The sequence below is a fragment of the Musa acuminata genome, chromosome BXJ2-8 (assembly GCF_036884655.1).
Source record: "Musa acuminata AAA Group cultivar baxijiao chromosome BXJ2-8, Cavendish_Baxijiao_AAA, whole genome shotgun sequence".
Classification (NCBI taxonomy): Eukaryota; Viridiplantae; Streptophyta; class Magnoliopsida; order Zingiberales; family Musaceae; genus Musa; species Musa acuminata.
The window spans coordinates 5,767,501-5,886,663 of NC_088345.1; the positions used below are offsets into that span (position 1 = coordinate 5,767,501).

Below are 119,163 nucleotides of genomic sequence, written 5' to 3' on the forward strand. Positions count from 1 at the left end.
TTTCTTATGGGCTGTGCTTCCTCCAAAGGAATCTCGGGAGATGACGGCCCCAAGTTTCGGCGGCCCAAGGCTTCGAGGAGGAGAATGTTTTCTTCATCAAGGAGGGAGGAAGTTGGGGAGGTAAATGCCGATGCTCGTGTTGGCCGTGATAGGAGCAGCACGGCATGGCTTATATCGAACTCGCAAAGGAGCGGCGCCACTTCCCCACCTCCTTTGGTGGGTGACAGCAAGAATGAAGGGGCTGGGCACCAGAGCCGGATAACGGTGGGTGCTCGTCCGAATGTGTTACAGCCGGGTTCAGTGGTTGTCAATATGGAGGCATTGGAGGAACAAAATCTGGTGATCTCTCGCATATCAGACGGGTTCAATTTTGAGCATGTTGCAGCAGGTTGGCCTTCTTGGCTCACAGCTGTTGCAGGGGATGCAGTCAAAGGGTGGCTGCCACGCAGAGCAGATTCCTTTGATAATTTCAACAAGGTAAGTAATCGCATCAACAGTATTATTTTCTCTTTTATTCCAGGGTTGCATGTTGAGCAAACAATTCGGCTAGCATTGGTTCTGTATATCGTGAATATTTTATTTTGTTCTGTTTGTATATTTGTTTTATTGCTGTTTTATACCTTCAAAATCTAGTATCTGTTTATTCTTTTCTTTCTACAACATCTATACTACCAGTGCATTGAATCTTTAACAGAAACTCAAAGGTCCAAACATATTCATTTTAACTAATAACCAATTTTCTGTGATCTTTTTAGGATGGCACATCAGAAAAAGATAAGCATCTCTACCTCTGTGGCATCATTTTCAACTAATTAATCAGCTGAAGTGCAGTTGCTTGTAGAGTAACAATCTTTATTGTTTTGGTTGGGGTGTTTGAAAACCTGTGTTATCTGAATTTGACTTCAAATAATCATGATAGAAGAGTTCAGATTCTTCTGGTTTGGACTAATTCGCTAGAAATGAATATTATCATATATTGAAAGTTCAATATAATGTGAACAAAGTTCAAACAATTTATAGAGATGCGAGTCCAAGTTATGGTTGAAGAGTGTAAACCACAAGATTGGAGACAGATTTTACCTATTAAGATTAATATAATGAAAATTGTCCATGCTAGAGAAACTTGCATTTGGGGGCAGTTTACTTTAATAAAGTATGTTCTGATGGCATTGACTTCAGAAGGTGTTTATAAAGAATGTTTAGTTCAATTTTTCTCTGATCCCTCCCTCTTCTCTTTACCTCTGGTATTCACATATTTGTTGCAGTGGCAACAGGCAACTTCAAACTGATCCCTCAATACAAATCAACAGTAATATGTGAATTTCTCCAACTTCTTTGTTGAATCTAAGGCTTCCTTAAATAGAACATTTTGCTACAAACTTTAATTAAGCTAAAACTCCATTCTACTGATAGATCTTCAAACACATCCTTGAATAATGGATCTTGAATACATCCTTAAATTTGTGTTATTCCTTGGGATGGTCAAACATTTGTACTTCTGCTGATAGTTTTTTACATTTCCTGCAGATTGGGCAAGGAACTTATAGTAGTGTGTACAAAGCGCGTGATCTTGAAACTGGCAAAACTGTTGCACTTAAGAAAGTCCGATTTGATAATACGGATCCTGAAAGTGTACGGTTTATGGCAAGGGAAATATACATTCTACGTAGACTTGATCATCCAAATGTTGTGAAGCTCGAAGCTCTAGTTACATCAAAAATGTCATGTGACTTATATCTTGTTTTTGAATATATGGAGCATGATATTTCTGGACTTGTAGCAACTTCCTGTGTCAAGTTTACTGAACCCCAGGTGTTTACCATATTAGAACATACATGAACCTTTTATGGTGGTTCCCTTGATATTTTGTATACTGATTGTGCATTGATGACTTCCAGGTTAAGTGCTATATGCAGCAGCTGCTTTGTGGGCTTGACCATTGTCATGGCCGTGGTGTCTTGCATCGAGACATCAAGGGTTCAAATCTTTTGATTGACAACAATGGGATTTTAAAAATAGCAGACTTTGGATTAGCTACATTTTATAATCCTGACCACAAGCAGGAATTAACAAGCCGTGTGGTAACACTGTGGTATCGTCCTCCTGAGCTCTTGCTGGGCGCTACAGAGTATGGTGTTACTGTTGATATGTGGAGTACCGGTTGCATTATCGCGGAATTGCTTGCTGGGAGGCCTATCATGCCAGGAAAGACTGAGGTATCCTTTGCCACATTTGTTGCTTTTCTCTTTTAAATTTGGCATGTATTTGCAGACGATGCTTAAAATTGCAATATATCTTGTCATATTGGAAAATTTTGGGCAGCAGTTTTGGTTTTGACATCATTTTATGCCATTACTGAGTTACAGGGCATCTAGAAAGCATTTATTATGGACTGAAGCTGCATTAAAATGCTATATTAAATTAGACAGTAGGTCATATTTGAACAGTTGCAATTAACTGTTTGTCTGATTTCCTCCTGCAGTTAGCTGCTGGATTAATATTTTAGCACTTCATTATGTCGTTAAAAGATATCATGCATAACAAGGGGAAATAGAAGAAGAGGGGTGCTCTTGAATAGAAAAAATAACAATCATCAATCTGCAAGTGAAACAAACCAGTACATCAATCTAAGAAGAGTAAATGTGGATAAAAGAGGATAGGTCGCGAATAGGGCTGGCTTAATGTTATTTTTCAGTTAGCCTTTGATCTTGATGAACTAACTATTACACAATTAAGGACTTCACATACTGGTCTAAATAAGAATCCATTGACTGTTTTATTTGGGATCCTAAGTTTAACATAATTGCAGATAATGTATATGTTAAATCTTTTTTATTAAAATAATAGTATGATAAAATACTCTGAAAAGGCCAAGATATCTTGAAAATAGAAATTACGGACTACAAGAAATACAGAATATTCCTAAAATATTATTGACTTACTGAACCCAACACAAAACGAATACAAGATAAATAGATCAATTTCCTAGATAAGGCCTTATATCGAATAATTTATTTAATTTTCCTTTTAAACTTTTCGTCTTCATTGATAACTTCTGATGCAAAGTGTCTTGTCTGAGTATCATTAATTTGGTGACAGGCCACACTCCACATCCGGTAATACTCACCATATTACGCAAAGACGAAAGAATATGTATAATCATATTTGTTTTTGGTTGCTTCCCAGATACAGCAAGTTAACTCCAGTATCAGGGTCATTACTACTGTAGGACCACATTGTAGACTAAGGCTTCTTTCTAAATCATCTGGATGGAAAAATTAACCATGTGCTGATGTCTAATAATGTATATTTTGCTTTCACCTTGGCAAATTCTACCTTGCCCTCTGTATTGTATTTTGCTGATACTTCATCTTTCTTTCCAGTTACCTCCAACTTAGATTCACCATTAGACTTTCACTTTAAGTAAGAGCTTCAGTCTTAAGTTGTTGAAAATCCTATGTGGAACTTAAATTGCTGGCAGCGATGCTTTCATACAATTGTTGAGGGAAACCCTATATCAACTTTTGGTTTGTATGCCAAATGCCAGTCTCATAAAATAAAATAATTATGAGAAGTTCTGTTTTATGCTGTGGCCTGTACTACACTAGTACGTATATGGACATGTAATACCTTAGATTGTGAAATAGGAGTAGATTTTGCTACTACTTGTGCAACATTATTAAGCAGCCAGGGAAGCATACCTCATTTGTTCTGCATTTTGGGCTCTGACAACCACATAACCTCTGCAAAAGTCCTTCTATGTTGGAAGGATCCTAATTTAGATGATGTTGCTGAGCTTTAGGCACTAATTTGGAATGATCTTTAGTCTTTGCCTAATTAAAGAAAGATGCATATACATACAAGTTTCTCAGTTTACATATTATGAGCACTTGTGCATATAAATCTGGTGAGAGCCTGTTTAACCTAAGACTTTCTACCTATATATAATCGGGTTAAGTGGCTTGTTCCATTTATCATGGTCCTGTTTTCTAGATGTTTGTTGCTATACTTTGACAATGGCTGATATTTGGAACTTGGAATATTATCTAACTACTACTCATCACTGACTTTTAGGTAGAGCAATTGCATAAGATATTCAAGTTATGTGGCTCACCGTCTGAGGAGTTCTGGAGGACATCAAAGTTGCCCCATGGTACTTCTTTTAAACGCCAACAACCCTATCCACGCTGTGTAAGGGAAACATTTAAGGATTTCCCTTCTTCAGCATTAGCTCTTGTTGATCGTCTGCTTTCAATAGATCCAGCAATCCGAGGAACAGCTGCTTCCGCGCTCCATAGTGAAGTAAGATTCTGTAGTTGCACGCTGTTCTGTATTTGTTTTTGCATTAAGTACTTTTTTTCCTTGCAAAAAAAGAACTTAAGATTTGGCCTTTTTTTTATTGGTTCACTTCTGAGTCCTTTCTCCCACTATAGATCTAGCATCTTTAATTGTTTATTGTAAAATATTACAATTTTAAAACCACCTTGAGTTTATACAACAGTTTTTGCATTTAATATCTTTTTCTGTCATTTTGATTCCTTATTTGACTTTTCATGGAAGGTGATCAACATGACATTTTCCCTTTGAGGATTTGTAGCATTATATTATAAGTTTCATTTGGTAAGAATTTTGATAATTATAATATTGACATCCATCAATTGCAGCTGAAGAGTGTATTAAACAATTTACAATTTGTAGAACTGAATTATGGTGACTACTGGTCATTTGCGTTTTTGGTTTCTGAACTCTCCAATTCATATGTTGTCAAGATTCTCCAGTTCAAGTTGATATATTTTAAGGTGTAAAATTGTGCTGCATGATTCTGTGTATAATAAAACAAAGCATTTTAAACTTTTCTGATGGATTACTATGCTGCACATGTGTTCTGTTGAGTTAGTCTTTTTTTTTTTGCATGCTCCCCTTCACATCCAATAGTTAATACTAAATTCTGGTGATTTTGCTGCGAGAAATGCAATGCCTTAAAACATATTTTGTCTTCTTTCATAGGGTAACTATTGTATTCAAATTCTTATTAATCTCTTTTATTTATCTTTGTTCACTTGATGCTTTATTAAAATTTCAAATTTCCTAGTTTCATGATTATTAGTTATGAATTCTTTTCAGTTTTTCACTACAAAGCCTTTTGCCTGTGACCCTTCAAGTTTGCCAAAATATCCTCCAAGCAAGGAATATGATGCTAAACTTCGGAATGAAAAAGCTAGAAGGTACTTTACACATTTGAAACTGCTGTTTGTGAAATTTGAAATTTCCTGCTCTCGTTATACTGTAAACTCAAAATAGAACATTTTATGCAAATGAAGTAGAATCAAGTGAGTCATCATATGTTTCAGTTATAAATATGTTCCCCGACTTGATATACAATTGATAATGAATACTGCATCCATATAGGCAGTCAAAGAGCAGCAACTATCAAGTATAATGGAGTTGAATTTCAAAGTAGGAAGGAAATGCTTGCTTGTGATGGCAACATGGAATCACAGGTATATCTGCGAGCATATTTACTTTTAGATTTTCAGTGTAGCTGAAATATTTTTTAAAATTAAAAAGACAATATTTGTTACATGCTGTGCAAGTGGCTGCTCAAGAGCCCTCAGTGTCAATCAATAATAATTGCAAACTCAAGATATGGTGTGTATTTTTCATATCCATTGATGTGGTAAGACATTACTAGTTCTTCAATTCTTATTACTTCTCAATTTGTTTAATTATTTCATTATTATTTTTGGACAAAAAGATAAAACACTTATGGAGTGATAGAATATCTACTAGCAAGTTGCAACCGATAATGTACCACTTTTTCTTGGTGAAAAATGGGATATCACACTTGATATGGTCAAATTTGCTCGTCAATCCAATTCGATAAAATTGATCTGACCTAGCCTATTTTTCAAGTGTTGTCACATTTGAAAGATGTTGAGGATTTAGAACTTAGTCAAGGGAGAAATTTTTCCAAAGGCAAAATAAACTTGTATTCCTTATCGTTGATATGTCCTTATTCAGTTTGTATCTCATCTTGTTTATGTAAAGGACTCCTTGGACTCATCGGCTATTTGTTTGGCAAAGCCCCTCCGATAGTCAAGTCAACACTTGTTCGCCAAAAGCTCATAAGGAGTTTAATACTTGTTTGATAAATTTGGAATATTGATATATGTTGCTTTATATAGCGTCAATTTTTAATTATCATTTTGATGAGAGAAATATTTTCTTTATATGCTCTACCGATATATCATTCCCAATAAGCTCTTTTGTAAACTTTGGTAGATAACATGTTCAGTAGACGTTAATTGGATTCCATGTGTTGAATCTCGATTGGCCAAAATTAATGGCCATGTCATTCCATCCGCTAGGCAATTTGGGACCTTGATCATTGATATATATGTTTTAAAATTGGTCACTTTCTTGTCCTGAGTAGATGCATCTGGCGTAAGAAGAATGCTTTGGGCTTGGCCGACTACTTAGATGCTTTGGATATTGTTTTATTTGGGGTGGATACATCACATGCAAATTGGACATACCAAGATATGTCGAGTGTTTCAAATGAATGAATCGGTGTATCACACACAAAGTAATGCTTTGGCCATAGTCGTGTTACTTATGTTAAGAAATTGGTTACTTTCTTGCCTAAGGTAGATATATCAAGCATAAGAAAAATGCTTTGGGCTTGGTCAACTGCATCATATGCTGTTTTGTCGTGGGTGGATGCATCACGTGCAAATTGGACATATCAAGATATGTCAGGCGTTTTGAATGCTCTTATGTTATCGGCGAACGAATCACTATCACACACAAAAAGAAATGCTGTGGCCCTGGTTGATTGAGTCGGGTGGTTCAAATGTTTTTTGGTCTTGGACGGATGCATCTTGCCTAAAGATAGATGCCTTGGGCCTTGTTGGCTGCATTGGGCGCTTCATATGCTTTTGTCTCGAGTGAATGCATCATGTCCAAAAAGATATGCTTTGGGCTTGGTTGATTGCATCGGGCTATTTGAATCCTTTTCGTCTTGGGTGAATGCATCTTGTGCAAATGAAATGCTTTTGGAATGCATTAATTGCTTTGGCTGCTTTTTGTTTGGATGAATGTATCATGTGCAAAGGGCACTTTTTGGGCCTTGGGCGTCATAAGCACAAAAAACCTTGATATATATTTGTGTCATTGGTTTTGACATAGATCGTTGTGTGATGTGGTGGTAAGGGGCTTCATATATAAATAAAAGATCCTCAGTTCAAGACTTCAGGGGTTATAAAAAAACCCTCATGTATTTGAGAACATGGAGCATAGGCTCGGGTTCAGGTCATGCATAGGCTTGGGTGCGGTTGGTTCGAGCTAGCTTGGTTAAGCTTTGGGTTTGTTGGCTCGGCTTTAGCTTGGTTCTGAGGTTAGACTGATTAAGCCCCGTCAAAGCTGGTCGTGTTGGACTCACCTGACCAATCTTGGGTCTTACCTGACCTCAGCTGGCTGGGATGGGCTTTTTGCTATCCGACCTGAGTTGGTTAGGAGTGCTTAGTTGTTTTCAGGTCGTTTTCAGGTCGATTCTTTCCCCTTTTAATGGAGTCAAATTCGTAGTAGAAAGTTTGCTTTATATAACATAAGTATTGTAACCATTGGTTTGACGAGAGCATCCTCTATTGGTATAGCCTTAGCAAGTTTTTTTTCACAGGTGACATGGCATGTCCAGTAGATGCTGACAGGACTCCGCATGTGAAGTTTGGATTGATTGAATAAACGGCCATATCAACACTTATTCAACATTACTTCTGATACACTTAGTAATGTATATAAACATCGTTGTATATAGTAACATAGGTACCAACGGAAGCATGCATAACTTTATCTGGACAGTATTGTATCACTGTTACTTTGACATTGGGGTTTAGAAGGTTGCAATGCTACTGGAGGGATGCCTCTTTCAGTTTTAAATGAACTTTTCCCTTTTTTTATTTCTCTTTGCAGCACCACATATAGGCCAAAGATATTTATGTTGTTATTTAATTTAAATATACAAAACAAATATTACAAAGAAGGACAAGAGAGGGAGAAAGAAAGGAGAGAGTGTTCATTGCACTTACATTCTCAAGACAGGTTTTACTCTTCTATAGAAAGAAACAAAGGTACAAATGCATTAGCTATATTGACATATTCCTCAAGGATCCCTCTAAAGTAAGATTCAGAAACAGAGGTAGCTTGCATGATAATCATTTGGAAATTGGAAGATACTTTGTTCTAGTTCTTTCCATATCTCCTGACAGGTGTTTAAGAAAAATCCCTTCATGCATATCACCACCTCCTTCCCGTTTTTCTCCTGAATCAGATTTGGTTGATATTAGTAGGATACAAATAATCCTCCATTGCTTGAAAAGTCCATCTCCAATTTCTTATGCAAAAGAGAAACAGAGTGGAATATGATTTTTTATGCCATTTGGATTCCCATTGCATTGTTACTCAATCTCCTTCTTTCTCACTTCAAATGGTCCAACTTCCCATGTGATTCCTTCTATTCCAGTGTTAGCCACATGACATTTTTCCAATAACAAATGCTGGGTCTTTCAATAGCCTTTAGAAATTGGTTATATGTCCAGAGTCGAGGAGCTTTTAGAGTGATTCCATATTGAAGGAATCGGGGGCTACCAAAGGATACTACATCATATATAGTGCCTAATGATCAAGCTCGATGTGAGTAGTTCCTCCATTTTCATCTGCTTTGTGTACAGTCATGGAGTTTTTCTCCCACACTGAGATGATGCTTCTAAGAGTACAGTTGATAGGGCTACTATTATGGCCACTGGAAGGTAAGAAGTTGAAACTTCAGAGCATAATGTATATTCATTTAAAATCTGGTATAATATTGATATCCCGACTTGAATTGGACCCCAGTTAAGGAGCTTCCAACCAAAGATCACTATGGCGGTTAGAGCTGATATATGACTAGGCCAATTTATGAATTGTGTCGGCTGGCACAGGGAATGTATTGCTGCATGGCATGGAATTTAATGAGACGGAATTTATTTTCAATGTTAAGTAAATTAAAGCCCATATATAAATTAAAGATGGAATTTATTTTCAATGTTAAGCAATACAATTTGCAGAATTCAGAAGCATGCTGTTGGTCACAAGAGTTGCATATATTGATTTGGAATAAAGTATGATTAAAGGGAATTTGATGGGCGATGACATTGAGAAATTATGAAGACTAAATTAGGTTGGCTATCCCTTCTTAATAATTTATGTACAGAATAGCACCCTATCCTCCCAGACCACCAAATGCACCTAGGATATCTAGGAAACAACTTAATATACTTAAAGCCCATCTACTCAGTGTGAAGCAAATTGATGGAGAGCTAATTTTAAAGGAATACCTGTTAATTCTTGATAGTGATCCTTGATATTTTTAGGCTTACATCTGATCATCACCACTCATGATTTGCTCATGTTGTCAAACTTGTTATCTATGTCACTTCATTTTCTATGCTGCACCTTTCTACTGCCAGTGTGTTAAATTTGTGTGATTGCCAGCCTTGTTACCTTGATCAGTTCATTTGATAGGCTGCATCTTTTAACTTCCAGTGAGTTAAATTTGTGTGATATATTGACATGATGTGCACACATGCATTATATGATGTGACGACTGTTAATGGTGAATGTCAATTCAAAAATAATGTGAGAGCACTTCACTTGAAACAGCCTTTGAGTTTGAGTCATCTGAACATTTTCAACTTGCCAGTATTCTCCCCATTATTTTGTCTGTGAACTAGCTAGGAAGAGTCCTGTGTGCTAAAACTTGATATTTTAAATCAGAATCTCATGGATCTATCTCTTGTTACTTGGACATGTCTGAGAGTCACACTTACATCGTTGAATCTTCCATTATTTGGAATGAGCGATTTGACGTAGCAATCCATCACTAATGGTGTCAGCAGCTGGTTATGGTCTTAAGCTTAAAGCAAATAAAACCAAAGGTGGAGTAGAGGTGGACTGGAGAGGAATTACAAAACCGAAAGAATCGAAGTTGGAGCTACTGGCTCCATCTTTTCTTTTTTTCGTCCACAAAAAAATCAAAAGAAATCTAATATGATATAGTTTTCTGGTGCTTCCCATTTTAATGAGAATAACATGCCCCACTAGTGGAGTAATCAAGATCTCGTTCCTGTAGAGAACAAACTGAAACGAGAACTATCTATAATTTTGGAAAGAACATAATAGGATACCATTTTTACAATAACCTTATTGAATATTATTGTTATTCCAAATGATGATTAGAAGACAATAATTTCTTTTTTTATGGTTTTATATGGGCCAGGCTGAGCTTGTAGTTGTTAAATTTCCACCTGCTCAACCTTTCTTGGACCAGTCCATTCCTAGGATTTATATGGGGGTTGCTTTTATTTTGTTTGGTTATAGAAGTGGAAGGACAATAACGTCCACTTCTGTCTCCCCAAAAATGAGGTTCTCTTTGGTTTCTCAGCAGCAAGCATCCTAAGTTCATCAGCTGAGAATGAAGGATTTAAAGATTAGAAGTCACAAGTTCCAGATTATGGTTTTATTTTTTAACCTTGTAATTGACATGTTGAGGGTTCTATGTTGGTGGAAATATGGAAGTTACAAGGAAACCTTAAAACAAGCAGTGACAAGTACAAACCAAAAGAGGAGGCATTATCAGGTTTCCGAAGAGATCCTCCTAGAGGATGGTTTTGCTCATGGTTGTCCTTTGATACACTCTGGCTGCTCGTCTCCTACAGGACTGTCTGCTGGCCCAGAAATAAGAACACCTGTATCACATGTACCTCAGGCAGGAGCTGCAGACTTGCCCATTGCATCAGGTTCAATGGTTGCAAGAAGCGATAGTAGACAGAGTGCTAAGTGCACACATACGTTAAGGAATCAAGTAGCCTCCAAATACAATCATCTTGGTTCTGCCGATTCATCTGAGAAGCGAGAATGGACTCTTCACTTGCTTGATGGGCATTCGTCCTCTCACAAGAAGGATGATAGGAAAGAAGACAAGGAATCAACAACTGTAAGTGCTGACACAAAATTAAATTTTGGCTGAATAGCAAGTTCTTTATCAGATTGTCATCTTAGATTTAATGTAGATGTCATGCTTGCCTTGTGTTTATTTTTATGGTTCCACAGCTAGCATTAGGCACCTTCATGCTCAGAATGCATGTCAAAATCTCATTAACAAGTCGTATGCTTATCTTATATTGTGAAAAAAAAAAGTCTAAGAGCTTTCTAGAGAAACTTTGAAGTGAACAGTATTTGTGTTTGCAAATAAAAATTTAACTATGGTATTCAGTGTCCTTTGTATTTCCTAGAAATGAACAGAAATAATGTTGATGAAAAATGCTGCCCTTGGGCTTTTCAGTATACTGAAAAATGACAGATTATCGGATGTCTTGGCTTTTTTAAGAATATTTACCTGTCCTGAATCTGATAATTGAGAACTTACTATTAGATTTTTCTTTCTGGTTCTTGTGATAAATGGCAGCTAAAGTGGAACCTGTGGTGCCAAATATTGATGCTGATGAGAGACTGTGCCAGCATGTTCTGTTCATTTTTTAGACCACTGTGATATTGGTGGCTGTCTTCTCTAATTTATATATTTCTTCCTAACACCACCTCAAGTTTACACTCAGTGTCTTGCTGCAATAAAATTCTTCCCTCATGTCTGTGTTTTCTCAATTTATTCAGGGTGTGGCTCTAAGAACCGAATTCACTACTCTGGGCCATTGATGCCGCCAGGGAGGGACACCAAAGAGATACTCAGAGCACGTGAGACAAGTCCACCTGGGTGTACGCAGAGCCTGTCTTGACAGAGCCAAAGTCAAGAATTATGGCGAGAGGACTCAGTTTGAAGCCTTTCTCTGTTCTAGCAGGAACAGCAGGTCAGATCGATGTCTTTGAACTTACATATCTTTTTTTCTCTTCGATCGTGAGAATTCGATTCAACAATGTGGTCCTTGAGACAGAACCAATGCTAAAGCACAATACTTCCGCTGAAAAGATCTTTGTAAAGATTGAACACAGCATGAACCTGTCGTTATGTGTAAATGACAGGTTTGCAACATGTATTTCAAATTGTGAGAAAGAAGGTTGTGGTTTTAGCTGCTCAATGTGTAGATGAAACCCATTCTATGGTCAGTATATATGATAGGAGCTATTTACAACTTTCTTGGAGAACTGCCAGAACAAAAAAAAAAAAAAAAGAAACATTAAAGCTCTACGCTTCTGGTTCAGGATGGTGCATTATTGAACATATAGGTAGTGTGAAAGCCGGAAAGCCTTCAATAGCAGATCATGTATGACAGATCTATAGAAGTGAACAAACAAGTTTAGCAAAAATTGATTTTTTGTGATTTATATTCGAGTGCCTCATGGTTTGAATTCACACAGCTTTTGTGATTGCTTGTGCTGAAATTGATATATAGTACGATGGTAAAATTGCCTCTTTGGGTGATGATGATGCATTGGATTGCATGATTTTACTGTAATGAGTAAAGATAATTATCAGTTAAGTTAGTTAACATCTCTGACGTAACCGCTAATTGGTCTATGGTGGTTCTGTGAAAGATATACTTATTCGAAATTTCATTCAATAAATTTCATATATCTACAAGTGACTTGTAGAGGTGAACATGAACACACAACCCACATATTAGAGCTGAGAGAACCACTTTCTTTATTCTTTGAGTGCAAGAGAGAGAGAGAGAGAGAGAGAGAGAGAGAGAGAGAGAGAGAGAGGAAGGCATGGTTTAAGCATGATAGGCTTGAGATGTCCCAATCAATTTGGAAAAGTATGAAAACCAAGATTGCTCCCAGCAGTTGATTGTGACACTCAAATCATAGATCATTACATGACTGCCAATTAAATGATAGTTCATAGCACCTTCCATTTTAATTGGATTGAGATTAATCAGCATTTGAATGGTACCCTTACATCTCAAACATCATATGGACTAATCCAACTGCAAATTACAACTCTATCAAACCCTTATTTGCATTGACATTGAAAACACAGTCGACACCCAAACAGAAACTTCCTTTGTTCTTCTTGAACTATTGACTTAAGCTTGTATTATGCATGTAAACGCTATTTTCGCCAACGGAGCTGCGCCTTGCCGTCTCGGGCGCGGAGCCACCGGAGGAGCGCGCTCGTCGCCTTCATCACCGCCTCGCGGTGGACGCGACACAAATCATTCCTGCCACTGCCGTCGGCCGTAGCCATTCCTTTTGTCTTGTCGTGTGACTTAGTGCTTTCATATCACGTGAGGAGGAGGTCGTATACTACTACCGGGTGGTGGATAGAGCAACGCTGTCATCCGCCCGTATCCGATCTCATATATTGGATTCGGATCTACATAAAAATTTACGTAGAAAAAATATCAGTAAAAGTAAATTTCCATTTAGCGTCTCCAAAGCCCCATAAATTACCAAATCTTCCTTATTAAAACAGTCCTTTATATGCCAATATATCCATTGTTTTTTCCTCCTTAATTGAGGTCTTAAGTGGGAAAAGCGTCCAACTGATAGATTAGAAATAAAACATACTATTGGGACTAATATGCATAAAAGTGGGACTAATTCTTCAAGAACAATTCTATAGGGGCGTATGTGGAAAAAGGTGCTCCCAAATAAATGCATCCCAAATCGAGCTTCGAGTCTCGATTTAACCGCGAACGGCGGTGACGCTACCGAGCGCAGAGCGGTGGGAAAAGCGAGGAGGGATGAGCGAAGACATCAGCGGGCGACCGAAACCCCTTCTCCTCCTCGTCGTCGCGATTTCTCTTCGGTCGGTCTCAGGTCCGCTCCTCTCCGATCCCTAAATCGAGTTCAACAGCTGTGATCCTCGCATTCTTGGATCTCGGTTACTGCAATTTTTTGTGGTGTTGGTTGAGTCGAATCACTTGGTTTATTCTTCGGAGACCGATCGGCCGGGAGTTTCAGTTTTGTCCGTGATTGGGATTGTATTCCTTTGACAATGGTATTGGTAGGTTGTTTGATATGGAGACGGTCGAGTTGTCCCGAATTTAGCAGCTTGTTTGCGTTAGTGTGCTTGATTGGGTAATTAGTCCTTATAGTCTGCTCACTAGGTTTATTATGGTCCAGATCTGGTGCGTCTTTCAGACTACAATTTGAGTTACATGATGACCTTTTTAGGCCAGTGAAGCAATTTCCAAGCCCATTGAGATATAAAGGTTCTCTAGGGTATAATTTGACCCTTTTTGTTTGGTATCGATGTCTGATTTTAATCGATACTTGGCTATTTATCTCCAGAAATTTTCTTGTCGATTTCTTATTCTAGTTGGAGACTCAGGGGTTTAATAGTGTGATTTCCACCAAAGTCACCTTGCCGAGACACTCTTTCGATGAAAGTTTGATGCAATGAGAGAGTTTTTTTTTTTTTTTTCCTGCAAGTTGGATGGCCCTTTATTCTGGAGCGCATGAACTATTTCAAATCATAGTCTCTGGGGTGGTTTCTATCTTTTGGTGTTGCAGGAACATGCTTAATTGTCAAGCTGACTTTATCTTTGTTGCTTTGTACTTTCGCGGAGAAAAAAAATCGACAGTGAATATTGTGACTCAAAGGGTTTAAGTTTTTTCTTTTGAAAAGGGGAACCTAAATTTTCTAATGCATATATATATATATATATATATATATATATATATATATATATATATATATATATATATATATATATATATGCATGTTAGCATGCTTGCATATTCTTTGATAAATTTCATAGCATCAAGTTAGCAGCAAGAAGTCCAAACTGCTTCAGATGGTAGGTCTTATTCTGCCTGAGGAAACCTGCATTCTTGATTAAAACTCCTAGGTACCCCCATGTAATCTAGTTTACTCAGGACCCATCAGCCTTCTAGTTTACTCAGGACCCATCAGATGTTTGAAAATTGTCCTAAGAATTGCTCGGTATTGCTTATAACCTGAATGTTTTATCCTACTCTGGTATTAGCTTTCCAAGTTTTTTGGCTTCCTCCTATCTAGCCATTCATTAATGTGACTCAATCTTCTCCTTTTTTGTAGGTCTGTCTGATGATCATCCAGGTTCCAAGGATGCAGTAATTGCCGATGCTAACCCTTCTAATTCTAGTAGTAACACGAGGCGTGAGGTTTTGTTGATATGCTTGGGTGTTGTGGGAATTGCACTTTTGTTTGTTTTTCTTCTCAAGCTTTGGGAGAAAAAGAAGAGGGAAGAGCAACATGCTCGTCTTTTGAGACTGTTTGAAGAGGATGATGAACTGGAGCTTGAACTTGGTCTTCGAGACTGAGAGGCACGTCTTGCAGCTGTTTACACTATCATTGTTGAGGTAATAACTTGAAATAAATTATTTCTGAAGATCGTTGGGTTCAATTTATCTTGGAGTTGGGTTGCTTCATCTTAAAATAAGCTGCCTGTTTGTACTTCAGCATTGAGATTTAGTTTGCGATTAACCATTGTACATGTTATGAAAAATTCATTTTGTTTGCTTGTTGGCATTATCTATCATCTTTATTTAGACATTACAATAAATTCAACATATGGAATTTGAAGATACAGGTCTTAGTTTAACTTAGCCGATGTCAAAAAATCTGTTATGTGCTACACCTGTAGGTATCTGAATCTGAAGATATGGGTCTTCAATATAAGGATATCCCAACATGAAGTAACTTGTTCTCTTAAGAGATCTAGATTAGACTAAGACCAGCATCAGACCCTTTTGCAACATTCTCTTGTTAATATCAGTCAAATGACTATGGCATTGGTTCAATTGGTTCATTCAGTCAATTTTCAAGTAAATGCATGCCTTATAAGTAACCTAAACACTGACGCTGTATGATTCTAGTAAACTCTAGTGAATGTTCAGGCTATCTTGATGAGACTAAGGTGGAGATTTAACCATATATATCAGCTTGATGAACTTTAACATATTACCATCTAAAGTTACTTGTCTCACTAGAATTATAGTTAAGAATTGTTGTCTTGGTTCGTGCGGTTCAGCATATATTGTGACTGAAAGATAACACATTCGCTGGGCTGTGTCCATGTTGCGGAGACTTTCTTAGGACAAAATTTGACTTATGCCATGCCATGCAAAAATTATAAAATGCTCTAGTGCTTTAAAAATACAATCCTTCTGTATAAAGCTAAATTTAGATCTTAAAGTTGATTCTTTATCCACCAAATGATATTATCCATATGTGGACTAGTGTTGGGTAGTTAAGAAACATGTGCATAATGTTAATGTAATTGAGATGAGAATGCTAAAGTGTGATGGTAGTGTGGGTTTAGTTGAAAAAAATAAGAAAAAAAACTTATAATTCGCGAACAAGTGGTATTTAGGATGTATGAGCATATTCAGAGGAGACTTATACATCTCATAACGAAATGACGTCAATGATCAGAATTAATGGTGCAACAAGAGGGATGGGGAGACCCAAGGAATATTACTAAGAATAATGAGTAGAGATTCGAACGCTCTTGATAACTACAGATGTTACCTTGCATAAAGCTCTATGGTAGGAGAAGATCCATGTAGCAGACACCAAATAGTTGGGATATGGCTTCTTGTTTTGAGTGCTGAATAGCTGCCTGTAGAATCAACATTGTTATAAATTGCATAAGCTTGATCATGATGTGTCTTCATGGTATCAACTTGTGATTTGTTTCAGTTAATACTGCATGCAGGTATGGCGAATCTCCACAACAGATTTTCTGCTTTGAGTGATTATAAGGGTTCTGCTATATCCAACACTTAGTCTCTACAAATGAGGTCATATGTATTTCTTTCTTTTTTTGTAGTGAATGTTGTGGTACAATGGAAGAAAACTCTTTCCTCATCTCTGGTGATGTATTTTCATGTAAGTGAACTCATGGTGAATCTCCACGATAATTTCCAGACTCGAATGATTATACGGGTTTTGCTGTATCCAACACTTTATTTGATACTGTGCAAGTGGAACAAATTCTTGTGCTATACATTTTCAAATGATTTCATACTTGAGTACATATGTGTAATTAATTGTTTCTTTTCCCTCAATGCTTGTAGGAGGTGACCGTTGACAGTATCTTATTTTACCTAGCTTAACATGACATAATGCTCGGTATAATGGTACTAGAGTAATTATTAGAACTTGTTCGACATTACTGCAACTTTCTGAATAACCTATTTACACATTTTACACCTGATGTTTGGTATGCTTTTGAACCAATACTCTGATGCCTCATACAACAAAAACACAATTGGATATGTTAGCACACAAAGGAAGCAGCATCGAAATAGTAAGAAATCGAACTCAGATAAATTATTATGTATGCTTGTGCTGATGCATCCCTATCGTACCAGGTTATCTGATCAGAAGCGTTATACTTGTAATGAAGTCTGTTGTTTTTAGGCATTCCAATACTTATTCCATTATTGGTTCAATGAAGCAATTACGTTTTTCCTACTTGGTAAAAGGAAATATTGCTCTTCAATTCATTTTTGCCCTTATATTTGTCCCTTATTCTAAGGTAGTTTAAATTTTCGAATCTTTGTACAATATTTCAGCTGGTAACCGAGAACTGGTCTCTTTGTATCGTTACTCTGATGTCATATTTGTTGCAGTCTGATGATCAAATCACATGGACTGTGCCTCGATAGGAGTCGCAAAATGCGGTGAGTCGTCTTAATACATTCTAATCATAATCTAGTTCATGATCCATGTGAGACTTATTAGATAGAGGTATTACAGACTATTACACATTTTAGGTTAATTTGATATCTTCTGTTTGCTTTTTATGTTGTTCACATGTAGGGCTGCAAATGAAAGCCTTGTTGGCATGCTTCTTCGGAATTGACTTCTCAGAACCACCCTTTGATTCCAGGAACTCTTGCCATGTCAAATTTATCAAGATCAGACGCAGCTTCACCTTTGGATGTGAAATAAAGAAGCTGATCCAGCGGCGAAGAATTTATTATGAATTCATCTTCCGCAACATGTTCTACTGATTGCATTGCACGATTCGACCCTCACTCATTTCCTCGACATATTGAAACAACATCTGGTTCACATTCTTCTGCTGTGAATCTTGGGTTTTAATATATTCGCATCACTTGCTTTTTCATGCATCCATGTATTCGATTCTCACGCCTCTTTATCTGGTTTCAGAGGTACCTAAATTTGCATATTTTGTAGACAAAGCGTTGGACCATTGCAAATGTCTCTGTTATCATTCATCCTCGACTATATTCGATGGTGTGTATTTGGGATCTCATTCCTATGGGATGAGGGTTTAAACTCTCTTCGGATGTCTTGTTCTAAGCACTTGTCTCCCGGATGCAAAGCTTGTTATCGAACCAGACTAATCTCTCGATCGGTATTTCAATTCTTAATGTAGAAAATTTCTGTTCTATTAGGTGTAAAAATCCTCTTACTGTGCTTAATCTTTTATGAGGAAATCTTCGAATTACTTCCCGTAAGATGGAAGGAATGTGTTGTAGATCACAGATTAATCTTAGGCAGATTTAGTTCGATCTAATTTAAAGACAAACTGGTCTCTTACAAAACAATTTAAATCAATCGAGAATCTTAAAATGCTCAATTCAATTATATACGGACTCAGAATCGTAAGACTTGATTTATCACTTATATAATAATGTCCTAATGAATTTAAATGTCTCGACAAACACACAACATGAGTAAAGAGATTATCTCCGTAATTCAATTCCTATCACTTCGGTTTTACGTTTTAAACGCGTTGATCTTATTATGATATCGAGGCTCAACTTTTTTACGAAAGAATTTATTTATTCTACTCTCCAAAATATTTTTTGTTAAATGTTTCTTATCACAACATATGTTTATATACATATATATATATATATATATGTATATAATTAATGGAAGAAGTGAGAAATGTAGAAAAAGCACCAAAAAAGAAGTGCTGAATTCATTGATTGTGATAGAAGAGCAGAGCAAACAAGTCGATCATCTCACCAGAGAGCATACAGCAGCGAAAGGTTGAGATCGTCACTCTCCGTGCGAGTCGAAAACAGGACCGGCACATGTACTGTTCAGGCAATGTGTAAGTTAAAAGACATACCCTCGAAACATATCATCCAGCAGCAAGCGGCGAAGATTGACCATCTGAGCTGTATATATACGCTGCAGCCAAAAGAGAATCCAAAGCCCTCGAGCGAGCCCTCTTTCTCTCTGCCTTGTGCTTCTGCCTGCAGCACCAGCAGGAGAGAAGAAAGAGCAGCCTGATCTCTACTTGTCCGATATCAATAGTCAGATCTTTCCTTCCTTCGAATTATTGCCACCTCAGCGGCTCCGTCTCTCTTTTTCTTCCATTTTTCGGTCTCAATCTATCGCCAAGAAGCCATGGACGAAAGAATCCCACCTCCTGCTTACTTCCAGTACTCCCCTTCTGGTGTCCACTCATCTCCTTCCCCTCACCACTCCATGAGGTCTCCGGCCACCTCCGACAGGGAAAGGTTTGCCTCCCCCCTCCTTTTCTCTTGTGCTGTGGTGCGGGTCTTGCGATTCTTTATTTCCGGCGGGGTTTGGAATTGTGGTATTTGCTCTTAATTGGTTCACTATTTCTTCTGGTTTGGTTGTTTCTCACTCTAGGATGGTTTTCTGTTACTTTTGCTTTTGATTTGTATTTAATTGCTGAAATTCTTAGGGGGTTCAGTATTCAGGTGACTTTGATAGTGTTAGATGTTGAATCTTGAGCTGCTTAAGTATGCTAGTTCATAACAATTGTTGTTTATGATGCCATTTTACGAATTTTCTTCACGATTTCATATTTCTCTTTGTGTTGCTTCTTTTGGTTTAATTGTATGTGTTGTGTCATCTGCCGAGGAAAAGGAAGTTAATGACTTGCTGATCACTTGTGCTATGAGGGCACATTGTATGACTTCTAAAGTTACTTGTTTGTTGTTGCATTTGCATAGCTGCTTGTTGAACAGGGCACCGCCCTCACCATTTATATCTGTGACCACTACACGATGTTGGAGTGGGTTCTACATTGCATGTGTCTTTCAACAATTGCATGAAATAAACAGATAGCATATGTATCAAATGCATAGGCAATTGCGGTCCAGAAAAGTCACGACATGTGCTGTCATTGTGATTTCTATCAATGTTGGATATCTCTGTTAGCGGGCCTTATTTTAATGTTTTGTCCAATTCTTGCCATATTAAAATGTGTGAAGCTGTTTCGCAGGTATTTAGCTGAACTTTTCGCTGAGAGGCAGAAACTGGGGCCATTTCTGCAAGTATTGCCATTTTGTTACAGGCTTCTAAACCATGGTATGTGTTTTCTTGTGCTTCTAGTCTGGCTTTTGTAATGTTCAATTGTCCAATTTGGCTGTTGTCTTTGCTTCTGATATGCATTTTTCTCATTTTCTGTAATTCGGCAATCTTAGAAAACTCATTTTGATGATTCTACTTTGGGAATACATATGCTAGTGTATTGTGGAGTTGTAATTTTAGTAATCTTTCAATGGATCGATCATAGTGATATTAGAGGTATACCATCTCTTACCCGGTTGAATATTTATAGATGGCACTAGAATTGGATTTTCTTTTTTTTTTCCTTCTCTTTTCGGAAGAAGAGCCAAATATATATCTTGCATCTCTGCCTTCTTTTTCAGATCATATACACGGATAAGTGTCTTAACTTTTGATGTTCTGAGAATTGTATGGCCTTTTTTGTTTTCCTGCTATGTTCTTAGATGGTCTTCCAATTTACTGTCACTTTTTTCCATGAACTAAACAATTGCTACATGTGTTAAACCTCTATCTTGATTTGATTATTGAACTGTGCTCATTTTATTTTCATGTCAACTGAACATAAGTGTTTCATGTTATTTACTTCATTTTGTAGATTGAAAATGATGTTCTGCTGCATAAGGCTCGTGCCACAAGATTTTTTTTTCCTTCTATTCATCATAATGATTGAGATGACAATGTTGTTGCAGAAATTGTGCGGGCTTCTGGTCTTGCACCTAACCAAACCTTTGTTGAGCATGAGAGAATTGAGCCTTTCTCTCCATTAAGGTTAACTGGGCACCCACCTATTGGTGGACCCATGGATCTGGAGGGGCGATCAGGGATGCACACAGAGGTAATGATGCCATAATTTTCCTTGAGAACCATATTTATATATGTAATATCAGGTTCAATCCTCTCTCTCTAGACTTACATATGTTGTGTTCCTTTGTATCCTTCTCTTAAAGTTTGTGCTTTTATTTTGTATTATAAAAAAAATCTTTATTCTCCGATCTAATATAGTAGCTGCAGTCTTCTATCAATACTGTGTGGTATATTCAAACTGCGGTCATAATACACAAGGTTTCAGTTAGATATTATTTGGTCCAACAAGAATGTAACAATGAAAGAAAAAAGAGAGTAATAATTCAATTTTTAGAGTAAACATATCTTCATTTTCTGAGAATGGACATCATAGCTTGTACATTTTAATTAATATCTGATATAAAACTGTGCCTGCTTTTTAATTGCATTTGTATGGTCAACCTCGAAAGATAATGTTATATCTAAAAATATTTTAAGTTCACCATTACACTTGGTGTCCTTAATTTCTGTTATTTTAATTGTCCCATCAATATAGCAGTTTTTCTGTTAAATGTTTGATTCTGCAGTGCTACACTTGAATGGAAGTGTCTGTCATATCATTTGTTTCTTAAACGCATCTCTCCATTTGACAACTTTTTTACTTTTTTCGGGTGCTCTCTTTGTATCAATTAACCAGTAGAATATAAGTTGTGGCCATCACGAGCAACTCTTGCCTTGACTTCCAGGGCATACACAATTGCCAGTCAAGTTTAGTTTGCGTCCTGATGTTGAGGGTCAACCATGAAGCAATTAATTTAGATATATATACATATATAGTGGTTATGTTGGAAGAGATTGAGTTATAAGGATTTGTCAGATTAATTATACTCCAAATATTTGATTAAGTATAAAATTTCTTTTGGTCTTGAAATTCATATCAATTAGCTATGGTGTTGTAACCTTCATCAGGGCACCTAAAAGGTAGTTTCAGTGATTGTTGCATGGTACAAAAGCAGCAATTAGACTCAGTCTTGTCGTGAAGTATTGGATTCAGTAAGAGGGATAGAAATATAACTTTCATCAGATTAGATGCATTCTTTAACTTTGGAAGTTTGAATTGATAGGAAGTATACATAAATTAAGCTCCAAATACAATGTAGGTTCTCTTGTAATATGATGATGGTTGGCGGACTTGTTTTTGCTTTCTGTAAGCTCAATGATGAGGATGAGTAGCAAGTGTTCAAGTCAATGATGCTCGTCCATTTCAAAGTATGTATCCAATGAGGGTTCACTGACGGATGTAAGAATCTACCACACTCGTGTTAAATCTTGGATTTTCCTCCCTCCCTCATGTCTTTACCAACTTCTTGGTACAAGATATGCCACTATTTCCTCATATATTAACCACTTAAATCTAACATGTCCTTTATCCAAAGATTATTTTGAGTCTTGAAAAACGAAAGGAAAAGAAGAAGTTGTGGATTGCCTAGCAGGCATAGCAAGATATTCATTTGACCTTGTGTTAAATAATTGGGGAACACATTAACACATAAACACAGCTGATTCCATTACCAAATGTTGCAGCATCTTTGTTGAATTGATGAAAACTATTCTCTTCTTTATCCCTTTTCGTGTAAAGCTTTGCAGACATGCTTGCTCTGGGGTGAGAAGTGTCGGTGATGTTCATCATGGAACCCAAGTTCATGCCTCCTGCTTGACCAATTATCTATTATAGTAGCATACATATAGTACATGGTTGAAAATTAGAAAACTATAAGATTGGAATGTTATCAATGCTGACTTGGATGTCATGAGGTCTTGTTTGGCTACTAGATTACTGATGACGTCTGTTTTTAAGTAATTGAATTTGGGAGGAGCTAATACAAGATAGTTTGCTCAATTCATTTCACACAAAATATATTATGCATACTACATAGGGTTAACTTTGATATAAAAAGTTATTAGTAAAATTTTATTTGTTGTGATTTTGAAGTATGGCTGCTTTTGTGTTCAGGAAAATGAATACTTTCAAAGGATTGGGGTCCTTCAATCATCAACTTCCGGGTGGAACGGAACTCCTGGAGTTACTACGAGCCCTGTTGTGAAGAAAGTCATCAGACTAGATGTTCCTGTCGACAAGTATCCTAACGTATGTGAATTTTATTTAGCTTCGACTCTGGTATATGAAGATTGACTAAGACTACTGCTTGGTTGTAATTTAGTACAACTTTGTTGGCCGTCTATTGGGACCACGAGGGAACTCCTTGAAAAGAGTTGAAGCTTCAACTCAATGTAGAGTTTATATACGTGGCCAGGGTTCAGTGAAAGATTCTATAAAGGTATGTCCATGCTTTGTATTATTATGTCTTTTCATGATATCATTGGGATGCATTTGCTTTTTCGTATTTATTGCCTGACCTATTCAAGTACTGGTAAGGTTTCCTTTATTCCTTTGAATTCTATTTTACCTAGATTACCAATCAGTTTCCGACATCTATGGTTCTCACTGGATTCCAAAACAATTACTTATGGTTGTTGTGTTTGCTATTTGGTCTCTTTGACTTTCATAAGACCTCTCATGTTTGAAGAATATATGTCATCATATTGATTGTGGACTCGCTCTTCAGTGCCTACATACTTAAGAACATTTCCTTGACAGCAACTGTTTAAATGTGTCTTGAAAACCTAAAATTATCTTTTGGTCCTATATGCTTAATTTCTTGTCCTTTATTGAAATATGAAGAAACTCCACATTATTATTCTTATGTGTTTCCATTTTTCTTTATGTCATCTCTTGCTGTTCTTTTGGCAAATCAAAATATTCTGCAATTTTACATATTCCAGCACAACACACAGCAGGTACTGGTGCCACATGCTGCCTTAGTACAAACTTATCAAGGGAAGCCACACAAAATCCTTGTTCTGTTTCATTTGTTTTACCTTGCATTTGATTGTTGAGTTACTATAGTGAGTGATAATCAGGTAGCATAACGCTCTCTCCTTTACACTTGTTTATATAAGTAAATGCACACTCAATTTTTCATAGCCTTCCATTGCAACTTCTAGCATAAAGATAAGTTGTTGATTGGTGATGGTTCCTCTCTTTATCCATCTTTTGAAGTTTTTATATTTCCAAGTGTATCATTGCAAATGGTTTAATGTAATTTTAACAAATTTGCGAAAAGGCTATTCATGTTCACTACCACTTAATTGACGTCTAAAAACAGACTAGATACTCTACCCAGACTAGTGTATGAAATTATAGTTCAAACGCAAGTCCAAAACATGAGACAATTAATCATATGTAACTGAGGAAGTTCTTCTATATTACCGTGTTGTCACGGACTTAGTTAGAATTGTCGAAGTCATGAGGCAACCTTGCATTATCCATTCACAAAGAATCAACATAGTTGCAACCTCACTCGGGTCCCGAAGGACCTGTAAAAGAGCAAATTGATTAGTTCGAAAGCGAGCGATGGACAAGGCTCGACGTTCGCGAAGAGGGCAGTTTTACAAGAAATTCAACAAACACTTGATGTGCAATAGAGAAAAAAGAGGAAAGAGAAAACAAGGATTTTAGAAGACAAACAAACAATCGCAAGTCTGCAAACGATTGCTCACTGGGTGTTGAGTGCGTTGGCAAGTTCTCATCAGCTTAACATATGAACTTGTGAATCCAATAAGCACCCAATACTACCCCAAACCCCGATCCAGCCAAGTGCCACTCGAGGGGTTTTGGGGTGCTGAGATGGTTGATGTTTTTATCCGCACTACAACCTGTAGAAAAGAGGCCATGACACGCAAAAACTAGGCTATTTTGGGGTGGTTTTGCCCATCCTAGTGAGGGGGTCACTCTGTAGTCTTGCAAATTATTCCCGCTTATAGTTTTTAAGTAAAAATACACAAGAAAGGCAAAACATGTTTCCAAACATATGTACAAGCAAATAAAAGCAATAAACGGTTCGTTGACGAAGGTGTTGCAGGTGCGCGACGACCATTCGTGACATTCTCCCCCACTTAAATTGTTGACACCCTCATCGATGCTTGTTGGTAGGCTTTGATGATTGCTTTTTCGTATCGCAAGGCGTCTTTGGGCTCCCAACTGGCTTCTATTCAAGGAAGCTTTCACCCCTTCACCAAGTACTCGGTATGTTCTGTTTTGTTAGGTAGCTTTGTCTAGCGATCTGCTAAAATGGTTTTAACTCGCTTTTTGTAGGAGGCTCTGGTGGGGGTAGTCTTGTTGGAACATTTTGGGAAGCATATTGTAGATTTGACTGGTAGGCTTTCAAGTTGTTTGCGTGGAAGACTGTGAATTTTGAACCATACCGGCAACTACAATTTGTACGAGGCATTGCCTACCCTTCTAATAATTGGGAAGTGTCTTTTATACTTGCACACCAGGCCCTTGTACACTTCATGCCTAAGGAATTGGAGTGATGCTGGTTAGAGTTTCATCAACACTAAGTTGCCGACTTTAAACTCCTGTGGTTGTCTTCCCAAATTTGCTCACTTCTTTATCTTTTAAGTCACCTTCTCCAAGTAAGCCCGGGCAATATCTGCATTTCGGTGCCATTCCTTTGCAAAGTGATATGCTGACGGACTACTCCTGGTATAACTGATCACCACAGTGTGAGAAGTCAAGGCTGATGTCTTGTAATGATCTCAAAGGGGCTCTTGTTGAATGCAGAGCTCCGCGGTAAGTTGTAGGAGCATTGGACTGTCCAATAGCTTCACTTAATCCCGTTGGTTGGCACTCACGTAGTGCCGAAGATATTGCTGAAGGAACGAATTTATTCTTTCAATTTAGTCATCCGTCTGGGGGTGGAGGCTTATGGAAAAGTATAACTTAGATCTCAACAATTTGAATAGCTTGTTCAAGAATCGTTCCAAGAATCGTGCATCTCGATCATTGATAATATTGTGCGGGACTCCTAAATACTTCACCAAATTCTTCATCATCAACTTGGCCACCTCCTCCGCTAAGTAGTGTAGGGGTGCAGCAATGAATGTTGCATACTTTGAAAACCGATTGACCACCATGAGTATTGATCTGAGTCCCTCTACTACTTGCAAGCTTGATATAAAGTCCAAGGAAATGCTCTCTCACGACCTTTATGGTACGAGCAACGACTCTAAAAGTCCCATCGGCTTTTGCTGCTCTACCTTATCTTGTTGGCAAGTAAGACACATTTGAACATATTCCTCCACATTAGTCCTCATCTTCGGTCAATAGAAGGCCCTCTCTACGAGAGCCAACATTCGGTGCATACCCGAATGTCCTGCCTAAAGGGAATCGTGAGACTCTCTCAAGAGTTCACACCTCAAATTGTCCACTCAACGAACATAAACTCTATTCCCTTTGGTGTTAGACGAGTCCCTCTTGGACCCAAAATCATTGTGCCTTTCCTTCTTTGATCAATTACATCAAGATTACTGCTTGAGGATCATTGTATAGTCCATCCCTGGTCTTAGAAAGGAAGTCGGAGTGCAGTTGACTTGCTTAGCCTCCGCATTCCAGTTGCATGACATTTACCAACTCCACTTTCCTGCTCAATGCATCAGCCACGACATTTGCTCTTCCGGACTTGTATTCCATTGCCATATCAAATTCAGCCAGGAAGTCCTGTCACCGTGCTTGCTTTGGGCTTCTTTTGAGTTTAGAAGTAACTCAATGCGATGTTGTTCGTCCTTAGCACAAATCGCATTATGAGAAGGTAATGTTGCCAAACTCGTAGATAATAGACCACTGCTATCTTCTCCTTCTCGTGCACAAATTGCTCGGTTTAGTTGAGCTTGCGGCACTTGTAGGCCATCGAGTGACCCTCCTACATAAGTACTTCCCCAATAGTGAAGTCTGAAGCATCTGTATGAACTTCGAAAGGCCTCCTATAGTCTAGCAATTTGAGTACTGGTTCTTCCAACACAGTAGTAGCCTTTAAGTCTTGAAATGTTGCTTCACTTTTGCTTGACTATCGCTAAGGCTGCTCCTTCAACAACTCCGTCAGTGGAACTGCACGCTTCGAGTACCCAATTATGAAGCACTAATAATAGTTGACGAAACCAAGGAAAGATCTCAACTCCGGTACCTTATTTAGTGTTCACCACGCCGCCACAACTTACACCTTTGATTTGTCCATCCGAATGGAACTTTCGTCGATTTGATGCTCTAAGTATAAAATCTTCATCTGAGCAAAGTAGCACTTCTCTCTTTCCACGAACAAAGTGTTCTCCCTGAGAACTTTAAAAATGATTCAAAAGTGCTCGACATGCTCCTCGAGCATTTGGTTGTAAACGACGATATTGTGCAAGTAAACAACTACAAACTTGTCTAGCTACTCCTTGAAAAGTTTGGTTCATGAGAGTGTAGAATGTGGCTGGAGCGTTGGTTAAGCCAAAATGCATCACCAAGAACTCAAATGCTCCATACCTTGTCACATAGGTAGTCTTTGCTTCATCGCCTTCAACGGTGCGCACTTGCCAATAACCTGACCAGAGGTCGAGTTTAGAGAAATACTTTGCCTTGCTCAGTTGGTCTAACAAGTCCGCGATGAGCGGGATGGGTACTTATTCTTTACCGTCACCTTGTTTAGGGCTAGATAGTCGATGCATAATCAGAGGCTCCTATCTTGTTTATTTTGAAAGAGGATTGGAGCTTCGAATGATGTTTTAGAACTACGGATGAGCGGTCACAAAAACTGAGCCATTTTGGGGCAGTTTTGCCCATTCCGGTGAGCGGTCGCTCTGTAGCCTCATAAATTGTTCTTGCTTACAGTTTTCAAGCGTAAACACACAAAAACAACATAAAACATGCTATTAAACATATGTACAAGCAAACAAAAGCGACGAACAATCCATTGACGAAGGTGTTGCGGGTGCACGACGATCGTCCGTGACATTGTGGACTTTAAATCGTGCTTTTTAAGCAATACGAGTGTCATATGAACCATTAGCATCTTGTGGATATTTCTATAGAATTTAATTCACAACTAATGTCATTTTATTCTCAGAAATTATCAATTCTTACATAAGCCATACAAGTTCCTGTCGATTAATTCCAATTTTCTTTATGAACAGGAAGAAAAACTTAGAGATAAACCTGGATATGAACACCTTAACGAGCCACTGCATGTACTCGTTGAGGCAGAGTTTACAGCAGACATAATTGATGCTCGTATAAATCAAGCTGTTGCCATATTAGAAGATCTTCTGAAGCCCGTGGTACATATCAAGATCTCTCTCTCTCTCTCTCTCTCTCTCTCCATTTTCATGCAATCACATTTAGTGTTAGTGTTTTGATGGGACTATTCAATTTATCATCTTTCAGGAGGAATCTGTGGATTACTACAAGAAGCAACAACTGAGGGAATTAGCTATACTGAATGGCAGCTTGAGAGAAGAGAGCCCTCATATGAGTCCCAGTGCATCCCCGTTCAACAGCACCAGCATGAAACGAGCAAAAACAGGGCGTTGATCCGTGATCTTTTGGCAGCGTCAATTCAATCTTGGCCAGCTGAGAATTTTCTGATACACATGGCTACTAGTTGATGATGTTGGGATCATTAGCAGGGTTGTGGAACCAGCCAGATGATCTCTAATCAGTTCTTCAGATTGGTCATATCCTTGGATAGAAATGCATCAGTGGAGAGAATTTCCTTGACTTCAGCGGCAACGTTGCTCTTGAATTTGTTTGATTGCTTATTCTTTGTGCACTTGGGTTCTTTAACCAAAGTTACAAGCATCAGAAAACTTAATGGTGTGAGCTGTCTTACAACTCTTGGTAGTGATGTATGTGTTTGTTGTTGTAATCATTTACAGGTTGGACTAAATGACCAATGATATAGTTATAATATAATCTGTTCAGTTCACCTTTCTATGATGCCTACCTTTCTTTATTCCTAAATTATCTCATCCACATCACATCAGTGACTGATGGTGCCCTCCCTTGACCGCAGTTAGATTGAAAGTTTGAAATCCTATTCCATAATTTTATATACCTATAACTTTTTATCGGGGCAGTATTTTTCCCTTGTATGTGATAGCAGATGAGATTTTTCTAACTGTAGGAGAAAATTTCGTTGTTCAGTTGAAGAAAATTTTCTTTTTCGACATGTATAACTGAAGTGTGATTTTGCTTTTACATTTCATTCTATCATGGTATCAGAGCTTGTCTTAGAGCAACATTTATCTTCTCGTTGCGTTTTTTTGCTGCTAGGATTGCAATCTACCACCGCTTGTGCAACACCTGAGTAGCGATGCCACCACTTCGGCCACATAGCTCCGAAGGCAGGCTTTTAACCGGTTAACCGGTCTCCTCTACAGCTCCAACGACCAGCACTGCACTCCCTGTGAGAGTCCAAGTGTAAGTGCTGCAATGCTGCAGCTTCTCTATCACACTACAAACAACACAACACTGTAGCTGCAAACAGCATTGCACTACTGCAGCTCTCTCCAGAGCAGTCTCCAGACCACATCATTGCCAGGCCCAGTACTAGCAGCATGGTCTCCAAAACCTTCACTTTCACTAACTCTGCTGTTACTTGACGAGAAATCTGTGAAGTGAAACTTAGTCATACCCGGAACGCCTCATCTATTATACTCGTGCGAGCATTCAAAATCGAGCAGAAAGAACTGTGGCAGATTCATCTTTATACTCACAAGAGGGACGAGGCTTGCTTCAAAGGTGTCAGAACTCACGGTCGAAGCAGGTAGTGAGGCCCGTCCATGCACCATCAACCACGATGCTCCAGCCATCACTGGCGGATATGTCGGTAACCTCTTCCATGACTTCAACGATCTGCTCGTTTTCCCTCTTCCTGACTGCTTGACAGAGAGGTGCAGTTCATGGTGACCGACTTCAATAACTGATATACCACCAGGTAAAGGTGCTGCATCACCCTCCCACGGCCAGCACTGCTCCCCCTTCTCCCTCACCTAAACTACAGCAAGCAGTTGACCCCTCCTAAAATCCCCTCCCCACCGTTTGCAGCCGTCATCGCCTGCTCTGCACCAAGCAGTTGACCCTCCTTTTGCGATCATTCTCTGCAACTGTATCGCAGCGGAGCAGCAGCGTTTCCCTACCCACCTCAAGCGACGTTGATATGCATCAACACTTCTTTCTCTCTGATCACTGCCGTCGCTGCAGCAATAGTCCCAAGGAAGAAGTACAGCCCACCGTGTCTAGTCACAGCAGTCTTCTCACCCACCTTTTCTCGCTGCACACTCCGACTTTGCTCTCTCGTATTGGTACGTATCTTTAACATGTCTTCATCATCTAATACTCTAATTATTATCCTCACGAGGAATCATAGTACTTTTCCACATACAGGCCTTATCTCCATCAATACAGTAACTCTCATCCCCTTCAAGTTATTCAAAGGTGACAACTACACATCCTAACGTGCTCAATTCTCTAATCTCCTATTTGGCTATGATCTACTAGGCTACGTCGACCGCTCTCTCTGTTGTCCATCAACGATGCTCAACATCCCAAGAGCACTAAGTCCAGTACTAAATCCGGACCACAAACTATGGGTACGTCAAGATCGTCTTATCTTCCAAGCAATTCAAGCCTCAGTCGCTGGATCCCCCGCCCCACTCGTATCTTCATGTGACACCGTTGCCGAAGCTTAGTGCAAGTTGTAAACCACCTTGGCAAATCATTCACGTACTCGTATGCTCAGTCTCCTATCCAGTCTCATGCAAACAAAACAAGAGGAAAGTACTATTATCGATTATCTACAAAATATAAAAATTATTATTGATAACTTAACCTTGATGGATCATTCCCTTAGTTATGAAGAAATCATTATCCATATCCTTAAAGACTTCAAGAATGAATACAAGGAATTGACAATAGCAGTATGAGAACATAACTCATTAATGTCATTCGAAGAACTCTACGACAAGTTGACTGACTTTAAGATATATCTCAAATATGAGGACAAACTAATTGAAGTGTGCTTTTGCTTTTATACTTAATTCTATCGGTATACATTTGACAGTGTTTTTACCAAAATACAAACACACACGAGCATTTTAGACAATCCAAATTTTACATATTTTTCATTCTGTTTTTTTTGTTTGTGTGTCTAACACGGCTGGTTGATTTTGGATGCTGGTTTATTTTGGGAGCAAAGCTTTATGAAATTCCAGAGAAACGATGATGTGCTGATCAACCTCAAATGAGAACCCCCGTAATTAAAAATGCATGTTTTCCCAGAGGAAGCCAAGCAAGCAGTGTTTAATTTTAACACATTATGATAGCAATCAGAGTGATAAATGAGAACGATAAAATTTTAAGCTGTAGGACTGACCTGAAGAAGACCTTGGGCTTCATGGGGAAAACTTATTTGCTGGGTTGCTGCGGCAATGATAAACTTTGAGCTGTAATAGGGTTTAAGACACGGTTTTCCTGTTGTTACCAAACAAAAGAGAACCATCCGAGTCAGTTCAATCGTTTTTTCATGATGGAATGTAGGCAATAGGGAAAACTGCTACGAGGACAAAAGCTGCCTTTATGACTTGTTTACCAATCACCGGAAAAGAATTTTACCCGCGGGAAGAATATATGAATCTGGTCCAATCCACTAGTTGCAACCAAAATACAAATTAAAGCAGTTTGTTTTCGATAGTTTCTATATGCCATTACATATGGAAACATTTTGCATTAGTAGGAAAGATTATGTCTTTTAAGTATCTTCTTCTAGCTCATTCTATCCCCATTTCTGGATATCTCTTGCAAGTTGCTTTTGTCAGCTTTCTTGTACTCCCCCCAGAAGTTCATCAAATAGGGCTTCAATCTGATTCCTGAAAGAAAAGGATGAGAAACATCGAGGAGTTATGCTTAGCAATAAATTAAAAACAACCAATATTTCAACTTTTGATGTTCCAAGATTAGTGCTGGCAGTATGCCTCAGAAGAACACAGTCAGCAAGATATCACTGAATAACCACCCAGAAAATAGTCGATATTTACTGACATATCAATCCCTTGACTAGTCTAAAAATCATACGAGAGAAAAATTAAAAAGCAAAAAATGGGAGGGGAGAAAATAGATTATTAGAGTATATATAACACATCAACAGCCTATTAAAACCAAAGGGAAGCTCGGCAAAAGAGACATCCATGCACCACAATAAAACATAGATTTGCCACAATTGGATTATAGCTCAACTGAACAAATGTGAATTGCATGCGGTATACCTGCATTGGAAAGTTATAAAGGTTCCTCAAAACTTTCACCTCTATCATCTTAACCATCAATCTGATTTTAATAAAAACAAACTAACATGATAATGTGACCAAATCATGTAAATGATTGAGAAGATAGCTTTCCAAGGAGACCTCTATAACTTTCTTACCCTGCATAGAATTAAGAGAACATGTTTCGGTTTGCACCCCTGACCAAGAGTGGCTCAGACCTTATAGATTAGGCACTCTCCAGTACTTGAAAGCCACTCCATATTTACCCCATAATGTCATCGAATCATCATCATTACAACAGCTAAGACAGCTATTTAACTCATTGAAAGCTATCATGTATAATCTCTAATCTTTACTTCTTCAATGTAATCAAAAAGAGAGAGTTAACATTTGAAAGAATTCCAGCGACACCTAGAAACAACAATGAAACAATCTAGTAGAAAAAGACATTGAAAGCTAGCTGGCCAAAACAACTTTATTTTCATTCATAAAGAATCATAGAATCATATACCTTCCATAAACCTGCAACTGATTAAATGCATAAGAACTGGAAAGTCAAAGAAGGAAATAGAACACAACTTAGAGTTATCAATCATACTACAACAACATAAACAATGATACAGCAATCTCATTTCTTTAGCATGGTTTCTCTTTTTCAATCAGTTCCAAGCAATCTAAAATTTGGTAAATCTGCACTTGTTTTTAGCCTTAAACTAAGGAAAGAAACCTGGTTAATAAAGCACTATGACTGACTCCCTTAGATTATGAAGAATCAACCTAATAGATATTATTTGGCATCCGGACGTACCCTTCCAACAACCTGATAGAGAGAGAATTTGATCAAAATCCCATTTGTCTGAACTTAAAGACTAACTAGATCAAATTAGCAATTTCCCAGCTAAAATTGTACTGGTCCAATCTGTATCGGCTGGATCAGATCAGATCAGACCAATATGGCAAATCATGTAGAGTGGTGACAAATATGAAACTTCGGAACTTCACAATCATACAAAAAATTCTAAATTTACATTGCTTCCAAAAAGTATATAATGATTAATGATGAAGTAAAATCAGGAAAGAACTCAAGATACCTCTGATTCTGAAAATAGCTAACTGCAGAAATGTAAACTATTTATTGCTTACCTTGCAAGACAAAAAGAATAGAATGAAGGTAATTTAACAGATGTGGCAGGAATGCAATCAAGAACTGAGATCATCAACACCACTGCAATTGTATGAAAAGTTTCCAATCCTCACAAGCTAATATGGAACTCACCGTTCCCGTGAAAACGTCTTCACTTCTTGAGGAGCATGTCTCTGAACTCATCATTTGACTTTGGCTTCTCATTATCTTGATCAGGCTTTGCTTCCCTTTTAGTCCATCCAAGGGGCTTCACAAGAGCTCTTGGTGCAGCAAACGTGACACTCCCAGTAAACTTCCCACTACTACCATGCTTATCCACAATGGTGGCTTCAGACTCATCTTCTTTCCTGATACTGTTACCTCTCGCAAACCTTTTACCTGCATAATCAAAATATTTGGCTTGTACAGAAAAGGTGCAGCAGATTTCAACAGGACACATACTTCATTTACTAGACCATTGTTTTCAAAATGTAAATTGTCAATGATAATTTATTATGTGCAGGCATTTTCACTCAATTTAAAGACACTGTATAGGCATTTGTCTCTTATGCATCCATCTCAATACTGCTCAATAATGCTGAGATATCAAAATAAGGGTGAGCACCAGTATCATAACAGGGGGTCCTGAGATGCACAACATTTTCTGAAAAAAAGCTAAAGAGAATCAAAAGTGACAATCATCAATACTACAATGTGAAAAGATGCAAAACCCAGAATCAGTTTGGATTCTATAATAAAGGGATCAAACTAGAAGATGGGGTCAAGGAAAGATGAGAAGAGACGACGTACAATATTACCCTATAACTAAAGAGGGTGTTTTCATAACTTGAACAATGGTCATCAGGGCCTAAAAAACAACCTTTTGTCCCAAGGCTCACCCTCAACTTATAACTTGAAAAGAAAATAATGAACCTTGATCCGAAAAGCCAAGCAGACCTTAGTTAATATGGTACATAGCATTCTTTGTTAGGATCTGAGGCAAATCTTCCAAGTTCTACCAGATAATCTAAGGCACTGTCAGATAAAGGTCATCACTTTTCACCACAAGGACAAGACTGATATGATTACATTTAATACAAATAGGGCTGCTCAAGCCCCACTAGAAAGCTCCCAGATCAACTTAACCAAGTAGTGGAGTTCAAGACAAAAGGAGTGGTATAACCTATGTGGCATACCCTAACGTCAAATGTAAGACCAACAGCCTCCATGCCAGTTTCACAATATTATTTTGCATTGCCATAGCAGCAACAGATGATTGCCTCTTCATTATGATAAAGACAACAAAAATGAGGAGGGAACAAAAAGGAGAGTGATACTACAAGGTGTGTCAGGCCAATAGCTTTGTAATAATACCAAGAAACAAGGCTTTCATTTTCATTTGTAATAATACTAATCAAGGTTCGCAATACCGTACCGTACCGGTGTTTCGACCTGGGCTCGGTACCGGTATGGTACGGTGTACCGAGCAGTATATTCAGGTGCACCGAGCAGTACTACAGTAACAGTGCACTGCAACAGTAACTGTAACGTTGCAGTACTAGTGTACTGCAACAGTGCACTGTAGTCTGTACTGCTAGTGCACTGCTACAGTCGAACCGGTAGCGTACCGTTAGCCTATCGGACTGGTATGTACCGCCCATACCGGGCTGACACGGACTTAGCTGGATTTGCCTAAGTCGTGCGACACCCTCGCGCATCCGTCCGCAAAGGTCAGCCTCCCCGAAGCCTCCCATTGTCCCTTAGGACCACCAAAAGAGAGAACGGGTTAGAGAGAACGCCTCCAACGGGATCCACAAGCAAACATCTCCGAAAAACACTTCATAGACAATGCAAATTACAAACAGACTTTACAAGCTCTGAATAGTGGCACAACAAAGGGTAAAATGGTCCATTATAGACCGAAAAGCTCTCGAGCGTGTCCACATGACACAACCTTTATTTACAAGCCTAAAGAGGCCACCAACCCAACTAAAATGGGACTATTAAGCCTTCGGCCGCCCCTTTACATTCTGTACAAGGCATGAACATGCCAAAAGACACGGACATACATAAGCATTACATCAAACACCTTGTTTAGAAGTTTGTCCGTGACATTCTCCCCCACTTATCCCTTCGACGTCCTCGTCGAAGCCTTTGTGAACACTGCAACTCTTCGCCTTTGCTAAGTCTTCAATCTTCTGCTCCAGCTGCAATGCGCCTCCTGGCTCCCAGCTGCTCTCCGCTGCTGTTTTTGAGTAGTCGAACCTTTGATCCGCCATGCTGCTTCAACTCGCCAATGACTCTGACTCTGGTGTGGGGTTGGCTGAGTTGTGTTGATCCTCGTTGATTCCTGCGGATCCACCAAATGAAGGAAAAGACCATTCTTACTGCGCCAGTTTCTCAAAATTTCCACATGCTGCTTGAACTGGGTGGATGCTTGTTGGAGCTTTAACGAGCATCGCCTCGCAAACTTCTGAAGTTTTGGGTCCTTCCTCCACAAAATCTGCTCATTGACTCTTCTTTCAGTTAGTTGTCACATCCAAGTAGGTTCGCATCACTTCCGCTTTCGATTGGCATTTCGTTGGGAAATGAAGCGGACAATCTACTCTCAGTAGCACTGATCACCGTTGGTGAGGATTTGACAACTATTGTCTTCCATTATCTTCGAAGGGTCTTTGAACTTGTGCAGAGCTCCTCTGCTGGATAGATAAGAGAACTGGGGTACTCGGTTTCGCCCATTCTCTTAAGAGTTGAGAAGGCAAAGGTTACTTGACTTCGCCCGCCTCCTCGAGGTTGTACTTCATGCATCGAGCTGGTTACTGGCCTTCGCCTGCTCTTTGCTCACACTTCTGAAGCACTTGAAGTGTTTGCACTCCTTGCGTTGAGTTAGCTACTGTGATTCACCTTCTCAATGCCATTGAACTTCTGGAATGCAGGAAGTTTTCACCCCAACTTGGAGTAATTCTCTGATAGATGAGGTCGCCTCTGGGATTGTACCGTCTTCTCCATCAACCCTGCCGCCTACTCCACTGAGTAGCAAAGGTACAGCACCACGTACTGCCTGCTTCGTTCCTTGGTCGTGCACTCTTGCATGACCCGAAGTCCTTCACTTACGGCTATCTTGATGAGAAACTTGTTGACACCGGTCTTACGAAGTTTCTTGGCCTCTGCCCTTCAGCCTTGTCTCGGTACTTGGAGATTGCCTCTGCATGCTCCACCTCCTCGGCCCCTTTCACGACCAAGCGCTCTCCCTCCGTGAGAGCAAGGGATCAATGACTTTGACGGAAGTCCCGCCTCTGCGGTACCATGGCGCTGCCATGCCCATGGCCCTACTATCCGTCGCCTCGCATCTACAACCCTTTTCTTCATAATCAGTAGATATGCCTTCGTGACACTCCTCTGAGTCCACCTCCATTCTCACTGATTGCTTGATTTTGGGTAGCTAAGTCCCTCTGAACTTGTCGTCGCTTCCTCGCCCCTTTCGACCTCCTGCTTCAACACCTCTGTGTTCTCCAAGCAGTCTGTTTGGTCGATGGAAAGACAGACTGCAACTCCCATGCATGGCCTCTGCCATCACATTGTAGGGTTTGCACCGATTCTGTTCTCCTTAGCTTCCTTGGTAGCAACGTTCGCTTACTCGACCTTGTCCTCTGACTTGTCGGGCTCCCTTAAGCGAATATGAGCTCTGGAGCAGTCCAACTCTCCAGCTGCTTCGATCATACCTCTGCATGATCAAGTCCCTCTCAGGGGACTCACTGGTACTTGCATTCGAACTTTTCCCTTGGTGGAACCCAGCCCCCATATGCTGATGACCAAGGTTTTCATCCGATGCAAAATTCGGTGCACGTCCGGAAGACCCGCCTCTGCGGTACCATGGCCTTCACTCCTTGAATCCATAGCCCTTCTTGCCATCGTGTTGTTCACCAAAGCGGAGCTCCCAGTAGCTCCCGATCATACCTCCATATGATCTAGTCCCTCCCGGGACTCTGTCGTGTGCATCGCATTGCCACGAACTGTCCCACCACGATCCGCTGCACCATGTCGCCTCCTGGTGACATCTCCATTGCATTCTGATCCTTGTGGAATAAACTCGAATTGTGAACCCTCCATGTGTGGCCTCTGCCAATACATCGTAGGGTCTCCTCCACCTTCGATTTTGTTCGCTCCTTTGGCAATCGACCTTCATCCACCCACTCTTGGGTCACACCTAGATGAAGCACCGCTCTAGGACAGTCCGTCGCCTAGTAGCTCCCGAAGTCCACCGACTTCACTGTAATTTGTGCACCATTGTCTGGATCCTGGGCCTCTGCCCCTACCAACACAATCTCCGCTGCGCACTGCTTCCTTCATGGCAACTTTGAATGGCAACATTGTGGCATATTCTTCAAGAGTACCCGCATCTGCGTCCTCTTGCCCCGTGCTAAGGCCTTCTGAACCCAACTTCGCCTCCGCAAATTGAGTCGCCTTAGTTCCTCCATCAAATGCTCCTCCGAGATAAGGTGCATGTGCCTAGAAGCTCCCTTCGTCTTTGGCACCATGCAAGATGAGTCCGCTCCGTCAGAATGAAGGACCCATGGAACAACATGATCCTACTCTTGCCTCTGCAAAAGTTCATGTCTTTGACCTCTGTCTAAGGAAAGCACTGTGCTTCTGCTCCATGTTCCAACTTCTCTGCTGGCTCCCTTCATGCGGCTTGGGTACTTCACCAAGTTACGCCCAAGTTGCTCCGCTCCTCGTTTTCGCATTGAGTCGATGGTGGCCCTCGTGCCCACCATTCCACAGGTCAGCCCTCCCTTGAGTCCGATCTCCACATCGACTCCAAGTGTGCCTTCATTTAAGTTGCTTCAGGTCGCTCCCCCACTTGATCTCGCAATGCATCCACTAATGCATTCTCTCGAGCGAGATCATGCGACAACTCCTCGCCGCTTGCTCAGTCCATCGAGCTTCGTGGAGTTGTTGTTTGTGAGGTACTCCTCCTCAACATGTGAGGTCCGTCTCACATGATTCTCCCTCTGGAGAGCCGGGACTTATCCCTCCTGGATAACTATCCCGTTGGAGCAACATCTCTCTTCATTTCGGAGACCACCATCCCCTTGGACTACTCCGATCTGCTGAACAAACTGTGCATTGTTCTGCCTCCTGCAAACGCACTTGCTAGATTGCGACTCCACGTCAATACAGCCCCCACTGCACCCCTCAAGGCCTAGCAACATGCTGAACTCATTGCACACTTCAGCCTCCTACGGACGTATCCTTCGCTTGCCAAAGAGAAAGTTTCAATGCTCCATGGCGCCGAGTCTCGGTCGCCTTGGGATGGCCACGAACATTCCGTCGTCCGCATACAAGCCCATGCATGAGTACCAAATTCTTCGAGTTAGCAATTCCCCTCACCTCTGTGAGCTTTGCATAACTCTTTTGGTCGTTGCGCAACTCATTCCACCTTGCATGGTCTCATTCTTGCCAAGCGCCTCGCTTGCCTAGAGCACCATCAAGTATAGTTGTCAACGTTGAGCCATAGCTCAAACTCAGCCATCCCAACCTTTGTGCGCTCCAAATTCTTCCAAGCTTGCCTGTTCTCGTGGTGCCTCTTGCGCGAAGGGTTGGCCATTCCTCTGAATGCCAATTTCAGATGCCCGCTCCTCTGAGCGACTCTTTTCCCTATATCTCCATGCCCGTTTTCCCTCAAACGGTCGCGCGTTGCTGACTGCCCTCAACGCAGCCCCGCTAGGTCCCCCACGTTTGCATGTCAAGTGTTTCTATGAGTGCTTGTCCCGCTCTGATACCATATGACACGGACTTAGCTGGATTTGCCTAAGTCGTGCGGCACCCTCGCGCATCCGTCCGCAAAGGTCAGCCTCCCCGAAGCCTCCCATTGTCCCTTAGGACCACCAAAAGAGAGAACGGGTTAGAGAGAACGCCTCCAACAGGATCCACAAGCAAACATCTCCGAAAAACACTTCATAGACAATGCAAATTACAAACAGACTTTACAAGCTCTGAACAATGGCACAACAAAGGGTAAAATGGTCCATTATAGACCGAAAAGCTCTCGAGCGTGTCCACATGACACAACCTTTATTTACAAGCCTAAAGAGGCCACCAACCCAACTAAAATGGGACTATTAAGCCTTCGGCCGCCCCTTTACATTCTGTACAAAGCATGAACATGCCAAAAGACACGGACATACATAAGCATTACATCAAACACCTTGTTTAGAAGTTTGTCCGTGACAGGGCGGTACGATTCGGTATGTCAGACTCTATTACTAATAAGAGTGATGTGTCGGCGTAAGACACACAATATGGCAGCATGCATAGCAGCATGTTCATATATGTGAACTAGCAACAATTTATGGAAGGCAAATTGAAAGCAGAGAGAAACATGTCTGAATGAGAGACAATTTGTTATCAACAATTTAGGAAAGAACATCCTTTGGAGTTGCAACTTCACCAAGTAGCATCTAGATCCATAACAATCACAATAGAATAAAGAATTATACTGAACTAGCATTAAACCATTCTTGAGCATAATTGTCAAAGGATTTTGCTTAATGGTACATTTAGGATAAAGAATTTGCCCTTTCTTAAAATTTTAGTGACCATTTGGAGTAGCACTCTTAAGTGCAAAGTAAATAAACTAACCAATTAGCAAACCATGGGCTGCTGATGTCTTGCTACCATCTAGGATTCTCTTTTGGCTATGTTTTGGGTCTGACCGTGCAATGCTTAATTTCTTCCCAAGCAGCTTCTGCTTGTTCTTTGCAACAGCTGCAGCAAGATGTTCATCATCTGAAAAATCTACATATGCTAACCCCTGCATTAATTGCAAAAGGAAAGGAAAATATTTTTAATTAACAAATGAAAAATATAAAGCATAGCATGCATTTGTGACCTGATAGCTACAAGTTGCAATTTCGTTAAAAGTACCAATCTATCGATCATTAAACTGAATTTCACAAACATGAATCAAAATAGAGAACGACAAAGGGTCTATCGGCATTCACGATGGCCTGATTATACATACTGGCAAATGTTGCATATGCATGTGGATTGTTGTTGTAAAATCACAAGTTCTACATAATAATGCATTTTTTTGCACCCTAAAACACAGTAGCCACCGGACCTAATAAAAAGAATGGAAACAGATCAAACAATTCCTGTAATCAAATTTGCCTGACAGTATATCAGCCATTTGCTGCATCACTTATGTTTTCCTTTTAAATATGTTTAAGGATACAACATTTTGTAAAGCCAAACTCCATAAGACTCAAGCCAATAGGAAGGAAACATGTGGCAAACAATAAATGTGATTGACACAACCCAAGAATCAAAGTCGGCAGATCTAGGATGGAGGTTGCTGATGGCCCTTATGAATGGGTAACCTGCCATTATTTAAGGGTTGCCCTCAATAAACCACAGTACTCCAAAGGCCATCATCAATGGCGTAATAGGTCTGCAAACCCCATTTTATGCAAATGAGGGTTCACCACGTAATGTACCAACTCCTTCCATCCACCTGCATTTACTTCTCTCAACTATCTACCTAGCGATCCAATGTTCACTCTTTGGGCATAGTTGGACCCATCAGGCCCACCCCAACACCTTGTTCTCTTTTCTTGCAGGTTGGAACATGAGGTGTGTGTGAATGCATTTTTACTGCATCTCTGTCCTGTTGTGGGGCTCATTTGACATAGGAGCAAAAGAACAGATGGTCAGCCCCAGAATCCTTAGTCAGCTGGGAGACCAAAAATGAAAATATAATGTGTGAATGCTTTTTTTTTAACGTTTTACAATTGGACTTGGGCATGTAAAGTTATAAACAGATAGGAGAATTCTGCAATCAAAGTAGCACACAAACAGAGATGAGATGGAGACTAAACCCTTGGTCCGCCTGTTTTTCTATCTTTTAACAATCGTATAGCAGTAACTCCACAGTCCCTGAAGAATTCACGTAGGTGGTCCTCATTTGCCTGAAATGGAAGTTTGCTTAAAATTTGTATTCAAAAATATTCTGTCATCCATTATCAAGATAACAACAAACAATTATAGATCACTTGCCTCAACGCTGAGATTTGAAATAAATGCAGTGCACTCATCATTGTAGTGATTAGGCTTGGATTCCCTAGATTCTGAAGTTCCCACGGATTGATTGTTGGCTGCATCTGTGTCCAGCAATTTCTCCACTTGTCCTTTATCTGTTTCCTCAGCAAGTTTAATCTGTTCTGGTGCTCTTATAGAGTCTCTTTTAGATGCTTGCACAGGTTCAGATGTATATTTCTTTCTCTTTCCAGGAGGCTGTTTAACTTCCAGTGCTTTACCTATTTTCCTCTTTTGTGGTGCATTGGCTGCAGGAGAACCATCTTTATTGACAACTGATGCAAGGTCAACTTTGGTCTCCTGTTGATTCTTGAATGCCATGAGCTCTTGTAGTCGTGGTGCCACCTAAGAAGAACATTAATATCACACAAGAGGAAACAAAATGACAAGTTACAAAAAAAAAAGAACTCCAATAATTTATATATCATAAAAGAACATCAGAGCGAATCATGGGAAACATGAATTAAGATCGAGACTCCAAAGCAGAACTGGTTACTATAAATATAGATACATACCCAGTTAGACAAGCTCGCTAAAATATAAATAACTTAAGTACCTTAATAAATGCAAACTGAACAAGACATTCTAAACACATAGATTGAAGCTGCTGATAAAGGCATTTCAGGAAACTCATTTTGCTACAACTTACAACAATCAACACAGCTTGGGGACCACAGATAAAGATTATGAAACAGTCGCCTCATTGATGACCAGAACACCAAAATTCAAAATTTTAAAATCTCTTCCCTGGTAAGAGCAGGAAGGATTGTTACTAGTATTCAAACAACCAGCACCAACTACATTGTCAAAACAACTAGCTCACATGAAATCACCTCTAAGTCGATCGTAGAGATGAGAAGTACTAACTTGGAACCAAGTTCATAAAGGAAAAATTAACTTGACTTGTACCTCAAACATCATATGTTTCATCTTTAGCAAAAGATGAGGACTACCTTAGAGCTTCTGACAACAAATAACACTGATTTCTTAGACAACAAAGAGACATCCACAGTTAAAACATAAAACCAATTAGAAAGGAGACATACCTTTTTCTGGGCAAGATCAAAATCATCCAAGGTGCCGTGTTCCCTTTCAAACCGCAACCAGGAATGGCATACATCCTGAACAATTTGATGCTTTAGGTCATCACAAGTATATAAATAAAATGATCTCCTAATTCTATACCATTTATTGAAAATTAAATCATAATACAAATTCCAAAGACACAAAAGCCAACAGAAGTAAACATTAAGGAATATGTTCTCAAAACCAATAACTTACATATGGTACTAAAGAGCAAAGAGTTAACAAGATGCAATGAACAATATCATCAATCAAGCTACATGCTACAGAGGATAATGCAGATGCTGAATATAATAAGTACCGAGAAAAGAAAGCAAAATACTATAACTAACTAAATGAGCAAGACAAGTAAAAGTCCATACTCAACAGCTATTCTAGAGTCTAGATTACACTATTTTATGCACGTGATCACTCCCATTAACTGTATAGTTGCTTTATCAACAAATTTAACAAAATATAACTAGAATATATTCAATAGCTTCACACAATCATCAATGTCTGAAGGAAAGTGTACATTCATTCACATTAAAATCTATGGCATGAACTAATATAATCTGTTGTTCTAAAAACCTTAAATTTTTAGGGCAGGAATGATGCTGGCACAAGAACCAGACTAAGAAGTTCTGAGGAAGGTGGGATCATCAAGGTGTGAGCAAAGGTTTACCAATCACCTTTTCGGTCTACTAAACACCTTAAGACAGTACAATTTGTTCTTGTTATATACTTCTTTTCCTCAAGATGACCTATGTATTTTATGTTGTTAGGCTAGCTAAGGTCTACAATGTTTTATGCGTTCAACATATCAGGACCATTATAGACTATAAAAATGACATGGTGTAATAATACACTCCTGTGGATAAATGGGCAAACCAATCATCTCTGAGCATAATGAATCAAACTGGCAGTTAAAATGTGAAAACAAGGAAAATGCGTCAAAAAGTTCTATGTTAGTCATCAGTTAAATGATGCTTACCTCTGAACCTGTTCCTGAAAACCTCTTACTGTAGCATCTCTTGTAAATTGACCTTGCCTCATTTATTTGACCCAATTCAATTTCCATCGAGATATATGACAGCCAAATTTCCAGCATAGATCCACTAAAAATATACAATGTTATTTAGAAAAAAAGAAAGAAATATATTTGTTTACAATTAATTTGCAACAAACAAAGAGCAGTACAAGTGAAATGAACCAATCAGCAATTTTACAAAAGCATATCACCCACATCAAGCTGGAAAACTTGGAAACAAGTAAATGAAAGACAGTAAAGACCTTTTCTTGAGCAAGTTTTCCCATACCCCACGAGCAGCAACGATATCATTTCCAAGCTTAACCTCTAATCTTGCCCAATACGAATGCAGATGCAATAGATCATCTGTACTCAGACACTCTGGCAATAAGAACTCTGTAGCACGCTGTAATCATGACAACATGAAGTCCAAATCAGACATAATTTAAAGAATTCACAGGATAGACAATGAGTTAAGAAGAAAGCAAAACCTGAAATGTTTCTCTTATAAGGACATAGTCTAACCCATCCTCCTTAGAGCCAACCAAAGGCATCCTTCGTCTTAAACCATCCACTCGAGTGAGAAATAGATCCAGATACTACAACCAGAAAAGCATGCAAATATAAATTTAACCCATAATTATAAGAACAAAAAAAGTGGTCACAAACTACTTGAAAATTTTCAATGGAAAGTTGTTTGGAAAATATAGACAGAAAGTGGAAAGGTACTTGAGTGATAACTGTAACAGTTTTCGTATAACAATGCAAGATATGATATAGCTTTGTTCATTGTAAATATTCAAAACTGATGCAAGTGTTTTCCAAAAGCATTGACAGGGTAAAATGTTGGAGAAGTCTCACATGCTATTCAAATTATATTGAAAAGATCTAGGCCTTGAACAATGCCTTCTACAAACTACTAAATTCTGCAGGTCATGCTGGAATCATAAATCTTCCATATGGAAAAAGTGCAGATTGTTCTATTTTTAGCAACAACTTATCTTGTCAGTACAACACTATCACACTATCATTGTGTTTGTCCAAAATATGCATTTACCAATGACAATCCATAGAAGACCTTACTTCTTATCCATGTGTACCAGATCATCTACACATTCACAACAGTACCTTGGCACATAGCATGGTTATACTAACATGTTCTGGTCAAACAAATAACCAGGTAATAAATAATTTAAACTCCCCGTATGGCTATTAACATCTGAGTCAACTCTTTTGAGTTAGAGCTCAGGTGTGGACTATAAGCTAATCGCCAAGTGCCAAAACATGGATGTAGTTTCAATATGGTCCCAGGTGCAACCTTAAAAAACGAGTTCATAAGTCAGGAGATCAATAAAGGATGAAGTTAAAACAAGCATTGATCAAATCAGAAAGCCTGCCACTAGCAATGTTTCTCTCATGATACAAAAGCGATAAGAAGGGAGCAAGATGCTGATATTTTGGTCTTTTAACAATGTTGAAATATGATGGCTCCATGTTGAACATAACTTTTCTCCAGAATCTATGAATAGCTAAACCCGTCCACCTGAAAACAATAGTGGTAATGGCAATATTGAAATTAGTCCTTACACTTGTTATTAAGCTAGCAGCAATTCGGTGGTGTAACCAAATGAACACAAGAAGTTCATTATTGGTGATGGCAACAGTTACAAGAGCATTAAGCCTAAAACTGCTTACAATAACATAAACAAGAACTTACATGAATGCATTTCAACATTACTTTTCTGTCTTTATGAACAGAAGACATCAGATAGGCAGCACCGTGATCTATCATTTTATATTATTGATAATTGGTTGTCCATTTTTAGAATTGTAAAATTCATGTTGTCAAAAATGTTGGGCACTATAAGGCACCAAGGTTCCTCAATGCACGAGATACTAGGTGCACTAAGTGCTTGACAATACAAAACTTATAAAAAATCTATAATTAAGAAACAAGACTATCATTAAAATAAAAAATTAGAGTTCCATATCATTTCATTTTCAAAATATCAGCATTGAATCATTGAATTACATTCATTTAACCATCTATATAGCATTAAAGTACTACCTTGTCCAAATCTAACAACAAGAACAACAAAACAAAAAAATATTAACATCAAAAGTCCAAAATTTTCATTAAGAAAGTCAATGATTAACAAAATTCATAGACTGTTATTAACAAGAGCTAACTATTATTAACAAAAATTAACATTACTATCAATGAGAAGCCCAGATGAGGGGCTGAGAGCAGGGGAATGCAGGAAGGGGGGGCATTTGACTGGAGCCAAGATCTGATCCAAACTAGGAATATGATCAGATGCACCTAGGCTGATGTAGGTGCTAACTTGGACTACCCGTCGCCCAAGTGCTTGCATGGGCTGCCCAGTGCCTAGGCCCAGGCGCTTGACTAGGCAGCCCCCAAGCCCATGCGCCTCACCTAGGTCATCTTGAGGCTCAAACCCTGCCTCGCCTCTGCCGAGCACCCATTAATATTACTGATAAAAATCATAAAAGATGACAGAACTCAGAAAAAAATTAATATTGCATAGCACAAGGCTTGCCAACAGTTAATATACTCACTTGACATTTGCTCTTTGTGTTTCATACAAGCTTCCATGCAAGGTTTTCAACTTTGAGTACCAGAAGCAGAGAAGAAGAGGAGGGGAGAAGATGAAGAGGATGAGCTGATGGCAGAGAAGAAGGGAGGAGGCTACGGAGAAGGAGAGGAGGCCGAAGTGGTGGAGGGAAGAGTACCAATTCGATAGGGCTTGGGGTGGTGGACAACAGCTGACATGGGCAATGGTGGATGGCCCAAGGTGAAGAGGGAGAGAGAGAGAGAGAGAGGCCAGACCCGGTCACATGGCTTACTGGGCAGTAAGCCCTATATCACAAGTAGATTGCCCAATTTCATGTTCGGATCCATGGGCATTATGTCCTAGTTCGTCCAGTTTGTTGGTCCATGTTTGCAAGTAATATTCAACTGAAATAAGTATATATATAGCTCCAATCAAATGGACAATGGATACCTGATCTAAAACTTCTATAAAACTGAACTTGGTGTACAAAATAATCACATTCCTTCATATATATGTTAAGCATGTTTCACATAAAGATGGACATCATATGCAGCTAGGGACAAGTACATACAACCCCATATCTGATACAGGAATATTTTGCATTGGTTGCATGATGATACATGGACGAAAGGCATCTCCAGATACCCATATCAGGTACTCAATAAAATCAACAGTTTTCCAGCAAATACATCTCTAAATTTTGGACAACGTTGTATCTCATCATGAACCAGAATATGTTTTTGGAATTACAATGCAATAGTTATCCAACAATAGGAAAACATAATTTAAGTGAACTTGAGGTTAAGCTTTCAAATTACATATTACCCAATATTTCAAGTTGAGAATATTTAAGGAACAAGTATTGTTGGTATGGTAAGATAATAAATCTATAATGGAAGCATTGATGAAACCACGAATATGATCGAGTATCAAAGTGACACAATAAAACCCAGTGTCATCTTGCCAATACATTATACAAATTCTATTGATGACAATGATTCATTTCAATGTCATCTTTAAAGTTAAATGCATAGTGGGCTTAATATTAGCTAAATGACAGATAAAAATAATTAATATTCACTTATTAGCGTATAATACTTTGCATCAAACTAACTTCAAAAGTTTTAAAATAACCTCTTTGAAGTTTGGAAAAGCACATTGTATAGCTTGCTCAAAGACCTGAAAATAAGAACCATAAAATAGCAAATGCTTCTAGTCAAATGTAAAAGCAAAGCTAGAGACAGAACATTGCACAGCTTGCTCAAAGATCCACAGTAGTAGCAGAAATATTGAATCACACATGTCACAAAACAAAGTTTCAGTGTTGTCACTTTTTTAGACCCATTAAGTGCTAATAACACTCATATTGTTAACTAACATCAGTTTTGTGGCGGTTATTGCAAAAAAAAATAATATGCATAGTCCTGCTAAAGAAACTTATTCATCTAGTTAAAAAAATCTTGAATGAAATTCACTACTACACAGTTATCAAACTCAACCTCAAAGATTCACCAACTTTAAGTTTAATATTTGCTATCTTATTGAAGCAATTTGTTATAATAATAAACAAAGTATGAAAACTAATTTACTGATACATGAACTTATGAGAATTTTCAAGTTTGCTTAAACATGATAAGCATATATCCTGTTACCATGTATGAAGACTCATGATGCTGAACTTCATAATGCAAGCATGTGGTACAGCAAAAAGATAGCACATACTCCATCAAGACAGCAAAGCAAATCCTATGGCCTATTCTACAGTTTTTAATGGAACAATTTACTGGCTAACCTCTGACATGTATCACCATAATGTCACTTCAAGATCGAAACAGGACACCAATGCAACTCTTAACTGATCAGTTCTCAAAGCAAAGTTTTGAGGTCACTTGGTATATGCATAGGATGAATTCTTAGTCAAGAGAGTCAGCCTATCACTTTTTTCAGTAAGAAACTCAATGATACAAAACAATATTAGTCTACCTACAACAAAGAATTCTATGTCATTGTGTAATGTCTTAGGTATTGGTGATATTACCTTCTACAGCAAGAGTTTGTCTTGCTGTCTGACCACCAGGCCCTAAGGTACTTAAATGCCCAAAAGAAGTTAAATACCCAATATGCCAAGTGGGTTGAGTTTCCCAACGAATACTCTTATGTAATTAAACATTGTTTTTACACTCAGAACAAAGCTACTAATTCCCTTAATCGAATTTCTACAATTCTATCTACCATGAGTGTTAAGTTCATAGGATTCAAGCGATTAAAAGAAGAGTATATACCCAGTGTCCAGACTTTAGTCACGTATATCAAGAAGTCTAAGAATGAAAACCGTTGTGAACATATGGACTTTATTCTTAGGGATAGTTACTTTTTTCGATCTACTAGATTGTATGTTCCTCGATCCTCCCTTCAAGACTTGTTTGGGAAATGCACACAGGTGGATTAGCAGGTCACCTAGGCTAAGATAAGACCATTGCATTAATCGAGGATAGATTTTATTGATCTTCCTTAAAGCGAGATGTTGCTCGAGTAGTGTCATAGTGTCGCACCTGTCAAATTGCCAAGACTCGCAAACACAATACTGGCCTAAATACCACATTACTCATTCTGCATTCACCATGACAAGATGTGAGCTTAGATTCTATTCTAGTTGTTGTTGATTGATTTTAAAAAATGACCCACTTTATCCTATGTAACAAGACCAACGATGCCTCATACATTGCTAAAATTGTTCTTTTAAGAAGTGATTAAATTACATGACTTGCCCTTAACAATGGTGTCTGATATGGATGTAAAATTTGTTAGTTACTTTTGGAAAACTTTGTAGAGACTGTTTGGTACAATATTGAAGTTCTCTTCAGCCTTTCACCCTAAGACTGATGGTCAAACTAAGGAACCATTCTTTGGGAAATCTTCTTAGATGTTTAGTTGGAGAGAAACCCAAAAATTCGAACTTAACCTTACCCATTGTATAATTTAAATACAATAACTCAGAGTCAACCGCTCCATCGGAAAAAGCTTGTTTCAAACTGTTCTCGGCTATTACTTGCACGGCTATTGAACTTGCACCACTTCCACTTGACTATCATGCCTCAAAATCAGCTTACTCCTTCGCTCAACATATGTACGATTTGCATGCCAAGATTCGACGTTAATTGCTCTAAGTAATGAAAGTTACAAACTTATTGCTAATGCACACCATAGAAGTCAAGAGTTCCAAGTTGGTGATTATGTTTGGTTCATGTTCGCCCTAAGATATTCCCTAAAAACTCATTCAAAAGTTTAAATGCTCGAGCCATTGATCCTTTCCCCATTATCCAAAAACTAGGATCTAATGCAATATTTGCTTGATTTACATTTCGACTTAAATTTTAGTCTAGTTTTTAATGTGGAAGATTTAACTCCATATCATGGTACTTTTGAGTCTCCTTTGTCAACCGATGTTCCTATAAGTGGCAATCCACCCAAAGCACCAATTCTCCCACAACACAAGGATGACGTAAGGGTCATTCTTGATAACTACCTTATTACGTCTGCTACTAGCATTACTCAACACTTTCTTGTCAAGTGGCATGATCGTTTAGCTTACAATGGCATTTGGATTACTTTGGAGGAACTTCGTGACTTTGCACCAGACTTATTAGACCAATACCTTCCAGATCACTCTCCAGGGTCGAGTTCTTTTCCACTAGGAGAGAATGATAAAAAATCATCTAACTTTACAAAAGATTTGAGAAAAGATTATTTTTGACAAAGAAATCGACAAAAAGTCATCAATCAGTTGGCTTAGAAATTCTAAGAGTTGTGTTGAAAATTAAAAAGTCTTTTAGTCTTTCTAAGGACTTCTTTTGTATTAAGTACGCTCATTTACTATTTCGGTGTCCTATAAGTCATATTATGTATTTCTAAAAGGCATACTAAGTCCCTAGGAGATTACTCTTGAGAATCATTGTCTTCATTAATTGTACCAAGGCTCCTAAACCCCTATAAATAGTGGAGTTTGTCAATGAATCAAACACTTTACATTTGACTGAAACGAATTGCATCTTCTCTAGTCTCTTAATCTCCTCTCTTATCTCACATTTTTCTCTCTCTCTTCCCCTCTCTTCCTCTCTACTTCTCTACTCTGTTCTACATCAATACCACTCTCTTGAAAAAGTTGGAATGAATCAGAACCAGTTTGGTCTTATTACTTAGCTACTTTAGGCAAGACAAAGTTCCATGTCACATCCCTTTTATGGAATGACAAAATTTCAACTGTAATTTTTTTATTACAATGGTAAGTTCATAAGAAATTTAAAAGTAGACTATAAGTGTATTGATCATTGTGGTGCTATGGCTACTAGCATTCGCAGCTAAAAATAAAAAACCTGATTGCTAACTGGCGGAGACATAGTTGATATTGGTGGTGGTGATTCACAACAATCAGACTAAAACTACAAGAAATAAACATCAGAATACACGATGCCTTTGTTGCATCAAACACCAAGCATGCTCACTATAAGTAACTTATCCAGCAAAACTTCATAATTCTTGCAATCTAGAAAAGAACTATGCAACGATTCTTAAAGTCCAAAACCCATGCTGAAACTGTTCACCTTCATTAGGCACAAAATGGCCTCAAATGTAAAAGTTTGTTCCCAGAAATACAAAATATGAATAATAGCTAGTGGTACTGGCGCATATACTAAGGCTCATATGGTGGAAATTTAACTGTAAAAGATTGCGGATGCTCATAAAAATCGCTAGGTTAAAAGCAAAATGCCCAAAAAAATTATCAGCATGCCTCTTTTCATTAAGCTGAATATAACATGCATGCTTTTGCCTTTTGCTTGAAGGACACTTCTGTAATATATTGATCTGAAAGTTGAGATGCCATTTTCAGAAAGTATTCAAAACTAAACATATTGTCAATCACATCATGAGTCATCGAGTCTCATGACCTTATGACTTCTCCAGGTTAGAAACACAAGCCAATTGTAGCATTCCAAAATTGTTTTGCTATATTTACTTCATATAAGAAGTATCCTTCCAACTATTTCTGGTCAAAACTATGGGATCCTTTCTGCCACTAGATTTATTTAAGGGTATCTTCACTTGGTAATCAAAAGATGGCTGTTTCCTTTCTTATTGTATATGAAAAGGCTATGGCCTTCCTGACTCATAATCTGAACTGGTCTTCTTCTCCCTCAGTCAGTACCGAACATCTTCAATTAGAGGTCTGCTTTATACATGTCCCACATCACAAAGAATTTAACTTTAATTATCAACTAGTATGTCTCTATCCGCAAATACAACCACTTGTTATTCTGAGTTCCAGGGGTACCAGATATATCTTTTTAAAATCCTCATCTCTGCTACCTGAACCATAGAAAAATTGGCCCTCAAATTATCTTGTGAGTTTATATCTAACTTAAAAGACATCCAAGGGACACAACAACCTAGAACCTAGATGCCTCCCTCTACATTTAAACCGCCTCATTTTATTTTATGAGCATTATGTCTCTAAACTCTAATCATGCCTTTTATAAGCAATCAATCCAAAATACTAATTATTTCAGCAATTGGTGATTTTTTACTACCTACTCATTCTATATTGATTCAAGCATTACCAGCAGAAAGGTGGTGCCAAACTGCAGCTTGTATGGCAGAGAGGAGAGGGAGAGTAAATAAGAACAGGGACCGAAGAGAAAAGGGGAGACAGGACAGCAGCCGCAAGGCACGTTTCACCACAAAAAGAAGAGAGGAGGTGAGAGAAGGGTGAAGGAAAAAACAAGAGAGGACACTGACAACAAGCTGAACACCAATGCAGAGAGAGGAGAAAGAAAAGGGAGGGAAGAGAAGAAGTGTACCAGATAGAGTAGAGGGTAGAGGAGCTGACCGACGATGGAAACATGGAAACTCGAATCCAATAGGGTACAATGCAAATAGATGGAAGGCTCCAAGCGAGTGTCAGAGAGAGAGAGAGAGAGAGAGAGAGAGGGAGCTCGGGTTGGAGGATAAAAGCAATTGACTTGGATCCCACGCGATGGATCATACTCGAGGGGATTTTCGTATGAAGCCCAGGTGACTGCTTGGTACACCTAGCACTTCAACTGAAGTGCTAACCTATGAACCGTAGAAGCACTCAAGCAAGGCCCTTGATTGAGCACATACACGAACGCTCAAGCACTTCTTAAAACACTGGGTAACATTTTGATGGTTCATTGCTTTTACAAAGAACTTCCATACAGGCAAAATAAAAATAGGGAGCAGATGATCAAACTCATAAGAAATATCAAATGGTTTGGTATTTTCATGGCAAATCAGTTCATACTCACTGTTGGAATTTGTACATTTGTCAAATATACTAGAACTTGTTTAATCTCTTATTTTACAGTCTTGATCAGAATGTTTCCAAAAGAAAAGGTAACACAGGCCACTCCTTGCTTGCTCTACCCCTATGTTCTTGTATGTCTCTACCTATCTCACTTAATTACTCAAGCTCCACCCCTTGTCTCTCTGACATCTACTGCTACAGCAAATCATTAAGGCCTTGGCCAATATAATACACCAGTCAGCCATTGATTTGCCTGGAACTTGGTTATATGCATCCGATCAACTAGGTTATTAAGACAGCCTCACGATGGGCTTGACAAAATTATATAATCAAATGCTATCTAAAGCCAACTTTACATACATGATGCCAAGTGTCTGTCCAACAAAATTAGATGACAGAGAACCTATGAATCCATAAAGCTAGTCCACTTGGCAAGTACAACCAGCTTCCTAGTTTCAGTTCAAGTTATACCAAGCAAGCATTTCGCTGAGTATGAAAATGAATCTTGAAGCTTAGAGAAACCAAGTTCTATGTTGATCTAATAGTCAAGTGCTAATGTGGCAACAGCAACTAGAAAAGAAGGAAGCATACATTACTTAGCTCTTTCTCTGATGCATGAAGCCGTTCCAAAGAGAGCAAGTAACGAACCCATAGTTCACCAACCCATGTACAATTCTTTGTGGCTCTAGAATATACACTTCTCAGAATGGCAGGAACCTGAAGCAAAAATAGCCAATTATGTCATCATCACATCTGCCATAATGTTTAATAAAAAACAGTAAAATGGAAACACCTTCAAGGTTCTGTCCAAATCACTAGAATACCGTAGCCATAAGTCACTAGATATTGGAAACAGTGCAACAGCACGCTCATACAAGATTTGAACACGTGCAGGGTCTCCAGAAGATTCCTCAAACTTTATATAGTTCTGTTAGCAAATGTGACAGAAAGAGTTCAGCTAGCAGTAACTGGAAACACAGTAGAAGATAACTGAAAATAAGGAGCAGTATCAACTAAGATTCAAACAAAAGTGAGACCCATGAAAAATTTTCAAGAACACCTTGTCAAACAAACAAGCAATTAAAAGCTAGATGTAAGATGCATGTTCATTTAGAAACTGTGTGCGACTAGGATTGTGTGAGATATGCTTTTTGGACATTGTCACTATACCTACAAATAGTGTCCCAACCTGAAGATATCATGCCAGAGAAAGGAGTCATACAGGGTATGGGCACATATTCTCCAGTTCATTTAAGGTCAAACATGCCTCTTAGCCATTGGCTCGCATGAGCAATATGTGTCACCATTAGGGACTCCAGCAGAGGCTTAGCAGCAATGGATACGGAAAACCTGGTCAAAAAGCAACTCCATATTGCATAAATTTCAAAAACGATATTTACATTAACCATCACTCTAGCAAACATGTGTCAAATATCTACATTTTCTATAGTACTTACCTTTAACACTTTGCTAATTTGACTAAATGCAATTAAATATAAACCTAAATATTATTGTCAACAAGACATCCAAATAAGCCTTAGTAGTACTACCAACCTTCTCTCTTCAGTTAAATGAACACCTATGCCATAATGATATAGAGCACCAAAATCCAAATCACTATCTAAACTAGCTTCTGCTAGAAAGAAGCGTCGCACTATATACTGCAAGCATATTTACCTTCAACATGAACTTCACTAAGCAACATAAGAAAATTTATTTGTAGTTCTTCTCTTAACCTATTCAAAGTAACAAACTACCACTAAGCCAATCTTTAAAAAAAGAGTACAAAGTGCAAACAATTAAATGGTAAATAAAACAGAGGCAGTTAGACATTTGATAAAGAAATTGTACAACCGTATCAAAGCTAAATTGCAGAAACAAAAAGAAACAAATGCAGAATACAGTAACCATAACCATCTATCCTGGAAGTAGGATTTTCTATATCAAAATTAACAGTTACCAGCATGCTTAATATTTTACTCAAATTCCATTTTCTCAAGTGCCACAACTACCTCCATTGTCATCCATCTATAGTTAAAATTAAACATACAAACAATAAAAGAGGCAACCCACAAACATATCACACAGAAAAAATATATATATAAAGAGGTACTGGATGCAGATACATAATGATGCTCTCATAGAAAAGCATGCAAAAAGAGTTCCTAGATAGATATTGACTTGCATCAAGTGTACATAATTCAACGGTCATATTAGTCCTATCATAGACATACAGTCTGACAGTAGTCACAGACATCATACGAGAAGGATCAAGTAACATAATTTTTTAAAAATAGCCCTTTTGAGAAAATCATGGGCTAAGGGCAGCGGCAAAATCTGAAGAAGAAAGCCAACGATATTGGATCAGTGAACAATCAGCTCATACTCAACAATGTTAGCAAACATGCATGATACTAGAAAAAAAATTCCAGAAACGTTCAAAATAATTTTGAGGCTTCTAAAGACCCAACTATTCCTTCTTGTGGGACATTTCAGTCAAGGTTTTAAATTTCGAATGATATTGCCCGCTATCAGGCAGAACACTTGATATAGCCCCGTATCGAATGATACGAGGCTGTCTCGGGCGGTAATGGTCGATTTCGACTGTGACCGCCCGCTACCGGGCGATATCAGCCTAGCTGCGACGAGGGAAGAAGAAGAGAGAGAATCGAAAGAACCTTGACGTGTCCCGATCCGACGCCGCCCTCCCTCGACGATCTCGATCTATGAGGTAACGGCCAGGCGACGACTAGAGCAGCGAAAGAGGTGGTCTCCTTCATAGCCTTGTCTACGAAGGAGACCACCTCTTTCGCTGAAGGCCGAAGGCGTCTGCGGCCTTCGACGTCTTCGCCAAACGCCGCAGATGAGGAGATGAAGGAGACTGCATTCTTCTCATCGTCTAAGGCGACGAGGAGAAGAGGAGGAGACGACATCGTCGAGGCAACGTACGCCTCCTTTTTAAATTTTTTATATTATTTCTTTATATTATATTATATATATATATAGATGTACCGCTTGATATTCCCTAGCATACCGAACAGTACTCTCGTACCATACCGTACCGAGCAAAGCTCGATACACCGGTACGGTACGAAATTTCAATCCTTATCCTCAGTCCAAGCGTCTTGTTAAATTCTCCAATAGAATTGCATTGCTTCTAAAACTTTAACTTAAATAGTCACATGGTAACCTTTATAGAAGGAACTTAATCCAAAAGAAGAAAAAAATTAGCAAAAATAAACCATCAACAAGATATACAAATATAAATAAAAAAATAAAATGTAACAATCTGTACTATAATTCCTAATAAAAAACAAGAAGAAAATAACAGCACAGAGATAATGGTATGTCAGCAAATGATTCTCATTCAATAAAACTTCACAGTACCATGAACTGTTGAAGCCTCTCAGAATCAGATGCATCATGATTAGAAATTTGTTCTTCATATTGCTTACGAGCATTATAAACTTCAATTGCTTTTTTATAAGCAGAAATAATATTTGTAGGAACACCATCAAACTCAGAGTTTGCGTCATTATGATTCCCTTGTTCAGCTTCCCAAAGCTTATAATCCCTTAGTGTTGATCTTAAATCAACCAAAGGAACAGATAATTGGCGATGATATAGATTCCGAACACGGTGAGTTTGTTTTTCTTTTTCCTAATAAGAAGGAAGAGTTTAGTTAGGAAAGAAATAACAGTCTAAAACAAATAGGAGCATGCCAAAAAAAATATTTTGTGCCTATGATATTGACCTCATTCTCATTGTCACCCATAATTAGACATATAGCTTGTTCAAAGTTTCTGTATGCCTCCCATATTTTATTGCCTTCAATGATATGCAACCCAGCAGCAGTAAGAGCACGCTCAAATAACTGTCTCATCTTTGAAACACCATCTGGTGAACATCGAGATATTGAAGCATCATGTTCTTGAACAAAATTTATATAATCACACCATAGAGGTACAGACTGCATTGGAAGGATAGCTAAAATTAGGAAACAGATACTGACAAAGTGTACTTATCAAACTTTGGCTGCTTTGTGGTTAGTAACCCAACATACCAAATATTCTTGCACAGCACGTTCGTAAAGCTTCTCAACTTCAGTGAAAGCTTCAGAACTGTTTAAAAATGTTCTTATAAAACATGAATTAATACATATTTAATTCCAAATATACAGAATTAGAAACAAGAAACAAAATACTCATTCAAATATTAAAAAAGTCTTCTAATGTACAGGTTACATCAGCAAGCATGCATTGAATTAACTTAGGTCTGCATTCATATTGGTCATTTTAATAAAAGAGACAAGGATAACAACAGTTAACTAAGAAGGGTGATGATGTAATTGAAAATTAATTTTAGGCACTTAGAACCTGTGCAAGGCCTGAATTGTCTACAACAATATGAAAGATACTAGAACTACCAACACGAGAGAAGCACCAGAATATAAAATAGTGCAAATAGGACATGCACAATCACAATACATAAAAGTTTCATTTGAAATTTAATTAATAAGAAGAATGCATGGGTTTTTATTTTATCTATCCTAGGATAGAATAGAAGGAAGGGCACACCCAGGCACAGTTTAAAGATTCAGCTAAAACTTAGAAGTCAGGCCTAAAGGGACTAATTACAGCTGGTAATCAATGAAAACTTGTCCAGTCTGGTTGGTTTCAGCTGAAACCAACTCATTGGACTAGGCATCACTTGGCTTTGCCTAGTATCAGAAGTTCTGATGGTTTCAGCTCAATTAATGACTCATCCAGTTTCATCCATGAAAATGGATCACTCAACATTGTATGTAGTTTTCTCACAGAATTTTACAATTTAGGCCTCTTCTCGCCCACCTTTCTCCGATTTTGCCTTTTCTTTGCAGGTTCCTTGCATTAAACTATTTATCTTTAATTTACTAGGTCTTAAGGCCGGTTTGAATCTCTTCATCAATTTTTGATAGAATCACACAGAAATCTTCTCTCATTGGTTGGCTATGTTCCATAATAATAGTGGCCAAGAGCAGTAGGTACCACCAAGATAGAAAAGAATGAGACAATACAATGATAACTTTCATGGCACTAAAAAAGGAAGATCATAATAACAAAGAAACATAAATAAAGATACAAGTTCTCAAATTCCTTCAGAAGGCCATTGTGTAAATTTAGCTTCTGATACACATAATATGACAATGTAGAAATAATCATACAGGTGATCATGAGAATCCACTATGAAATGAATGCAACATATCATTTTAAGGATCCTTAATAGCATTCTGGTCATTACATGGCACTATGTACGTACAAAAGGAGTGGCATTACCTGAATGCAGAATTAGTTAAAGCACTCAAATATGACATGAACTGGCAACATGTAAAATTTATTCAAAATCTAGCAGTGGACTTTAAAGATTCCAATTTACCACAAAGGCTTATGACACATAACACCTTTCTGAAAGACTCAACAAAAAGAATTGAGATCAAACACTTATGTCAACACAATCATCAACCTAGGTAACTGGGCGCGGAGGGACATGGCTAAGCCACATTCATGTCTCTGAACTTTTGAAACCCTCCAGCCCACTTAACCAAGAGGTAGCATGGTTAACAAATTTGGTTTTAATGTGACTGTGGAAAACTTTAGGATTCATTTACTGAATAAGGTATGAATTAGTTTAACTTCTACTAGAAATCAAGTGCAGCTTGCAATGTCAGTGGAGCTTAAAAACAGCTCAGGGAATTGTGGTCTAAGTTTCAACCATGTGTTATATACTAGTGTGGCCTATAAGAAAAGGAAAAATATAATAGGAGAATTGGAGGAAAATAGCTGTTCCTTCAGAGTTTCAGTTGTCAAATGCATATTTCTATGGGTTATGTACCTAAGTCTGCAAGAAATGCAAAAGTGAATGTGATCAGCGGCTATTACTGGTAAATCCCTAAACATAGCTTATGAGCAGAAAAAATCTATGTAGCCAACTCCAAATAATTGAGACATTACAGCTGTGTGAAAAAAGTTATAAAGTCATTCTGATTGTAGATTCTGTTAATGAATAAATGCATTAGATACTATTTTGTACTTTGACATCTTATGCGGCTCAAATGCAATTAAAATTTATTGTTTAACCTAGGTCGATGAGCATGAACAGATGACGCATAGAATCTTGATACAGTTGCCTAGCGCACAGATGAGAGAAATTTGCATTATAACATGAACAAACCCTAAATTCAAGTGAAGGTAGAAAGCATCTACCTCGTGCACAATGAGACATCATCTTTTATCCACTCCTGCCACATCTCTGAGCTCAAGGGGAACCGCTCATTCATCGATTCCCTCGCCTGCCGCAGCTGCTTTAGACGTCCAAACTTCCGCAAGCACTGAATGTACTGCACAAGAGAACGAAAGCGATCAAGGCACGGTGACCAAGCCTCCTACAGAGTACATAAATGCGGCCATTTACAAGCAACAATATCATCGACGACGGGATTACCTGGACGTTGGTGTCGTAGTCGAAGGGATTCTCAGCGAGGGATTTCTCTAGGCTTTTGATCCGTAGGTCCTCCGCGGCCTCGTCATCGTCGTCGGAAGAGGAGGAAGAGGAGTCGGAGTTAAGGTTCCTGTCCTCCTGCTCCGCTAGGGTTTCTTCCATTGCGATCACAACCTCGGGCGGACTTCTTCCTTCCCGCACTCCCTCTCCCACTCTGGTTCCCATGGGAATGATAAAGAAAGGCCCAATTCTATCTCTTTGGTTCGACCCACGACAGCGTGTTGACTTATATAGACCGAGATCGGGACTCGGGTTGTTTCCGGGCCTGCGCAGGAAGCCCTCTTTCGAGTTTGCACGTGACATGTACACGAGTTATGATGAAAGATGAGGTGGGCCCGCGCGGAGCCCCTCAATTCTGGCGCAGTGTGCATAGGAAGGTGTATTTTGAGATATCTGATACAGTATAACGTGTTGTAGAGAGTATAATTTGTTTGATTTTGTTTATTTTATATATTAATGATATAATTTTTAGATATTTGAGTCACTGTTATACATAGGACTTGAAACTTATATTTACAAATATTATATTTGATTTTTCTTTTTATTTTAGGGATGATCCTCTATGATTTCTAATGGAACCCTATGAGTGAGTGATATTGAAGCCTTTGATAGTTCACTGAGATTTAGGTTCAAGGAGACAATAGTTGAAGAGGAGGGTGGAATTGATTCTAATATCCACACTGCATGCATGCGATATTGTTGAGACAATATATGTATTGTCATGAAAGAAGATGGGACTGATGTTGGATGCATTAGTGCTTTGTACAGATGAAGAGAAGAAACATTATGTTAGTTGGGTATGCAATATATAATGTCTACAGTAACTACAATACATGCTTTTAGATGAATAAGATTTCTCATTACATTTGTGGTTTTATGTAGGTATTTCAAGACTTTGATGGATTTAGGAAAGATGTGAAAGGGTATTATTGATCCTACAAATTTTTGGGATTAAGCTTCTCTTTTTTTTTCTTTTTGAGAACTATAATGAAATACTGCCACTAATATTGAACTCAGAATATTAGCACCAAATTCATCCAAACAAATCTCCTTATGTAACTTACCTTGCAACCACTAGAGATCTGGATTTGTACATGTATGAAAGCCAGGATGGATCCTTATGTACTGAAGCTTTAAAGAGTTAAAAATGAAGAACACAAGCACATTCTTAGAAACCTGCAAAAGCAAGTATGTTGGTGGCTTTATATGCTAAATCTTAAATATGGTACTTCAAAACATAGTTTTCCATGATAGTATTGGCCGATAGAGAATAACTTCAAGTAAATCTGGCAGATTCATTCTGCACTTTGAAGAAAACAATGGGAAATCAGAAATTTCCAGTCAGAGGAACAAACAACATAAAAATCATGACAAGCAGTTTAGAAATGAAACTTGGCTACCAATAAATACCTTCCACACTGATCAAGAGGTACAACTTGATGACCAGCATCCGAGGAAGTATCTCAGACTGAGCTTTCATGACATAAGGCGACCAGAACGAGCGATGACATTTATCTGGCACGTCATTCCCGGATCTTTTGGACCCCTACCCAGCGAGCATAGTCAACCCATCTGCTCAATAGGAAATTTGAACATTCAACCACGGAAATACACAAATGCCTCAAAAGAGATACTTGGGCAGCAAGCGTGGCCGAAAAAAAAAAGGGGGAACTTACAGCAGGGATCCCAAAAATGTGTTTCCGGTACGAACTGCAAAGCATAGTGCACTCAGTGCTAGCTTCTGGTTGTGGAGTAAGGGCTCCAGAATGCGTTGTTCTATGACACCTGCCAATACTTGATACCTGTGGAGCATAGAATTTTATGCTAACTAACCAAATTGCAGCTGAAGCCACATTTAAAATATTGATGTGAAAGCTGTTCATTATTATATCTCAGGAAGTGATCATAAACTAAACCATATTTTTTGGAAGACCATATGAAGGTACAATCAGGCAATAAACAGTTGAGTAAACGACTACTAGTGTATTTTAGGAACCATATCCATAGCGTCCACTGCTCGAAAAAAAGTTTCTCAGGTATACATATGAAATTGCTGGTAGGCATCTTGAGAAGAGAACTAGGAAATCTGAACATATCTCGAGTCCTTCAAAGCAATGGGACCTCTAGGGTGTGACAATACTTCAAATGCTTTTATTTTCAGACAGATTGCTACTTACGACTCCTATTTTAGACATGAATTAGGTCATTAGGAATCACCTTTGGAATATACAAGTGTCTGCTTAATTGAAGATTTATGGGATTATTTTTATTTAAAAATCTTTTTTTATTTGCCGAAATGGGACATATATTATATTGTGAAAAACAAATTGTTGTCCTTCATATCAAGTATCTAAGTAATGATAATTACCATAATGATGACTCAAAAAAAGCACACTGCGAAGGAGTACTTGCATTTAAATTTGTTGGTCAAGAAAGTATATGTAAATAAGGTTTTAAAAAAGCAAAGGAAGCACTTAGCTTTGTTGATTTATAAGTATTTTAACCATGAGGAATACATTGCTAAAAAAAATTGAAAATGTAAAAAGATAAAATAAATAGTGAACTCTAAGTTGAAAGACATGACATATAAACTTCACCCAGCCATTAAGATGTAATTATAACCAACAATTTACTCCACTTAGCTATGAAAACAGCTTATCATGTAAACATTTTGTTAACAACTTAAGCTAAACTAACAAGTTGTCAAAACAGATAAACAATAAAAGAGCAATGAGAAAAGTTATTTGAATTTTCATTCATACCTAAGGTTGCTTGAAACAGCCATGTAGACTCCATAGGCAACACTAGTTGATAATATGGGCACATCTTCTGCTTCAACACCAAAATCCTTGTCAATTGCTTTCCTCATATTGATCAAAGCATTGGTTATACCAGTACCAATCTGTAAACCATTCGATACAACTGTCAGGCAACATGTTTCAACATGAATTAATTGATAACTTCTTGTAAGCATCAAAATAACTTTTAAACTCATGCCAAATTTTATATGAAACACAACTAATAGCAATTATGTTACAATATATAGTATACATAAGAGAGAGACATTCTACACCTACTTTGTCCAACATGGTAAAACCCAGCCCATGGATGTGTTCAAAATTCCTTCCCAACAATATCTCACCCCTTTGATGTGGTCAAGTTGCCATCCCAAATACATCCCCCAAAAAACATCTAAAAGGAGTGCATATTATTATTATTACCCAATTCTTTGTCAAGTTTGTAGTTTTGGACCAAATGAATGCCGAAAGAACTCTATATAAAAGATATAAACCACACTTTATATGCTGATCAGCAGTAATACAGTAAACTGGATTATATATCTGGTTAATTGTGGCTCGCTACTGCTAACCCACTCAACTAGAAGTGTAAGGTAAAGGAATTTCATAAACAACTCATCTGCTCAACCAAAAACCCATCCATGATTACTAAGTACAACAATGATTTAACATCTCAGCAACGAAAAACCCACCCACGATAAATAAATAGGATAATTGTCTAACCTCTGGCCAACCAAAAGCCTCTCCGTGATCCTCATAGTGGAACATTCATATGTTTCTTTTTTTGACTTACTCAAAAGGTTTGGCCTGACATGAAGCAACCTGAATATTTCCATCCTTACTTGAGCAAGAAAAGATACATAGGTCCACAACTGATTGACTAAGCCAATAACTGAGACATTGGTATCAGATTTTCAGTAAAAAGTTTCAAAAGATTTCAGGCCAAAAGGTAGTAGACCTTACATAGGCAGGCCTTATTTATTTCAAGTTCAGAAAGGAAGGCCAAATTTGTGAATTTTCATCTTTTCTTTGATTTTTTCGTTCGCAGACAATCTTGACTTCAAATTCAAAAGATGAATATATATGGAACAGAAAATATTGCTGCACATGAAAATTGAGGTCCTCTATGAACATGTGATATCATCAAATTTATGACCAAAAAAAAAATAAACGGGATGAGAATTTATAGTAGTCAGTATAAATGGGATTAAGAATTGTGTCAAGACAAGCAAAAATAGATGCCAGTTGTACTACTTACTCTCTAGGTGCTTCTCAGATGCATGGAGCACCAAATTATTTGTGATCCAAAATCCAAATACCATTTTGGCTTTTCAGTAGGGAAGACATGTAGTAAACGCCATCAAAACAGTCCAAGTTATTTCTGAGGCAATTTGGAAGATCTCTGATATACTCTATGGAAGGGGTTTTCAACCCACAACATTCAATTTCATAGTGCTCCACAGGGAAATTTTAAAAACACAATCCATTTTATTGGAAACTTTGTTGGAGAACATACAAGATTCAATAGCCTTGATTAGAATTAAGTTACCATAGCTTGGTGTGAACTCGAGAAAAAGGAAAGAAAAATGCTAAATATTTCATGAAAATGCCTTAAAGCTGGACAAATATTGCATACCAGAGATGCACTTGTCCCAACGATGAAAAGCTTAGATCCATTTCTCTGTGAGAGAGACAATAATTAAATGAATATTTTAAGTGCACTCAGCAAAAAGGAACAACTCCTTGCTTCTCAAAACTAAGCCAACCATAATAGTTGATCAAAAAATTTTGTTAATTTACCATAATTGCACCAACTCTCTGTAAGAATGAGTATGATGTTCCAGCCAAAGCAACCTGGTAAAAGAAGGATTGCCATTTATAAATACAACTAACGAAAATTTTTCTTTGAATTAATCAACAAGTGAGAAACATCATTCACCTGAAAAGCATTATCAGGACAGTTATAAAAGAACTTTGCAATAGGTCCAGCATTGAATTGAAGAGGTGGTCGTAGAGAGACCGTTGGAGCAGGAAGCCAGACAAGCATAAAATCAGCAACTATGGCCATTACCTAAGCAACAGTAATTATCATGAAATGAAGAAAAAACAACTTAGGGAAACAATTGATGTTAAATATAGCATTAAATATGTATGACATCGAAGAAATCCTATCATCAATCAGCTGACTTGCCTTAAAGTTTTATAACAAGCCAATTTCTTGACAAGGTTGCCTAAGCCAGAAGTATCAAGTATTGAACAGTTGCCATGGGGAAATGTAAGGATTGCATCATGTCCAGGCTAGTGATTCTTAACTTTCAAGGATTTGCATATATCTTGAAAGAAATGCCAAGGGAAAAATCAGGGAGAGTTGATAATCCTTATTCTCAGCATGATAATAATAGTTACGTAAAGTCTAAAACAGGATTTCAAAACTGATTAACTTGGTATAGTTTGGTAAAGTTCGGCTTACATTACCGGTCCAACTGTCAATCGGTGTGTGAAGTAGCCCAAACTGGGTAGTCCAGTCTGGTTCCTATGTATATGTATATAATGTAGCCCAAACAGCTTAAAAGCTAATCTGGATGGCTATGGTGGCTGCTAGGGCTTGCAAGATGTGGTCTGCCTATCCAGTACATTTCCTCCTCTTCCTTCTTCTTCTTCTTCCTCTTCCTTCTTCCTCCCTTCCTCTCCCTGCCCAACAGTATTGCAGTATGCACCAGCATAGTGACACACAATATGCCAGTATAGCTCGGACCTGGACTTGTACAGGTTCAGTGGCCAGTAAGTGAATCCTTGGTCTTTAAAAAAAAAATGACATAAACAAGAAGAAATATGATAGAATCACTATTTCATATTTAAATGATTAGGAAACAAGGTTATGAAATAAGGTTTTACTGTTTTACATATTAATATTTAATATGTGGATCTCAGGAAACAAGGTTTTCTGTGTATGTGGTGCATAATTGAATGCAATATGCTGCTCTAGATAGTAATAATGTGTAAGGCCGACAATAACATCATTCGCTTGCCTTCTTCCTAAAAGACAGTAGCATATCCCCTTCAAAGCCTATATGTTTATCTAAGAAATATTTTAATATTTACTCATAGAAGTACTCCTATAATTATCACAAAATTGAGTGCTTCATAATATTGTGTAAGGCCAACAATAACATCTTTCGCTTGCCTTCTTCCTAAAAGACAGTAGCATATCCCCTTCAAAGCTTATTATGTTTATCTGAAATATTTTAATATTTACTCATAGAAGTACTCTTATATTTATAACAAAAATGAGTGCTTCATCTTGAGCCTTTACTTGTGTAATTTGAGGTATCCCTACACAAATCAATGGTGGGAGAAGATCGATGTGGTCAACTCAAATAGTTGAGACATCACAACTTGTAGTTGTCATGGTAGATTGTTTATCACTCCTCCCTTTACCCTTTCATCTTTGTTCGGAACTATGGCAAACAATGAACATTATAACAATGATAATTGCAAATAAAGCAATAGCATCAAGACAAATGGTCTACACGACAACAATAGAGTCTCTGTTTCACAGTCATAATTGGATTTTGGCATCTTTCCTCCTTCAGTTGTTCCTTTTTTCCTCCTATGGTTACCATTTGCAGAAATTCTTGGCTTCCTTCCACATATTCTCTTCTTTTGCATCTTTTTAAGGTTGAAAAATGAGTTGGGATTGACAAATACTAGCTTAATCTACAGTTGATCTGTCTAGTTTTGATCAATTCATGAAAAAAAAGATCACAAATTTGGTTGGAATCAGATCAACCTAGACTAATACAACTACATATCAGGCAAAATATACTGGGATCAGATAATATGGATAAATTAAGCCCCTGATTAATCTTTGCAAAAGTAATTTGTTTAACAAAACCTTATATCTATGTACAATTTTGAAGGCCTTAATTAATTGTTTGACAACATTGTAGTTAAAAGATTGTGAGAAAGCAATCAAAGCAAGAGATAAACATACTAATAGCCCAATCAGGTCACCCATGCTCTATATAATTCAATCAATTTTAGAGCAAGAAAGAAAAAACATAAAACAACAAAGCATAGAGTTGTATTGTATCCTTTCCTTTGTTGTGCTTTTATATATTCCTTTCCAGAAAAATTGTAAATGCAAGTTCATAGGGTGATTTGCCTTTATGCTTAAAATTAACCTTGCAGTATCTCTTCAATCACATGCTATATCCACAAGTCTTTAGTTATCATTTAATAGATTTGTTGGCAATTTTTACCTTTTCTGCTTGCAGAGGAGTTTACATCAAGCTAACAGAAAGAGCATGCAGAATTATTTACAAAAAAGAACAAAGGGTAAAAAATAAAGGCTACATTTTCTATGTCTACATTTCAACAGTATAGTAACTGAAAACAGAATATGAAGAAGAAAATAATTCCATAAGAAACCATACCACATCTGCAAAAACAAAATCTAATTCCTTCATAAAATTCTCTCTGCGACGTTCCCACTCTGCAGCTGTCTGAAAAAGGCAAGTTAATAAATTAGTATCTTTGGAGTAAAATCTTCTAGAAATGAAAATATTTTTTATTAATGGGGAGAATAGTAATCCAAGAAAAACAAATAAAATAATATTAGGTTTCTCTGCATTTGCATGAACTCAAAAATAAGAGAACATGTTATTAAAAAGATAACAAATCACAATTTAGGTAGTTTATCTTATTGTAACAAAATTAGTAATTTGTGCAAATTTTACCTCTCTATATGAAATTAAACATCATGATGTAATTAGAAATAGATAAATATATCGGTAGTTTCTTAGTTATCACTGATTAAACATTTAAAGAAAAAGGAAATATTTTACAGTGAAAGAAAATAAAAATCTTTTACAGATGAGGTGGACTCTAAGCAAGAAAAAGTCATCAAACACTCAAACACATGAAAGTACAGTTGTAGAAAACTGACATACATATGATGATGATTAGATATTAATTCTGTTAAAATTCTGGAGCATAAGAGTAACAGTGATCTAAAAGTAAAATTGATTTGTTACTAACCATCATCTTCTTTACTGTTTATTCACTCCCTCATTAGTGTCTCATACTGAATTACTTGATATTATTTTTCCAAAGCAAATATTAGTGTTATTATTACCTAATTTCTGTTGTAAACCTACTCCAACAATAGAACTTCAATTATATCTTAATTCAATTTAGCTAAAATGGTCATATATGGCATCTTCTTAATTTGTTACTATTTACTATTTTCAATTGTGCAATCCTGTCTAAATCGTAGTCTGCAAATTAAATCCAACCTAATTCACCTGGACCACCTCAGCAATGTGACCTCTAGATAGCAAAGATTAGATACTGTAATTGAGCAAATTGAACCACCTGTGCCCCTGAAAGGCACAAAAGTTCGAAATTAATACTCGAATTAATAAAGTTCAGTTGTCTCCCAATTCCCTAAAGCATCAGACATGACTATTATCCTTTTCTCGAAGTGAGACATAGACATCCTCAAAAAGACATAAGCATAAGATGCAAAAGAAAGGACAAGAAAACTTTCAAATTACACAAAATTTCAGATAAAAGCCTCTAAAACCTAAGATCCTGTAATAAAAGAATAATTTACAAAGAAAACAAAGAAGCAAGAATGACTAAATCAAATAAATGACTCCTTCATTACTAATATTTTAAGCTTGAAGCTGAACAATCTATTGCAACTGAAAAAAATTCTTCATACTTGTTCATTAAATTACAAAAATGAAAACCTGCAATATTAAGAAGAAATAAAACTGCGAGTGGGTTTTACCCTCAGATTCTCAGGCATCAATGGTGCATTGAACACTTATGCACCAACTGAAAAAGCCATCAATAATGAGCTGCCACAGAAGTGAATCAATATAATTTAGGCCAGACTAAATTAAGATTGAACTTTCGATTTGTGTACAGTGATTTTCTTCATTAACTTCACAGATGTTCAAGAGTTAATTCAGGAGACCAAATACAGAACAAAAAAAAAAAAAAGTCTCTAGATGAGTTCCCATTCTTACCTGATCACAAAAACCCCTAATCATTTAGGAAAGCTTTGAAAAAAAAGGCTTATCTTAGAAGATAAGGCCTCATCAAAGAGAGAACAAAGCTAATATGTGGCTCTTGTTTCTCTTATAGATCCCTAAATTAACTTAAACAAGGACTTAAGCTTATACTTGAGACAAAACATAGAATTTTGTTCTAATAGCCCCAGTCATATTTATTCTTTCTGTTTTACTAATCTCCCTAGTTTAATAAATTTTCTGTTTTTTTACCAGAAATTTTGTGTCAAATCTTTTCCAACTGCAAAATATCAACAGTTTCTGTATAATCAGCTTATACTAGCTATAGTTCATAATTTTCCTAATTTTCTACTGGCATAATCTGTTTTTTCCTGCAGAAAACTATCCAGCAGACCTCATATAGGGAGCTCTTACTGTCAATGCTACCATGATAGGCAGAACACAATCATTAATCTTCTCTTTATGTACATAAGAAGAACAAGTGCAACTTCTGTTCAATTTTATACAACTTTCTCACTTATTGTGCAAGAAAAAAATGGAAATGTATGGCTAATTTCCCCTAATTTACAACAGAAAGTTAATCCACAGATTATAACCACAAAGAAGATCATTGAAAGCACAACATTATATTTCCTTACTCAAGACAGTTCGATTCTTGTAGAATGAAGACCAACTCTTTGTTAAACATCAGTCTCACCAATCAAGAAAGTGAGTTATTCTAAATAGATTTTCTAACTAAGAATCAGGAATTCCGTTCAAGTTGCATCATCCAGAATGAACCTCATTAGTTATCTCACAGAGGTGCAAGTAGATAGAACAAAAAGGCATCAAACCGTTTTCTGATACAGAAGTGTCGAGAAATGGTGATTATGGACTAGAGACATACATTTTCAGCCAAAAGAAGATCGGAAACAAACCAGAATTTTGTAAACTGAGAATAGACAAAAACAACGTAAGCAGGAAAATGAGCAACAGGAAAAATCGAGAACAAAAAACAAGCAGTATGTTAACCATAAAATGTATACAGCCTACAGCATGAGAAAGAAAATCGCTAAAATTAGCAAAAATAAGTCACCAAATTAATCAAAACTCCATCTACAAGAATGGAACAAAGAACAACCTTAAGACTACATAGGAGACCTCATCAATTTCTCATTAAAAAATCCACATTAAGACCTCATCAGGGGAAGAACCACCCAATGGTGAACCACCTTACGGTCATCCGAAGAGAAGATGGAATAGAAGAAGAAAGGACCTTGGTGAAGATGCCGACGCCACACTCTATGGCGACCTTAGCCAAGAAGAGGTCATCGGCCAGGAGCCGTTCCTTAAACCCCCCGAATTGGAGCAGCCACCGGAAGACCGGCGATTTCTCGAGCTCAAAGAACCGCTGCACGATTGACCCAGGGATCCGCCCGGCCTCGATCGCGGCCGCCAAGTCCTTCGGGAGGCTCTCCAGCGTCCGCCCTGCCTCGGCCAGCACGAGCAGCGCCTCCGACCGGTTCTTCCGCCCCGAGCTCCCATCCTCTCCATCACCGTCGCCGCTGCCGCCGCCTCCGCCTCCGCCCTCGCCGCCTCCACCGCCGCCTGATCGTACGGTCACGGGGCGGCGGGCGGAGGAGGGGAGGGAGATCTTGATGCGGCGTGGAGGGAGGGAGCGGGAGAAGAAGCGGACGGTGAGGGGCGACGCGAGGGGGTGTGAAGGGAGGCGGTGGGAGAGGGAGGAGGAAACTCGCAGGCTGGTGGGTCCCGCTGCGCCTGGAGCAGCGGCCGCCATCGTCGGGCCAGAGATCGGCGAGGAATGGCCGGTTGGTTTGCGGTGGGCGGGAGGACGGCCCCATCTCCACCTCGATGCCTATAACAGTCCGTTACCCGTTTTATTTCTCGGTTGACTCAGAACTTGGACCCAACAAACAAAGAGACGCTGGACAACAAGTCAGCACGACCGACAAAGCCCTGAAACATATCCAGGGTGATGTCTCCTTTCACAGTACTTGATTTGTGGGCTCGACACGTCATCTCGACACCTTCTTCGTGATTGAGCCTTATGTGGCCTGAATCAAAGACAGAGATTATTGAATGTGCCCAACCACACGTAGCTAATGCGGTTAAGAACCGCCCGCCGGGGATCAGGAACGGGATAATGTTCCACTTTTCATGTTTGATCCCCGACGTTTCACCTCATCCTCTGTGGCTCTCAGAAGCCTGATATGTGGAGCCCACAGGAGCAGATGAAGCCACGTAAGGCTGGACTCGTAAACCTTTAGCGTAAACTACAAGGACAAATGTAGGTGGGTCCACTGGATGTTAAGAGATGATAGTTTGTTGTCATTGGACGTTGTTGGTGGATCGTATTCCCGAGGGTGTAGCATTACTTCTCTGCTTGACGCATGTCACCATCCCGAGTCAGCAAGGATACAACGGAGACAGTTGTCGAATGATTTCAAATCATGGATTACGAGAAATAAAGATGTCCCGTTGACGAGCCGTTGACCTCGATGTAGATTGGGTTTTGGTTCGAGTCTGCATCGTTGGCCGAGCTCGATGTTACCGGATCGAATTAAAGCAGGGTATAGTTTGATTCGAATCAGCATCATAATCATCGGGGATTCGAATTAAAAATCTTATAATAAACTATCAAGATATTTATTAATTAAATTAATTTATATTTTCTAAATATGTCGGTTGATGTTTCGAACCTTTAACATTTAATAAGAAAATTTTATATACTAATATTTAATATGTAATAATCATAATTATTAAAAAAAATTCTCATAGATCAATTAAATTAGTGCATAAGGTAACCTCCAACTCTTACCCGGGGGTGGAGACATCAAGTGAAGCTTGAATTATTATAGTATTGCTAAGGAGCTTATGTTAGATGGTGAAATATCTTGACTAGTTGATCAATCTATCTATTTCAAATGATAGATGGTGGACAGATTAATTCATACACTTCATATGTCAAATGTTGCTTTGGGTTGATCGATATGCTCACTAATACATCATTCTATCGGGTTGATTTGATTAGATAGATCTCTCTTCTAATGACCATCCAACCGAGATGCATGCATCGGGTAGAATTCCAAACCATCCGCATTGGGTAATGGAATTTGTGTTCACCTAACCTACCGATGTGAGGTTGGGGGACCCACGTTAGGCCGTAGAAACTCGCACGCAAGGGAACTCAAGGAGAATTGTGTTGCTTCGCTCGTCGTAGCGTAGTATGATGACCCAGATGAAGACCTCTTCTAATATCAATGAAGTCGGCTCGATGAGAGGATCAGGCCCTTTTTCCTCTTCCTTCTCCACTTTGGATGCTTTGAGTGGTCTCAATCTAGGGACACGTGGAAACCATGATCGATCCATCCCCTTCGAGTCTTCTCGATCTAGGTGGCAAAAGAAACCATGTAGTGTACGCTAAAAAAGTAGAGAGCCTTGCGTGGGTTAGTGGAGGTGGTGAAAGAAGCTTTTTGAGATGCTTGTTTTGAGTAATAGTTTTTCTTTGAGCATGCCTTGTTGAAATTGATATATCAACAAGTATAACATTGGAGAGCCACTATGAGTATTACACCTTATAAAGAAATCCAATACCTAACTACTTGTCTACCTCTTCGATGTGGCTCGCTAGCTGTTAGAGGTAAATTTTTTAGGTCTCTGCTTTACTGGGTGCATCTCAAGTGAGATATTTATGGTGGTGGTCTTTCCGACCTCAGTCTCTTATGTGACTCCGTATGTTTGATTAAGACCATTATCCTGATGATAATATATTGATTGATTCTTTAAATTGTCTTAGGTACTATTAAGTATTATCGATGTTCTCTCTATCGACGACTAGACGGGAGAGCCTAAGCCCTATCATATAGGTCCGTATGAGAAGTAATAAATGGGCATAGACTATACTTCATATATCATTTGTGAATTGGGTGATGAAATCTGAGAATAATTCTTTCTCCCTTTGTCGAAGTCCCAAGAGGGTTGCTACCAAATGCTAAGGGCATATATTCCCAATAAATTGTTGCTCAAACTCTTTTACTAATTGGGCATACGAGCTACTTGAGAGTGGTTTTAGGCAAAGGTGTCAATCTCATATTAAGCCTCGTAATATAATAAGAAAATTGTGACACATTAGAGTGCCCAACGTGCAGCATAAAAAGTTATGATGTGCTAGTCGGGTCAGCAAAGCCATCAAATGCCTCTAGGTTAGAAGATAGAAGTTGGTGGAGATAAGCTTCTCTTGGATCTTTGGAACGAATGATAATTGACCCAAGATGAGATCGATCAAGTCTTCTCCCTTGGATAGTTGAAACTCCCGACACTCTAGTTCATATATTGCAATTATGCTGAAAGGATGTCCTCCATGGAGTATAAAGACTGTGCCTTAGACTCATGTATGATGGACCAATGATGGTAAGGTCTATTGAACTCTATGGTAAGGGATTGAGTTGCCCCTTTTGTTGAGTGATTAACGAGCCTTGGGTGTTCTTAGGGGGTCAACATCATGTTAAGTCAAGAAATCTTGATGGGTGTTGGTGGTGTTACGGAACATGGTGAGACTAGAGGCATCAATGACTAAACTAGTTGAGGCTAGGGTGACGGTCTATGTCATTCATGTGAGCATCTATAATTGTTTTGTGAGGTTTAGAAAGGCCTCAACAGGGATGAGCATGCGGGTTGGAGTTATCCTTATGAGAGAAAAACTTGAGTCATTGAACAAACACTAGTACCTTATTGAAATCTACACTGAAGTGAAAGTATCAAGATTTGAAAATATTGATTATTGCCCCACATGAGTGAAGGTATTATAATTCGAGGGTGGAGCCTTCTTATTCAAACATCATTGAGTGGGTTGGTAGGTTGACATTCCTATGACATGGACCTCATAGCACCAAAATATTAGAGAAAAATATTATTAACGTCTAGAATAGCTCGACGTAGTGTCACGGACAAACTTCTAAACAGGATGTTTGATGTAATGCTTATGTATGTCTGTGTCTTTTGGTATGTTCATGCTTTGCACAGTATGTAGAGGGACGACCGATGGCTTAATAGTCTCATTTTAGTTAGGTTGGTGGCCGCTTTAGGCTTGTAAATAAAGGTTGTGTCATGTGGACACGTGCGAGAGATTTTTGATCTATAATGGACCATTTTACCCTTTGTTGTGCAACTATTCAGAGCTTGTAAAGTCTGTTTGTAATTTGCATTGTTTATGAAGTGTTTTAAGAGATGTTTACTTGTGGATCCCGAGTGAGGCATTTTCTCTAACATGTTCTCTCTTTTGTGGGTCATAAGGGACCATGGGAGGCTTCGGGGAGGCTGACCTTTGTGGACGGACACGCAAGGGTGCCGCACAACTTAGGCAAAACCAGTTAAGTCCGTGACAGATGGTATCAGAGCCGGACAAGCACTCATAGAAACACTTAGCATGCAAATGTGGGGGACCTAGCGAGGCTGCGTTGAGGGCAGTCAGCACACGCGTGATCGTTTGGGGGGAAAACGGGCATGGAGATGTAGGGAAAAGGAGTCGCTCAGAGGAGCGGGCATCTGACATTGACATTTAGAGGAATGGCCAACCCTTCGCGCAAGAGGCACCACGAGAACAAGCAAGCTTGGAAGAATGCGGAGCGCACAAAGGTTGGGATGGCTGAGTTTGAGCTATGGCTCAACGTTGACAACTATACTTGATGGTGCTCAAGGCAAGCGAGGCGCTTGGTAAAGGATGAGACCATGCAAGGTGGAATGAGTTGCTCAATGACCAAAAGAGTTATGCAAAGCTCACAGAGGTGAGGAAAATTGCTAGCTCGAAGAATTTGGTACTCATGCCTGGGCTTGTACGCGGACGATGGAATGTTCGTGGCCATCCCAAAGCGACCGAAACTCGGCGCTATGGAGCATTGAAACTTTCTCTTTGGCATGTGAAGGATACGTCCGTAAGAGGCTGAAGTGTACAACGAGTTCAGCATGTTGCTAGGCCTTGAGTGGTGCAGCGGGGGCTGTATTGACGTGGAGTCGCAATCTAGCAAGTGCGTTTGCAAGAGGCAGAACAATGCACAATTTGTTTAGCAGATCAAAGTAGTCCAAGGGGATGGTGGTCTCCGAAACGAAGAGAGATGTTGCTCCAACGGGACAGTTATCTAAGAGGGAGAATCATGTGGGACGGACCTCACAAGTTGAGGAAGAGTACCTCAACAAACAACAACTCCACGAAGCTCAATGGACTGAGCAAACGGCGATGAGTCGTCGCATGATCTCGCTCGAGAGAATGTATTGGAAGATGCATTGCGAGATCAAGTGGGGGAGCGACCCAAAGCAATACAAATGAAGACACACTTGGAGTCGATATGGAGATCGGACTCAAGGGAGGGCTAACCCGTGGAATGATGGGCGCGAGGGCCACCATCACTCAATGCAAAAATGAGTAGCGGAGCAACTTGAGTGTAACTTGGCGAAGTACCCAAGCCGCATGAAGGGAGCCAACATAGAAGATGGAACATGGAGCGGAGGCATAGTGCTTTCCTTGGACAGAGGTTAAGGACATGAACTTTTGCAGAGGCAAGAGCAGGATCATGTTGTTCCATGGGTCATTCATTATGATGGAGCAGACTCATCTTGCATGGTGCCAAAGACGAAGGGAGCTTCTGGGCACATGCACCTTATCTCGGAGGAGCATTTGATGGAGGAACTAAGGCGACTCAATTTGCGGAGGCGAAGTTGGGTTCAGAAGGCCTTAGCATGGGGCAAGAGGACTCAGAGACGGGTACTCTTGAAGAATATGTCATAGTGTTGCCATTCAAGTTGCCATGAAAGAAGCGGTGCGCAGCGACGATTGTGCTGGTAGGGGCAGAGGCCCAAGATCCAAACAATGATGCACTAATTACAGCGAAGTTGGTGGACTTCGGGAGCTACTAGGCGATGGACTGTCCTAGAGCAGTGCTTCATCTAGGTGTGACCCAAGAGTGGGTGGATAAAGGTCGATTGCCAAAGGAGCAAACAAAATCAAAGGTGGAAGAGACCTTGTGATGTATTGGAAGAGGCCACACATTGAGGGATCACAATTCGAGTTCATCCCACAATGATCAGAATGCAATGGATATGTCACCAAGAGGCGACATGGTGCAGCGGATCGTGGTGGAACAGTTCGTGGCAAATGCGATACACATGACATAGTCCCGTGAGGGACTAGATCATACCGAGGTATGATCGGGAGCTACTGGAAGCTCCACTTCGATGAACAACACGACGACAAGAAGGGCTATGAATTCAAGGAGCGAAGGCCATGGTACCACAGAGGCGGGTCTTTCGTGCGTACATTGAATTTTGCATCGGATGAAAACCTTGGTCATCAGCATATGGGGGCTGGGTTCCACTAAGGTAAAAGTTTGAATGCAAGTACCAGTGAGTCCCATGGGAGGGACTTGATCATACAGAGGTATGATCGAAGCAGTTGGAGAGTTGGACTGCTCCAGAGCTTATATTCGCTTAAGGGAGCCCGGCAAGTCAGAGGACAAGGTCAAGTAAGCGAACGTTGCAACCAATGAAGCTAAGGAGAACAGAATCGGTGCAAACCCTATAATGCGATGGTAGAGGCCATGCATAGGAGTTGCAGTCTATCTTTCCATCGACCAAAGGGAGCTGCTTGGAGAACACAGAGGTGTTGAAGCAAGGGGTTGAAAGGGGCAAGGAAGTGACGACGAGTCCAGAGGGACTTAGCTACCCAAAATCAAGCATCAGTTAGAATGGAAGTGGACTCAGAGGAGTGCCACGGAGACATATCTACTGATCGTGAAGAAAAGGGATGCAGATGTGAGGCGAAGGATAGTAGGGCCATGGGCATGGCAGCGTCATGGTACCGCAGAGGCGGGACTTCCGTAAAAGTCATTGATCCCTTGCTCTCATGGAGGGAGAGCACTTGGTCGTGAAAGGGGCCGAAGAGGCGGAGCATGTAGAGGCAAACTCCAAGTACCGTGACAAGGCTGAAGGGCAGAGGCCAAGGAACTTCATAAGACCGGTGTCAACGAGTTTCTCATCAAGATAGCCGAATGTGAAGGACTTCGGGTCATGCAAGAGTGCATAACTAAGGAACGAAGCAGATAGTACGCAGTGTTGCACCTTCGCTACTCAAGGGAGTAGGCGGCAAGGTTGATGGAAAAGATGGTACAATCCCAGAGGCGACCAAATCTATTAGAGAATTACTCCAAGTTGGGGTGAAAACTTCCTGCATTCTAGAAGTTCGATGGCATTGAGAAGGTGAATCACAATAGATAACTCAACGCAAGGAGTGCAAACACTTCAAGTGCTTTAGAAGTGTAAGCAAAGAGCAGGCGAAGGCCAGTAACCAGCTCGATGCATGGAGTACAACCTCGAGGAGGCAAGCGAAGTCAAGTAACCTTTGCCTTCTCAACTCTTAAGAGAATGACCGAAACTGAGTGCCACAATTCTCTTATCTATCCAGCAGAGGAGCTCTACATATGTTCAAAGACCCTTCAAAGATAATAGAAGACAATAGTTGTCAAATCCTCACCAACGGTGATCAGTGTTACTGAGAGTAGATTGTCCGCTTCATTTCCCAACGAAATGCCAATCGAAAGCGGAAGTGATGCAAACCTACTTGGATGTGACAACTAAGTGAAAGAAGAGTCAATGAGCAAATTTTGTGGAGGAAGGACCCAAAACTTCAGAAGTTTGCGAGGCGATACTCATTAAAGCTCCAACAAGCATCCACTCAGTTCAAGCAGCATGAGGCATTTGAGAGACTAGCGCAGTAAAGATGGTCTTTTCCTTCATCTGGAGGATCCGCAAGAACCAACAGAGATCAACACAACTCAGCCAACCCCTCACTAGAATCAGAGTCATTGGCGAGTTGAAGCAGCATGGCGGATCAAAGGTTCGACTACTAAAAAACAGCAACGGAGAGCAGTTGGGAGCCAAGAGGCGCATTGCAGCTGAAGCAGAAGATTGAAGACTCAGTAAAGGCGAGGAGTTGCAGTGTCGACAAAGGCTTCGACAAGGACGTCGAAGGAATAAGTGGGGGAGAATGTCATGGACAAACTTCTAAACAGGATGTTTGATGTAATCCTTATGTATGTCAGTGTCTTTTGGTATATTAATGCTTTGCACAGTATGTAGAGGGACGACCGAAGGCTTAATAGTCCAATTTTAGTTAGGTTGGTGGCCGTTTTAGGCTTGTAAATAAAGGTTGTCATGTGGACACGTGCGATAGATTTTCGGTCTATAATGGACCATTTTACCCTTTGTTGTGCAACTGTTTAGAGCTTGTAAAGTATGTTTGTAATTTGCATTGTCTATGAAGTGTTTTCGGAGATGTTTGCTTGTGGATCCCGAGTGAGGCGTTTTCTCTATCTTGTTCTCTCTTTTGTGGGTCCTAAGGGACCATGGGAGGTTTCGAGGAGGCAGATCTTTGTGGACGGACATGCAAGGGTGCCGCACAACTTAGGCAAAATCAGCTAAGTCCGTGACAGTAGTTCGACTACACATGTGCATGAATAATGTGGTGTCGTTGAGATGCAGTTGGAGGTCTCTTGAGGTCATTGTGAGTGTGCTTATGAGCTCCAACAATAATATGAACGAAGACCGAGGTTAGAGTGTGAGTTTTCTGATCTAATCCCTTCGACGTCTAAGTTAGTTTTGAAATGAGGTGAAGTAAGATGGAATCGATAAAAAGATAACCGACCTTGATTGGCATGTTAGAGATAGACTTTTATATCGGGTAAAAATAAGATGAAGCATTTTAGATAATATATTTTAAGAGGTAACGTTTGTTTTGTACTAATGTTCATGTGGACGAATTAAGGATGTAAGTCCTATCTCTCCTATGTCACCTTGATTATTATGTGTTAGATGATGATTGATTAATAATATTTTACTTACTACTATATATATATTATAAAAATTTAAAAATTTCAATATATGAGAGTAAACTAACCGTTTCCGTGAGTTTATCCAAACTCACAATTTCTATACATAGTATCCACTCACATTCAATAACGTAAGTATAGAATAATTAAAACCTAATTTCAATAGTTGTTTTGCTTGATACATAAGTTTTTCCATATTTGGATTTCTTGTTCTTCAACCATACTGATTTTATAAATCCAAAAATATTTATCGATCTCAGTATTTCTTTAAAGAAAAAATATATATTACTCGACTGAGAAAAATACAGAGGAGCCTTTCACATCAAAATGCAAGAGCTAATCGAAGTCCAGCTGGTTCGGACGGGAAACGAGACGGACCCGAAGCTTACCAGACTCGGACCCTTTCTCCAAATCCAACGGCTGACATGCCCTTTGATCTTCTAGCACTAATTTCTTTGATTCACATAGAGATCTCTTTATATGCTCGAGCCCCAAAGGAATTATATCTTGCTATCAGATTCCTAGTTGTGTCCGCTCTTCCTTCCGGCGATGGACGGCCACCAAGCCCCTCGCAAGGGCGACGACGCCGACGACGATCGCTGGAGTGACGCCCTCGATTGCATCCCCTCTCCTCTCTCTCCCGCCTCACCTGCGGCACCTGCCGCTGCCCTCGCCTCCCTTCCGGCCCCTGTGGAACCAGGCGAGCCGGACGACGCGGAACGGCTCGCGACCAAGCCTGACCTCCCTGACCCTTCCTCTCTCCAAACACCCGACGCAATGGCGCCCGCCGTGGCGTTGGCCGCTGCCGACGAGCTTCCGCCGTCCTCTACCTCCACCTCCTCAGACGACGACGATGACGCCTCCGCCCGGAAGAAGCAGCGGCCTCTGTCCTCCTTCGTCTCCCTATCATCCTCCTCTGCCGCCGCCGTGCCGCTCCCGCCGCCGCCTCCTCCCGCCGCCACCACCGCCGCGAAGAAGCCTAAGAAGAAGAGCAACAATGTCTGGTCGAAATCCACCTCGCGGAAGGGAAAGAAAAAGGGGAAATCGGGCAACAACCACCACGCCGCCTCCGTGGAGGACACTGTCCTCATGACCCCGGTTCCCCGGTTCCCGGACAAGACCGACGACACCCCTGAGGCGAAGATATGCCTGTCGAGGGTGTATAAGGCGGAGAAGGTGGAGCTCAGCGATGACCGGTTGTCGGCCGGCAGCACCAAAGGGTACCGCATGGTCCGGGCCACCAGAGGGGTGCAGGAGGGTGCGTGGTACTTCGAGATCAAGGTGGTGAGGCTGGGTGAGACGGGGCACACAAGGCTCGGGTGGACGACGGAGAAAGGGGACCTCCAGGCACCGGTGGGGTATGACGGGAATAGCTTCGGTTATAGGGACATTGATGGCACTAAGATACACAAGGCACTGAGGGAGAAGTATGGGGAAGAGGGGTATACTGAAGGGGATGTCATTGGGTTCTACATTAATATTCCAGATGGAGCTTCGTATGCACCGAAGCCTCCTCACTTGATCTGGTACAAGGGGCAGAGGTACGTGTATTCGGTTGATGGGAAAGATGACCCTCCAAAAGTTGTGCCAGGTTAGCTCTTCCTCTCAATAGTTACAATATGAAGCTATTTTGCTTAGGCTTCTATTTGCTTTGCTTATTAGTTTTCTTGGAAGCTGTGATTACCATCAACCAAAGCAAAGATTATATACAGCATTTTTAGTGAGATAACCTTTTGCATGCTTATCTTATGTTTTAACTGTCTCATTGGCTATAAAAAAGAAAATTTAGTCTCCATATGTTTATCTTCTTCATTTTACTGTTATCTGCTTGTCAGGATAATTTTTAGTATAGAATGTTGTTCTTGGACCTCACAATATAAATTGTGTAGCTGAAGTACTACTTCCCGAATTGAAGTAGTATTTATGTCTGAGAGCCAGATTATGGTTTTATGGTGTAATTCTGTTCTTAACAATCATCTCCTTAATAAGTGTCTGTAAGTTTTACATTTGCAAATTTTGTATTGAGTTTGTGTGAATGATAAAGTTCTTTTGGAGGAGGAGGTTCTCGAGTGAGCAGATGATTATTATTTCTTGTATGGCTGATGGAAACAAATGACTTCAATAACGAGGATGGAGCTACCAAATTGGAGGATTTTGAGGAAATAAAGAACATTGTGTGGTTGGTGATAAGAAAAATTTATGATACCAGCCTTAGGAATTTTGGCCATGATTCTATGTTCCCTAGTGGATAAAAGTTATGACCAGTTTGCTTAGGTTATCCTAGACTTACATTTCCTGTAATTGGTCTATTTGCATATCAATTTGTACTGGAAATGGGCAATATGCTTAGTTGTAGGTTGATCTTGCTTCTTGCTTATTGTTAGTATTACTTTGCTATCTGTTAAACCTTGTGGGAAGAGCTTATAGTGTATCATAATAATCCCAACTCTTTACGTATTTGCTGATGGATGTTGTTCATACATGAAACATCTGATGATAGAGAGAGCTTTCACATTATTTTTTGGAGTTCACCACATATCTGATCTTTTCCCTCCTTCCCTGTTGTTTTTCAGTATTCTTCTATTTTTTGTTGCAATTTTTTACTTGTATCTCATCTTAGTTTCTTTTTTTTTTTGGCTCAGGGATGTATCATGTTTTTTTCTTTTGCAATAATATTCTGTTGGACATGTTTAATTTGTGCTGCCTTGCATAAAAACTAGACATGACATGTATGTCATTCAACATAACATTTGTATACCATGGTATTGTGCTAGGCATGTTAAGGTATAACGTTCAGTGAGGCTCAGATTTTGCTTTGTCTCTAATGTAGGCTACATGGCTTCACAAGGCATGCCTTGTGCACCTTGCCAGAATCCCAAGAGCCTGAAAGTGCTTTCACATAATAATAAACTTGTATTTGATCCTGAATGCCCCCAAATATTTCTTACACTTAAGTGATATAGGACTGGAATCTATACAGTTGAATTATTGCCTTTTTGCAATTTACACCAGCTATTACTTGAGCTAAAAGATACTTTCTTACAATTATTTGCATATATTGGTGGTGTGGAAATCTTGATTTTTATTTACTTTATTCTTAATATCGTATTCATAGAATTTTATATAAGACTAACTGGTTGCTTGAGGATGACCAATCTATCACAATTTTGTTCTTTATTTCTCAAGACAATGCCTATAATTCCAATTGAAAATAGCCTGAAAGACATTGTTTAAATTTTGTTTTCAGTTCTAGAAAGTTGTATTTTCTCCTCTCTCTCTCTCTCTCTCTCTCTCTCTCTCTCTCTCTCTCTCTTTTCTTTATTGTTCTGTTATTGCATTATGATCAATTTTCGGACAGAGAAGTAATTCAAGATAAGCATTATTGGGTTTTTGGTAGGCCTGGTTAAGATAGGAATAGGACTCATGGTGTGCAGCTGGGAAATAGTTTATTGTTATTATGAAATGGGTAGTTTTGTGGCTGAGTATGGTTTTCTTGGTCATCAGGTCCTATGATTAGTTTTCTTTTCTGTTTATTCTTTTTCTTGGTTTCTTGACATTTCTCTTTCATATGTATTTCCCTTTCTCTTTATGGTATTTAAATGTTCCGATAAATCATTGTTGAATCGTAGTTCAAATAACTCACATCTAACCTCATCAGCCCCTTTGCTTTCTTAGAAGCTGGTGTTGTAGTTTTGCCAAATGCTGATCATCCTAGAAAACAAATTGATCTGTTAAACACAGACATCCATGAATTCCACACATTGTTGCAATAACCAGGATTTAATGAACTGCAATTAGAAGCAAATTGATTCAGTATAAGTTATGATGGTTTACAGAAAGTCTTACATTGAGACATAAGTTTTCTCAGGATTTAATTATCTTTACACCTTGGTTTTAATTATTTATTTGTGTCATCCATTTATTTCTCTATAGATTTCTCACTATATATCTGTTAGGCATATTAGACTGGATTTATAAATCCAAATATGGTAGGAATGGTGGCTACACAAAGCCCTATCCTCATCCTTATTCAGGAGCACCAAGGATTGTCAAAAGGTCACAAGATAAATTAAAGAAATTCCTAGCTAAGAGGAGAATCAGAAGGGATAAGAATCATGCATTTGCCGAGAATCTTAATATGGGAAGGAGTAGGTTCCATTGGTCTGATAATGGGTCTCTGATGCTAGGGAGTATTAAAATGAGGTTCCAAAATCAGCATCATGATTAGGATTGGTTTGTGTTGGAAGGTCAGGCTTTCACCCATGCTAACTCAAAAGTTTCAGTAATAGAAAAGTGAATAATTTTAGAAAGATGAGAACAATTTTCTATCCTTTTCCTTGTCTCCTCTCGTCATTTGAGAAAAGGGATAAGAATCATGCATTCGCTGAGAATCTTAATATGGAAAGGTGTAGGTTCCATTGGTCTGCTAATGGGTCTCTGATGCTAGGGAGTAAAAGTGAGGGTTTAAATCAGGATCATGATTAGGATTGATTTGTATTGGACGGTCAGGCTTTCACCCATGGTAACTCAAAATTTCCAGTAATAGAAAAGTGAATAATTTTAGAAAGCTGAGAACAGTTTTCTATCCTTTTCGTTGTCTCCTCTCATCATATTCATTCTTTGTGTCAGTAAATGTGGGTAGTGATTCTGCTCCATTATGAATGAAGTCTTATTCTCTGTATTGTAGTATCAAGAGATCATAAATAGGATCAAAGGGGAGATTATAAGAAGAACATTAGTAAGGCAAATGTTATAGAATAAACTTGGACATAACCACTTTCAAAAAATTTGATGTTTTGTTAAATTTTAATGTAATTTGTGCATCTAGTTGATCTATTGATACAATAAAATAATTATAAAAAACCTTTTAGATGGGAGATGCTCCCAAGTAAGGTTCGTCATACCACGGCATACCGCTCGGTATGGGCGGTATGCATCGGTCCAACAAGAGACCGGTATGGGTGGTACATCGGTACACTCTAATGTACTATATGTTGATATGTTCGGTACAACTCGATACATATCGTACCGATAGCTGGTCGGTATATCGGTATGGACCGGTAAGACGAACCATGCTCCCAAGATTGCAATGTCAGCTGGCCGCATTCAAGAGCCACATAAAGAAAAGGGGAAGTTTCTCTGATGTGCTGTGAATTTGAGTTATTGCAAGAATAGGGTATTTGAATTCAATTTCATGATTTGAAGTGACTAAATTCTTGAAGCTAACCTGTCTTTTCTTGGTGGTCTTGTTCATCTTCCACAATTAATGAAACTTGCTGCAGAGTTGCTATACCTTGTTTCTGCATGAAATCTTCACATTTGTGGCAAGATAAGTTTTATGCTTTAACTTCTTTGGAATGTCAAGATCATAATCCCCAAGTTAGTTCCAAGAAGAAATCATAGTTGTTCACAAACAGTTTACAAATTCTTTGTAGTTCTAGTGGTTGGTTGATGGTGTTAATGCTGAACTTAGTGTGCCATGTTGTCTCCTAATTATTTTCAAGTCCTGCAGACATCTTCTGACTAATTCATTTCCTTAATCTTATAACGTTATTAGATAAGTGTAACTAATAGTTAATACTCACTACCATGGTTTGAACTTTGAAATTCTGGGTGGTTATTTACTGGTACCAGGCTGAATAGGCATGCAGATCGGAACTTTTCAGTTTTCACCCAGTTTGGTCCAGTTTACAGGTTACTGCCCTGTAACTTTGAGTTGGGCTGACTGCCCAGTTCTAAGTTATTTTGTGTGTTAAGTTTAGAGTTGGTTTTTAACTTTTTAACACCTTCCCTCAACTGAAATGTGGATTCGCCTCACACTGCCTCCTGCTGCATATGCTGTCCACTGCCATCCAGTATTTCTCCTCTCCCCCACCTTCTCTTCCTCCTAGTCTGCTCCTCTCCTCCTCCTCCTCATGCTACTACTACTGTGACCCTTTCTCAGTGCCAACCAGTATGAGGCTGTACCATATGTTGATATGCTAGCATGTATCAGATCCATGCCGGTCTGTCTATCAGGGTCTGCAATTGAAATTTTAGACCCTGCTTATTAGTTTGGAATTTTAGCATGTAAATGTAAATTCTAAACTTGCTCACTAGTTTGATATTTTCGCATGCAAATGTTATCCAATAGGATCAGAATGGTTGATGTCTATGCCTGCACAAATAACCTTATCAGACTGCATGAGTTTCAGCTTCACAGCATAATATAGTATGATGTTCTCTGTGCACCTTATGATGATTTGTCTGCTTGTCCATTTATGCAACCCTGCAGGGAGTGAAATATCATTCTTCAAGAATGGAGTATGCCAAGGTGTTGCTTTTACCGATCTTTTTGGAGGCCGATATTATCCTGCTGCCTCAATGTACACGCTTCCTAACCAGCCAAACTGTGAAGTGCGATTCAATTTTGGGCCTGATTTCGAGTATTTTCCTCAAGATTTTGGTGGCCGTCAAATTCCCTGTCCTATGAGCGAAGTTCCATATCATGGATTTGATGGCAAGGTTGAAGGTCCTGCAGAAAATGGCTTCTCAGAAAAAACAAGTTAACCAAATTTTTTCGTCAATTTAACCTTTTATGAACACAGTGGGACATTGTAGTATGTAGTCTGTCAGGTTCACTAATTGCTGAGGTTTAGACCTGCATACGATCCTTCTGCTAATTATCTATTCTTGTGTTGCTTCTGGTGCTGTGTTCATGTGTGCTAAAAAATCTTATACCTGTACTCAGACAAATGAGCCAAACCTGTCATTGTTTGACATTAATACAAGTGGTCAACTCTGTGCTATTGCAATTAAAAAGCTTTGACATCTACTCTCTCTTTAGCAGCCATGTCAAATTGTTTGATTGGCCGTGGTGCAGGGTTGCCGATGACGGATTTGATCACTTTCCTGAGGCAGCAAACCTGAGCTAATCTGCTATCTACAAATAAGTTGACCACTGGGAACTCGGTCAATATGCATGTTACTATGTATATACATGATTATATATTTGCTGTATCTTTATGAATTTACCAGACCCCAGTAAGAAAATATCCTTACATATTTTGATTATGGAACTTTTTCTTGAGTCGTTTAAGATCTACAAGTACAGTAAAGAAATATCCCATTGTTTAACAATGACATGATTCTGTGTATCCAGACTGCCAAATATTGCTGAAGGGAGCTAAACAACAGAAGGAACTTGTCATTTTGTAGGCAATATTAAGGGAGGTATTGCCTAACTTGTAGGAAATGGGATTATGATCTCAACCTTAGGTTGTTAACTTCCCTTCTAGAAAGAGGGTAACTTCTGTTAATACGAGTGAGATGATTTAACTATAATTTTCCATCCCTTTCTTGTGGAGAGAATTTATGGCATTCATATCTCTCCTGTCCCCTGTGATGATAAGTGAATATGGAGTTACTGCATATGGTGCATGTAGGTAAAAGAATGGAGAAAATGAAAGTGAGGCATGCTGGTTTGGCTGCAAGGTAGTGTGGATGCCAAGGATTGGTTCTCCAAATAAGTTCTTTCTTTGATAATTATTTTGGACCAAGCTACCTACATTGGATTTGCCATCTGGAATCTTTCATTCGTTGCCCGAGCCTTGTTTGGTATTCTGTCCTCTTCAAGATTTGGCCAAGCACACTTTATTTGACTGCTCTTCTGCCACTATGTATTGGGCTTTGATTTAAGAAAAGAACCAGTTGAATTCATCTTTTGATCTCTTTGACAATGGTACTAAGGTGCTTGGCTTCAAATGGTTCCTGACTTGGGGAAAAGGAGGTAGAGACAATCCAATGTTTGATAGCCGACTCTCTGCGGTGTCTCTGGAACCATCAGATTGGCTCCCACCCAGCATTTCTCTCTTTGGTGTTGAGCTACTGCCCCTACCAGTGATTACATCAGTCTTACACCCAGTCCTACCAAGGGGATGTGACAGAGAGAAAGAGAGAGTGGAGGTTACGAGGAAGAAGATGTGGCATCCTAAATCAATTGTTGCTCCGTAAAGATGTTGAGCTAGTTATGACCAATTAGGTGATGAGGAATGCAAGCGAGTTTTAGTGCATCTGTTAGCTAGTTTTGGTCACATACAAGAATCAGCTCAAGTTGGGAAGCTGAATTCAATAGCTTCTGCAAGGAGACTTGTGTGATTAGCTTGCAGCTGATGGATTAATGGAGATAATATTCCTTTCAAGAAAAAAAGAGCCCGAGGTCTATTGAACCAGCCAGTCCTTATCACTTTAATTGGTTTGAGACATATGGATAACAAGTAGACAAAAGAAGAGTCTCTGTACACGCCAGAAGCAAAGAAATTTTGGCAGATTGGCAGATTGGCAATTTTGCACGGAAACTGGGGGGAGCAGATTGGCAGTTCAAAGAAATTTTGCACGTGTGAAAGCAAAGAAAAAGAAGGATAAAGAAATTAACAATCATAGCCTTCTCACGGAGTATGTGGAAACTATGTGTCTCAATATTCGATAATGATAAAAGTAAGATAATGTAGTAAAATGAGACGACCAAAAGTTACATCGAAAATATTCCCTATAATTATATATATTTATGAACCCAAAAATTCATACGTGAATGATAAGATTTCGATATTAAATGCAGTGAAGGGCTCAAAGGGAGTTGGCGTGTGCTTCTCACGTGAAAAGGGAGGAAAAAGAGAGACGCCACGCAGCCGTCGCTTCTATCCATTTCCTCTTCACGTCAAAGCTTGTGTTGGACCAAACAAATAATATGTTTAGGTGAAGCATTACCAATCTCATAAGGATAGGAACTACATTAATTGCACTCGGAGAAAAGAAAAGATGAGGGAGGGTGTTTGACCAAGCTTTCTTTGGTTCACTTTGATTTCTTTACCTTTACCATATTTTACACCTGAGGATAGATTTTGACATAACATCAGATTATTATTCTTATTTATAAATTAAAAAGATCAAAGATCTAAATCATAGAAATAATTCACTTACTATCGAATGAGATTTTGAATCATCAACGTTTAGTAAGTGATGATTGTGTTAGCTGTAATATTTGATAGGTTGATTTGATATTATCACTACACCAATACTTTTTATATGTGATATTATAATGCAGTGGTTTTTTTATTAAATAATTATGAAGAAAGAAGGAAAAGTAAACTAAGTGAAGCTTTTGTTCAACATGAGCCATATATTACAGTACCCACTGCTCTGTTGGGTCTGCTCTCTCTGTTCACTCTGCACCGCAGGCATTGAGTCCCGTCTTCCCAATGCCCGTTGCCTCCATCTCTCTCTCTCTCTCTCTCTCTCTCTCTCTCTCGTATGAGTGGTAACTGTTAAGTGCAGGAGGAGATGGGTCTCAAACCCCTCGGTCTGCAAATGATCCCATGGTGCTTCCACGTAGCAGCAGGCGCCACACGCCACTCCTCTTCCTCCTCCTCTTCCTGGTTCACCGCCCATGACGACGACGAAGCTACAGCAGACTCGCCGAAGCCCTCCGTCCGTCTCGTGGGCCCTGACGGCCACATCAAGCTCTACCACTGCCGTGTCTCCGCCGCAGAGCTCATGGCCAGCCACCCCCTCCACCTCCTCTGCCGCTCCGACGCCTTCGTCATCGGCCAGCCCCTCCCCGCCCTGTCCCCCGACGACCGCCTGCTCCCGGGCCACACCTACTTCCTCCTCTCCTCCCACTTCTTCCACTCCGCCCTATCCTTCGCCTCCCTCGCCTCCTGCTTCGGAGCCTTCAAGCAGCGGGTGGGCGGCGGCGGCGGCGGCGGCGGCGGCGCCCCTCTCCCGCGGCTCATCGAGATCCAGAAAACGGCCGCCGGCAGGCTCCAGGTCCGCGTGTCCGAAGAGTACCTGGATTGCCTGTGGAGATCGGCATCGGAAGAGGAGGCTATGGATAGGAGAGGGAGGAGAGTGTGCACCACCGAGGAGTTGGCGAAGGATTACAAGCAGTTGGTGAGCTGCCGCTCCTGGAAGCCGAAGCTGGAGACGATCAACGAGGCGGAGCGGAGGAGGAGGAGCGGCGGTGCCCCTTTTGGTGGGATTGGCAGAAGGAAGAAGCGTGCCCACCTCAAGAACAACCACCACAACAAGGAAGACACCGGCTGACATCAATTCCTCTGCTGCTGAATGCATATGCACTTCCTTCTATCTTTCATTGTAACACACATACATATCCCATCAACATTATTGCAAACAACACCATGAGACACAAAACGATTGCAAGTTCACCGGTTCTTAGTCGAGAGAGAGAGAGAGAGAGAGAGAGAGGAACGCAGGGTGGTCGTCGCAGGAGCGGACAGAAAGAGTGGTCAGACTGGTCGTCCCCTCTTCCTCGATTACTGCATTCAGAGTCGTCGAATTCCAGCACGTGCGACGGTGACTGCGTTGATCTCTTAGTTCCGTGTTTGGACTTTGGTTCACTATCCAACCACAGCACATTGCAGTATGCAATCCAAATCTCAATCGGTGGCGTATCTATTTAGTTCGATTCTCGTTTAATAGATTAGGACTTTTGAGTAGAAGGCGATTGTTGATCCGATCTGCATACCATAGAGTTAGAAATGATTGTCAATCCTATCTGATTCGTGATATGACCTCCCAAATTGTTTTACTCGTTATCAGCCTCGTTTGATTTTGCAGAATTATTATATAGAGTCACATATGACAGAAAATATTACATAAGAGTTTTCGATAATTTTTTTGAAAAAAATATATTTTATTTTTTCCAAGGATGTACTCCTCTGATGCATTTGCTTGTGATGTCTCAACAACGACAAACTAGAGTGAGGGTGAAGTCGACACATGAAGGTGTGACAACAACGATAGACGAGAGTGAAGACGATCGGTGATAAATGATAACGAGGGTTATTATGAGTATTGCTATAGAAAATATGGGTATCATACGAGAAAAATACAAACACATTACTAGAAAAACCAACAATGAGAAATATTTTTTAATAAAATCATCCTATAATTTTTTCCATAATTATATCCTTCCTATTACTTTAATTCACTTTAAAGTTGGTAAATAAAAATATTACGATGTTGTTGAAAACCATTATAATCAGTTTGGTTTAGTGGGTTTCAGTGTATATAAATATATCATAATTAGATTTCGAAGGCCTAAAGCGTTATTTGGATGCTCTACAGGGATAAATATGTAAAAAGACATAATATTTTCAGATCACATGATGCGTTTACGATCAAATCAATCCGTCAATCCTGATGCATTCATCATTCCCTAAACTTCAGAGGTTCTTCCTCAGACTCCATTCCACTACCTCAAACCCTAATCCTCCCTTCTCCTCCCTTTCCCAATGGCTTCTCCTATCCAGCTCCATCTCCATCTCGACCAGTCGCCACCTCCGCCAATTCCTCGCTCGCGGTATCGCCGCTGGCCTTCTCCGGAACAGCCACCTCCATCTCTGGAACTCCCTCCTCCACTCGCTCGCTCGCGGCCCCAACCCCGACCTCTCCATCTCCCTATTCGATCTGCTCCGAAGAGCCGGCGTCGACGTCGACAATTACGCCTTCACCGCCGTCCTTAAAGCCGTCGCCGCGTTCCCACGCCCCAAGGAGGGCGAAAATATTCATTCTTTGAGCCTGAAACTTGGGTTCGAAAGTGAAAACTTCGTTCTCAACTCCCTCATCCATATGTACTCTGTCTGCGGCTTCCATGTCGCTGCAAGGAGGGTCTTTGATTTGGCCGAGGATTCCGCCCGTGACGTGGTGTCCTGGAGTAGTATGATATCGGGGTATTTGCAGGTCGGTTTGTGCCAAGAAGCGTTGTCGGTTTTTGGGAATATGGTCCGTAGATCAATCACGATGGATGAAATCACTCCAGTGAGTGCGTTGATTGCTTGTGGGAGGATCGGAGCGATCGAGCCTGGAAGAAGGATCCATGCCCTGGTTGTCATCTATGGTTTCGATCTGAACTGTTTTTTGGGCTCTTCTCTGATTAATATGTATGCAGGGTGTGGCTATATTGAGGATGCTCGCAAGTTGTTCGATCGAATTCCTGAAAGGAATGTTGTCTGCTGGACATCGATGATTTCTGGGTACACCCAATCGGGTCAGTTCAGGGAGTCCATCGAGCTGTTCAGAGAGATGCAGATGGCTGGAGTTAGAGCTGAAGATCCCACCGTAGCTTCTGTTGTGTCATCTTGTGCACAGCTGGGCGCGCATGCACAAGGAAGGAATATCCAGAAGTATTGTGATGTGAACAAGATAGGAAAACTCCTATCCGTGAAGAATGCTCTAATTGATATGTACTCAAAGTGTGGGGACATTCAGAGAGCTTTCGAGGTTTTCCAAGGACTTGCCCAGAAGGATGTAATTTCATGGACTGTGATGATATCCGGTCTGGCATTGAATGGATATCCAAAGGAGGCATTGGATTTGTTCTCGGAAATGGAATTATCAGATGAGGCCATGCCAAATGAGATTACATTCCTCGGTGTTTTAACTGCTTGTAGTCATGGAGGGTTTGTCGACAAAGGGTACCACTACTTCAACAAAATGGTACATCGCTACGGACTCATGCCTCAAATAGAGCACTATGGATGTATAGTTGATCTTCTTGGTCGTGCAAATCTTCTGGAAGAGGCAAAAAAGTTCATCAAGGAAATGCCAATTAAACCTGATGTGGTCATTTGGCGATCGCTGCTTTTCGCTTGTCGAGGTAAGGAGAATGTCAAGCTAGCAGAATATGCAGCAGAAAGAATTCTGGAATTGGAGCCAAGGAGGTGTTCGGGGCATGTTTTGCTGTCAAATATATATGCTGTTTCATCAAGGTGGAGTGATGTGAACAAGGTCAGAGGAGTTATGCGCAATTGGAGCATACATAAGATACCAGGGTGCTCTTTCATTGAATTGAATGGAATAGTGCATGAGTTCTTAGCTACAGACAGATCACACCATCAGTCAGATATGATATATGAGTTTCTTTGGGTGATCCATGGACACCTATTTTCGGAATCATACGATGAGTCCTGTCTTTCAACATGGGAGGGACCATGAATCAAACTTGACGAAAAGTACAAGGTTGTGAATCATGATCTCACCTTTATTAGGAGCTAGGCATTTTTTGATTAATCAGGAAACAAAGGAACCTTCTTCTTTTGTTTCAGTGGTTAGGCACTAGGCGCATCCGGCGAAGAGGCAGCCCCCTCTGCCGCTGCCGCTTGAGGAGATAGAAGATCACAGTCCTAGAGAGTAGGAAGAGGGAGGATGCCAAGGTGATGCAAAGCTAAGGGAGCAAGAGAAGCCCAGCAGTGGATCATCATAAGTTTCACAGAACTCGGAACGGCTGCCTGGTCTATTACTTTGCTTCGCTTGCCTGTTATATTTCAAGGTTAGGTTTCCGTACTCTTGATACCTGATCATGCAGTCTGCAATAGTCTTGCAAATGTTTACACAATATTGGAGTAGTTGACCTCGACAACTTTCGTAGGATATATGCTGTCGATAGGGGCAACGTTCGCTGCCCCATTGACATTTGATATGTCAACACCAGCAGTCAGAAAATGGTAAAATAGACTGATCAAATTTATCATGTAAAACATGAATCAAAATAGAAAATATTTTACACCAGCAGTATCATTTATTTTTACTCTCAAATTATAGTTTGCTTTGCTCATCATATCATAAGTCTGGTTTACTTAGTCAACTGGAACTGGAACTCTATTTTCTTCTTTTTTGGTGCTTACTTAACTTTCAGTCTTGATCAAGTGTAAGTCTTAACCAATTTCGAAATTTCTCTATATAGCAAACACCATTATTACTATTAATTTTCCTTTGGAAGACTATAGCGGCATATTGAAGAAAAATGGATGAACATCATGAATTCATTAAATCATTCTCCTATTCTTGGAGAAGGGTGTGTTGAGTTATTTGGGGAAGTACGCAGAAGTAGAATATTTACTTAGCGATGGTCATTTAAGTTCCAAGAGCCAACTCACTTTATGTTTACATGTGTTTGGTAAACTTCATGCCTTGGAAGCACAATAATAATCACCAGTCTAGGAATGCACAGAAAAAGAAACAATGGACTGTCACCTTCCATTCATCAGAAATAATTTATATTTCAAACAGTAGCACTTAACACTTGATATTTCCCACCCACAAATCTCTACAATCTACCTAAATCATTCTTTTTCTTTCTTTTCTTCACAGTAATGTGAGCCATGAGCGACATACATTTCTAACAAATCAAGGAGTTCCATTGTCTGATAACAACTGTGAAGGATGATAACCACAGTACCTGTGCACAGGATGAGGACTTCCATTTTGACTGATGCTTCAATTGTGTGTGTGTGTGTGTCAACTATCAAAGAAGAGAACTGTTCTAGTTTCTTGACATTGTGTAGTTTAAGAGCATGTACATTGAAGAAGCATGTTGGGTTTAACATGTACAACTGATGCAATACACAGACCTCCCCATATCTGTCTTTATTTCCTGCAAATTAAGAATAACTTCTTGTTACATGTCATGGATGAGAATACTGAGAGCATAAAGTCCAGGTATAGTAAGACAAATAACTTGTTTATCTAACTTAAATGAAATATCTAGAACAGCTATGGGGGACTTTGGCTTCATAAATGAAGAGGTTCTCAACAAGCATAATGGAAAAGATGAACTACATATGAAAAGCATTTTCAGGTTCTGTTGAGAATGATACTTTGCTTGAGGTGATCAAACAATAGTAGGATGGATGGAATAAAAATATATCTCCTTGTAGAACTCCAAGTATCATGTGGGAACAGTACATATTTCTATGTATTATGCTTTGGCTGATGTGAGGAATGCTTCTTACCATTATTTCTATGGTTACATGCTAAGCCATCTATTTCTACTTATCAATCACCAATACAACCATAAATGTTAGTAGTGATAAAAAATACATAAACTTGAAAAATGAAAAGAAGCACAAACATATCGAGGAAAAAAAAAAGATTTAATTGAATGCATTACTGTGTCAAAAGTCCTATAAAAATTGAACTCTCTTCTGTAAAGCATCCAAGAAACTCTTTGTACTAAATAAAAAAAGGATGCTTCTGGTTAGGGATTTTTCCAATGGGCTTGTTGCATTAAACCCAATTTCTTGCCTAGATATTCAAGAACATTGCACAGGAATGAATCATCATGATCTTAGAGAATATTGGTGCATACCAAGGGAGTTTAAAGGTGTCTTTCCACCGCCCCTGCTTGAGACAAGTGGCATAAACTTTGTCGAGCCGAATAATTATTTCCGAAAAGGTTGGTCTCACTACAGGATCAGGATCCCAACATTCTTCAATTAATCTGCCAAAAAAACAAAAAAAAAGGAACATAGTTTAGACACTATTTGTTCATCATGAGATGCGAATGATTTGGTGAACATCTGTGTAACCACTGAAAATAACAAAGACATGGAAGAAAATTGTATGATGATCTGATCCCTAACTTTGCTCCGTTCATCCAGGCGTTTTCATGACATGCATTTTTCCAAGAGAAGCTGGTAGTTGCAAAGCTTCTCTGGTCTTTCTATAGACAGGTAGCATAACATGTGCAGAGTAGTCGTTAGTGCTAGCATATAAGGCCGAGATAATAGTCTAAAGCAAAGGCATCAAAATAATTAGATGAAGATATGACATCCTCAAGATATGTCAGAACATGTCATATTGATACACATATAATACTAACATGGAGATTTTTTTTTTTTTTTATGGGGGTGTAGTAATGAATTATCAGCTATCTACCATAATTTATATGAAGTTAGAATTTTGGACTTATAATTAGTAGTCGATCGAAATGGGCCAAAATATATCGAACTTAGTCAGAATGTTTACTTGGAAATACAATAAAAAGAGAATGGGAGAAACAGAAGAAAATGCAGTGACTTTAGCAATATGTCAAACTTACTCTTTTACATCTAGAGGATAACCTTTTGATTTGTTCTTCATTAGGGGTCTCAACCCATCCAAGCAAATCATTCTAGCAGCTTCTTCTGGGCCCTTTGGGTGAAAGGCTGGTGCTCCTTCAATCATCTGAAACCATCAAGAGAGTATATAACAATCAAAAAGAGAGGAAAAAAAAGTAATATTTACTATTGATAAATTAACAATTCATATAACACCAAGACATAAAATTACAGTCGATCTTTCATTGTCCATTTAAAATGCAAGGCAAAGTTTTAGGCCAACTTCTTGTTGAACCTGCCATTATCTTCCTCCCAACTTTCATATCCCTCTTAGCACAGTCTCCAGCAGAACTGCTGAAGAGGATGCCTTCAACAAATGCAAAATGCATGACAACATGTATCTTGCACATGAAACAACCTACTTTCTATATCCAGCTTTCCTCATGGTATGTTGCATTGTGAGAAGGAAGACCTCTTCAATAGATAATGACTTTAATGTTATTAACTTCAGCAGAGACTACATAATGAAATCTATTGACATTCTTAATTTGAGATTCATTTGATATAAAATACAATCAAGATGTAAGGTGACAATATGTTGAAAAGTTTCATATTTGCATAGAGAAAAGCAAATTCCTACAGCAGCTCCACGAGGTTTTTGTACATGCTGTCTGATGGGTATGACTTTTCTACAAGAAGTCAAAGATGCCAAACCTGTTAAAAAGAACTTCCAATCTGTCAAGAGTCCTCAATACCGAGCCAATTATCACCATATTCTTGCTTTCTCTCTCTCTCTCCTTGTTCCCATTCTCCCTAACGTTCGCTAGGAACAAAAAACAAAAAAACAGATCTGCTAGGAACATGTATGCCCTGATGTGAAAAATGAGAGCCCAACAGAGACCATCCGTTCGACCAAATGTGTAGCACAATCAACTATTTTAGCCATCTTTTGTAATTTATATTGAATATAACATAATTTACCATGGTCCATGGTAAATATGATTCAATAGTCAGACTACAATTAAAACCACTTCATGAGGTTTCAAGATGAATAAATAATTTAACAAAAATTAGCAGAAAATTGTCCAAAATATGAAGATATTTCCATGAATATTTCAAATATAGGAAAACAATATGAACAAGCTAGTTGATGCCTGATGGCAAGTACCAGTTAGATACTGTGTAATGGTTCACAGATAATACTAGTTTGCTCTGCTACATATTAGTACAAGCATCTGTTAAGAGATTGATATTTTTTTTCTCCTTCAGTGTCAAAAAGTGACATTTTTCATTATAAAACACTGAAAACTGTTAGAAGAAAGTTATAGCTTTACGAACCTCATAAAGAATGAGACCAAAGGAGAATGCATCAACACTTCTGTCAAATATTTCATCCCTGTAAACCTCCGGTGCCATGTACAAACCTACCAGAAGACATTGTTACTTTTAAACTGTAAGAATATTGATTCAAACAAGCATCAGACTCTTGTCCAGTGCTTTTATAAAAAAAAAATATGTACATTTATTTAGTGAAGTAATGAAGTGATACAGAGTTCATTCTTTTATTTTTCAACAGTGAAATACATAAACTAATACATACAACCATTGCTTGTCATGATACAGTTCAATCTTCAATAGTAACAACATTGCAGCTAGAGATAAACAATAATCAACCTAGAAATTTTGTTTTAATGCTTCTTATTCTATTGGATAGTCTTGAACATCACTGCTCTCATAATTTGGTCTATCCAATAGCTAATAAAAGAAACCAACTTAGACATCAGTAAGCAAAATTGGTTGTTTGTTGTCATCTACTCTATAATCTAATCCAAGTCGAGAAAAGAACATTAAGATAAGAGAATCATTTTTTTAATTAGGAATGCTAGAATGGGAAAGAAATAACTGAAAAAAACCCAAATGAAGGCAACAAGAAATAATATCGAGCAAGTGCAAAATGCATATCAAATATGAACTAGTATGTTTTCTTATTTTGGATTGTTGCACCCAATCTTTATGATACATGAATTTTAATTTGCTTTTGCTCTATTCACCAGTTGATATTTATAATAATTAGATTCTCATAGATTAAGCATGCCAATCACTTTTACTTCTTTATTCTTTTTCACAAATAATTTTTAACTTATCAGTTGTCATTATCTCAGAAGAATCAATGTCAAATAGAAATTTGATGTAATTTTCCAATAAATCTGCTTCTGGTCCATTATTTAGAAGTGCATCTGTCATCCAGATTCACAAATATGACATTTAAAGTAACTAAGATGATTATTATTGACTTCAATCAAGTAAATGATAATTTACTTATGGAACTGGATTCTTGAATAGAATACTTTGTACTTGCTATTAGGGAACTACTCAAAAGAGGATACAGATACATTTCCATTCAAGAAAGAAAGGAAACAGCAGAGTATATTATCATATAGTGCTTTAAATTAGTCCTTGGCATACAAAGCAAAGCTAGTTCAAAAATACATTAAACACATTCCACTCATAGAAGTATCACTTAAAGTACATAACAATGTACATATGGAGTAGCAATAAAATTTTCACACTCCTAGAGGGAGCTTGGTCTGTCAGATTCTGAATGCTGGTTGAAAAAGCAAAAGGACTTACTCAAGTTGTCAATTTGAGCTTTGGAATCTGCCAATTTTGCTTTATTAGGTGAAATTTTTGATAGGTTGACTAACCCAAAGCCTCCAACCTTCAATTGTCCACCACAATCGAGCAAGATATTTCTGGCACCTTACCAAAACTTTGAATATTAAAGTACAGTACATGAACAAATGATCAAATTAAATCGCAATGCATGATATATATGTATGAAAACGAGCTCACTTCCTCATTGGTCCATCTTACTTTGGTTTTAAATTGCAGTGAATGATTGGGTCTGGTTTACATTGATGGAGATAATTCATTCCCCTGAATATGAAGCAATAGCCACAGCATCAGAAACACTTTTCATGTTACTGGAAACAAAAGCCCTTATATAGATTCAGATACATGCAGTGAAACAGGAGCATTTGATACACTCTGCACTAGTTTTGGTGATATTAGCCTGTAAGAATACCACACATTATTTTTGGGAATATCTACTATATGGTAACTATATCATTGGTTTTTAACACAACTAAGTGCAGTTGTCGTTTAAGGTAATTGAGTGCTTTGTTCCTCCACATTTCTCAACATAAACTGCATATCATCACATCTCTTGCAATGAGTACCAAAAGTGAACTTTGCTTCTTTCTAACTAATATGTTGAATCTGCTCATGACAATCACCATATGGCCAAAAAAAACAAGTTCAGATGAATTTATAATTTTGGGCATCATAGTTGCAACTAGTGCCCAATCCATAATCCTTTACGTTCAGGAAAAAGCCTGCTGGCATTGATGGTGCTTCTGCTGTTATTGGTAATGACTGTACGTTTAAAGTTCCGTTTATTAAGTGCAAATGAGCATAAAAATATACAAAAGGAAGCAAATAATAAACAAGACGTAGTCATGGTGTCCTTGCTAATGTAGCTCATCACAGTCGGAAAGATAGTTGCACTTTCTCTCTTAGGTATTAGCCAAATCATGAAGTTCTATTGGTGGGACGTTATGTAAGATAAAAATTCCACAAGTTTCTACAAACAATATCACTAGCTTTTTCAAATTCCTAAAAGTGCAACTTCAAATATCAAAACAAAATTTATAAGCTACAGTTTCATAACCAACCTTGCAGCAAGCAATTCTAAGGAGTTTACTATAAGCTTTGGACAAACTTTGAAAGTAGTTTGTTGCATACCTGGCAATTTCAAGAGCATATCTAATAACTTTATGGGGCTGCAGACGTCCTTTCTTGTGAAGGTAACTCCCTAAGTCACCCTGAGTTTTCACAGAGAAGAGAATCAAAACATAATGAATTAAAAACTAACATGATACTCTTGTAGATAAAAAAATGTGGATAACATTCTGATGAGATAGAGTCATAGACAATAGAAAGGCAAGAGTGATTTATTTTGCAAAAATCATAAGGCAATGAACATGTGAAGGTATGGTAAGTTGAAGAATTGGAGTAGTCCATAGATTACTTACTTTTGGATGGTACTCCGAAACAATCATCATTGGTATATTTTGGGTGACAGCTCCTACAAACTGAATTACATTCGGATGACGGGCCCTTTGTAACAGATTCAGTTCATATTTGAATGCATTTCTGCAGATGAAAGACATCTTAATAATGTACAAAACAAAGCAAAACAAAGAACAGAGAATATGCAAGAAACGAAGTCTATAAACAGTTTCTATAAGTATGATATCAGGGACAGACAGAATAAGGACATCAGAGAAAGCCCTTCTAGTGGTGCTGAAAAATCAGGTGAGTGTTTTATGGGACAATCACAACATTCGAATTTGCTACATAAAAAGATATAATCAACTCATAGTTCAGGAGAGTTTGACTCAGAACAATTTCAATAAATAAAAATGACCTACCACCTATTCTTTTATATCTTAAAGCTTAAAAAGAGCAGGTTAAGCAGTTACACTCTATCTGGGTCTGAATAGCTTTCTCTGTCAAGGATTTTCACAGAAACCTTTGTACCATTCCACTTAGCGACTTGGTAAGTATCCTGACAAAATGTTGAAAAAGGAAATAATGAACTTCCATCAATCAATAAAAGAATTACCATATGGCTTAAAGAAGCATCAATAAAACGATGACCAAGGAATCAATAAGGAGAATAATGCAGCTCTATTGCAAAATTAAATTCAGTTTATATATCTTGAATCTAGAAGAACAGGCATGAACTAAACTATATGGTATCAAAAAACTACAACACCAAAGAAATGATGTTTTCCTGCAACCGCCACTTTCTGGTACCTTATTCCAAATATTAAATCCAATATTTTGTATGCTTTATTGACCTGCTATTTCTTATCATATATGTTTTCATCAGCATATAAAGCAGCCATATAACCCTCATATGTCGCTACAATTATCATTTAGCATCTTTTTCTGTCCAGACCATAATTTCAAATGATTCACACTATCTTTATCATCAGATTCTCCCGTCCAAAAGGATAGAAACATAACATCGCGATAGAAAATAGAAATGGATAACTGGCATATGTCTATTTTCTGAAAATGTAGCATATAAGCTAAATATGTCATTCATGTTAGACACTTAGGTGTAGGCAAAAGTCAGGAAGAACATGCCTTTAGGACCTCTTCACCTCGTCGGAACTGAAGCTCCCCTGGATTTAGCTCATACTCTGGAACTTCTTGGGGATTTGACACAGCCATGGGAGTCCTCCTGGTTTTCTGGAGACATCAGGAGAGAAATTGAGGAGGTTCTTGCTCCTATTAAAAGAAATGGTTTGGTAGGAAAAAGAAGAAATACCGGGACTTTGGCTCCTCGAGCTTTCAAGATGCTGTACACTTCAACGTTGCCGTAGTACTTGGCATCTGCAGCAGCCTACGATGCAATAACCAGGTTGTGAACGCCCTATTTTCTATCAGTCGCAATAGGATTTATCCAAAAGCATGTTCTAACACTAAACGAACACATGGAAGCATATGAGATATCACAAGCAGCAGAAAGATGAGATTTTTACCGTGCTGCCCCACCGATCCCTGGCATCGATGTTGGCTCTCCAGCTCAACAACAGCTTCACGACACCGATATGTCCCTCACACGCCGCTATATGTAGCGCCGTCCTGCCGTCCAAATCGATGCTGTTCACGTCGACGCCATTCTCCATGAGCTCCTCCACCCCCTTAGCGTCCCCCTGGCACGCCAAGAACAGCAGCTGCATGGTGGAGTCGAGGTTCTCCGGCACCGTGAGCTCCTCCCTGGCGGGGCTCCTCGTCCCACGGTTCGGATCTAGCGAGGACTGCCGCCCGAAGCTAAACCTACTGACATTGCTAAGCCGCGGGTCGAAGGAGAGGTTGCGCTTGAAGCTAAACCTCCCGCTCCTCCTCACAGAACCCCCAGAGAGCTGCCGCGAAATGCCGCGCTTGAGCTGCTTCGCCGCCTCCATCTCCGTCGATCTCCTCGTCCCCGAAAGCAGAGCCTCCAACTCCCACCAATTACCAAGAACAAACACGAAAGGAAAAGTGGGGGAGTTGAAGATCACATCCTCCACGGTGGTTTCGGAAGGAGATCAGAGTTACACCCCGGTTTCGATCCAGAACCGGGGAGACGATTGGTGAGTGGAGGGATGGGGGGATCGAGGGGAAGGAATTGGAGGGAGGTGGAGAAGAAGGAGGGGAAGGGAGGGAATGGGGGCGGATTTGGGGGTGTGGAGGAAGCTGCAAACCCTAGTTTTCCGGAGAAGAGGACAGCGAGGCCGCCTTTTATCGGAGGGAAGGAAGTGGCGGTTAAATAACCGCAAATCTGTGGCTCTGACTTATTCCTTTGAACACAAAACATGCACCATTTCTCATCCCTTATTCTTCCTCTTAAAATTATATTTGGCCATTAAATTCATATCAAGATTTACAAATGCATTGTCAACCTCATAGCATTTAATATCTTTCTAGCAGATTGCACTCTCAGATCAAAACATTACGTTGTGGAAGAGGAATTTGGACACACTCTGCCTCTTATCAGTGCAAAGAACAGATCAAGCTACTCCCTTGAGACACACACGACCTGCTTGCCCACATTATTGCCGGTGAAAAGGCCGACGAATGCTGCCGGTCCGTTCTCGAGACCTTCGTTCATGTCCTCGATGTAAACAATCCTCCCCTGCTTGTAGAGATCTATGATGGTGGGCAAGAACTTGGGGAACAGGTGCAGGTAGTCGCTCTGGATGAAGCCCTCCATCCTGATGCGCTTCATCACGAGGGTGTAGAGGTTGGAGATCCCCTTGGGGTCAGAGACGGCATGCTGAGAGACCATCCCGCATACGGCGACCCGACCATGGACTCTCATGTTGAGCAGTGCTGCGTCAAGCATGGCGCCGCCTACGTTGTCGAAGTAGATGTCGATGCCCTTTGGGAAGTAGCTGCAAGTTTCAGTAGATCAAGAGGCACAAGGATGGTTTGGGTGAGTTCAAACTTGCAGCCAATGTGTAATGATGAATCTGTGAAGTTATCGGCAACATCTGTAAAATGCACATGGTATAAAATGCTGAAATGCAGTTCAATTTCTTCTCGGACCTCTCAAGTTCATGGTATAAAATGCTAAAATACTTAATTCCAAGTTAACAATGGTAAACCAACTCAAGTTATAATATCAGAGTGACGTTTTTTCTATCTCATAGATCAAGAAGAAAACATAAAACAAGAGAGTCGAATACGTTCATGTGCAATAACTCAAATATATATGCAAACTTTAAGAAACTGAAGTGAGATGGATTGACTTTGGATCTGGAGGAACCTAAGGTACTTGAGCATAACAGAGAATCAATAAATTTGAGATTGAATAATATAACACGATTTTTAGGAAGTTCAACATCAATTTTTACATGAATCAAAATTTGTAGGTCATAGTGAATTGGTTGAGCTGGGGAAGAATCTAAGGGAGTGGCATGAGATATACACAGACCTTCTCAAGGCTTCAGTCAAGTCAGGTTCCTCTTTGTAATTGAATGCTTCATCAAACCCTAGCTTGTTCTTCAGAAGATCAACCTGATACAAAGTTCAATTAGTAAGCCAGAAAAGCAAAACTGATATATGACTCGATCTCAAGAAAAGGCAAGCCCTACCTTTTGTGCTGATCCAGCACTACCAACAACATAACATCCATGCAGCTTGGCAAGTTGACCCACAAGCTGACCAACTGCTCCAGATGCAGCAGATACAAAGACAAAATCCCCTTTCTTTGGAGCACAGATCTCGTAGAAGCCAACATAAGCCGTAAAACCAGTCATACCTGTTCCCCACAAATGTTTATAAGACCATGATGCCTCTAAGCTTACGAAACATGTCAAAGAAATTATATCTGCATTTAATGGATCCAAATACAGATGCCAGTTAAGCTGGTAAAAGAGTTGCACTCTACCAACTGTACAATGTAAAGATACAAACATTAAGTAGGTGCACCTTGTCAAATGACCAAATGAAGAAGAAAGAAGAAAGAAGAGGTGATATTTGAGAAAAGAACTTTAAAGCCGAAAAATAGCATCATTTCATGCAAGGTTTTAAAATTTGGAAAGATATTAATTTCAGTAATCTACTGAATTGGTAAGGTAAGGGTGTACCAACTACACTCTATACTTTTGGTATCAAAAAAATAAATATCTGTTGGTGCCAAACATGATTGTCCTGCATTGGTTCTTACTCGGACCGATAAATACTGATCGATAATCACTGTCCCAGCCGGTTTTTTTAAATCTTGATCTGATACAGTCACAAAATGTACTTAGTGATTAATATGAGGGTTCTTTTATGAGCATGTGGTACATAAATTAGACCATGTAAGATATGAGAACTGATATGGGAACAATTTAATTAGAACCAGAGACGGCATGCAAGAACAGATACATACCGAGAAGTCCCACATGGTATGAAAGAGGGACATCAAAGACCTCAATTTTTCTCAGTTGCTCAGTCCTGACAATAGTACTGTACTCTTCCCAGCCAGTTAGTCCTGTGATGTAGTCGCCAACACAAAAATTTGGGTTTGTGGAGTCAACAACTTTAGCCACCCCAAAGCCCTCTATCACCTTCATGGAAATGACAACCACCAAGTCAGCCACTGGGAGCTTGAATATGATAATATTTTATCATCACATTATTCAAGTTTTCATATGAGAGAGATGATATGCACATGAAAGTATGCATTGTAATGATGTTAAGCATCAGGCAATTCCTCACATGTTAGTGATTTAAGCTTGAATATGCATGTTAAACAAGAGAGAGAGACAAGAGAGAGAGAGAGAGAGAGAGAGAGAGAGAGAGAGCACTAATAGTTTGCAATTTCTTGTCTTTATCCTGTCATAAGGATACAAAAGAATCAACTTATTAATGTTTTCATACTCATCACCAAGAAAAAAGAAAAGATTGAAGAATCATCATAAGTAACGGAGTTTCATGTATTTGTTGTCCTTTTTTGATGAAGTTGTTTGCTCAAAAAGATGTAACAAATAGCTCATTTTTCAGCTGAGCTATTTCAGCAGCATTATTACGAACAGGTAACATGCTGCTGTTGGAGCAGAGCAATCTCCTTGACTTTGGAATTTGGCCAAGAAGTACTTAACCAAACATAAAGGGAATAGATGATTTATTCTGCTCAAGAAACAAAAAGATTTCAAGAGGAGAGAAGAAGAAGCCAAGTTTCTGATTAATTATCTTTTTCCCCTACAAGTATATTCTTATCAATAGCAAAGTGGGATGGAAATGATTCACCAGTGAAGAGCATCCCAAAGCTCAGAAATCACTATGTCAATCTCACCTCAGAAAAATGAGGCAGAAATTTCAATCTCTTTCCATCTTGAAAGCAGAAATCTTCTGATACGAGATTATCACGACAGATCAAACGGTATAGATTAGAGGTGAACGGAGGATCATACCGAGCCGGGCTGAAACGGAGGGATATAGGAGTCAGAGTAATCCCTCATCCTCCCCCTCATGTAGGGATCGCAGGAGAGGTACAGGTTCTTCACGACGATGGCTCCCTCCACCCCTGTGGGGGCTCTGAGGCTCGCCTTCCCCTGCCTGATCTCCATGGCCGTCTCCTTCGGAGCTCCCACCACGAACTCCTTCAGCACCACCTGCTTGTTCCTCACCATCTCCACCGCGGCTTCCCCCATAAGAAAGTACACAACCGAGCAGGCGAGCTACGAAGACGAAGAGGCGAGTGATGCGGGAGGTGAAGAGAAGGATCGCATGGGCTTTAATAGAGGGGATAGATCAGAGGCGCCGCAGTGCGCTTTCCTGACCGACCTGCGTGGCGTCTTTGGAGCCACGTCGAATCCAAAAGCCCTCAGAGACACTGCTTTACGTCCTCCTTTCGACGTTGACGTTGACTCTACGCCCGTTGACCGCGGGTCTTAGTACCGTACGTCGAAAATACTGTTGTACGGAACACGTATCTATTAAGATCACAGCATATCACGTGATTTCTGCGGAGAAATCTGTGCCATATGCTCGGTGGAGAATCTGGCAACAGTGTCAACCCGAATCCGTCCTCGGATCGATTCACTCAATCTTGCGGGAAGAACAGATGCCAAGCTCATGGTGTGCCAATCGACATCAATTAGTGTGCAAAGGCGGGTGGGTGTGAATGCTACCCGACGGAGAAGAAGGCTGAAGTGAACAAGCTGAAATAGATGCAAGCCAACCAGTGATTGGCTCACACTTCTTGCAGTCTTTGAATGGAATCTGTGTCTTTGCTAAATCAAATTGATGTTTCTATCATGATCGTCGAAGTCACATCAGCCACATTCACACTTCAATTTCATCAAGTAAAATATTAGAGGGCTTATCATGGATTGTCGATGCTAGTCGTCGTGTAGAGCTTACCTAAAACGGATAATTCCTTGTAGGTCGATCGCGTGTTTGCATTAATGAAATCATCGAGCACTCGACAAATAAGTTGAGGTTCGAAAACTCGATCTAATCGAATTTGATCCAATTTGCTTAAATAAACTATCCAATGGTCTAGAGAGATCAAATTTGGTAGCAACATTGGGGTTTAAGCTCCTAAGCCACACTTTGTCAGTTTAGGATGTTTGGTGCTCAAAGTGAAAGGGGGAAAGATTCATTTCCAAAGGTGATGCCATATTTCAAGACATTGGTCCAAGTTGAGGATTAGTGGGGCATTCATACACTTTGGTTGATGTTAATGGAAAGAGCTAATTTTATGTGACTCCCCTACATTTGTTCCTTATAGTCTATTATGACACTTTATTGTTTGAGATTGACATAAGAAATTAGCACCATTTCTTATTTTGGTCTGTTCACATTTCTCAGGTCTTGATGGTAGGTGGAGAGTGGGGAAACAAAGAAATCCACATCAATGTTGATCTGTGAGTCCAATCATAATTAACACTTTAATGTGATTAAAGGGACTTCAAAAAAATAATAATAATGTCATGAAGACTTGTAAGTTAGATGATGTGCCCATCAATGGCCTCCTATCATCATCATCATAATTATTTATAATAATGACTCATGTTCCAATTTAAGTCTTGAAAACTTGGGGTGAAGATTAAACTATATTAGACTCTAATTAGTGAAAAAAAATTTTGTTAAAATAAATAGATAGATCATATTTTAAGATAAATTCTCAAGAGATTTATGTTTGACATATGAAACATGATTAGAGGCATGAAAGTAAAGAGATATATATAAAAAAAAATCAAAATTATAACTTAAATCAAAATAAAAGGAGAGAATAAAAGAAAGAGTGAAAGGAAAAGAAGTGAAGGATGCAATTAGAATAAAGAGAGAGGATTTTCCTCTTTCTTTAAGGTAGAATAAAGAGAGAACTTTCCTCTCTCTCTCTCTCTCTCTCTCTCTCTCTCTCTCTCTCTCTCTTTAAGGTAAATCATGTATTAATAGGATGCAATTAGAATAAATTATGCTCAGACTCATAAGGTAGATGGTTTTTGGAGAGAGGGCTTTCCTTCCTAATCTTGCTACTTTGATGTCACTTCTTGAAATAATATAATTTATATTTTCTTGGAAAAAAAATAAAAAAGAGAGAGAATGCTTTTTGAAATAATATAGTTTCTAGTTGCTTGGAGAGAGAGAGAGAGAGAGAGAGAGAGAGAGAGAGAGAGAGAGAGAGAGAGAGAGAGGATTTCTTTTGTTGTGATTGTTGCTCACTCCAGCTAAAAGTCCAACAGGAGGTGTTCATGTCATGTCTGTGTTCATAATATCATCAAACATATGTAGACATAGGTGGAACACAGAATGATCCAATGTTATAATTCAGGTTATAACATTGGCTTCCCCTCACAAATCTGATCATGAAGAATTAAGGAACTAAGATCTCAAAGGTAGCTGAGAGCAGTGAAGAGTAAAGCAGGGGAGGAGTGAGAGATTGTGTTGCTTAGGAAGCTAAATCTCTGTACATGAAGTGTATACCAGCATGTGAAGAGGGTGTCGGCTTGAACAAGCCAATGCACAGACAACCTACTACGACCCGAAAGACCTCCACCTTCATCTCAGAGACAGCTCGGTGGGACATTGAGACCGGAAGCAACCCCATTAGCGTACTTGCAGGAGGACTGTGCTCGCTGACTGTAGTAGCTGAGCTTAATATCTTGCAATGTGATGCCACTGCATGGATTACTGGGGCTGCAGTCGAAGGTCACGGCCACCGGCGTCGCCGACGTCCCCCTGATGTTCTTGTACTTCACTTGACTGATCTTGATGCCGGAGCTCTGACCAGGGCAGCCTTTGTTCCCGGGGCAATAGTTCTGGTCGATGATGATAGGGTTTTGGACGTTGCGCATCAGCGCGTCCTCGAAGACGACTCCCCTCACCTGGCCTTGGATGCGTGTCCCCCATGTCTTGATCCTCACTCCGTTCTGTGTGCCGGAGAATGTCACCGTCTTCACGGTGACGTTTCTGACGCTCTCCTCTTGCAGCCCTTGAGCTCTGCCGAGGCTCCCGATGCTGATGCCGTGGCCGGGGCCGCAGAAGACGCGCTCGATCCAGAGGTGGGCGGTGCCGGGGCCGACGGAGATGCAGTCGTCGCCGGTCCGGATGTTGGCCTGGAGGATGTCGACGGCGGTGGACATCTGAACGTGGATGCCGTCGGTGTTGGGGCTGTTCCCCGACGCCACGATGTTGACTCGACTCAGCTTCACGTTCTGGCAGCGGAGGACCACGATGTGGAACAGCTTGCTGTCGATCGACGTCAGGCCGTCGACGGCGATGTTCTTGGAGTTGACGAAGGTCAGCGACTGCAACCAGGGGAACAAACACGAGTCGCATGATCGATCCATCTACCAGCTACGTACTGCAGAAAGGAAGAGCATGAGCCCCGCTTACCGATGTGCCTCTGGGGCAGCTGCGGCCAGCTAATTTGCAGGCCCACAGGCGACTCCCGCCGCCGTCGATGGTGCCACCGCCGCTGATGGAAACGCCATCGACGCCGCTAAAAGCTATCCACTGGTCCGACCCACCGGAGCCGGAAGGCGCAACCAGGGTTCCTTGGATCAGAAACTTGATCATGGAGTTCTTGCAGGGGCCACGGAAGACGACCTGCGTCACGAGGAACTTCCCGGCGGGCACGTACACGGTGGCGGGGCTCCAAGAGTTGCACGCGTAGGACCAAGCCTTGAGGAAAGACCGAGCGGAGTCGGCACTCCCGTCGGCTTTTGCTCCAAACTTCACCACGTCGAAGACAGCATCGTTTCCTGGCAGGAGGAAGACGAAGACGAAGAAGAGGGGGAGAAGGAAGAAGCTGCTCGTGGGGGTCGCCATGGCTAATGGCTGGTCCGAAGCAGCTCGAGCAGCATATAAAGCATGGAGCGGGTGGGAAATCCTGCAAAGCGATGCAGCCACCAACTCACACACACAGAGAGACTGCATGGTCTTCTTCCACCGAGGTGGGTTAGGTTAAGGTCTGGTAGAAATCCATGGCCAAAGAGAGCAGATACCAGGAAAAGCAAAACCTAGATTGACTGCAACTAAGCGTTTGGTGGAGAACGACAACAAAGGAGGCGAAGAACTGTGTTTAGCATATGATCGACATGTTCACTCCTGCAGTGCATTAATTTGCTTGTTAGGTCAGATAAGTAACTTCAAAGTCAAACTAGTGGATAGATTAAGATTATGATTATGAATTGAATTAAGAAAAGGAATCCTTAGTGAATTAAGATTTATTGAAAGTATAATAATAATAATAATGAAAATAGATATTACTAATACAAAACGATGCATTGTTAATCTCCCAATCTCTTTGATCCAAAGCCAAAACATCCTTTAATTTCTCGATCTCTCGATGTAAAGAAACAACAAAAAAAAGGAGTCTACATCTCTAAGATCATGAAATCGAAAACCAAACCTTCGAGTTGAGAACGGATTTGTTAGGGCGAAGGCCTAAACTTTTGACTACAAAACATGCACTCGGTGGAAACGTTGTTTGACTTGGAAATTGGTAGACGGTTGAATTCGATCGCTTTGACTTTTTAAAAGGGGGAGTGTGTGTGCACTTGTAACTAATTGTTAGGGATATTTGGTCAATTTCGATTTGACTATTCTTCTTTCTTTCTCTCTCTCTCACCCACACAAAGAAGCGTCCAAATTGGATTGGAAAATATAGATGAGATCAAATGAACCCCTTTCGAGGGGTCAATCGATTGAGATAGGAGCCCTAATTGGGGGTGAATTCTTCAAGGTTCGATTGAGATAGGAGCCCTGCTTGATAAGGCCTCTCTAACATTTAAAATCAGTGTCTCATGGTGGAATGAGTTCCTAAGTTAATGTACCTAAAAAGATTATAGTTTTCTTCTTAAATCACCATCACTTACGTAAGATTAAGTGCGAGAATATTTTCCTTATGTTTCATATTGATATGACACATTTTATTGGCAATCTTTTGCTTCCTATCTGATTAAACTCAACTTGGTCTAGTTGAATACAGATAACTATAATATAACAATTATATTTGACCTCAAATCCAAGCCGGTATTTTTCTTCTCATCCGACCTCATTCAGAACTTGATTATAAATGATTCATATGGACTTTGGATCCCAAGATTACTTGAATCATCGAAATGGATCACTTGTCGGGTCAAGGAGTAATAACATGATTTGTTCATCTAACTTAAGCTTATTAATTATTAAGTGTTAGGGAAAAATATTATTGATATATACACAAAGACCCGTATGCATGAAATTATTCGAAATGTATCCAAAATAGAAATGATATGCTCTCGAGATATCACCTATACGAAAACCAAGGTTGAGAAAGGTTTTCTAACATGTTCCCTCTATTACTAAGTTAGTAATTCAAGGTCCTCACATGTAGGTTCAAGTTATTCAAAAGTAGTCTCTTACATTGGGTTTAAGATATATTTTTATATCGTAGAGGATGAGAAGTGAGTTTGTGATTGTCTTACTCGTCATAATGGATGAGAAGGAAATTTGTAATTGTTTTCTTTGTCATAAAAGATAAGAAGGAAGCTTATGTTTTTTTTGCTTTGAATCTTGTAGACAAATAAATAGAGGGTGACTTGGATTTTATATGATAACCACGTGCTAGCCGATAGTAGACTCCATATCACTTATCCCCCACCGCCACCGCCCCTATCGAAGGCATGCTTCAAGGCTCTCGCAAGAGGGGTTCGAAGCACATCGCTTAGTTCGTCTGACTTGGGAGAGTTTAGTATCTTATCTTATGGTTTGTTTAACTTGGGAGAGTTTAGTATCTTATCTTATGGGTTGGGTTTTCCCTATTCAGGTGTTCTAGGCATATTTGGCTTGTGTTTTTACCATAGTAGATTTCGTTGGAGTGGGTCAGATTTTTCCAACTTACACGCCTCAGGCACATGTTGTCTTGCATCTCTACCATGACGGATTTCTCTTAGCATGGGTTGGGTTTTCCAACATATATGTCTTGGGCCCATTTGGCCTTGTGCTTCTACCATAGTTGATCCCATGTGGGTCATGTTTTTCTGACTCACGTGTCTCAAGCGCATTTGGCTTTGCGCCTTTACTGTAGTGGATTCATCTTGGCATAGGTCGGGTTTTTCTAACTCACGTGTCTAGGTCGCATTTGACCTTATGCCTTCATCGTAGTGGATTTCTCTTCACATGGGCTGGGTTTTCCTAACTCATACATCTCGAGCACATTTAGCATTGCGCTTCTACCATACTAGATTTATCATAGCATAAGTCATATTTTCCCGACTTGCACATTTTGGGCATATTTGGCCTTGCACTTCTGCAATAGAAGATTTTTTATCATATGGGTTAGGTTTTCACGACTCACGTATCTTATGTGCATTTAGCCCTATGCCTTTGTCGTAGCGCATTTATCTTGACACAAGTCGGGTTTCTTGACTCATGTGTCTCGAGCGCATTTGACCTTATATCTCTACTATAGCATATTTATCTTCATACAAGTAGAGTTTTCTTGACCCATGCATTTTGGGCATATTGGTCTTGTGCCTTGACTATGATGGATTTTTTTTTACACGGGTCGGGTTTTCCCGACTCATGCATCTAGAGCATATTGGCCTTGTACCTCTATCATGATAGATTTCTTCACGTGGGTCATGTTTTCCTCACTTATGCATTTTGGGCACGTTGGCCCTGTGCCTTCGTCATGATGGATTTTGTGTTCTCTCACTATGGTGAGCTTTAAGTCTTCCTTTCGTCATGGTGGATTTCGAGTTCTACCATTGTAGCGACCTTTGTTACTGTGGATTTTGGGTTCTCTTGCCATGGCAAACTTCATGTCTTCTCTTAGTCATTGTAGATTTTGAATCCTCTCGCCATAGCGAGCTTCATGTCCTCCCTCTACCATAGTAGATTTCGGGTCCTCTTGCCATGGCAGGCTTCAAGTCCTCCCTTCATCATAATGGATTTCGGGTCCTCCCACTGTGACAGATTTTGGGTCCTTCCTTCAATGTGGAGGGCTTCATATCCTTCCCCCACCATAATGGATTTCATGTCCTCCACCATAATGGGCTTCAAGTCCTCCCTCCGCCATAGCAAATTTTTGGTCCTCCCACCATTGCAGGCTTCAAGTCCCCATTCTACCATGGCGGATTTTTGGTCCTCTCACCACGATAGATTTCTCTTCATGTAGATCAGGTTTTCCTGACTCATGCATCTTGAGTACATTTGACCTTGCACCTCGATCGTGGATGATGTTGATTCCTATTGACACAAGTCGATGCTCTTCGCCAAAGACGTTACGTTGGATCTCATCATTGATAATGGTCTCGACGATGGTCCGAAGGCTAAACTGGTCGATGAGTGCTTATACCTAGCTCTTCTTCTTTGAGGAAAATAGTGACTACGACAACCATAACTCTATAAATAACATTAAGGTCTCTTCCACGGTGAGCATGGGGTACAAGAGGTCATCCTACATGACGTAAGTGAAGATCACCTTGAGGAGCCACCCCTTGAGCTTCTTGTTGTTAACGGTGATGGATCCCTGCAAGCTCTCCCACACAATGCGGTTCATGAGGGCATCAATCAGGGTGGTATTGTCGGAGCCATTCATCCCCAACATTACAAAGATCTCCCCTTCCCTCACCTCGCTCGAGATGGAATTCAATATAGCCTCTCAATCTTGAGATCATCTTCAATGCCCTGAGGCTAGCGATGGGGTCAATGGCGAGGTAGTTCTTGCGTAAGAGCGATAGCTTCCAGTACTTCTTCATATTATATGAGAGATCAATGAAGATGAGGATGAAGGGGTCAAAGGCGAAAGGCCAAGTGGTCACCGACGTCACCTTTGGGAGCGAAGTCATCGAGCTTGAGGGCATGGTGCTCTGGGGAGGCATAGTCATCGCTCTCGGTGACGTTGTGTTGTGAGCATCACTTGTTGGGCTAGTTGGGGCAAGAGCGGAATAACAGCTTGCATCATGCTCATTAACGTCTGTACCTACTGGGTGAGGCTCAAGAACACTTTAGTGAGGATGAGCAGGTGACTCGAGGTTGCCTCCAGGGGTGAGAGGCTTGGGTCATTGAACGAACACCCATATCGTGTCAATGTTTGACCCAAGATGGATGCATCTACATGTAAAAAGAACCTCCTTACTCGAACATTCATTGAGAGGGTTAGAAGGCAGACATCCTTACGATATTGAGCCCTCTTTCTAGCACCAAAATGTTAGAGGAAAATGTCATTGACATCTTGGTTAGCCCAATATATTCCGAATCCATATGCACAGGATTGTCCAAAATGTATCTGAGGTAAAAACGTCGTGCTGCCGAAGTGTTGTCCATACGAAGACTAAGGTCGAGAGAGATTTTCCAACATGATCTCTTCAATGCTCAAAATCCGAGATCCTCAAATATGAGTTTGAGTTGTTTAAAAGGAGTTCGCGTTATAATGGATAAGAAGAAAGTTTATGATTATCTTCCTTATTATAAAGGATGAAAAGAAAGCTTATGATTATCTTTTTATCATAATAAATGAAAAAAAAACTTATATTTTCGTACTTTGAATATTTAGATTCTCTATTAATTAATTAAAACAAATTTTCATATCCAACAATAAGACATAAGGATAGAATAGTAACGTTACAACACAATAAGTCAAGACAAACAAAGCAATAAAGTGGTTTTGGCATATCTTTAAGTGACGAGTGAAGAAATTCCATTAATACCCAAAAAAAAATTAATGATAAATGTTTTCTCCTTATATCGAAGAAGCTCTCTTATACGATGGACTCCACACCTCTCTAAAATTTACATGTGATAGTGTTCTAGCCCATATTATTATGATCTAAATACAAATACATTTGTAGGTCCTCAAAGCCGAATTTGATATATATTTAAAAATCAAACTATAGAAAAAAGATAAATCGAGAGAAGTATGATGGGATTTATAGAACTATAGGTCTAATGTTGAATAGGGCAAAAGTGTTCATTCCTCGTCAAGTGCCAAAGACTTCGTACATGGATCTCAAATAGTAGATAACAACAAAAGTCATCGCATGATATCTGTCGTGTTAGTCTCGATCATAACAAAAAATATTTTTCGAATCTAGAAAGATTCAAAAAATATTTTCCAAAGAGATTGGACTCTCTCTCTCTCTCTCTCTCTCTCTCTTTCTTTTAATTTTTATCCTCTCAATTTCGAATATTTATTGACTTAAATACCAAAGAGAAAGAGTCAGAGAGAATGAACCCGAATTTGATCTTTATTATAGTAAGTAGACTCTCAAGAGTTCAGTTTTTCTTTCATAAGTCTCGCGGATCGACGAGGAGAGCACATTCGACTCATGCATTTATCTCAGTGCGACTCGATCATCTTTGCGTTTCGACATAGATGATCAATAAGAAGACTAACCAGCATAGTCGATGATAGAGTAGACACCAACATTGATATGCACATGTCATCTTATCATCCATATTATGTCATCATAAGCCTAATCAACACCTACCATCCAATAAATAGATTTTCCATCAGCATCCAAGTTTGAGAATGCTGGCAGCTGTGGGTGTTGACCAACCTCTCCCCAAACTGCCTCCATATTGCAAATGGCCCCCTTTGTGTGTTATTTTTCCTCCTCCTTTCTTGTGTTTCTTGTTTGATTGGAATCCATACCACTTGAAACACACACACATACTGTGTATGCATGCCAAACAATATCTTCCTTTTGCTTCAACTGTACTATTAGCTTCACCTATGGGAAACAAATTGGTTCTCTAACAATTGAGTCACCTCCCTAAGTATTTGGTAAGTTCCCATCATATAATACAATATGTCAACTTGATGACATGGTTATGCTCACCTTCAAGAATATACATTCCTTAAACGCGTATGACGCATAATTGAAAACTCCATAAGAGTATATTTTAGACGTAAATCTAAACACGATAACAGTAGACGATACCGATGCCAAAAGAATAATTAATTTTAAATTAAGAATCAAATAAAAAACTAATGAAATAGACGAAAGAATTGTGTGGTTTAGTGTTTTTGTCTATGTTCATATAAGATCAAATTCTTTACTCTATGAGGATACTCAATACAAATACAAGGAATAAAATCCTCTCTCCTGAGTTAATTTAAATCTAAAATCTTTATATATATACTCTTGCAGAAAAAATTAATTTTTTGGTTTTTTTCTCTATGAATACCTAAAGATAATCATAGAACAAATTAATCTTAATTTACAAAGATTTTTTTCATATTTAAATTTTCATATCTAAGTAATCCAAATGACCTCTAAAAATACTTATAAACCCTAATAAATACCCACAAGTAGATTGTGACATCATGAAAGATCACTAAGAGAATTGGCACAGCGGTTGAGTACGAGAGAGAGAGAGAGAGAGAGAGAGAGAGAGAGAGAGAGAGAGAGTCATGGCACAGAACTCAGAGGCTTTATTCTTGCTTGCAAGATTCAAACATTTCAGCTTCTTCCTCTACCTTCTTCTCCGCGTCCTACGCCCACCTCCATCTTGACGCACGAAGCTGTTCATACGCATCACCACCGTTCCATGGAGAGAAGAGGAATCTTCCGGAGTTCACCTCCGCGTCGGCGTCGATGAATCCAGCATCGGCGTGGCGTGGCGTGTTCGCGTCAACCGAGAGCCTTGTCTTGTTTGCTGATCCACACAGACTCCAACGCCTACGTGGTTATCCGTGAAGAACCACAGACATCTTTACTGCCCTGTGTCGTCGTATGTGTCGACCACGAAGAGTCCGGTCCTCCATTGACATGCGAGATGTGTCGGAACAGCTGCGTCCATTAAAGCTCCTCAGCACATCTGGGTGGGCTGTTCTGACAGGCACACTGCATGGTTTGCTTGCCACCATTTATTGGATCAGATGTTTCTTACCGTGGGTTGAGATCTTGCACTCTGACAACAATGCAGGTCATGCTTTGTTCGCCATTGTTCATCGAGTCAGACGTTTCCTGTAGTGGCTCCATTCCACTAACTTGAGCTGTCTGTTGATTGCTGAAGACGTGTGCAGTAGACACGCAGAGGGCTAAGAGAGAGAGAGAGAGTGAGAGAACTGATCGGAATATATAATATGACACCATGGCTTCGGCTACTGAGGTAGCTTCTTGCTACATCTTTGTTCCTCATGGTTGTCCTCAGCCTCACACAACTCTCAAGTGTTGTTTGCTCGTCTTAAAGAAGACTGTTTGGTGAGCGGAAAGGATGAGTAAAGAACAAGAGAGCAAGTTACTGAAAACGCAGGTAAATCTGTCATCTCCTTGGCCTGCTTCCTCTGTTCTCAGCATCAGACAATGGTGTTTTCTTGGTTGAATCATAACCCAAATTTGAAGCTCTTCACGGAGATCTCTTGTTTCCTACTTCATTTGCAGGCATGTGTTCTGAAAGTGAACATATGTTGTGATGGATGCCAGAAGAAGGTGAAGAAACTGCTGCAAAAGATCGAAGGTATCGTATTTCTCCTCTTTCTGACAGTTAACTATTCTCCCTGTGATTTGCCTTTCGTCCATTAGAATGCTAGCTTCGGATCTAACCATTTGTTCCTGAGAAGTAAGTTCATTTGATTGGGTGATTCAGGGGTCTACACTACCACCATAGATGCAGAGGAGAGGAAGGTGACCGTCACAGGGAATGTTGATCCTGCCGTCCTGATTACAAAGCTTAGAAAGGCTGGCAAACATGCTCGGCTGTGGTCTGCAAAGGCTGGAAACCATCACACCCTCACCGACCAGCTTGAGCTTACCAAAGCACAGCAGCAGAAGGAACACTGGAAGACACAGAAGAAGGGCCAGCAGCCACAGCAGCAGGCAAAAGGGTTCAAGGATCTGAAGTTTCCGAATCTGAAGGGACTGAAGTTGCCCTTCAGGAAGGGCAACAGAACAGTCAAGTTTGACCTTCCTCCCAAGGAAGACGTTGATGATGGAAGTGAGTATAGTGATGATGACTACGATGAATTTGAGGACGATGACGGCTTGGACGCCATGGATGGCTTTGAAGAGGACGTCCGTGGGAAGGTTCTGGGGAAAGATACGAAAGGCGCCGCTGGTGGTGGTGGTGGAGGAGGACGTAAGGGAGGAGTACAGGCGCAAAACAAGGCTATGGGTGGTAGCAACGTCAATGGTGGGGGGAGCCACAGCCAGGGCGGCGGTGGTAAAAATGTCCATGGAGCCCGTGACAGCAAGCATGAAGGAAAACACAACAAGGGTGGCAAGAAGGGTGGTGGTGGTGGGAGCAATGATGGCGTGGGGGGCGATGGCCAACTTAACATGATGGGGCAAATGGGTCACATTCCAGCAGTCCGAAGGCTGTCGGCCGGAGGGGGCATGCCGGGGTACTTCCAGGGTGGAAATGTGCCGCCGGAGATGATGATGGCAGGAACAAATCCCTACCATCAGCAGCAGCAGCAACAGCAGCAGCGGCAGAGGATGATGATGATGATGATGATGATGAACGGTCAAGACCGTGCTGCATTCCCGCCGCCTGTGGGCTACGGCTACGGCTACGGCCGGCCGGTTTACGCGCTACCGCCACCGCCAACCCAACCCCAGGCGGAGCCTTACACCATGTTCAGTGATGAGAACCCCAACAGCTGCTCCGTCATGTGAAGCAATCTTGACAGTGTGCGTCTCTTCTCCCTCGAGAAGCATGAAGAGGGATCACTCTGCCCTTATCATCATCTTCCAATATGTCTCTTTTTCTCTTTTGTTTTCTTGAATTCCGGGCATAGGTTTTAGAGCTATATATGTGGTTGTCACTGCAGCTTTTAGCAACACATGGATGGATGGATGGATGGATAGGTCTTCCACTTGTGGTTCTATATGTTGTTTGCTTAATGTGATGATAGTACTGAAGTGAGTGAGTTATGTTATTTAATTTTACTCGTTTCCTTTCATATGTAAGTATTATGTAATCATTACTTATCTGTTCATGGAATATGCATAATTGCTAAAATGTTTATATTTTCTTTTTTTTTTCCTTAAACATTGGCTTGTATATCTAAAAGATTGCTCTCTCTTCTTTTTTCTAATTATCTGATTATATATCTCAAATATTGATTTGGTCGTTCTATAGTTGAGAATTCAAAATCTTATTTGATATATTTTGCATCTCAAAATCTGAGAATAGTATAGTGATTCACTTTATGAATATTCTACATTTAATCAAGGCTACTTTCCATACGGAAGATAGTAATGTCCAAGAGAGAATTTACATAGGAAAAGACACAAAAAGGTTGAAGAGAGGGAAAAAGAATAGTAATTTTCTTTGTTATAATTAACAATGCAGTTGACAGCTTATATGCTTATATATTTATTAAAATTAGAGAAATTTTCTTTTGCATAATATTATTTTTTATTTATTCTCATGGAATATTTTTTTTTTAAGATAAGATTACCCATAATCTTCACTTCATCATCTCATCATGATTATCTTCGTCTTATCACCTTTGTCGTCGTAACCTCCACCTCACAAAGGAGGAATGATGTCATATGGAGATGAACGAGGACAAAGGATAGAAGCTATGAATGAGGGTGAGGATGCAGTCGATAGATGAGAGCGATGGCTCAATCGGTAGACGAGAATGAGCGTGACACGGGATGAAAACAACCACATGAAGATGATGAGACAAAGACGAAGACCAATACAACAGAGGTTAGAGGTAATCTCATTTTTATGAAAATAAATGATACTTTACATAAATAAATGGAAAAGATTCCATTCTCAAAAAGATAAAAATAAAAATAAAAACTTGATATTTTAAAAAAAAAATTACCCTTAAAATTATGAACAAGAATAAATATTATCACCTTAAAAATTGCTCTATAATACTGAGTCTAGAGGTTATAATGCAATCTTTCAATATATATATATATATATATATATATATATATATTGGATCGAGGGTGCCGCTGCAGGTAGAGAGACCGCGCACCTATCGAGGGAGACTAGTGGCAAGAACTATATAACACATCTAACTGCGACAGGAGAAGAGTAGTGCGTTATTGGACGCTGCTGCCCGGCGGTCGAAATACTTCCGCCGCTTTCTCTCCGGCACGTCCGTCTTCTTAAGATCCTCGACGCACTTTGCATCCGCCAGGCACGTAAAAGACTTCGATTGACCGGAGAAATATTTCGACAACCCTTTCCTTCTGAAACCGAAAAGAAAACATGAAGGTGCAAATGTCAGAAACCAATCCTTCTCCACAAATGCATCCAACCGTGCTCGCTCTTACTTTATGGGGAGGTGAGTTCTCAGAGAACCCATGTCGAAGGCATGGAAGATGTTGTCCAAGTCCTGGGTCGAGGTAGACATGAGAAGATCGTCAAGCAGCCTTCCCCTAATTAATCTTGTGCTGGTTGTCGAGGCAGGAGCCTTTCTCTCTTTATATACACCGAGGAAACAAGAAGAAGAAGAAGAAGAAGAAGAAGAAGAAAGAAGGGTTAAGGACTGGAGACGTGGATGGATTTGCGCAAGCGACGTCTCGATAAATATGCGCTTCGTTTCGACGCCAAGGGCAACAGCGGAAGTGCATTTATTTGCTTGTGGACCTGCGGAGGCCGGCATGCCTCCCATCTTTATCCACACTGTTCCTCGTCTGATTCAGCACAAACCATGGCATTGCCACACAATTGAGGATGAGATAATTTACGCTGACTTCATCATCGCCATCATCATCATGCAGCAGATAAGGAAGATTACTAGAGTAGAGTACATGAAGATAACAAAGACAACTACTCGGAGAAAGTTTTAGAACAACCCAAGGAGGCAAACAGAGAGACAGACAGAACTGCTAGTGCAAACTCATGACTCCCACCATATAATTTACATAGTCAGGAACTCCATGACTTTTATGATTCTAAAGAGTGATCATTTGCCCCAACAGTCGCATGATGTTCCTTGATTAGTGCGTTGCCGCAAGAACTGCAGATCCTTCCACCTGGATATACAATTGCAAGAAAATTTGATGACTAATAGCTATTTAATGTTACAAATCATTTAACACAGTTGGTGAATGTACTTAGTTATTGTGATCTGAAATAGGTTCTCGAGGTAGTCCACATCTTAAATAAATGCTCGAGTTGTCTGGGAATCTACAATTTTAATTACGTTGTGCATGTATTTTTTTCATTTGATTTCAAAGCTTAATTTGTATAGAAACAATAGTACATTACGCATAATTAGATAAGACCGATACCTTGAAAGTGGCACCACATACTTCTTCCTCATCTTCAAGAACAGCAGTCACCTTGTGCTTGGGGTTCTCATAGCTTTTCAGCCCCCCCAAGGCATTCGAATAGTAACATCCTGCAATCCAGCAAGCACATATATAGATTTCAATTATTTACACCAAACATGTACCACGTTACAAAGGAGATGATTGATGAAATGGACTCTCAAAGATATCTTGCTGGGTTTACCTTCAGGGAATGGTGCAAGTGACTTCCCGCACGATCCCTTCAGCAAGTCTAGATCGTCAGCAAAGGCAAGGCATCCATCTGCAGTGATCCCCCAGAACAAGGGCACTCTTCCATCTGGGTCCTGTCACATTACAAGCATAACAAACCATCAGACTGGGCTTTTCTTTTAGAGCTTAACATGCAGGAAAGAGTATGTTCATACAGATGCAACAAGGATGGATGATGTGGACTTGTCGAAGAGCACGAAGGCGAAGTTGCCAATAAGGTGTGCGAGCATGAAGCTGGGAGGATAGGGAGCTCGGTCACGGAGGGCCTTGTAGGCTTCGATGACCAGCACCACCTCGTCGGCACTCTTGGAAAGCCCATACTGCTGCCTCAAGCTGCCCAGGTTGGTCAGCACTCCCTTGAAGAGGCAGTAAATCTCGTCCTTCGCTGCAAACAACCTGCACAAGATTGCGTTGCACATCAAGCAACTCCAGCCACAGATTTTGTTGTACGTATGTAAGTGCGAAGCAAAAGCTATTCAACAGATCAAAAGATTTTGGCACTACAAGAAGGCCAAAAAGTTTCA

At 39.6% G+C, this 119,163-nt stretch overlaps 12 protein-coding genes across 30 annotated transcripts in view; 7 read left to right on the forward strand and 5 right to left on the reverse strand.

Annotated features, from left to right (window-relative positions):
- The window catches only part of LOC135586126 (probable serine/threonine-protein kinase At1g09600), a 13,033-nt gene extending 905 nt beyond the window's left edge, over positions 1–12,128 (forward strand). Inside the window, exons 1-8 of one of the 5 annotated variants that reach the window (XR_010489195.1) lie at positions 1–477; positions 1,528–1,812; positions 1,899–2,216; positions 4,075–4,302; positions 5,125–5,225; positions 5,414–5,501; positions 10,755–11,032; positions 11,707–12,128. The exon at positions 1–477 is cut by the window's left edge and continues 903 nt beyond it. Coding sequence is in view for 2 of the 5 variants with exons in the window: in XM_065120287.1 (XP_064976359.1) it covers positions 7–477; positions 1,528–1,812; positions 1,899–2,216; positions 4,075–4,302; positions 5,125–5,225; positions 5,414–5,501; positions 11,707–11,748 (1,533 nt within the window). In the remaining 3 variants the exon portion in view is untranslated. Of the gene's footprint in view, positions 478–1,527; positions 1,813–1,898; positions 2,217–4,074; positions 4,303–5,124; positions 5,226–5,409; positions 5,502–10,754; positions 11,033–11,706 lie in introns of all 5 variants that reach the window. The other 4 variants (XR_010489196.1, XM_065120289.1, XR_010489197.1 and 1 more) reach the window with 4 other exon arrangements.
- A 1,550-nt stretch (positions 12,129–13,678) lies between these two features.
- On the forward strand, positions 13,679–18,303 carry LOC103993512 (uncharacterized). 7 transcript variants are annotated; one of them, XR_010489201.1, is made up of 5 exons: positions 13,679–13,815; positions 15,059–15,342; positions 16,701–16,873; positions 17,563–17,670; positions 17,810–18,303. XR_010489201.1 is itself a non-coding variant. In XM_065120299.1 (3 exons), the coding sequence occupies exons 1-2, from the start codon at positions 13,740–13,742 to the stop codon at positions 15,301–15,303; spliced, it is 321 nt and encodes a 106-aa protein (XP_064976371.1). In that variant the 5' UTR covers positions 13,679–13,739; the 3' UTR covers positions 15,304–15,342; positions 16,685–17,019. The 7 variants fall into 7 exon arrangements, 3 of the variants coding, with proteins under 3 accessions (XP_064976371.1, XP_064976369.1, XP_064976372.1); XR_001979618.2 differs by having other exon boundaries at positions 17,620–17,670; XR_010489203.1 differs by having other exon boundaries at positions 16,815–16,873.
- An 804-nt stretch (positions 18,304–19,107) lies between these two features.
- LOC135618894 (KH domain-containing protein At1g09660/At1g09670-like) lies at positions 19,108–28,947 on the forward strand. The gene is made up of 7 exons (XM_065120296.1): positions 19,108–19,491; positions 20,226–20,311; positions 20,983–21,128; positions 23,091–23,225; positions 23,299–23,415; positions 28,151–28,294; positions 28,401–28,947. Exons 1-7 carry the CDS (start codon positions 19,379–19,381, stop codon positions 28,545–28,547), a joined length of 888 nt encoding a protein of 295 aa, XP_064976368.1. The 5' UTR covers positions 19,108–19,378; the 3' UTR covers positions 28,548–28,947.
- A 2,693-nt stretch (positions 28,948–31,640) lies between these two features.
- On the reverse strand, positions 31,641–60,453 carry LOC135618891 (uncharacterized). Of its 5 annotated transcripts, XM_065120291.1 has the most exons (19): positions 60,436–60,453; positions 60,090–60,201; positions 58,969–59,290; positions 58,731–58,864; positions 56,552–56,624; positions 56,243–56,458; positions 55,876–56,148; positions 53,282–53,416; positions 53,080–53,205; positions 47,301–47,345; positions 44,082–44,189; positions 43,854–43,996; positions 43,555–43,678; positions 42,545–42,619; positions 41,460–41,843; positions 41,282–41,371; positions 40,044–40,215; positions 33,555–33,800; positions 31,641–31,882 (listed from the first exon to the last, which is right to left on the reverse strand). In XM_065120291.1, exons 2-18 carry the CDS (start codon positions 60,119–60,121, stop codon positions 33,574–33,576), a joined length of 2,679 nt encoding a protein of 892 aa, XP_064976363.1. In that variant the 5' UTR covers positions 60,122–60,201; positions 60,436–60,453; the 3' UTR covers positions 31,641–31,882; positions 33,555–33,573. The 5 variants fall into 5 exon arrangements, 4 of the variants coding, with proteins under 4 accessions (XP_064976363.1, XP_064976362.1, XP_064976364.1 ...); XM_065120290.1 differs by lacking the exons at positions 60,090–60,201; positions 60,436–60,453 and having other exon boundaries at positions 58,969–59,398; XM_065120292.1 differs by lacking the exons at positions 60,090–60,201; positions 60,436–60,453 and having other exon boundaries at positions 56,552–56,609; positions 58,969–59,396.
- Positions 60,047–69,709, reverse strand: LOC135582509 (protein RETICULATA-RELATED 4, chloroplastic-like). Of its 3 annotated transcripts, none has more exons than XR_010489200.1 (9): positions 69,120–69,709; positions 66,260–66,328; positions 63,763–63,894; positions 63,624–63,677; positions 63,460–63,504; positions 61,788–61,927; positions 60,702–60,827; positions 60,436–60,597; positions 60,047–60,201 (listed from the first exon to the last, which is right to left on the reverse strand). XR_010489200.1 is itself a non-coding variant. In XM_065120295.1 (8 exons), the coding sequence occupies exons 1-8, from the start codon at positions 69,639–69,641 to the stop codon at positions 60,549–60,551; spliced, it is 1,137 nt and encodes a 378-aa protein (XP_064976367.1). In that variant the 5' UTR covers positions 69,642–69,709; the 3' UTR covers positions 60,203–60,548. The 3 variants fall into 3 exon arrangements, 1 of the variants encoding a protein (XP_064976367.1); XR_010489199.1 differs by lacking the exon at positions 60,047–60,201 and adding an exon at positions 60,203–60,325; XM_065120295.1 differs by lacking the exon at positions 60,047–60,201 and having other exon boundaries at positions 60,203–60,597.
- An 8,538-nt stretch (positions 69,710–78,247) lies between these two features.
- LOC135618892 (protein TRAUCO-like) lies at positions 78,248–84,792 on the forward strand. The gene is made up of 2 exons (XM_065120294.1): positions 78,248–79,330; positions 84,014–84,792. The coding sequence occupies exons 1-2, from the start codon at positions 78,289–78,291 to the stop codon at positions 84,286–84,288; spliced, it is 1,317 nt and encodes a 438-aa protein (XP_064976366.1). The 5' UTR covers positions 78,248–78,288; the 3' UTR covers positions 84,289–84,792.
- Positions 84,793–86,911: 2,119 nt separating this feature from the next.
- On the forward strand, positions 86,912–87,941 carry LOC103993506 (uncharacterized). Its single transcript, XM_009413596.3, has one exon. The coding sequence runs from the start codon at positions 87,058–87,060 to the stop codon at positions 87,817–87,819; it is 762 nt and encodes a 253-aa protein (XP_009411871.2). The 5' UTR covers positions 86,912–87,057; the 3' UTR covers positions 87,820–87,941.
- A 971-nt stretch (positions 87,942–88,912) lies between these two features.
- LOC135618895 (pentatricopeptide repeat-containing protein At1g31430-like) lies at positions 88,913–92,204 on the forward strand. Of its 2 annotated transcripts, XM_065120302.1 has the most exons (3): positions 88,913–90,756; positions 90,843–91,066; positions 91,888–92,204. In XM_065120302.1, the coding sequence occupies exon 1, from the start codon at positions 88,939–88,941 to the stop codon at positions 90,730–90,732; it is 1,794 nt and encodes a 597-aa protein (XP_064976374.1). In that variant the 5' UTR covers positions 88,913–88,938; the 3' UTR covers positions 90,733–90,756; positions 90,843–91,066; positions 91,888–92,204. The 2 variants fall into 2 exon arrangements, with proteins under 2 accessions (XP_064976374.1, XP_064976373.1); XM_065120301.1 differs by having other exon boundaries at positions 88,913–91,066.
- LOC135618896 (integrin-linked protein kinase 1-like) lies at positions 91,753–99,950 on the reverse strand. Its single transcript, XM_065120303.1, has 12 exons — positions 99,230–99,950; positions 99,016–99,090; positions 98,832–98,936; positions 98,159–98,244; positions 97,709–97,829; positions 97,419–97,498; positions 96,489–96,551; positions 96,246–96,367; positions 94,953–95,038; positions 93,617–93,741; positions 92,885–93,016; positions 91,753–92,170 (listed from the first exon to the last, which is right to left on the reverse strand). The coding sequence occupies exons 1-12, from the start codon at positions 99,653–99,655 to the stop codon at positions 92,164–92,166; spliced, it is 1,428 nt and encodes a 475-aa protein (XP_064976375.1). The 5' UTR covers positions 99,656–99,950; the 3' UTR covers positions 91,753–92,163.
- A 126-nt stretch (positions 99,951–100,076) lies between these two features.
- Positions 100,077–107,015, reverse strand: LOC135619531 (polygalacturonase-like). The gene is made up of 7 exons (XM_065121637.1): positions 106,566–107,015; positions 105,740–106,477; positions 103,133–103,399; positions 102,109–102,286; positions 101,327–101,493; positions 101,167–101,249; positions 100,077–100,624 (listed from the first exon to the last, which is right to left on the reverse strand). Exons 1-7 carry the CDS (start codon positions 106,998–107,000, stop codon positions 100,246–100,248), a joined length of 2,247 nt encoding a protein of 748 aa, XP_064977709.1. The 5' UTR covers positions 107,001–107,015; the 3' UTR covers positions 100,077–100,245.
- Positions 107,016–113,626: 6,611 nt separating this feature from the next.
- On the forward strand, positions 113,627–116,048 carry LOC103993502 (heavy metal-associated isoprenylated plant protein 32). 2 transcript variants are annotated; one of them, XM_009413591.3, is made up of 3 exons: positions 113,627–114,419; positions 114,548–114,623; positions 114,753–116,048. In XM_009413591.3, exons 1-3 carry the CDS (start codon positions 114,381–114,383, stop codon positions 115,778–115,780), a joined length of 1,143 nt encoding a protein of 380 aa, XP_009411866.2. In that variant the 5' UTR covers positions 113,627–114,380; the 3' UTR covers positions 115,781–116,048. The 2 variants fall into 2 exon arrangements, with proteins under 2 accessions (XP_009411866.2, XP_064976376.1); XM_065120304.1 differs by lacking the exon at positions 113,627–114,419 and having other exon boundaries at positions 114,431–114,623.
- A 1,803-nt stretch (positions 116,049–117,851) lies between these two features.
- Positions 117,852–119,163, reverse strand: part of LOC135618897 (stem-specific protein TSJT1-like) — a 3,711-nt gene continuing 2,399 nt past the window's right edge. The window contains exons 2-5 of the mRNA XM_065120306.1: positions 118,795–119,035; positions 118,593–118,713; positions 118,370–118,479; positions 117,852–118,111 (exon numbers count right to left, since the gene is read on the reverse strand). Of these exons, the coding sequence (XP_064976378.1) occupies positions 118,076–118,111; positions 118,370–118,479; positions 118,593–118,713; positions 118,795–119,035 (508 nt within the window). The 3' untranslated portion in view covers positions 117,852–118,075. The remainder of the gene's footprint in view (positions 118,112–118,369; positions 118,480–118,592; positions 118,714–118,794; positions 119,036–119,163) is intronic.

Coding starts and splice junctions, on each gene's coding strand:
- LOC135582509 (XM_065120295.1), bottom strand. CDS start 69,641: ATGGCGGCCGCTGCTCCAGGCGCAGCGGGACCCACCAGCCTGCGAGTT. Junction 63,678..63,762: donor GTCCTGATAATGCTTTTCAG/GTGAATGATGTT, acceptor TTCTTTTACCAG/GTTGCTTTGGCTGGAACATC. Junction 61,928..63,459: donor TTGGGACAAGTGCATCTCTG/GTATGCAATATT, acceptor AATGGTTTACAG/ATTGGTACTGGTATAACCAA.
- LOC135619531 (XM_065121637.1), bottom strand. CDS start 107,000: ATGGCGACCCCCACGAGCAGCTTCTTCCTTCTCCCCCTCTTCTTCGTC. Junction 101,494..102,108: donor ATACCATGTGGGACTTCTCG/GTATGTATCTGT, acceptor TGTGGGGAACAG/GTATGACTGGTTTTACGGCT. Junction 101,250..101,326: donor GTGCTGGATCAGCACAAAAG/GTAGGGCTTGCC, acceptor ACTTTGTATCAG/GTTGATCTTCTGAAGAACAA.
- LOC135618891 (XM_065120290.1), bottom strand. CDS start 59,328: ATGTCACGTGCAAACTCGAAAGAGGGCTTCCTGCGCAGGCCCGGAAAC. Junction 47,346..53,079: donor CAGAGAAAGAGCTAAGTAAT/GTATGCTTCCTT, acceptor TCTTATTTTCAG/GTCTTTGAGCAAGCTATACA. Junction 44,190..47,300: donor CTTTTCCAAACTTCAAAGAG/GTTATTTTAAAA, acceptor TTCTGGTTGTAG/TATCTGGATCTATTTCTCAC.
- LOC135618896 (XM_065120303.1), bottom strand. CDS start 99,655: ATGGAGGCGGCGAAGCAGCTCAAGCGCGGCATTTCGCGGCAGCTCTCT. Junction 97,830..98,158: donor TATTCAGACCCAGATAGAGT/GTAACTGCTTAA, acceptor TTTCATCTGCAG/AAATGCATTCAAATATGAAC. Junction 93,742..94,952: donor TTGGTCTCATTCTTTATGAG/GTTCGTAAAGCT, acceptor TGATGGTTTCAG/ATGATTGAAGGAGCACCAGC.
- LOC135618892 (XM_065120294.1), top strand. CDS start 78,289: ATGGACGGCCACCAAGCCCCTCGCAAGGGCGACGACGCCGACGACGAT. Junction 79,331..84,013: donor CCCTCCAAAAGTTGTGCCAG/GTTAGCTCTTCC, acceptor GCAACCCTGCAG/GGAGTGAAATATCATTCTTC.
- LOC135618894 (XM_065120296.1), top strand. CDS start 19,379: ATGGACGAAAGAATCCCACCTCCTGCTTACTTCCAGTACTCCCCTTCT. Junction 19,492..20,225: donor GCCACCTCCGACAGGGAAAG/GTTTGCCTCCCC, acceptor GCTGTTTCGCAG/GTATTTAGCTGAACTTTTCG. Junction 23,226..23,298: donor CTGTCGACAAGTATCCTAAC/GTATGTGAATTT, acceptor GTTGTAATTTAG/TACAACTTTGTTGGCCGTCT.
- LOC135618895 (XM_065120301.1), top strand. CDS start 88,939: ATGCATTCATCATTCCCTAAACTTCAGAGGTTCTTCCTCAGACTCCAT.
- LOC103993502 (XM_065120304.1), top strand. CDS start 114,470: ATGGTGTTTTCTTGGTTGAATCATAACCCAAATTTGAAGCTCTTCACG. Junction 114,624..114,752: donor ACTGCTGCAAAAGATCGAAG/GTATCGTATTTC, acceptor TGGGTGATTCAG/GGGTCTACACTACCACCATA.
- LOC103993506 (XM_009413596.3), top strand. CDS start 87,058: ATGGGTCTCAAACCCCTCGGTCTGCAAATGATCCCATGGTGCTTCCAC.
- LOC103993512 (XM_065120299.1), top strand. CDS start 13,740: ATGAGCGAAGACATCAGCGGGCGACCGAAACCCCTTCTCCTCCTCGTC. Junction 13,816..15,058: donor TTCTCTTCGGTCGGTCTCAG/GTCCGCTCCTCT, acceptor CCTTTTTTGTAG/GTCTGTCTGATGATCATCCA.